This window comes from Amia ocellicauda, chromosome 2, assembly GCF_036373705.1.
Source record: "Amia ocellicauda isolate fAmiCal2 chromosome 2, fAmiCal2.hap1, whole genome shotgun sequence".
NCBI classification, from domain to species: Eukaryota; Metazoa; Chordata; class Actinopteri; order Amiiformes; family Amiidae; genus Amia; species Amia ocellicauda.
In genome coordinates this window covers 61,022,737-61,166,915 of record NC_089851.1, presented here as the reverse complement: position 1 = coordinate 61,166,915, position 144,179 = coordinate 61,022,737, and the positions used below count along the sequence as shown (strand labels likewise).

Sequence of the window (144,179 nt, the reverse complement as noted above, 5' to 3'; positions counted from 1 at the left end):
TCCAGGTTGCGCAATTTCGACAGGACACCGCAGCTGTGGGGGAAAAACAGAGGCGAGCTTCAAACTGGCTGATAGAGGGGAATGAAAACAATGAAGAACCGCACAAGGGCTTCCCGAATCGAGTGAAACGGATGAGGGCATGGGAATTTAAGAACGAAACTCGCCTGAAAGTGGGAACAGCGGCCGCGGGCATGAAGGATGCGATGAGCATCAAGGGCACCGTGCAGCGTTCCTCCTGCAAAGATGCACTTGTTTTTCTGTTGTATTTTAAATCAATAAAGAAATAAAGCACTAAAACAAGGCGACCGATCTTACCTTAAAGACACGGAAATACTCGGGCAGGATGGAGGCGAACTTGCTTGTGGTGTACTGGAGGGCCTCTTCGTTTAACTCCAGGGACCTGCGGATGCTGCGCCAGAGGATCACGATGACCTCCAGTAAACTGGCCATCGTCGCAGTGTCAGTGATGGAGAGAACGTCGTCCAAGATCTGGGAAAAGCAACATGAATACATAAATACCTGACACGTTAAAGTGTTTTATTTCACAAGGGAACATGCATAACTTGCTTATTTTAATAAACAAAACGAAACCTGGGAAGTTTTATACGCTTGGAAGTATTGTATTCTAATCCAGACAACATTACAGCTGGCTGTGATGGTAACTCCGGCATGTCACAGAGATGGGCAAAGCCAGCACACACATGGCAAAGTCGCTCAGGCCAGGTCCAGGGCTCACCACTCAATAGCAACCTTCTGCTGTGTCCCAGGCATATAAAAACGTATAAATGCTTAAACAGCATGTCTTTTCCTCAAATTTACTGGGGGGTATGCAAGACATATGGCATCTCTGGCAGCAGTTCTTTTTTCCCTTCACTAATCCACCCTGAGGAATGCGTAAGGTGTTTTAATAATGATTCTAGGCAGCGGGCCCCGTGCGATAACGACCCCAACGCATGATGGCTGTGGACTCGACTCACACTCGAATTCTCCTTGTTGCTAGATTCAGTCTCGTCTTGCTCTTCCTTCCCAGCTTGCTGAATGCAGGCGTTGAGACATCTCCGGATCATGAGCATCAGTTTGGCTGAAAGTGAGAGGAAAAGCAACTCAGACGACTGCAACCATGTGATATAGAGGAACATAACGATATGGTGAGGTAAACTTGGCAAGATCCCATATATTTATATATAAAAAAATCATTAGCATGAAGATGAGGCATCCATGCGTTTGATTGTGTGTGCTCTGGAGCTGTACACCTTGAGTGATTACTGCAGAAAAAAAAACAAGTGTCACTGCAGACGTTTCACCACATTACGGTGAAACAACACTCACACAGCAGTATTTGATTGACTTCTTGAAGCAAAAAAATTTAAAAAAAAATGTCTGTGTGTCTATTTTCTGATCTGTTGACACACTTGCACTTCTCAAACTATATGCTCAGTGATGGGAATTTGACAAGCTGCTAAGATTTGGTAAGCTCACCTATATTGGTCGGAGCCGTGTGCTCGTGGGCATACTGGTAAAAGCGCCGTGCTGCTGTTGGGTTCATCTGAATTAGGGCAACACATCGTTCACACCAGACCTCTTCTGATTGGTTGACGGGGAAGAAGGAGTTGAAGAGGAGGTTGACAAGCCGTCGCGCAACAGAGTGGGAGTCCGTCTCCAGCCTTGCCAGGAGGTGCTCCATGGTACACACTTTCCAAAACTGCAGAATGTAAACCCCACAGTCCTCAGTGCCCACACAAGGTTCACAAAACAGACAGACAAACAGACGGACGAACTGAACAACAATAGTCTTACCTTGGCGGCTCGGACAGCTTTAATCTTCAGCAGCAGCTCCACCACGGCCACGCGTACTTTCTCCGAGTTGTCATGGAGGCTGTTCTTCAGCAGGGGAAGCAGCTGCTCCAGCAAAGGGTGGCTCAGCTTGTTGTCCACAACCAAAGTCATGCACTGTAGACGCACCAGAAACAGAAGGCAAACCCAGGAAGAGGTCAAACACAGCCATTTCATTTACACTTTGTCATGTGATGCACAACTCCATAGGCATCCCAGCTGACCCTCCCTAAACCTATACAGAGGACGAGTTGGATGGTAAAAAAAAAAAAAAAAACTTGGCCTTTTATTGGTATCATGGCTGGGTATGTTTAGCTGTAACTAGTATCCTTTCTCACTAGAAAATCACATCAGCATTTAGAGAATCTTAACACCCAAGCAAAAGTGGGGATTTATCAGCACTCATTTATTACGATGACACATGGGCTATTTAATTCCTGACTGTAGCTTAATTAAAGTTGCCAAGTTGCCAAGGGGAAAGGAATAAAAATCAGACACCCCTGAGAGGAATGAGTCCCACCTTGAAGACTGCACAGCGAACGTCAGCACAGCTCACGTCAGCCGCCAGGTCGATCACCATTTTCTTGAGGAAGTCTGTCAGGATGGCAGGAGGGATCATCTCCCAGTACTTGGACGTTATTCTGCAAACGCCGAGAATCCCAGTCGATCGCACCAGGGGCTGAGGGTCTTCCAGGAGAGACTGAGCGACACAGACCAGGTTACTTTCTTTCAAGAATCACCATACGTGACTGAAAATGCACCACACAGAACATACACAGCCGAAAATAATAATTCAAACATGTTAAAGCATTCCTAAGGTACATTATCAATGGGAAGACAGTGGCAGAACAATGCAGTTCTCCCACTGCAATGAGAATTACTCCATTTCCTGGTGAAGATCAGAGTTTCCTTACAGCCCTAATGCAACGGTCAGATTCCCAGAGCTTGCTGAGAACTGCAATCCCAAAGCAAAGGTAAATGACTCACAAAGAGCACTTCAAACTGCTTCTGGATGGCGCTGTCCATGGCTTCATTGTTAAAGCTGGGATCCTGAATGGGGAACGCTTCGGTGAACAGCAAAGCAGCATTCGCCCGCACTTCCGAGTTCCTGGCCTGAAGCGAGAAAACAGAGGAAGGCAAATGAAGAGGAATCGAGCAGCTTGTGTGTGGTCATCCTGACATAGACATTACACATACTTGAAATAAAGCAAATCATAAAAGGACAATATATAGTAAAATTAGGTAAATGGATTTAAAACTGTCCAACAGGTTTTTCTCACTCTCCACATCTAAATTCTAGTTTATAAATGAATGATTAGAGTCTGTAGCTGCATGTTTCGATTTCAACACAATCCGCTGAAATTAACACAGCTGTGAAATGTTAAGAAAATTGATTGGGGTGGGATTAGTTACTTGGTGTATTAGAGAAAAATAAAATCTAACATTTCCAGGTTATGGTTCAAAACACCACAAGTCCTGTGTTTTCGAATAGCGGCTGGAATACGTGTGCGCACCTTCAGTGCTCTCCACAGGATGGGCTGGTACAGTCTGAAAAGCATCTCGTCCACTCCCTGGCGCAGCTTCTGATTGTGAAAGTAGCTCAGGATCTGCCAAGTCAAGAACAGACCTGTTAAATGCCAAGCAGCACCTTAACGTGCACTCAGAGATACACGGCAGACTTTATTCGAATCCTCTGTGTGGCCTAGGGATTGGGAAAATCAACCTCTACATGGACCATCAACCTCCTCAATTGGTAAACCAGAACAGAACATTTCCCTGTTCCGCGCTCCAGTGTCAGTCTTTGTCAGTGTCAAAAGTAGGCTGTGGATTTTAGAGAGCCTTTCATCATTTGTACTCGTAAAACAAGCAAGAAGAGACTACTAACTTACAAGTGTCAGCTTTACATAACCTTTGCCAACAGTGGGGGGGAAAGCCATATTACCTGTCGCACTTTTGCATGAACAGGAGAGCTCCTGTGCAAATGAACCCCATGGTGCATGTAATCCTGGAGGCAGCCTGTTTCAATTTCCTTCAGATAGAGGGAGAAAAGAAAAGCATCAGAAAGCAGATAAGTCAGACAGATACCTTCTCATTCGTGACCTGACTCGCAATTGTACAATACAGTGTTTGGGGAATGCTGTTTAAGATCAAGCCTTCAAACAAGCTTGCTCCGCTACCTCTAAGAAGGGCCCCGTCGCTTTTTTCCATGCTCTGAAGTACATTTCCCCCACATGTTCCATTATGAACCTAAAAGAAAAAAAAGGAAGAGGAAAAACAAATTTGAAATCGGTGCAAAGAGGCAGCATAAGCATGTGGATGGAGCTGGGGGATGTAATTAGTTTGCAGTGGTTTGTATTGATCAAATTTGGGGCTAGACCAAAGCGGAAAAAGCGACCTAAACGAACACAGCTGTGGTTTCATTTTTTGGACGAAAACACTTTCTACTAGTTGTAAATCAATAGGCAATAGTGTACCTGTCTCTAATTTGTGGATTACAGGGAGGGCAAAGTTTGATTTAGTCCAGGCCTCAGCTGGGATTCAGTTTCAGGGCAAGAGAGGACATCTTGGGTGGCTTGTGACCTGGTGTTAGAATTAGTACTTCGACTGCTTTGATTGAGAGAAGATGGGGTTGAGTGAAACTGAATACAAAAGCAAAGTTACTGAAAAATCCTATCAGCCAGGGAAGGCCTCAGAAATTTGTCATAGATGGTGCTATGGGGGTGCTTTGTCACTGAATGTAGGTGCTTGGCAATGTGCATAAAATGCATATATACACGCTCGAGCCCCGTTATAACAAGTTGAAGGGTCAATTTACTATATTTACACTACAAAAACCACAATAATAACACAAAGTTGACAATCCAAGTCTTACAGAACAGTGTTTCTGAGCACACATGCCTCTGCTGTGCATTATAGTGAATATGAATATCTTGAACTAAATGAATAGTTCTAGCCAACAAAATGTAAAACAACCAAAACCAAAGTGGCCAACTGCACGTATTGCTGATACAGGATAAAGTCATAATGTACTTAATTCACTGCTGTATCACTGCATTGCAATTGCTATCAGCCCAGTGAACTTTTGACCAAGGTATCTGATATCTGTTTGTCACCGCAGGCTCTTGGACTACTCTCCTTTAGCTATACTGGCATGGTTACCAAACATCTGAATACAGTTAAATCTTTTGAGCCTTCGTTTTAAACCACAAGTTTGCATTTCCTCATTGATAAATGCAATGTCCATTTGAGTTCAAAGCGATTTTAATGGATGGGTGTATGTGTGTGTGTATGAGGAGGGGGTAATGAATTGTTTACAACACACACATACACCCATCCATTAACTTACTTGGGGAAAAACTGAATCTGGTTTTTAATGGTTCCATGAATCATCTTGATAAAGTTCACATTCCAGCTGAAGAGGGAAATCAGAAACCTCCTTCCCTGTGAGCAATGAGAGAAACAAGCCGTGAGTAGAGAGTACCAGCCTAGAGAAAATCAAAAAGACGTCACCAGAGACCCCAGAAATGCACAGAGGAGCCCGTGCCTGCGTACCTCTTCGCGTTTAATGTGCTGCACGCTCAGAAAACATTGCAAGAGCAGGTCTTTCACTTCTTCACTGGCTTCAGACTCAAAGTCGAAGGTCAGAAGGACTGCGTGGAGATTCCACAAACGTTTCATGTCAGCTACCTAAAGTAATACAATTCAATTTAGAAAAAAGTGGTTAGATACACAGAGGCGAACAAAATTATTTCAGGGAGAGCATACAACCAGATCCCAAAGTATGGTGGCACTGTAAAGCATACCAGACTGTGGCCTTGCCCCTAGTCTTTGTGCTCCAACTGCTGGTTTAATTGGGCAGAACTCTAATTTAATTGTGTTCTGTTCTTAAGTTCTAGCGCCTTTATCATCTTTAAGAGTACCTGTAAAATGGAGTCATGTAATTACACCCATTACAAAGCAAAGCACTTATTACAGCACCGGAGTGGAATTGATATCTTTTGGAGCACTGATAAGACAAAAGATAAGCAAGAATATCCCCAACTTCTTTAGAAGCCCATTCTTGTGCTTCATGAGGAATGTTCTCCTTCGTAAGCTCAAAGCAGTGGTAATGAACAAAAGTTATTGGCTTTTGGCAGTGCTGCACTGAGGAAGCTGTTTAAAGTAAATGGACAAAACCATAGATTCCATATAGATTGTATTTTTTTTTTTTAGCCATGCAGTCACGATATTGCCCACACTGATATTGTTTTTACACTATTAGTAATGGCTACAGCAAACCATTGAAATTTGATGTGTGGAATTATTATTATATCAGAGCAATCCGAGTATTGTCACACATCACACGCACAGAAAAACACCAGCACGACACAAACATACCAACAACAGAGGTGTCTGCAATCAAGCCTACAAAGGGAGAGGGGGTACGGGATGGGGATGGACAGACAGACAAGATTGGCACTGTCCATTACCGAGCTTCTCAGTAAAAGGTTTCTCTCCAGAAGCATGAGGAAGGCAGTTTTCCCAAGATTCTCTCTGCCCGGCAGGCCCTTCTCCCACCAGCTCTCGCAGAACCGCTGGATTGAGATTTTCACCATGGCTTCAGAGGAAGGCAGAGCACCGACAACAACTGAGGAGAGAGGAGTCACGGAGACAGCAGGACAATACTGTGAGAGAAGATCCTCAAGCACTATGACTTTTATGCACTTCTATATTACACCAATATCATATTACACATACAACCCTACAGCTGCACACAAAAACATACTATTCTCAGCAGTGTGAGCGTGTCAGGCACAAAGAGCCGAGGGCAGAAAAGTTCATGCTGGCGAGTCACGACCTTCCCTTAAGAGTGAACACGCACACAGACTCTCTCCTAGCAAGGTGTAGCAAAGCCCACAGATTAGACAGATAAAGTGGGATTCCCTGCTGGCTTCTACGCTAAATCAAGGACAGATAATTTAAACTCACTTACTATTTAATACATGGGCACATTCCAGCAGGCCGTCGTAGATCACATCTTCTTGTACTACGGCTATGGAGGCAGTAGCAACTAAAGTCACTCCATCAATAATAGACATGGTTTCCATCTAGGTAGGCAAACCAACAAACAAACAAAAAAGACAGAGCTTTCAAACCAGTTTTCCCTCAAGCCCTTTTCTTGTTTTCTCAAACTACACAAATCTTAATTTAACAAAACACACAATAAGTGCAGTAGTGTTACTCATTTTCAGCAAAAACAACCAGCTTAGCATCCTCCTTTTTAATGTGATGGGCGAGGTGTTCAAAGCTAAATAATGAATCAAGACATCTGACCAAAGCAGAAAATGGTTAATGATACTGGACTGCAGGAACTGAGTTGTAGAGAGATAGAGCTGATGGGGGGCTACAGTCTGCCAAGCTTACACAAAACAACACAAAACACAACAGCAACAAGAGCTTTATCACTCACTCTCAATGCTTGGTAATAAAGACAAATATAGAAAGAAAATAAATGAAAAAAGGCAAGAAAGGAAAAAGAAAAAATAACAAACATAAGGAAGGAAGACAAAAGAAAGACAAAGCACAGAAGATGTTCTGAAGGATGCGTTAGACCCTGCTGTCCTTACGAGAGCTGGAGGGACCTCGGCTTCCATCTCATCCCCACTGTCCTCGTCCAGCCCTCGGCTCCACTTCTCCATGGGAAAGCCCTGCAGCGTGTCAGTCAAGAGCCTGGCCAGCTTCTCCCACAGCTGCTCTTTCTGCTTCTCCGGCAGCTCCTGCAGCAGCTCGACCAGGTCAAAGGGGTCTGTGGAGTCCTTCTGCAGTAACAGCAATGTTTCCCAATGTCAATCCAGCTACCATTCAATGGATGTTGGAGATTTCATTTAACACCAGGCTGATTATATTGGGTAAATATAAAATCTATTATTTTACTGCACTTCTACACATTTTTATGTATATACATTTGTCTTTTTTTTTTTTTTTTTTTTACTTCTTTTACGTTTATAACCAATATTAAAAAGTGAATAACTATATAACCCATTGAAAAAGGGCCCCCTGTCGATTATTAAAGTAACGATTCCATCAAATCTGTGGTGGACTTGCGTGTGAAAACCCGAACTGTGAGTTGTCCACATGCGATGCAATGCATTTCGCTGTTAAGAAAATAAATGCATAATTAAACGTGTGCACTTACATGCCGTTGAATGAAGTTGAGGAAGTCCGGCGCCTTGTCCCTGCAGACAGCCTGCAAGAAGGCTTCTCGCTTTGCCATCTCCACTCTCAGATGACTGATCATGGACGAAAGCGGGGAAGAAAAACAAAGGGTTAGGATCGCTCAGTATGCACGTATTGATCAGAGGACGACTTGTCAAGAACGTGTTGTGTTGATGTATCAGCAGATGCTCTTCATTCAGCTGTTCAGAAACAGTTCCTGTATCCGGGCGGCTCAACGACACAGCGTGTGATCTGGGTTTACAACATGGGTCGAGTCCGTGTTAACCGTTTTAAAATAATCAGACAGAAAGGACCGTTTGCCCGGCTTGTCTCTGACTGGGAGGAGGCTGCCCGTGTTGTGGTTCTCTCAAGCGCCATTCAGCCTGATAATACCGTCAGCAGTACAATATGCCCGCTTGTAAATAACACACAGTAACATTATCCAACAGCCTACATAACAGAGCTTAGTTAAAAGTCTACATATTTCTTACCAGAACAGCTATTTTCAAATTGTTAGTATTTATTATTATTTTTATTCCAGTTCTCCGGACCCACTAAACTGTTCACAGAAACCCGCGCAAAATTGAACTGACGTCCTTACGGCAGCGACGTGCGCGTCCCCGAGATCCTTGTGTACGTAAGCACGCAGGCCCGATTCTCGGACGCAAGTGCGCGGCCGTTACGTGATCCAGCTGCAGGAGACGTGAGTTCTCGGCACAGGAATGTGACGCTTTGGCCTTGTTACCAACCAAACATGTTACGAAGTAGTAATGCGCTCTCCCTCCAACATGTATGTGTCAGTGGTGAAAGTGATTGGGTTGCCATTACATTTTACTGAAACTAAATCAAGAAAGGAAAGAACTTAATAACCTAGTCCTGTTAGTTCATGTGAACAGATCTGGAAATGGTTTGTGTTATCATTTTAAATTGTATAAGCGCTGATTCTAACATTTAACCAATCGACACAACTAAAATGAGTCACTTCTTGGCAGTAGTTATTACTTGTGACGCCAGAGGGCGCTCTTTCCACAGCAGTAATATTTACAGGGCCCTGTGCAGCAGTGCCACAAACTCCGAAATAAATGCATCAGCAGCAGCATTATATTGACAAGCAGACTGTGGAAAATGCAACACTGATTGCAAAAAGCGGTAGAATAACTTTACATTTTAAATACGAGTACAAACGTTACTTTTTAAAGCAAGGCAAGGAATTGTTAGTTATACAAGCATTTCTGCAATGCCTAAAAATAGAAATGCCAAGATCTGGCGATTAAAACTAAAGATTCAACTAAACATCATTTTCTGTGCAATGCCTTCTCGCTTTATAATGTTAATAGCCGAGTGCAATCGAGTCTCAAAGTAAGCCATGTGATCTCTGTTTAAACTTGTCCTTGTTTGGTAAATGTAGTGTAATTTTATTTCTTTCCCCTCTATTCATGTATTGTAATTGCTATGTCACTGCATTAATGAGGTCATTGTTTTTACTTTAGCATTCGTCTACATGTGTTTTGTAATATGTTAACCATTTAAAATGTGAATTTAGATGGGTTTGGTATAGTAGAACGTGTTTTTGTTTTTTGTATTTATGATCATACGACTGTATAGGTCTGTGTTGTGTAGAAAAAACTTGGAATGAATGCAGTTTACTGTCATTGCACCAATTCGTCCGTTTTCTTGGTTTTTTTGTGTTGTTTCAGCGTCTTTCATTCAAGACACTAGTTATCCATACTGTATGTCACGTATGCACTTGCTTAAAATAGCCGTTTGAATACTGTAGAAAATCATCATTACCATTTTCGAGGGTGCAGGAGAGACCAAAAGCTGTAGGCTATTTGCAAAAAGTAAATAAGTTACACACATCTAATAGGCAAAATTGATCTAACCTTAGTGCAAATGCAAATTTGTTCCTCTTAGATTTTATCTCATCAAGTCTGGCTGGTGCCACAGTATCTGTTTCAATCACACCTTTTCTCATCCAGTCTTTGTCTGCATTCACACCTGTTCCTTCCTCAGTTGTCCCTGGTGCCACTTCAACTTTTCTTATGTCCCCCATTTCTTCCTCAGAGCTACACAATGCATTTTTTTGTATTAATTTTGTCTGCCAAATAGTTACTCAAATGGGGTCTTTTATAATTTATGACATTTACCAATAATCTAACTAAAGTGGCTGTGTGACTTTGAAAATAAGGGGAGTTTGGAGCAGATCTGATGTTGAACTCAATCCACACTGAGTTTACAAATCCAGTCACAACAATAAGACAAAAAGGCTAAATACCAGTTTATTAAGCCGCAATTAGTTGAATATTTACACAATGGACTATATGCACGGCTTAGTTCAACTCCCGCTGGATGTCACCTACTGAAGAAGGGAGCTCTCCCAACCCTGTCTAGTGTAACGACTACTCCTTTGACTTACAGTGCATAAGGGCACATTCTCTTCCCAGTAACCTGTCTGTTTAAAACTCCTGTTAAAAACTCATAGCGATGTTCTCGTCTCCGCTTTAGTTGTATATTCAATGTTTTAAGTCTTCAGCTGAAGATTAACAGCATTCTGACCCTCTATTGGAAATAAATACCCCTTTCACTATATACTGCTTTGACCTTTGCTATCACTAACAAACTTACAAGTTATCTTTCAAATCGGAAGCACTGCCCACGGGGTAGGGGTTTCAGTGCACTTCCGTTGGAACCCAATTGAAAACATCATTCTATCAAAGCTGCCATTAGCCCCTGTGCCCGTCACTCAGACAGGTCCCTTCCTTCTTCCTGTTTGTATAAATGGTGACATCTACACAGGTTCATCCTCTTTTGCCTCTTCATCTTTGGTTCATCAAGACGTGAGAGCTCTGTGTGTGTGTTGGCTGGCAACACAAATAGTGCTGTTCACCCACCGATTCACCACATTTGTCTGTCTCTGTGTGTATTTTTAGTTTGTTTATTAACTAACACTGTTCTGTGCCGTCTGCACCCCAGAGGTCCGGCTGCACCTCGGTTTCAGTTTCGGTTTTAAAATACATAATGCAGGGCTTATCTAGTCGTTTTAATATAATGATTGTGATATATTTTATTATTACAGACAACAATAAAATCTGAGGCCTGGCCGCCCCGCCCTCAACCTGAGTCTGTTGTAAGAGATCTTGCCTGTGTGAGGGGCTTCTCCGCCAGCTTGCGCCTACACTACCGCCAGCGTCTGCGGCTGTTGAAGATAGTGATCTCTCAGCTTGCTGGGATTGAACTCTGCTATGCTTCATCATCCATGTGTGAGTCCTCAGTTCTAGGCCCCACTTTAGCTAGTGGCCTACTACCCTCGGCCCCCGGACCCGCGTCAACCGGTGTCCCCGGAAACCCCAGCACACACGGTGTGGTAAGCTTACGGGCCTATGCGGCGCTTGTAACCCACACTCCGGTGTCTGGATACACAGTGTTCTGTCCGGCAGTAGGGTTTCGGTTTCCTGCTCCTGTGTAAAGCGAGGGCACAAAGAGCTGGTCTCTTCTTGCCCCGCTTGTGTGTTATATCACAGTAAAGCTTGCTGTCGCTTGCTCCTAGCTGTGCTAGTCGAGCATGAGGTGACTGCTCCCGTGTTAAGCGAGGGCACAAGAAATTGGCTTATCTTGCCCTCCTTTGTATATTAGCATAGTAGAGCTCACTGTGATGCCCTCTCCTAGCTGTGCTAGTTGACCAGGAGGTAACTGCTCCTGTTTAAGTGTAAGTCACAAGAGCTGTCTCTTGTTGCCGTGCTTTGTATACTATTGCACAGTAGAGCTGCTATCGCCCCACCTCTAGTTGCTAGTTGGCAGATTGCTCCTGTGTTCAGTGGAGGGTACACAAGCAGATCTCTTGTCACCCCCGCTCCATATATTTGGTCTTAGTGTTTTTTGAAGGTGAGGGTAGAGGCGCTATTGGCCCTCCCCTCTCTGCATTACTGCTCCCAGTAGAGTGTGACTGATGTCCTTACTCCTGGGCGGCCAGAATGTGGGCCTAACCCTGCGTCTCCTTTTCATATCAACAGGCCTATTGAGTTGATGTCTTTCCATCCTCCTCCCTTCTCTTTGGAGCAGGAGAGTCGGCTTCACCTGATCTGCCCTGTGCGGGCCCTCAGGTGCTATTTGGAACACACTAAGGACATTCAGTGCTCGAACCAACTGTTTGGACACAGGGCTAGGTGCTTTCAAAGCAGCACCTCTCTCATTGGATTGTGTACACTATTACCATGGCCTACGAGTGCACTGGGACTCGAGGCATTACCACATCGTGGGCCCTTTTTCAAGGCGCCACCTTGGCAGACATTTGTGCGCCTGCAGCTTGGGCTTCGCCGCTCACATTTGTCCGGTTCTACAGGTTAAATATGATGGGACCAGTCCCTTCCATTGGGAATCCAGTGTTGGCTTCAGTCGAACCCCAGTAGCCTACGGGCTCTGGCTCCTGATTTATTTTCCCAGTCTGCCCCTGTTAGCACATCCTGGATGAAGCTATACTGAACTGTGTTTCCCTTCCTACTGGACTATGCCCTCCAGTCGAGCATCCATGCGAGCCACTCCTGGATTTGCGGGCAGCCCTGCAGATGTGTTCCCAGGGTCTGTCATGCGGCCTCCAGGTACGTTGCCTTACGAGGCCGACCTGTATATAGATAATTTATTATTGGTTATGTTGCAGTGGTGCACGCGTTGCCTGTACATCACTATGTGTATATACATTTTGTAAACAGCAGGACTGTGGCTCCATCCTAGTTTGCTAGTAGACTGGAGTGTCAATGCTGCTGTTCCCAGCTGATAGCTCTCAAGTTTTTTTCGTTGCCTCACTGTGTATATAGTTCCTTGGTCAGCAGGTCTGTGGCCCGATCTGGCTATGAGCCATAGAGCAAGAGACCGCTGCTGCTGTCCTCAGTGGCAAGCACTGGAGCTGGCTCTCATGCTCTGCTGTGTACATAGTTAATTTGTCAACACAGCAGAGCTAACATTGCCCTACATTAGCTGGGCTAATCAGCCGGTCGACAACTGGTCCTTTGTTCCGCATGTGGCACATGAGATGCCTCCTGCACCTTGTTGTGTATATAGTTCGTTTGTACAACATTGCAGAGCTGGTGTCACCTCGTTCCTACCTGTGCTAGTGGAGCAAGCGGCTAATGCTCCCATGTTATGCGGAGAGTGCATGAACTGTTTCCTGCACACCGCAATGTTTATGGTTTGATTGTCATGGTAGAGCCTGCTGTTGTCCTGCATTAGCTGCGTCAATAGGTGACAATTTCTCCCGTGTTATGTGGTGGTGCATAATCTGCTTCCTGCACCCCGTGATGTGTATAATTGTTATGACAGCACAGTGGAGCTGGTCGCTCTGTACCGTTCTGTTGAGTGTGATTTCTCCTGTGCTGCACAGAGGCAGCATGAGTGTTCCTGCTGCCACACTGTGTATACTGTTATGTCCAGCTGTGGCTACTCCTGCAGGATCAGGGCTCCACTGCCATATTAATGAGCAAAAAGCGAAAGTTGCTTGATTGCCCCGCGCCATGTATTGTGCAAGTAGATATACGGCCTCGCTCCTAGCTGCGCTAGTAGAGCAGCCGGCCTTGCTATTGTAAGCAGAAGGCGTAAGAGTTGACCTCTGTAGCCCCGCTTTGTACATGCTTTGCAGACAGTTCCCGGTATGAGCATGACTGCGGTCCTCACTCATGGACAGCCCAGGTGTGGACTCTGTGGCTCCTGTCTGAAGTTGTGTTGCTGAGACCCCCTAGTGGTACACCTCGGGGCCTCCTCCCTTTGCAATGGTCTTGTTATACAGTAACCCCTCTCCCTTGGACAGTGCTTCTGCTTTGAAAGATAAGGATAGGTTGCGAATGCAACCCCGGTTATCTGAAAAAGGAAGCACTGCCCAAGGGTCACACAGGAGTCCTAGCTCCCGGCAAAAGAGGACGAACCTGCACAGACATCACCTTTTATGCAAACAGGAAGTGAAAGGGACCTGTTCTGAGTGACTGAGGGGCCAATGGCAGCTTTGATAGAGAATTGTTTTTGATTGGGTTCCTATGGAATTACGCAGAAACCCCTTCCCCTTGGGCAGTGCTTCCTTTTTCAGATAACCAGGGTTGCATTCGCAACCTATCGTTCTTAAGTCATATATGTAATTACAAATAACTAGACTGAATGCCCCAAATGGGAACACATCAGAATTACCTTTAACAGAACTTACGTTTACAAAGGTTTTGCGTCCTTATGACATTAACTAAAGAAGATTTTCAAAGTAATTTAAAAGAAACAAACATTTTACTCATTTGTGTCAATAAAGAGTCCCTTAAACAGATACCTAATAAATGCTTAGAAACAACAAACCATTTGTGTCATTAAAATAAGTAAACTGAATAGCAGGTAACAAAGGCAGTGTGGAAGTGATCTGTTAAATGTTAAAAACTCATGAAACATGATTACGGACTCTTTACATAAGCTTTAATTACATTTTTTTCTTTCGTTTTCTTTCTGGTTTAGTATCCTGAAAAAGGACTGCTGTATATACTTATCAGATCAGGGGGTTGATGTGATAGAGCTCTGAACACAGCAATCAGTAATTAGCATCAGTCACCTGCTAGGGGCCCCGTCCCTGGTTGTAGCCGCTTATCAAAACCACTTCAGGGGGGCAGAGAAGGTTGTCTCTAAGAGCACCTCTGGTTTGTTTCACAGGCCAAGGCCCTAGGTAGTAGGAGTACTTTTTGTTTTATTTTATTATTTACTATAGATGTAATTTAAAATATTGTTACATTCAACATTCATAAAATATAAAGACAAATAGAAATAATAGAGTAAAGTCAGACAGAATAATGAATTGTTACATTTAGAATTGCACTATAGGCAGGGGTGTCATGCAGCTAAATGTTTTTGGGGGCACAGTCAGAAAACAGATTACAATTGTTACAAATGGCTGATATTTAATGCTTTTAACTATATCTATAGGGTATCCCATGTCTTTCTAAATGTAAGTGTACTTTAATGTACTGCTCTACATACATATTCAATAGTATTGCTCTGCTGTTTATGTTTTACTCTAAGCACTGGTATTTCTGATACCAGTTACTGTTACAACATCTTTGCTTCGGGTTCGCGAAGGGTTGGCATCTAACACTGCTGGAGTGGGACCCTTTCTTATATATTAATCTCCTGCCAGTTGATCTTTTGGCATGATTAAACGTGTCTCTGCTTCTGATTATGAAAATGGTGTGCATACTGTAGTGTACAAACTATAGGAACAATCAGGTAAATAAATATTATTGCAACTGAGCTTTTTAGTCTCACTAAACATTCAGTCATAAGACCAATTCATCTTCTGGCACGATCAAACTTGTCTCTGTTACTGATCATTAAAATAAAGGCCTTAAAAATTGTTTGCATAATGCATTGTACAAACTATCAGAAGAATTAAGTCAATGTAATTGGAACTGAAGCTAAAGCAGTGGTTTTCAAACTGGTCCTGGAGTACCCCCTGCCCTGCTGGTTTTTGTTCCAACAGAGGATTTAATTGCTTAATTGAATCCTTAATTGACCTAACAAAGCAATATACCATTCAATTAAGTAATTAAGATCTAGGCTGGAACAAAAACCAGCAGGGCAGGGGGTACTCCAGGATCGGTTTGAAAACCCCTGTACTAGAGCATTTATTTGGTCTTGTTGTACTGTTTCTGTTTTAACTGTGTCACCCTAAACAATAATCACCACTTCCTACCTTTCTGAACCTCACTGGTGCTGCTACTACTGAAAGTCCTGCTGGTTTCAAGGATGACTTCAGTCTCAGGATTTAAAAATAAATAAATAGAATTTGCTTTAATATATATTATACTTTAATACTTTAAGTAGTTGTCATTAATGAAATCAACAAATACTGAATGTGCAATTTTTTGCTGCTAAAACCCACTGTAGTCTATGAAGGATGTGAATAATTCTGGAGACAACTGTACCTGTTGGCCTAGTAAGTAGTATTACTAGATGTAACTTTTTTTGTTTTCTTCTCTGTTGACTTAAGTTTAGGAATTGAAATGCAGGAAAAGCACCTCAACACTTAAATAATAATAAAGTAACAACAGTAAAATGATTGATAGCAATGTATGCTGTACACCACAGTTACACAAAAACATTTAATAGCTTTAATTTTTTTTTTATTAATTTAGCATTTTTGCTAAACTCACGTGTCGTCAATTCATTATTAAACAATAGTAAGAGAGATAAAAAAATACTTAAATATTGTTTTAAGCAGATTCCATACTGATTAAAATCAGAAAAGTACCACAAAAATATGAAATTTCAGTTAAAACAACCTTGGACAATATACATGTTTCAAACTGCCACAGAACTAAAATTAAAAGCTTAAACAAATGCATTTTTAAAGTGTGTTGTAATAATCAAAGTGTTGTTCAGTGTGCAATGTCTATACCTTTCCGTCTTTCACACAATGTGCCACATAAACACAGCCGGCGCCAGGTACACACTCAATGACCCCGTTCACACTTGAGATTTCTCATATTGAACGGGGTCATAGATTTAGGCCGGGCCGGTGTAAAGCGTCAGCGTGTGACGCAACTCAAGCCCCGCCCCCAGAATAAACAGCGTAAACACGGCCACCGACACAGCTGCGCCGCTGCAGGACACAGTACTGTCTCTATTGTTTGAATGTCATATCGATCTATAGCCTTAAATGTACTGATACATTTCGCCAGTTCACATCTTTATATATATATATTATAAAAGTCTAGGCTAAGTAATGAGTTCAAATGTAAACAGTTCAAACTACTCGGTCGATTAAATAAAAGTGTGTAGCTGGTAAACTTGCTATGGTTTGTTCTTTGTACTAAGTATGATTGAGGTCTGAAATGTAACAGTATGCATTTTACACGTGGAAATTGCATTGTGAAATTGTGAACGGGACCATAACTTTATTAATTATCCGAATTTTGCATTAAAACGATATAAATTTAACCGAAGCAGGTTTCCATTCAAACCAGTGCATTTTAATACGAGACCAGCTATTTACTATGCAATCCGAAATGCGATTATATGGAGCTGAGCAGGACAATCACAAATGCCGGCGTTAGAGGTGACAACTGGGACGCTGCAGAAATGAAAGCGCTGTTTACAATGTGGATGAAGATGCAGTGCAGCGCTGCTGTCTGAGGATATAAAACTATAGACGCGTCACAGAGGCTGCTTTCCATGCAGACGATTGCATACGAATGCACACCATTTACTGTGATTTAATGCGGATGTCCTAATAAAGGTGCTTCTCTTTCGGGTGGATTGTATAACAGCACTTTTAGACGTGCTGAACCGAAGATAGACATTTGAAAAGGGAAATATATGAATTAGATTACCCATTGAACCAGCACATTTTTAATTATTTTAGAAAGCTTCGGCTGCAAAAGTTAATATTACTTTCAAATAAAATATAGACCCGAACAATAGCCAATCGATATTAATAAGTTGTGATATAAATATAGCCCATACACCTGTAAGCAGATCTAATGTCCTGCGTCACTGGTGTGTTTGAGCAGATGTGTTTATTCCCGGCATGCATTTCGTTTAGGCCGGATGTTCGCCCGCATATGTGACGCACTGAGGCTCCTAAACGCGCCAGTGTGGACGCGGTGTCTGAAAACAGGCGGACTACATCTGAGGCGCCCATGGCCGGCCTAACAAGTGTGAACCGGTCAATGACGTGTATGCGCTGATTTAGGGGCTGTCGCTAAATTGCATTACTGTAGCTGAAGTGGCGAGGCATCATAAGATAAATCATAATTCATTATGATTCTGCATAGGTTTGACATAAAAAAAAGAACAATGGATGATGCCTCTGACTGTATAGGCTGTATGTAGGAGATGGATTATAGCATTAAGTAGATAAAACGAAAACAAATAACATTATATATATATATATACCCTTTCGCCTTCAGAACTGCCTTAATTCTACGTGGCATTGATTCAACAAGGTGCTGAAAGCATTCTTTAGAAATGTTGGCCCATATTGATAGGATAGCATCTTGCAGTTGATGGAGATTTGTGGGATGCACATCCAGGGCACGAAGCTCCCGTTCCACCACATCCCAAAGATGCTCTATTGGGTTGAGATCTGGTGACTGTGGGGGCCAGTTTAGTACAGTGAACTCATTGTCATGTTCAAGAAACCAATTTGAAATGATTCGACCTTTGTGACATGGTGCATTATCCTGCTGGAAGTAGCCAACAGAGGATGGGTACATGGTGGTCATAAAGGGATGGACATGGTCAGAAACAATGCTCAGGTAGGCCGTGGCATTTAAACGATGCCCAATTGGCACTAAGGGGCCTAAAGTGTGCCAAGAAAACATCCCCCACACCATTACACCACCACCACCAGCCTGCACAGTGGTAACAAGGCATGATGGATCCATGTTCTCATTCTGTTTACGCCAAATTCTGACTCTACCATCTGAATGTCTCAACAGAAATCGAGACTCATCAGACCAGGCAACATTTTTCCAGTCTTCAACTGTCCAATTTTGGTGAGCTTGTGCAAATTGTAGCCTCTTTTTCCTATTTGTAGTGGAGATGAGTGGTACCCGGTGGGGTCTTCTGCTGTTGTAGCGCATCCGCCTCAAGGTTGTACGTGTTGTGGCTTCACAAATGCTTTGCTGCATACCTCGGTTGTAACGAGTGGTTATTTCAGTCAAAGTTGCTCTTCTATCAGCTTGAATCAGTCGGCCCATTCTCCTCTGACCTCTAGCATCAACAAGGCATTTTCGCCCACAGGACTGCCGCATACTGGATGTTTTTCCCTTTTCACACCATTCTTTGTAAACCCTAGAAATGGTTGTGCGTGAAAATCCCAGTAACTGAGCAGATTGTGAAATACTCAGACCGGCCCGTCTGGCACCAACAACCATGCCACGCTCAAAATTGCTTAAATCACCTTTCTTTCCCATTCAGACATTTAGTTTGGAGTTCAGGAGATTGTCTTGACCAGGACCACACCCCTAAATGCATTGAAGCAACTGCCATGTGATTGGTTGGTTGGATAATTGCATTAATGAGAAATTGAACAGGTGTTCCTAATAATCCTTTAGGTGAGTGTATATATATATATATATATATATATATATATATATAAAAGATTACAGAGGTGATAAAATTCATGCAGGTGAAATGTTCAAATGTCTGTGACAGCTCCCGAGTCAGCGTCTGAAATCGGGAATGAGTGAACAAATGTGCGGTTTCAGACACAGCTCGGCTGCGTCCCAAATGGCACACTTGCACACAGAGTGTGCACTCGAATCAGGAGGGTGCAGGTGAAGCAAAAAGCGCTCAATGGGACACACTTAAGCGCCAGCATGCGCGAATTTGCCTTTGACCGAAAAAGTACCTACACAATCTTTTCTTGTCATCTGTCTCTTTATTTTATAATAATAATAATAATAATAATAATTTTGAACTACATTGTTCGTTAATATAACCTCCTAGTTTTATAGAATACTATTTCAGTAATTAATTGATAGGTGTTTTTTTGGCTCAATCATATATTTAAATCATTTAAATATTATCTGTCTATGTATTATAATTTCCTTGATACATAATTTAGCAATTTCTACAACTGTCTAGCTAGCATTACATTACATTTATATACACTCGCCGCTGCTATATTTTCCCAGTTGACTTGTCTCCGCCTTTAACGCAAAGACTTCTGGGACTTCAGCGCTCAAACTCTTCCGCATAAGTGCGCTCTTCTGTTCACTCCGCTGAAGGAGCATTGAAGGACAAACAGCGCGATTAGGCTCCTTCACTCGCCCCCTAAGGCTTTGGCACAGCGATTAATATGGCCACCGGAGTACTTCCGCCCCGCAAGGCAAGGGGACGAGGGAACAAGCGTACGATTTGGGACACAGCCCAGGTCTCATCACTTCCGCTTTCTGTGATAGCGAGAGGTAACGAAATCTCGTGATCATGAGTTAACGGGAGGTAATTTATGTCGTGATCACGAGATAATCAAAGGGGCTTTTTTTTCTTCTTCTTCTTTTCATGCCCTCAACGAGCCACCGTAGATTACAGAAACACAAACATGTACTAATATCCCTGTAAGGACAAAGTGGGTGACAATATCCCTGTCAGGACAAGATGCGTTACAATATCCCTGTCATTACAACACATAATACTACTCTAGAGGGGATAGTGGTAGAGCAGTTGACTGCAGATCTAGAGGTCTCAGTTTCAAATCCAGATACCACCTAAATAAGACACAGGATGTTTACTCAATGTGCATTTGCAATCTGAAAATTGTTTTGTATTGCTGGTCAACATAGCACCAAAGTGATTTCTCAGATATGGCATGATATCCAGCTCTGTCTTCATTATTAAATGTGAAAATGCAGTTTGAAAATCAAGGTGGTATAGCTCAGTGGTAGAGCATTTCACTGCAGATGAAGAGGTCTCTGGTTGAAATCCAGGTGCCCCCTTTAAAAAAAAAAAAGCATATTCCTTGGATATAGGAGGGTTTGAATGTGAATGTGAAAGTTCACTCTGCAATTCTAGGGGTTATATCTCAGTGGTAGAGTATTTGACTGCAGATCATAAGAACATCAGAACATAAGAAAGTTTACAAACAAGAGGAGGCCATTCGACCCATCGTGCTCATTTGGTGTCCATTAATAACTAAGTGATCCAAGGATCCTATCCAGTCTATTTTTAAATGTTCCCAAATTTTCAGCATCTACCACATTGCTGGGGAGTTTGTTCCAGATTGTGACACCTCTCTGTGTAAAGAAGCGTCTCCTGTTTTCCGTTTTGAATGCCTTGTAGCCCAATTTCCATTTGTGTCCCCAGGTGCGTGTGTCCCTGCTAATCTGGAAAAGCTCCTCTGGTTTGATGTGGTCGATGCCTTTCATGATTTTGAAGACTTGAATCAAATCCCCACATAGTCTGTTCCAGGGTGAAAAGGTTCAGTTCCCTCAGTCTCTCAGTAGGACATTCCCCTCAGACCTGGAATAAGTCTGGTTGCTCTCCTCTGAACTACCTCTAGAGCAGCAATATCCTTCTTGAAGTGTGGAGCCCAGAACTGTACACAGTATTCCAGATGAGGTCTAACTACTGCATAGTACAGTCTTAACTTTACCTCCTTTGTTTTAAATTCTACACTTTTGGCATTATACCCTAGCATTCTGTTTGCATTTTTTTATTGCTTCCCCACACTGTTTGGATGGAGAAAGTGAGGAGTACACGTAGACTTCTAGGTCTTTCTCATGCAATACTTCATATAGTTCTATTCCTCCCATAGTGTAATTATAGTGGACATTTTTGTTACCTGTGTGTATTACCTTGCACTTGTCCACATTGTATTTCATCTGCCAGGTGTCGGCCCACAACTGAATGTTATCCCTTTGAATAGCCTGTGTTACCAAGATTGTATCTGCTGAGCCACCTATTTTAGTATCATCTGCAAATTTGACAAGTTTGCTAACTATCCCAGAGTCCAGATCATTAATATAGATTAGAAAAAGCAAAGGCCCTAGTACTGATCCCTGTGGAACTCCATTAACAACCTCACACCAGTTAGAAGCAACTCCTCTAATCGACACCCTCTGTTTCCTATACATCAACCAGTTCATAATCCATCTACTTACATTACTCTGAATGCCTACAGCTTCCAATTTGAGGATCAGTCTTTGGTGTGGGACCTCGTCACAAGCTTTCTGAAAATCTAAGTGTATCATATCATATACTTTCACATGATCTACAGCTGCAGTTGCATATTCAAAAAATTATAATAAATTAGTAAGACATGATCTAAACCCATGTTGACTATCTCCAAGAATATGGTTTTCATTAAGATGCTCCTCTATTTTCTGTCTAATCATTTTTTCCAACGTCTTACAAGTGATTCAGGTGAGACTGATTGGTCTGTAATTTCTGGCTCAGTTTTGTCCCCTTTCTTGTGGATTGGTATGACATTTGCTGTCTTCTACTCAGTTGGCACATCCCCTGTTAGTGTAATTTGAAATATTTTAGTTAGCGGCCTATAAATAATTTCCCTCATTTCTTTAAGTACTGTTGGAAATATACCATCTGGCCCAGGTGATTTGTTTGTTTTTAATTGTGCTAGTCCCTTTAGTACCTCCTCATAATTTATCCTGATCTCTCTTAGGATTTGCGTGGACTGAAAGTTTACAAACATTTGCTACATCTTGTTCATTTTCCAAGATACCTCCATTTTTGCCCTTTATCTGTTTCACTTCCTCCTTTATTGACCTCTTGCTGTTGCAGTTTTTAAAAAAGCTCTTTGCATTAGCTTTAGCTCCAAGAGCTATGTTTCTTTCTATTTCCCTCTTGCTTTCCTGACCCCTTTCTTAAGATCTCTTTGCAGCTCAACATATTCTATGTATTTTGTTTCGTCTCCATCCCTTTTGTATGCGCTATACAACATTTTGTTCCTCTTGATATTTTTTTGCATACCTCTATTAAACCAATTAAACTCAATTTGCTAAGTTTTGGTACAAATTTCTCCTGAGCCTGAAGTAGTATATTCTTAAAATATAACCATCCATTTTCAACTGAATCTGTATCCAGTGTGCTCCAGTCTACCTCTTCTAAGTGCCGCCTCATACCTTCAAGGTTTGCTTTTCTGAAATTGTAGACCATTGTTTTAGATTTGGCCTTGTTTTTTGAAAGTATGCCTCAACGCTAACCATATTGTGATCATAGTTTGCCATTGGTTCTCTAACTAGTGTCCATCTGACTCTGTCTTGGTCATTTGAAAATATAAAGTCAATGCATGCACTCTCCCTGGTTTGTTCCCTGACAAATTGAGTTAGAAAGCAGTAATTTACCATCTCAATCATTTCTATTTCTGCTTCTGTAGTCCCAACCGGGCTGTTTGGGAAATTGAAATCCCCCATTATAACAGCCACATCCTTGCTACATGCAGTCCTGATTACACTGTACAATGCAACATCTTTCTGGTCTGTAACACACTCCTACCACTAATCCTCTAGATCTTTTATTCAAAAGTTTCACCCACAAAGATTCTGTTCCATTATTGGGATCTAATTTTAGTTATTCTGCCTCAATGTCATTTTTCACATATAATGCTACCCCACCTCCTCTTCGATTTTGCCTGTCTCTCCTAAACTGTGTGTATCCTTCTAACTTGTATTCTTCCCCATCGTTTTCTGTAACCCATGTTTCCGTCACTCCTACAATATCATAGTCACATGCCAGCACTGTGGCTTCTAAATCCAATATCTTGTTCCTTATACTCCTGGCATTGAGGTACAAACATGTCAGGACTTTCCTACTAGCGGCTTCCCTTTGTTTTCTTTCCTTAGAGGAACATCTCCCATTGTCAGAGCTCCCTGCCCCCCTGGTCCCTAGTTTAATTGATTCTCAATTTCTCTGCCCATATGCTCAAGAGATCAAGAGGTTTCTGCTTTAAATCCAGGTGCCCCCTAAAAAAGACACAGTATATTAATTCAATGTACATCTCCAGTCTGCTGATTGTTTTTTAATGTTGGTCAAAATAGCACCAATGTGATTCCTCAGATGTGGCAGGGTTTCCAGCTCTGTGTTCATTATTAAATGTGAAAGTGCCTTTTCCAAGTCAAGGGGGTATATCTCAGTGGTAGAGCACTTTACTGCAGATTAAGAGGTCTCTGGTTCAAATCCAGGTACCCCCTATGAAAATATGCAGTAATGATTGGAATGTGGTAATTCATGCAGTTCATTGTACTATTGTCATTGTTGTTGAATGGGATTAGGAATGTGATTCCTTCACATGGGTGTCTTTTGATATTTGTCTTCATTATGAAATGTTGAAGAGCTATTTACAGCTGAAGGTGGTATAGCTCAGTGGTAGCATTTCCAGCTCTGTCTTTATTATTAAATGTGAATGTTCAAATCCAGGTTCTCCCTTAAGAAAGACACAGGATATTTATAGGATCATATTGTGAATATGGTGTTAGTATTTGATTTAGTATTGCACATCACATTGTCCATAGCGGCTTTGGACAGTGGGAGGAAAATGGAGGAATGGGAGAAAACACAGGGAGAACATGCAGACTCCACACAGATATTTACAAGTAATGCTAAACACACACAGAATAAACAGTTCACAACATTAGGTATCGGTTACTTTCCAAAAGACCTGCAGAAAATATTGCAAACTGGAAGTTTTTTGTTTCTTGTTAAAAGCTCTGGTTGATAGCTTCCATCCAAAGCAAGTCAAAAATATAATTCATCAGAGAAACGTTGGATGTTACATTCCCCAGATGATAGCTAATCGCCATTTATTTTTGTAGGTTATTTTAAAGCAGTAATATTCCATGTAGTTTAATGAAGGATAATATACAAAATGTATGTTGGTGTGTACAATCATGTTAATGTTTTTAGCATGATTACAAATGTAATTAACTACTTTTGTCTAAAATGGCAGTTTATAATCTTTGTCTACCCGCTAGCAGTCTAATGATGTAGCAGAGTCCACCAAAAACATTTTAAACAGAAGGTGATTCAAGCAGCCAATAGCAGGGCAGGAATGAGAGCCAATCGTAATTCAATTCCTCACGGCCAAACAGAATGCATTAATGGTTGATTCCTGGCAGGGAGATTTCATGGTACCTTTCTCATGTGAGTGAAGTATGGTCGTGCTCGTGAATCACAATTCTGTGCAGTTCTGCATAGTTCTACACAGTTGGCTGACAATGTTTTTTCTGGTGTCAGAGCGGGGGGGTTCTGACAGTGTTTTGCGGAGTTACTTCTTCATTCTGGTATTATTTTTAGGGGGGCTGAGAGAAAATAAAGCCCCCCTAAACAGGGTATAGCAGCGCCCCTGACCTCCACCTGCACCCCTGGCTCTCTACCTGCGCTACTGTGCAGGTCCTCCAGGATCAGGGTTGAGAACTACTTGCCTAGCTAAATTACATGTTTTTATTTTGATTTTATTGTTAAGTTTACTGTTAATACAAAATTGTATTAAAGTATGATTTGAATTCAGTTTCTTTCTACAAAAGCCTTGTGTTATTTCAACTATATACTGCAAGTGGTGTACTAATAGCATTGTTTAAGTTAGGAACTTAAAGTCAGACTTGGCATGGTGGTGCAGTGATTAGTACTGCTCCCTCACAGCTCCAGAGGTCCTGCATTCAAGTCTCAGCTCAGGGTATCTGTCTGTGTGGAGTTTGCATGTTCTCCTCATGTCCACATGGGTTTCCTCCAGGTGCTCTGGTTTCCTCCCACTGTCCAAAGACATGCAGGTTAGGTTAATTGGCCATGCTGAATTGCCCTGTGTGTGTGCCCAGTGATGGACTGGCCTCCCATCATGGGTGTGTTCCTGCCTTGCGCCCTATGTTTGCTGGGATTGGCTCTGGCGTCCCCTGTAACCCACATGGATAAGTGGTTTTGAAGATGGATGGATGGAAGTCAGACATTGATATGATTGACATAATAATGCTATACAGAAGTCAGATTTTGCTCAACCTATACTGGTTGTAGGTGAAAGTTGGAATGACATCAGATTCTGACATTGTAACAATGACATTATTCTAACGTCAATCCGAGCGATGAGCGATTGACAGTTGGTAAATGACGACCGTGGGATCGCATCTTCCTAGTGCACATCAAAGACAGACATCTGTTTTTTGGATCCATCACCTCTTCACGGGAGGACAGATCATAAACGGACCTGGACCTGTATCTTCTGATTGGATGAACGACCATAAGATTTCACGTCACTTTCCTATAAAGCTGCACTCATGTTTGTAAACATTAAGTCCTCACTGAAGGAATTTCCTGACGTGGGGCTTCCGAGCCGGCTTGATTAAAGTTCTATTTGCTTTATCTCCACGACTTCTCCACTTATTTCTGAGACGGTTCTACAGACCCCAGTAGTGTTTTTGTTCTTTGTTACCATAACCACACAATGGTATTTGTAGAACCGTCTCGGAAATAAGTGGAGAAGTCAAAACAAAACAATCTGGAGAAACGATTAAGTCATAAACAAATTTTCAGCAGACAGCAGTAGGCTATTTCGGCACTGTGTGATCTTTTATTACTGACAGGAGTTTCTAACAAATCAACCTTGTTGACCTTTTGCTTAGCCTGCTAAAGCTAATCTGCTCAGTCTGTATACAAACTACTTCTAATGCTAGTGTTAATATAAAACATTATATAATTATCACAAAACGCTTTCTTCAATTTTCCTATACAGAGTCTTCAGTATTTATCGTTGGTCTTTTTATAGGGTCAGAATGTCGTGCTCATGGGCGGATCTACAGGGGGGCAAGGGTAGTGGTTGCCCCCCCGCTGCCTCCCTCACCAGCACCGCGGACAAAACACCGCCAGCCCCCCACCCGCTATCACCGCGGACAAAACACCGTCAGCACCCCCCGTTAATTCGGCTAACCGCGGTGATGATGATGGCCCCCCCAAAACACTTGCCCCGGCCATGGCCCCCCAGCTAAAATGGTCTAGAACCGCCACTGGTCATGCTTCCATTCTTTAAGTTTCCTTGCATGGACCACACATTATTTTGCAAATGTCTTCTCTGATACCCATAACTAATAAAGTCAGTAATATTAAAATATTGTCCTGGAATGTGCAAGGCTTAAATATTCCCAACAAGCATATTAGTTGTCTTGAATTTTCATAAAGGAAAAAAATAGTTGTTGCCATGATACAAGTCTCATCAGCAAGATATTAATAGATTTGCTAACCAACATTAATACGTAGCTGCTTTTTCTTCACTTCACAAGAAGCATGGGTCATTGGTTTTATTGCGCTGCAATTCGCAGTTTACAGTTTTAGGCATGGATGGTGATGAAGATGGCAGAAGAGCATTTTTCAAAACTAGTGTGGGTAAAAAAAAATGCATTTGTTTCGGTTTATGCCCCTATGATATTTGACACTGATTTCTTCAGCTCATTGACCAAATTGTTATCAGATCTCCTCTCTGAATATAGTTTAATTATAGGCACTGATATTAATTCAGTTTTTAATCCAGCTATAGACAGATCATCACTGCAGCAAGGCAGATCCCAAAAGGCTGCATCTGCAGCCCTAAGGAGATTTACACTTGACCTCCGTTTAGTTGATGCTTGGCGAATACTCAATCTATCTGCTAAGGACTTTACTTTTTCTTCTAGACATAAATCCTTCTCTAGGATTGACTTTATTCTGACCTCAAAATCTCTCATTTCTCAACTGCACGTTGTTGATATTTTACCAATTATTTTATCAGATCACAGCGTGATGTTCTCTTGCCTATTACTTCCTGATTTTCCAACCAAGGCAACCAGATGGCACTTTAATTGCACTTTACTGCAGAATGAATTGTTTCATACTTAATTTCAAGCAAAATGTGATGAGTTTCTTGCCTTTAATTGCAGTTCATTCAGGGATCATCACCTTTTATGGGATGGAGTAAAAGGTTTCATTACCTTCATGTACCAGTTATCACCCCCTGTCTTTGATAAATTCTGATGTTAAACTGTATGCCAAGGTGCTTGCACATAGACTCAAGGTTCACATGACCAAATTGATTAATCGTGATCAAACAGGATTTATTAGAACCAGACTGGCAACAGATAACATCCGCTGTCTACTGCATGTTATCCATGTCACCATGGACAACAAAACTTAATGCACAGTTCTGCTTTGGATGCTGAGATGGCTTTTGATCGGGTAGAGTGGGATTATCTCTGGTCTGTATTAGAACATATGGGGTTGGGCACTGACTTCATCAACATGATTAAAATGTTATATGCAAACCCCTCAGCGATGGTACTCTCAGGTACCAAATTTTTTCCACAGTATTTAATCTCTATAGGAACTCAGCAGGGATGCCCACTCTCTCCACTCCTCTTTGCCATATCACTGGAGCACCTTGCACAGGCAATTCGGCAATCTGCATCTTGTTCCTATTAGCATCACAAACACACAATACCACATTTCACTTTAAGCAGATGATGTACTATTATTGTTTGAGAATATTCCCCAATCACTACCTCGGATACTTTTTTGTCAATTTTAGTGCACTTTCAGGTTACAAGAATAACTGGTCTAAATCAGCTTTATTACCCTTAAATTCAGGAATAATAGGCATTATTCACTAACTGGTGGTTAGGCATTTGACATATCTTGGTGTGGAAATGTACCCACCTTACACATGACTGTAGTATCTAACAATAATGAAATACTTAGTAGAATTTAGATAGATGGATGCAACTTCCCAATACAATACAAGCCCATATTTCTACAACAAAAATGAACGTATTGCTACATGTCAACTTTATCAGTTCAATGCCTACACTTCCATCCCCTACTAAATATTGCACTAAAGTACAATCTGTTATCTCCACATTTTTGTGGAATGGTAAACAGCCACATCTTAAACTTCATACTTACTTAATTCATACTTAATAATAATAATAATAATAATAATAATAATAATAATAATAATAATACTCCAAGCAATCCAAACTCCCTCCAAAGAGCAGGTGAGCACACTTCTTCACACGCAAAGCGAAAATGAAACTAAGCTGTATCACTGGCAAGGTGAAAGAAGAAATGGCAGGCAGCTGCAGTCAGGAGGAGACTTTTCACAGATGCCAGGGGCGGGTCTTTCTCCTGCCAGCACGGCCCTTATTGGGCAGCTTTGCTACATGTTTTCACTGATTTGCAGGTCGGAACCATTCGGTAATGGCTGTCTTTCGATTTGAAAGGGAAGCGCGTTTACTGCATTAATGTGCACAGCTGTAATGCTAGAAACAGAGCCATTTCAAATGTCTGCTAACATATGTGGATACCGATTTATATAATTTATTGTGTAAAGTTTGTTTTATTCATATTTTTCTTGTTTATGTACACCGATAAGCCATAAGATTATGACCACCTGCCTAATATTGTGTAGGTCCCCCTTTTGCCGCCAAAACAACCCTGACCCGTCGAGGCATGGACTCCACTAGACCTCTGAAGGTGTGCTGTGGTATCTGGCACCAAGACGTTAGCAGCAGATCCTTTAAGTCCTGTAAGTTGCGAGGTGGGGCCTCCATGGATCGGATCGGACTTGTTTGTCCAGCACATCCCACAGATGCTCGATTGGATTGAGATCTGGGGAATTTGGAGGCCAAGTCAACACCTTGAACTTGTGATTCATCAGACCAGGCCACCTTCTTCCATTGCTCCATGGTCCAGTTCTGATGCTCACATGCCCATTGTAGGCGCTTTCGGCAGCAGACAGGGGTCAGCATGGGCAGCCTGACTGGTCTCTGCAGTCTTTTTTTGAAGTTGCCTCCAGATCTTGTTGTAACATAATGATCTGTGCTCTCAAATTTCAGCCCTTCCTGCTGCAATTTCACTCTCCATCTATACATTATTTTTTCATCAAAGTTTCTATTACGTCTTTGTGCTTTCTTCACTCCCTTTCTGAAGAATTATAACTCTGTAACTGCAGCAAGGCATGCAAGACATTAGCATGTCTGACCTCTTGTTTTTACACTTCTCATTCCTGTCCTTACATGCTGATCTATAGGATCCTTCTTTGGAGTGCCTTGCTCCATAATTTATGCCCCACTCCATCCTTGCAGGTTCTGAGAATATCACACCAATTATACAACCTACCTGCATGGTGGTTTATCTCAAGGACGCAGGATAAAATGTTGGATACCCTGCTGGTACTTTTTAACAAGCCCAGTTCCCCTACAAATGCACATCCCATTTAATCTTGATAAGATGTATTATTGTCATGCCTTTAGTCTTGAATACACTCCCCACTTCTTTCTATATTATTTACTCCCTGTCTTCTCAGACGCATCACAATTGCAACCAAATAGTTTTGTTTTTTCAGTGCTGAATATAAATACACAAACACGTACACAAACAGTTTTTTTTTTTTTTCAGCACCCGATTGATCCCTTAGTGCTGCGGGAGAAACCTTAGTGCAGTTGATGCTTAGTTTGGGTGTGTGGAAGAACAATCATCTTCAATCAGGTTGGAGTGTTAGTTGCAATGCCTTTAATACACGCAGCGTGGAGTGGAACAGTGAATCAAGAAGATCCCAAAGTCGCTCTGCCTTCATTTTCAAAGTCAGAGGCTTTTATACACAAAATTAAAGATCTGGTTACAATCAGAAAGTCATTACTATATTATCTTAGAGAGTTAGCTAAGCAGAATATATATCATTATAGGACAGAGTTCATAGATCAACACATGGATTAGGGAGCAGACACTTAAATCATACTGTTTGACATTGTCTCCAAGATTCTCATCGTAAATAACAAACAGAAATCAAACTACCTTCTGTCCTGACCTTCTAGCTTGACCTTATCTATCTTAAGTATAGAAGAGAGAAAAACAGGTATGAGAGAGAATTTCTAACTTTCCTTCCACAGGTGTTTCCCGTATTTTTTTCTCTACAGTGTTTAAGGTGCAAACAATTGAAACTTATACTTACAGAGATTCTTCATGTTTCCCTGGTTCATCAAAAATAAGTGTAGTGCTGAAACAAAGTGTCCTTTTTGATGTACTGCAACTTCAGAGAATGTAGATTGCGTTTTCTTGTACAGCAACTTCGGGATCCCCGTTTCCAAATGTCCACTCTTTTTGTCTGCCACTGGCTCGCCAATTATGCAAGAAAATGGAACCAAGTGACTGGAACTAAGACAATTCAGGTTAAATGTGATTATTTACAGGGTCCAGAATATAGAGCACAGTATACAGGTACAGGTACAGCAAGACAGAACAGATAACAAGACTTGATGAACAAGTATTTTTTGAGTTGAACCCCTGACTAACTCTAAGTCAGTGAGGTTCGCTCAGCCGGCACACTTCACTGCAAACAAACGCTGTCGGTATCACTTTATCTGTACTCTGCAAACAGAAACAGCCATGACTATGTCAGGAATTTAGGTTTCTTAGCATGATGAGAGTACTAACTGTCACTTCCACTAACCTGGTCTACAAGCAGTGGTGTAAAAAGTAGTCAGAAGTTACACTTGAATAAAAGTAAAAATACTCCATTCAAAAGTCTCGCATTCAAACAATACTTGGGTCAAAGTAAAAAAAGTATCTACTTTCAAGTTTACTCAAGTACCAAAAGTAAATACTGTGATTTTAACCTTTTTAACCAACCTTTTGTTATACGATTGGCACCAGAGACCCATCAGCCAACTGTGTCCACTTTCTGTGAATCAGCACACCACTCAAGAGCATGTGACCATGGATAAAAAGGGGTGAGATTAAAGAGCTGAAAAGAATACAACTTCTATGAGTAACTGTGGGATTTAATCAAGGGCTTTTTTGGAATCGTAGCAGCAAAGAGCATCTCAGAAAATATGCTGTGTGAGGCTAGCTATGGATGAGACACAAAAGAGAAGATACACAAATTAAGAGGGACATCTTAAGCTGAATTGAAACTACTGCTGCCCCCTTGTTAGCAGAGGTGAATGACAACTTATCACCACACAATGAAGCCGTGAAAAGCATTGTCAACACCATAGATATAGAATTCTAGATGGACACTTCAGCATTGTCGATGCTTTATTCAATGATGACATTAATTATTTTAACAAATATAATGTAAATCTATGATGCACAATAAAGTTGTAACCGTAATTGATTTCTGCAGGGTTTGTGAAGAAAGGCGTTCTTCAAGCTGCTGCATATGACGTCAGACAGTGTAGCAAATCGCAACCGGCACAGCAATCTGTGGGAACGTGACACAAACCTCCGGCTCCATCCTTGTAAGCAGACTTCCTACAGAAAACTACCATGCACAGAATGCATCACTAGATCAGAGGGTTTACATGGGCTGCGTTCACGTCATGCAGACTTTAGTCAATGGGATTGGTGGGATTTTGCAGATTCTGTGCAGAATTACTTATGCTGGGGTCCAGACAACTCGGAAAGTCGGATTTTCCAAATTGCTACTAGGAAAAGTGCACTGGAATGCCACTGAATGTCGGAATTCCAACTAGTAAACTCGTGTGGAACTGAACAGCCGCGACTTCACCGAGAGGTGGTTGTATGACATCACACAAACATGGTAAGGTTATGTGCAGAAGTGGTGCTGATGCTGCCGACAGCAGTGATGAGGATGATGCGACAGTGTCTGAATGTTTCCTGTTGCTTATGCACAACATCATGCAGGGATTTGACAACGCAATTCGGAAGTTGGAAAATGAAAGGGCTATTCTACTGGATGTTCACGGAGTAATTAGCCGATTGCACAGCCAATTAATCTCACGTCGTGCAGACAGATTTTATGGCAGTAAACGAAGCAAGCATTCCGAAAACTTAAGTGCAGTAGAACAAACGGAGTTCGCAACACTGGCCGACAGCTTCTTTGAAAAGGCTGTTCTATACCTAGAGGCTAACTTTGATTTTGATGAGCCAGTTATGTCTAACGCTAGCTGTCTGCGACTGAGTGGTCCCATGGGATGGGATACACTCGAGCGATTGGTCGCCAAATTAGCTCTGGGCATTGACGAAGACAAACTGTATCACGACTACACTGTACTGAATGATGTATTTGAAAGCATCCCAGAAGAACTAGCACCAGACAAGAAATGGGCATTTTTGTTCAAGAAGGAGAAAGCAGCAACTGAATTGCTCAAAGTGGTATCCTTTGTTTTGTCTGTCCCAGTCAGTAACGCCTATGCTGAGTGTGTATTTAGCCATATGGAGGATGTCTGGTCAGACAAAAGGTACAGGATGTCAGTGGGGTTGGTCAAAGCAGAACTTCAAGTTAGATTAAACTTTCAATTATCATGCTTGGAGTTTAAAGCATTCATTGAGGGACAGCAGGGACTTCTGCAGGCAGCAAAAAGGGATGAGAAATATACATGGAAAAAGAGGTGAGAAATTTCAGTGTTGGGTTGCCCAAATTCATTAAGTTAAAAAGTTGTTTATAATCTATTATAATACATCTAATCATGTTTTCATTCCTAAAGGGAGTACACCTTTTTACATATGATTAGATTTTATAATAGATTATAATTAGACAGTATATGTTTACACATTAAGGTAAAATATCTGTATTTAAAGTTGAAAAGGACAGCAGCAGACAAAGGAGTTCAGAGTGAGTGCAACTGCGTCAGGGTCAGGGAGTGCGTCTGCGTCAGGTCAAATATAGGCAAGAGAGGCAACAGGGAGTCCTACAACTGTTAACATAGTATATTTGCAAATATGGTTTGATCCGCCACCCTAACCCCGAATGTTTTTTTTTTTTTTTTTTTGTCCTAGTGTCCTGATATTCACAAATCAAAAGGTGGCAACTCTACCATGGCGACTTACATAATATAAGAACATTTTAAAAGTTCAATACAGTATAAAATTACAGATAAAAACAATACAATTACAAGTTCAAAATTACAAAAGTGCATAGGAAAAAGATACAGTTCATATAAAATACAAGTCCCATGTGCGTGCATTTCATATGGATGAGTGAGAGCGTTTCCTACTGTATTCAATTCATACGAGTGTGCACAAAAAGTTTGAATTATTTCCTAAACGGGCCCTCATACTATAGCCTGACGTGGAAATGATTTTTGTGTCTATTTTATTCTTTCTGCTTGACATGATTGGAGACAGCGTAATAAATACGTTTCTGTTAAGAAATATTAGGAAGCGCTAACGTGTATTGACATTTTATTCAGACTTACCGTAAGAAAACTTCCATACTCACTCTTAGAAAAAATGGTTCTTCGGGGTTGTATATGGCACAGAAGGCTGCTTTGCCCATATTTATAGAACCACTGGCTGTGAGAGGCGCTATATAGACCCGTGCGCAGACTGCCGCAGCTGCCCTGCTCTCATTGGTCCAGATGGGTTTCGCTGCGGATGGACGAGAGCTGTCAACAGAATTTGCGCGAAGCTGCCGGTGAGTGAAGTTTCTAATTAGGTAATTATTAGAAATTAGGTAAGTATGAATAGCGTTATATTTCAGTTTTTTTTAATTATAATTTGTATTAACATGGTTAAATTAAGTTACTTAATTAGCTAGAATATCGACTATGTAAACTCCCTTTCAATACACATTACGTCAATATCTTGTTTATCTATCTATGGATAACGTATTAAATGAAAAGTGATCATATGCGGACTGACTTTAAGTTAATACTAAGTTACAAGATGTTGGTGAGATTTATTTTACAGGCGTAATTATGTAACCAAACATTATTCAGAAAATGGATACAGTCTATTTTCTAGCATTAAAACGGTACGTGATGTTACTAGAATTAGATTTTTCTTAGAAACTGGCTGATCGTGTTGATCCTGGGCAGGTATCGAAAACTATTCAGTTATAGTTTTGTGACGACTATTTTTAAGAATCGTTTTATTCGCTCTCGAAATGTTTGTATTCCCACCAGAATTCCCACCAGAAGTACTTGACGCTTTACAGAGGAAGGATCAATAATTTAAAAGGAAAGAAGTCTCACTTGTGTGCAACATTAATTCAAGTGCTTTTTGATGACATTGCAAAGCACATGGTAAGATACACCAATGTATAAGTAACCTATATTTATTATTCTCTATTGGAGAGGGATGGTGATATTAAAATGCAGGTTTACCAGTATTATTTTCAATATATTAATGTATATGACATCAGAACAATACAGAGGCTTATTACATTACTTTAACAAACATTATTTATTCTACACACCTATTTAATATGAAATTATGGCACTACGCGTCATCATTGATAATTCCATTTTAGTAATGATTATATTAATATTTATTTCAGGTATCCAATTCACAAAATGTATTCAAAATGTATATGTTACATATGAACAAAGAATTGTTCTTTGTTCAAAGCTTTTTGTTTTTGGTTGTATGTAATTAAATATAAATGTCAACTGTTTTATCAATCTTATTTTTTTTGTGTGTATATTTATATATTAAATCATTGTTTGCTAGTAGTTCATTTTTTAACAATATGAAATACCAAATATTTATTGACATATAAGAACATTTTTTGATACATGACGTTTTTTGTATGTAATTAAATAGTTTCAAGCATAGTTTTAATAAATCTACTCATTTGTATTATTTTATATATATATATAATCATTATTTGCTAGTAGTTAACTTTTTACAATATTAAAAAAGCAATGTTTATGTATATATGAACAGGAAGATTTTTATAAGCATTTTTTTATGTAATGAAATGTAATAGTAAATGTACTTGTATTTATTTTAATATATTTTATATGTATATATGTTTCCCACTATTTAACAAATAAAAACAATGTTGAATGTTTATATAAGTCTGGTTATCTATCCATTTCAATAACCACTTCATCCAATACAGGGTCACAGTGAGCTGAAGAAGTTGAAGTTGACCGTGCAGGACATCTATGCAACACGTATGCATATCTTATATAAACACTTCTATAAATAAGTTCCACTAAGGTTTAATATGAGGTATATTAAAGCGTTTCTTATTACCCCAGAAATGTCAAAGGGATCATAAGGATATAGATGGTAACCAATGGTTCTATGACATGATACAGGAATGGCACCCTAAAAGGTTCCATTCAGAACCATTTGGGTTCAGTAGAAAGAACCCCTTATGGCCCCCTTATGGTTCTATATAGATCCATTTAGGGTGCCATATATGTATCATCACATAGAACCTTTTGGGGATCTATATAGAACCATTTCTTCAAAGAGTGTGTACAACACTAAAACATAGGATTTGATATTTATTATTATTGTTGTTGTTGTTGTTGTTGTAATCATCATCACAATATGCGCTAGTACACAGCTTAACGACTCCCTTGTTATTACTCTTACTAAAGATTTGTAACTGCAAACGACACTTGTTTTTCGGTATTATGTTTAATTTACTTAGCAGACGCCCAGTGCAACACAACATAGGCTACACACGTTTCAAGAATAAACACACAGTAACACCAGCTACAATATAGCAGGTTATATTTTAACTAAAGTGTGCACATTTCAGTCATGGCATTTATGGACTTATGGACGCATTTATTAAACCAGTCCTTAATGTTTTTTAGAGGGAAACCCAGTTCTGCTGTATTTATTTATTCATTCATTTAACTTGTAAATGGGCACACGTTAACTGAATCGTGTTCCCTTCACACTGATTGTCTCTGTGGAGCTGTAGTACAAATACCTGCACAACCTTCACAGAATGACAGGCTGAGACACCATCAGGTTGTTCATAAAATATTAATAAAATCCTTCATTTTGTTTAACTTGTCACGGCACTGCACCGGTCCTGTAAAATCCGTGTTCGGTAAGTTTATATTACACTCGGATATTAACTGTAAGCAATAATTGTTTCTGTATGTGGACTTCACTCCATGTTGGTAATACAACTGTAATTTATTCGTGATGCCACACGGCACTTCATAATGTAGCTGATGTGTATTTATGTGTTTCTCTTCACAGTCTATACAGTCAAGCTATTTCCTTAGTGGGCGAGACGGACGCTTACGGCCAAGACTGGCAGCAGATACTTTAGGGTCCAGAAAACCAGTGCAAACGGGTCCGTGTCCCGCAGCAGTGAGCTGAGGTGCGGGAGACCTGGGCTGCCTTGCGGGGCGGAAGTACTCCGGTGGCCATATTAATCGCTGTGCCAAAGCCTTAGGGGGCGAGTGAAGGAGCCTAATCGCGCTGTTTGTCCTTCAATGCTCCTTCAGCGGAGGGAACAGAAGAGCGCACTTATGCGGAAGAGTTTGAGCGCTGAAGTCCCAGAAGCCTTTGCGTTAAAGGCGGAGACAAGTCAACTGGGAAAATATAGCAGCGGCGAGTGTATATAAATGTAATGTAATGCTAGCTAGACAGTTGTAGAAATTGATAAATTATGTATCAAGGAAATAATACATAGATTGATAAAATAAAATGGTTATATAATCATGATTTAAATATACGATTAGAAAGTTAAACCAACACATGTTTTGGAAACTATCATTTAATGAATTACTGAAGTAGTATCCTGTAAAACTAGGAGGTGCTATTAACGAACAGTGTATTTCAAAATTATTATTATTAATACTATAATTGAATACAGAGACATGACAAGAAAAGACTGCGTAGGTACTTTTTCAGACAAAGGCGCTGAATGCTGGCGCTGAGTCCCATTGAGCGCTTTTAGCTTCACCTCCACCCCCCTCACTCGAGTGCACACTCTGTGACGTCAGCACAACGTCACGCAAAGTGTACACTTGTCGAAGGGTGTCGGGAGAGAGTGTGCGATTTGGGACGCAGCCCTGCTTTAACCCGCAGCTGGGGACCAACTCCAGCCTCCAACTTCATTCGTATTTAACCTGCTCACTAGTTTAGTACTGAGTTGCTTACTAACTACGCGATCACTCCAGTTAGTACGCTGCTTTCATATCGTTGCAATTGACCCAAGACGACTATTGTGTAAAATAGTTATAGGTAGGAACCTTATGAACCGGTAGAATTGCGGTGGGACGGCAGTGTGTGTAGCACAGCGCCTGTGTGTGTGTGTGTGTGTGTGTGTATATATATATATATATATATACATGTATGTGTGCGCAACAGTAAATCGGGTTTAGAGAGGAGAGAGAAGATTCTGAATCTGATATCGAGAGGTCGAACTACAGCTGACTGCGCATGTGATGGACGACACACGTGTAAGTGCACTTTTGTGTGACCAGGATCTGAAGCACACGGACTGCTTAAACATGTACTTGCACCCGACAACACGAAAGACAAAACTTTCACCGAAATAGTTGAAGTGCTGCAGCGGCATTATCAACCAAAACAAATCCAATTTTTTCGGGCGGGTTCGGTTGCACAGAAGGGATGAGGAAGAAAGCGAGCCGATCTGTGCGCGCGCACACTGCGGCTGACAGAAACGCTGCGGGGGGTCTGGACAAACGCCTCCAAAACAGAAACATACTTTGTCTTGGGCTTTCAGCAACTTGTTTTAATTTAAAATATTGTAATACACCATGTAAATCCATAACAACAATAACAATAATAATGCACACATTTTCTACAATTTTACAGATGTTGTAAAAGTATAGCATTAAGGTACAATAGTGCTATAATAGCTTCATGCTATTTCTGGAACTGTGAATAGACACCCAAACTGGTGTCCCTATTGTTTTCATTTGGTCTATTAATGAGAGTAGATTTCAAAGGCTTGCTTTATAATGTTTAAAAGGAAGTCGAAAACATACTTTTTGGTCCCATTGATACTAGACAGGGTTCCCTTTTAAAGTACAACAGTGTTATTCTGGGGAGCCATTTGTGGAACTGGGAATACACACCCAAACTGGTACCCCCGTGACACTATTTATTGACTTAAATTGCATTGTGAGTGTTCCAAGGTTTGCTTTATAGTATTTTAAAGAAAGTCTCCCAAACCATTCCTGCTCCCTTCTAAAGCACAGTAGGTTTATGCTGGGGAGCAATTTGTGGAACTGGGAATACAAACCCAAAGTGGTGTCCTCTATGCCATAGTTTTGTGTCTGACATTGCATTGTGTACATTCCAAACATTCCTTTCTAGTAATTTAAAGAAACTCCCCAAAACCATTTTAGGTCCAACTGAAATTAGAGAGGGTCCCCTTCTAAAGTAAAATAGTGTTATCTGGGGGAACTATTTAGGGAACTGGGATTGCACACATACATTGGTTTTCTGTTACATGGATTGGGAGAAAAGCACCAACGAAACTCCTTGCAGTCCCATAATGCATTGGGTCTCCAAGACTGGAGTTGACTATCTTGTTTCAATAGATCTTTGATTACTCTGTTTACTAAGCTAGTTTGCGTACTGAAAATGCATTGCCGCTAGGGCTGTCTCCAAAGGTTCGAAGGTTCGTTTGGTCTCCAGAGACCTTTGAATGTTTTTACAAACATTCAGAGGTTCCGCACGTGACAATCAAATCATTTTTTTTATATAATGAAATGTAAAATGTTCATATAAATGGAAAATGTTTAAATACTGAAGCATGCCACCGCACCCAATAAAGGGTTAATGGTGTGCGGTGCGTTGGGGAGGAGCACGGGGAGAGGGGATACAAGATGAAAGGAGTAGGAAGAACGAGTCAGAGTGTGTTCATTCCCCGAGGCCTGTATGTGCTGCAGTCATAATAAATTAAACAATTTGTTGTTGCACCCGCAATGATGAGTTAGGGATCCTCCTTGTAAACCCCTGTAAGCGTTACAATACTAAACCACACTTCAGATGCCACACTATCTAAATTAAACATTTGATTTGTATACAGCCCATTACTTTGTTGTTGTTGTATATAACTTCGACATCGTAATAAAAAGGACAACAATTGCCACTGTTGTGTCAGCAGGCATTGGACCAGATTACATTTAAACAATGTATTTTGAAAATATATGATTACACTAATACACTGGTATATCACGGAGGAACACGTGTTTTCTGGGATCATTTAAATAACGTAAATTCTATTTATTATGCGTTATTTATTAGGTTTAATGCATCAAATGCATAGAACTGAAAGCAGCATGCTGTAGATGATCTCATGTTTAGAATGCAGGTCCATACTAACTCTGTGAGTTCATTGTAATTTAACCATTTTTATTTTTATTATTGGGTATAATAATAATATTGTAACGACCTCCACTTTTGAGGTCGTGGTTATTATTATTATTATTATTATTATTATTATTATTATATTATACTTATTATATATTATATAATATTATACTTACAACATAAGTGCAAAAATACAGCAAGTACAAGGCATCAATCATTACAAATTCAATTTAACTAAAACATAGCAATTCCAAATAATACATTTTACAAATTACAATTTACAATTTACAGTCAGGGGTTATGGGAAAGGAGCAAGGAGGAAAACAATCAAGAACGGAAGAAGCATAATACAAACTGTGAAGTGCTATCTAGCAGGGATAAAAGGACTAGTACTGTCGGAAAAGATGCGTCTTGAGTAAGTGCTGGAATGAGGTCAAGGACTCGGCTGTTTTGACTTCGGTGGGCAGGTCGTTCCACCATTTAGGGGCCAGGGATGAGAAGGAGCGGGCTCTGGAGGAAGGAGAGTGGAGAGGAGGTAGAGTTAGTCTTCTGGCACTGGAGGAGCGCAGTGATCTGGAGGGGATGTATGGAGAGACGAGTGACTGAAGGTAGCTTGGTGCAGTGCAGTCGAGACAGCGGTAGGTGAGGGTCAATGTCTTGAACTGAATGGGTGCCGGTATCGGGAGCCAGTGGAGGGAGCGGAGCAGTAGAGTAGCGTGTGCGAATCGTGGCAGAGAGAATACCAAACAAGCCGCAGAGTTCTGGATGAGCTGGAGCGGCGGGTAGTGGATGCAGGCAGGCCGGCCAGGAGGGAGTTGCAGTAGTCCAAGCGGGAGAGGACCAGTGACTGGACGAGCAACTGAGTCGAGTAGTCGGTGAGGAAGGGACGGATCCGGCGTATGTTGCTCAGGAAGAATCTACAGGTGCGTGTCAGCATGGTGATGTGCTGAGTGTAGGAGAGCACAGGATCGAGGGGTGACTCCTAGATTTTAAGCGGAAGAAGGAGAGAGTGTGGTGGATTCCAAGGGGATCGAGATGTGGAGGTCAGCGAAAGGTGAGGAAGAGTGGGGGAAAAACAGGAGATCTGATTTGGAGAGGTTGAGCTTGAGGTGGTGTGAGTGCATCCAAGTGGAAATAGCAGACAAGCAGGAAGAGATGCGAGAGAGGATGAGAGGGTCAGAAGGGGGAAAAGACGGGAAGATCTGGGCATCATCAGTGTAGAAGTGGTAGGAGAGGGGGCCCAGGGAGCAAGTGTAGAGAGAGAACAAGAGCGGGCCCAGGATGGAGCCATGGGGAACGCCTGTGAGAAGAGGTTGGGGGGTGGATGAGGAGCCTTGCCATGTCACTTGGTAGGACCGGTCACTGAGGTAGGAGGAGAACCAGGTGAGAGCAGTCCCAGAGATTCCAAGGTCAGCGAGGCAGGAGAGAAGGATGGGGTGATCAATGGTGTCAAATGCTGCGGAGAGGTCAAGGAGGATGAGGACTGAGGAGAGGGAGGCCACCCGAGCACAGCTGAGGGAGTCAGTGACTGCCAGGAGAGCCGTCTCAGTGGAGTGAGCTGTGAGGAAGCCAGATTGCAGAGGATCAAGGAGTGAGTGTTGACCGCCTGCTCGAGAGTCTTTGAGAGGAAGGGGAGTAGGGAGACAGGGTGGTAGTTCTGAGGAGAGGTGGCGTCAAGGGTTGGTTTCTTGAGCAGTGGGATGACAGCAGCTTGTTTAAATGCAGAGGGGAAACAGCCAGAGAGGGGGGAGGAGATGAAGGGGAGAAGATCAGGAGCGGTTGCTTAGAAGAGGCAAGAAGGGAGAGGGTCCAGGGCACACGTAGGTTTGTGATGTAGGAGGAGAGCAGAAACTTCAGCATGTGGGAGGTTGGGTGTGATGGGAGATGAGGGTAGAGTATTGAGGAGCCTGCGGATGTCTGTAAACTTGGAGGAGAAGAAGGAGGCGAAATCATCAGCAGTGAGAGATGAGGGTGGAGGAGGGGGAGGGGGGGCAAGGAGGGAGAAGAAGGTGGAGAAGAGTTTGCGGGGGTTGTTGACAGTGGATTCGAAAAGAGATTGGAAGTAAGACTTCTTGCCTGAGGTGAGAGAGGAGGAGAATGTGGACAGTAGGGAGCGGTAGACTTCGAGGGCAGCTGGGAGTTTGGTCCTTTTCCACTTCTGTTTGGTGGCACGCAGACTAGTTCGGGTTGCGCGGAGAACAGCAGAGAGCCAAGGCTGAGGAGGGGAGGGACGGGCAGGACGAGACGTGAGAGGACAGAGAGAGTCAAGGGAGGAGGTGAGGGAGGAGAACAAAGAGGAGGTAGCACAGTTGACAGATGGGAAAAATTGTCAATGGAAGGTAAGAGGGTGAGGGCAGTGGAGGCAGGGGTGGAAGGGGACACAGAGCGGAGATTACGGTTGAAATAATACAAATACAAACGAAGATTTCCAAAACAAAACTGGGCTTTATTGATCAGCACAAGAGGTACATCCACTTTCCCCTTTGTCATGCTGGCTCTCAATCTCAGCACACAGGTCTCGTTTAGTACTTGGCTCTCTCCTACAGCTCTCCGAGCGGCACGTCACCATGCCCTTATATATCCCACCCAGAGACGGGGGGGGGGGGGGGAGCCACACAGACACAATAACCCAAAAACATCCCTCCCTAATCCAACTGAACAACCCACCCTCCCATCTTTGGGCTGCCCTACTGGCATAGACACACACACTCTCCCTGCAGACACCCCCCTTTAGAGCCTGTTTTTGATCTTGTAGAAATATATTGCAGTATAGCAGAACTACAATCACACTTTGTCAATGTTTCGTTTTCTCTCTCCCTGGTGAGGTATGAATGCGGGAAGCTTGAGAGAGTATTTCTAAAATTAGTATTATCCAGTACACTCAGTTATTTAAAAAGGTGACGGCTTATACATGCTGAACAGATCCAAGCCTAAGTAAATAATGCATTTAGTATTAAATAAGTAAATGTGCAGTAGCCACTTGGAAACGTAATGTACTGGGGGTACGTAATTCTCCAAGACCGTTAAGACATGTAAGATCGTATATTCAAATCACTCAGCCGAGGCATTATTAAGGAATAACAAGGAACAATTTTATTCACAAATAGTTGTTGAAACATTTAAAAGAATAAACAACAAACATCTTGCTTCCCAGTGACTGAGTTCCTGAACTGAATGGCAGGAATCCTCTGGACACGACGTGGATCAATTCTACCTGTAACTGTAAACTAAGGCATTCAACAAATACAAGCCATATTAATTCTTATAACTGTAATCTTAATTGTCAGTATTGACCACTTTTTTAAATAGTTATGAGTTATAAATTCCCTTCTGTCCTGTAGCCAACTAGCCATTAAGATACATTTGTGGCTAATTCAGTGTCCTAGAAATACAAACAAATAAACAACTTGTTTCTGTGGCTTCTTTACACACTACACACTTAAGAATGAAACCGGTTATTGTGAAACATAAAATGTGAAGGAAATGTGTACACTTGTTTTTCACTTATGACAAATTAGTTAGGAATTGAAATGCATTCACTACGTAATGAATGAAACAACTGGCTATATATTGTTATTTAAATTAACTTGAAGCCTTTCCGCAATACAGAAAATAAAAACCCTATCACTGATATTTTAAAAATGATATTTTGACAATGACAGTTAAAGTGTCATACATAGAACCTTTACAATTAAATATCATTCTTTTCAGTACATTTAAACAACAGTAAATGTAAATATTTGAATAACAGTCTTGGAAGTGAACTTTAAGCGGCTCTTCGGTCTGAAGTCATCTGAGGAGACGCCTTTTCTCAGTGTGCTCTGGAGGAAGAGCGCTCGAGTGCTTTCAAATAATGAACCTGGGAACATTTTTGACAGTATCAAACATTTATAATTATTATTATTCATACGTAATATATATATATATATATATATATATATATATATATATATCCTACATGATCCATTAAACAAATAAGGAATTTAAAGAAAATAAAAGTAAATTTTCCCTCTACAACGACTATTTATCAACGGTCAAATTAAAATTTGAGAAATTCTGTCATACTCCCAGGTTTGTGACATTACCCCCCGTTTGAAATTCGTGTTGACAGTGTGTGTGGCTGGAGGAGACCTGTGGGCGTGGGGTAGGGGGTGGGGAGTTGAGGTTGTTTGTGGTTTGAGTCTGGGGACTGGTGTGGCTTAAATGCCAGGGCTGAATTGTGGACACAGTCCAGTGGTTACCAATAGTTTGCATCTTGTGGTGAACCCTCTGAGGTTATGCTGGTGTTGTCTTTTCTCTTTGACACATCTATGCCTACATCCTGGAGAGTGTTCTTGATCTGTCCAACACTTGAAAAGGGTATTTTCTTCACAATTTAAAGCATTCTTCAGTCATCCACTGCAGTGTTCTTCCATGATCTACCAGGTCGTATGCTGAGCTCACCAGTGCGTTCTTACTTCTGAACAATATACCAAACATTTGATTTTGACACACCTAGTGTGTGTAGGCTATGTCTTTGATTTATTCTGATTTTATTTTCAGCCTCATGATGGCCTGCTTTACTGGCATTGACACTTCTTTGGTACTCATTTTGAGAGCCAACAGCAAGACTCCAAATGCAAATGCCACACCTAGACCTTTTGTTAGCTCTCTTGTGCATGAAGTAATGATGCAATGGCACACACATTGCCAAGAAACAGCTGAGCTGCCTATTGTCCAATTATTTTTCATCCCCTAAAATGGGGGACTATCTATAAAAATGGGCTGTAATTCCTACTCGGTTCACCGTTTATGGATGTAAATACCCTCAAATTACAGCTGACAGTCTTCACTTTAACCTCATAGTCATTGTTTAATTTCAAATCCAAGGTGCTGTAGTACAGAGCTAAAACAATACAAATTGTGTCACTGTCCACATATTTATGGACTGCACTGTATTTTGGATAAAGAGAAAATAACATGCAGAACAACACAAAGTGCTGGAAGGTGGGGTTAAGGCCTCTTCAGAATAGACATTTAATTTCTTAAATTATCAGTGTAAGCGTTTATATTTTGTTTTATACTCTTCTTACCATAGCATGTTTCTTAATACATCTTGCACACTTGTACAGTAAGCATTTACTGCATAGTTTAAATTTAGCCCTATGGGTTAATGTAATGGTCTGGTCCAATGCCTGCTGACATGACAGTGGCAATTGAGGTGCTGTTTATGACAGTTTTAAACATTCTTATATCCAACTATGGCTGGTGATATGACCTAAAAATTATATCTCTATATTTTTAGAATCTTTGGGGCGATACACAATATATATCTCAATATTTCTTGTTTTTTTCCAAAGAAGCTACAAAATAAGACCAAAGACATTATAATTCAAACAAGTCTTTCTTTAATTATTAAATATGCAAAACTAACAAATACCACTTGCCAGACTGTCATGGTTAATATGATTTTTGTTTTACCTGACTTTAACTTAATACATTAAATTAAAATAACAATGTGCAAAATAACAAATGCTGTCAAACTACATTTTGACGAAAAAGCACGTAATACAGACAAGCCTGCAGAATAGACTTCATGAAGCCAGCAGAATGCAACCCATTACAGCACGTGTTGCGTGACTACTATTACTGTTTTGTTGTTGTTGTTGTTGTTGTCATGTGATATGCACAAACACACAGTATTATTTACTGTCACATAACTGTAAAGTAGTATAGATTCAAGTAAATTTACCACATCTGGGTTTATTGTGGTGCATTTAATCTGTTCTTAATAGATTTCTTCACTATGACAGTCGAGTTTTGATTTGAATGTCTGCTCACCGGATAATCTGATAATACAAAATAGTGTTATTATAATAAAAAAAAAAAACATCCTAATAAAAAGAAAATGAAACATTCTGCATTATTTTACATTGCTTTCCAATTCATAAAAATGCAAACCGACTTTATTATTCTATTAATTCAAATTATATCTATATCTAAATTACTTGGAGTTGGGGGTGCGATTGTGCTATGTCGGGAGGGGGCCAGGGAGGGTGTGCCAAGCTTGTAGCATCATACTCAAAAAGACTTGAGGCTGTAATTGGTGCCAAAGGTGCTTCAACAAAGTATTGAGTAAAGGCTGGTGAATACTTATGTACATGTGCTTTTTTTGTTTTATATTTTTAATAAATTTGCAAAGATTTCAAACAAACCAGGCGGCCAGCTCTAGGAAGAGTCCTGGTGGTTCCAGACTTCTTCCATTTACGGATGATGGAGGCCACCGTGCTCATTGGGAACTTCAATGCTGCAGACGTTTTTCTGTACCCTTCCCCAGATCTGTGCCTCGATACAATCCTGTCTCGGAGGTCTACAGACAATTCCTTGGACTTCATGGCTTGGTTTGTGCTGTGACATGCACTGTTAACTGTGGGACCTTATATAGACAGGTGTGTGCCTTTCCAAATCATGTCCAATCAACTGAATTTACCACAGGTGGACTACAATCAAGTTGTAGAAACATCACAAGGATGATCAGTGGAAACAGGATGCACCTGAACTCAATTTTGAGTGTCATGGCAAAGGCTGTGAATACTTATGTACATGTGCATTTTTTGTTTTTTATTTTTAATAAATTTGCAAAGATTTCAAACAAACTTTTTTCATGTTGTTATTATGGGGTATTGTTTGTAGAATTTCGAGGAAAATAATGAATTTAATCCATTTTGGAATAAGGCTGTAACATAACAAAATGTGGAAAAAGTGAGGTGCTGTGAATACTTTCTGGATGCACTGTATCATCTGTGAATGTTGTCAGCATGTTGAAGTCCTAGAGATCAAATGCTGTGATCTTGAGGCTCAGATTACTGAACTGTGCTGTATTAGTGATATGGAAGAATTGGTCAATCAGCCCATGAGAGAGATGATGTGCACGCCAAAACCTAGGAGAGTTGAGACCTTAGATTAGGAAAGTGTATAGGACTGCTGGGTTACAGTAGGTCGTAACCGCAGAAAAGTGTGAGCCCACCCTTTCAAGACATCCCAAGAGCTAGAAATGTTTAACATGTGGTTGAAATCTTGGTGTAGGGAAGAGGGTTTTAGATTTATGGAGCATTGGTCTGTATTCTAGGACAGATGGGACCTGTAGAAACCGGACAGTCTACATCTAAACAGAAGGGGGCTAATGAATTGGGAGAGCACATTTGCAGAGTAATTGAGAATCTTTTAAACTAGGGACCAGGGGGGCAGGGAGCTCTGACAATGGGAGATGTTCCACTAAGGAAAAAAAACAAAGGGAAACTGTTAGTTAGTACTGTTAGTAGGAAAGTCCTGAAATGTTTGTACCTCAATGCCAGGAGTATAAGGAACAACATGTTAGACCTAGAAGCCACAGTGCTGGCTAGTGACTATGATGTTGTAGGAGTGACAGAAACATGACTACAAGTTGAAAGAATACACACAGTTTAGGAGAGAGAGACAACATCGAAGGTGGTGGGGTAGCATTATATGTCAGAAATGACATTAAGGCAGAAGAACTCAAATTAGATCCTAGTAACGAAACAGAGTCTTTGTGGGTTAAACGTTTGAATAAAAGATCTGGAGGATTAGTGGTAGGAGTGTGTTACAGACCACCCAATTCAGATATTTAGAAAGATGTTTCATTGTACAGTGTAATCGGGACTGTTGCTGTTATAATGGGGGATTTCAATTTCTCAATCGTAGACTGGGAAAGTCCAGTTGGGACTACAGAAGCAGAAATAGAAATAGTTGAGATGGTAAATGACTGCTTTCTAACTGAATTTGTCAGGGAATCAACCAGAGAGAGCACAGGCATTGACCTGATCTTTTCAGATAACCAAGATGGGACCAGAGGGACACTAGTTAGAGAACCAATGGCAAACTGTGATCACAATATGGTTAGCTAAAACAATGGTCTACAATTTTAGAAAAGCAAACCTTGAAGGTATGAGGTGGCACTTAAAAGAGTTAGACTGGGGCATACTACTTGAGGCTCAGGAGAAATTTGTACCAAAACTTAGGGAATTGAGGACCAAAAAACATTGTCCAAAATGGTTTAATAGAAGTATGCAAAAAAATATCAAAAGAAAGAAAATGTTGTATAGCGCATAAAAAAGGGATAGATATACAAAGAATATGTTGAACTGCAGAGAGATGTTAAGAAAGGGATCAGGAAAGCAAAAACGGAAATGGAAAGAAACATAGCTCTTGGAGCTTAAACTAATGCAAAGAGTATTTTTCAATACTACAACAGCATGAGGTCAATAAAGGATTGAAGTGAAACAGCTAAAGGGCAGAAATGGAAGTATCTTGGATAATGAATAAGATGTGACAAATGTTCTAAATGAGTATTTCACAGAGGTTTTTTACAAAAGAAAAAACTGATAACAAGCCACACGTTAACAAACTCTTAAGAGAGATCAGGATAAATGAGGAGGAGGTACTAAAGGGACTAGCACAATTAAAAACAAACAAATCACCTGTGTCAGATGGTATATTTCCAACAGTACTTAAAGAAATGAGGGAAATTATTCATAGGCTGCTAACTAAAATATTTCAAATTACACTAACAGGGGATGTGTCAACTGACTGGAAAACTGCTAATGTCATACCAATCCACAAGAAAGGGGACAAAACTTAGCCAGGAAATTACAGACCAATCAGTCTCACCTGCATCACCTGTAAAATGTTGGAAAAAATTATTAGACAGAAAATCGAGGAGTCTTAATGCAAACCACATTCTTGGAGATATTCAACTTGGGTTTAGACGAGGCAGATCATGTCTTTTTTAACATGCAACTGTAGCTGTAGATCACATGAAAGCATGTGATATGATATGATTTTCGAAAAGCTTTTGATAAGGTTCCATACCAAAGACTGATCCTCAAATTGGAAGCTGTAGGCATTCAGGATAATGTGAGTAGATGGATTATGAACAGAGGGTGTCGATTAGAGGAGTCGCTTCTAACTGGTGTGAGGTTGTTAGTGGAGTTCCACTGGGATCAGTACTAGGGCCTTTGCTTTTTCTAATCTATATTAATGATCTGGAGTCTGGGATAGTTAGCAAACTTGTCAAATTTGCAGATGATACTAAAATAGGTGGCTCAGCAGATACAATCTTGGCAGCACAGGTTGTTCAAAGGAACTTAGATAATATTCAGTTGTGGGCCGACACCTGGCAGATGAAATTCAATGTGTAACAATTTGTATTCAATTTGTAACAAAAATGTCCACTATAATTACACTATGGGTGGAATAGAACTAGTTGAAGTAACGCATGAGAAAGACCTAGAAGTCTAGGAGGATTCCTCACTTTCCCCATCTAAACAATGTGGGGAAGCAATAAAAAAGGCAAACAAAATGCTAGGGTATATTGTCAATAGTGTAGAATTTAAAACATTTAAACCAGACTTATTCCAGGTCTGAAGGGAATGTCCTACTCAGAAAGACTGAGGGAACTGAACCTTTTCACCGTGGAACAGAGGAGACTACAAGTCTTCAAAATCAAAGGCATGACCAAACCAGAGGAGCTTTTCCAGATCAGTAGGGAGACACAGACCCGAAGACACAAATGGAAATTGGGCTGGAAAAATCTGGAAAAAACTACCCAGCAATGTGGTTGAAGCTGAAAATTTGGGAACATTTTAAAATAGACTGGATTCGTTCCTTGGATCACTTAGTTATTAATGGACACCAAACGAGCATGATGGGTCCAATGGCCTCCTCTCATTTGTAAACTTTGTTCTTATGGCTGCCAAACCATGCAACGCACTGCCTTCTGATGCACAAGTGTAATAGTAGGGTATAAAGTATTAATATGTATGAAGTTGCACATACTTGTGTCAAGTAGTTTTGGAGAAGAAGATTCTTGTAGCAATGTCAAAGCCTCGACCCTAAATGCAAAATGGTGACCATGTGACCAGCACATTTAGTTTTCACTGGGATTGTGGGAAGCATAATCCTCTACAACTCTGACAAGTTTATTGAGTTTTCATGTATTTCATGTATTTATTAGTAGATGCCTTTTATCCTGGGAGACTTGCAAAACATGAGCATTATAAAAGTACAATACAGTATAAGATTACAGATTGAAACATAATACAAGTACAAGATCAAAATTACATCAGTGCATAAGAAAAATATAAAGTTAATACAAGTCCTACATCCTAGATTGTAAGCTAATAATTGCAGACAAGATGTGAAGTCATAGTTAATAGCTCAGGGGAAGGGACATAAGAAAAATCAATATAAACAACATGAGTACTAGCAATGTCAAAACAAGTTGTATGATGGAAAAATAGATAAAGTGAGAGTTGAGCCACACAGGGGAATAACAACTGAATTACAGGTACAGTCTGAAAAGATACATCTTTAATCGCTGGAAGGTGGTCAAGGACTCTGCTGTCCTGACTTCAGTGGGAAGGTCCTTCCACCACTTAGAAGCCAGGGATGAAAAGCCAGGGAGCGGGCTCTGGAGGAATGGGAGTGGAGAGGCGGCAAAGTTAATCTTCTCACGCAGGAAGACCAGTAAGGTCTGGAGGGGATTGAAGAACGTCTTTCCCTGTGTGTCTGTGCTATAGTTCAACCCCTCAAGCCTAGAAGAACAGGGTCTGATAAGAACCAGTTTTCACCAGCAATTTGGGCTTGATACATTGTACAAACCCCCCTTATATTAAACATTACATATGCCTTAATTCTCCACGGTTTGACTATATATCGGTCTTCCTGAGCAGTTGTCAGGCAGAAACCGAATTTGCACTCATCACGGGACAGACATGTAGGCTCTGTTAACTTTCTCTCCTGTCTGGTCTGCGTAAAAGTGCCTGTAGTTTGTAACTTCTCTAAGACTGTTATTGAGATTGCCTCTTGAACCTCTTCCTTGCAGGTGCTTGTAATAAAAACCTTTTGATTGGAAGTGCATCTATCTCTGGATTTCTATGACTCTTCAGGGATGTACGGAGAGGTCAGGGTCTGAAGGTAGTTTGGCGCAGTCTGTTCTAGACAATGGTAGGTGAAGGTCAATGTCTTGAACTGGATGCATGCCGGGATCGGGAGCCAGTGGAGGGAGCGGAGCAGTGGAGTAGCGTGTGCAAATCAGGGCAGAGAGAATACCAGACGAGCCACAGAGTTTTGGGTGAGCTGGAGAGGGCGGGTAGTATTTACAGGTAGTTCAGACGGGAGAGGACCAGGCGCTGGACGAGCAGCTGAGTCGAGTAGTCGGTGAAGAAGGGTCGGATCCAGCATATTTTGTTCAGGAAGAATCGGCAGGTGCATGTCAACAGGATAATTGCCTGAGTGTAGGAGTGTAGGCTTCGTCTTATCCGAAAATCAGCATCCTCATCTCTTTTATTTGCCTGCACCCAATTGGTCTAAACTCGTAAGTTGCTTGGGAAATCATGAAATCCCAAATATGGCTGCTTTTGTTTACTATCTGTACCCTGAGGTATGCTACAGCAGCTCTTACTTTACGTCTCTGCCATGATGGATCCTAGTAAACACAGACGGCAGAAGTAACTATCCCCTGCTTCTCAAACTTCTGGTTTCGTGAATCTGGAAATGTTTTCTGTAGAACTGTTGCAGACCTACAGTAGCAAAACTGTGGAAGACACACAGACACACTTGCTTTTGTGCAAAAGCTACTGTGAAAAAGTTTAAAAATACAACATTTTTGTAATTAAACGATTATACGATTTGATTATAGTCTTGTCCTATAATCATGATTATATGATTATTGCAACAGCTCTAGTGGGCAGATTCTGACTGAGTTCCTACATGCTCTCATTTTATTTAGAGCTCTACAGTATTTAGATTCATTTCCATTTCACGTCTTGAAATCCATTTTGCTTATAAGTGCCAGTCTGTGCTCTTACTGTCTGACTTCATACATGCTCCCAGTTTATATGCTGCCTAGACACTCTATTAGGACTTCTGTATAATGTTCTTGTATAAGAATTGCATTAACTGTGTGAGTTTGCAGAGCTGCTATTCTCAGTGCTGTTCTCCTGTGTCGTCTCTCCCCCAGGAGCTGTAGTGGCCAGTGCTCTCCCTGACTCTGAGGAAGGGCTCCCACTGAGCAGCAGTACTGGGAGCAGAGGTCGGGCTCCAGTCAGAGACGGGATACAGAGCCCACAGCTACTGAAGGCAACCAGGGGCTGAGAGAGCTGCACAGGAGCAGACAGAGTGAGTCTGGCCACATGGCAGAGCCACACACTGAGGGGTCAACACAGGGACTCGGGGCACTGGCATTTGACACCGTATGTTCAAAAGCCATGCCAAAGGTCATAAAGAGCGACCCTGGGCTGGACTATACCCACACTGCAGATCACTGCAGGATCCAGTCTCTGGGATCTGAGTGTGGACCCAGTGCAGCTGGTGCTGAGCCAGGCTCTACCAGAACACAGTATGGACCCAGTCTGCTGTCTAATCACATAAAAACAGAGGATGATTCACTGGAGTCTGTTTACACAGTGGAGCAGAGGACACAGACTTCCTTCAGAGATGCACTCAGTAATATCAAAATTGAGAATATTACAGACAGTGCCTGGGACCTGTGGCCTGAGCTCCCTGTAGCTGGACAGTGTGACCTGAGGCCAGAGCTCCCTGTAGTTGGACAGTGTGACCTAGAGTCAGCTGTCTTGAGGACAGGGCTCACTGGGGGAAGTAACAGTGCAGTGACTGGGGAGAGCCCATCATCACAGCATCCCCATCGCCAACCCCAGTATAAGAAGAGCTTCACAGGGTCATCAGAGAGTATTAGCCAGCATCACACACCAACAGGAGGTAAACGCTTCCACTGTGCCCAGTGTGGGAAGAGATTCTCTCGGGTAGCTAACCTCGATGCACACCATCGTATTCACACGGGAGAGAGACCGTACTTCTGTGGCCATTGTGGGAAGAGCTTCTCTCGGTCAGCACACCTCAAAACACACCTGCGCGTTCACACAGGAGAGAAACCATATTGCTGTGACCTGTGTGGGAAGAGCTTCTCTGATGCATCTGGCCTCCACAAGCACCAGCGCATTCACACAGGAGAGAGACCATACTGCTGTGCCAAGTGTGGGAAGACCTTCTCTCAGGCAGATCGCCTCAACACACACCAGCGCACTCACACAGGAGAGAAACCGTACCACTGTGCCCAGTGTGGGAGGTGCTTTTCTATTGCATCTAATCTCAACAGACACCAGCGTATTCATACAGGAGAGAGACTGTAATGCCCAGTGTGGGAAGACTTTTACTGAAACATGACTCTCTCTTGGGTGAGCATTATTGTTATTATTATTAAAGTTTTTAACCATCATCCAATGTTTCTTACATGGTTTGTCAATCACTAACATGCATTGTCTGCTAGAGACAATGTATATTGTCAATAATATTGTAAACTACAGCAAATAATTATCTGCACAGTACTTGCAAGTAACAATACTCTAGGGAATGTACAAAATGATGTTTTAGCTGTTTGTTTAATTTAATTTATTTACATTTTAAATATTAAAACTGATAGTATGCTTGGTAAATGTTTGGCTTTGGTAGGTATCAGATGGATAAGTAGTGTGGAGTATTGGTTAGGACTCTGGAGTGAATGGTTGTGGGTTCAATCCCTAGTGGATGATGTTGTACACTTGAGCAAGGTACTTTACCTAGATTGCTACAGTATGCCCAGCTGTATAAATGGGTAAAAATGTGATATATTGTAACAATTGTAATGGATATGGGTGTCTGCTAAGAAATTGGGTAATAAGAATCAACATTTCCATACTGTACAGTCATACCAAGTATGTTTGTGTATCAAGTAAAGAAAGGGCACACAGCACATTGGCATTTGGGCAAATAACTGAATAAATAATATTTAATTAATAGTTTTTGTGTTATAAAGTTAAACAAAAACAAGTGTCATGGCTGGCTCCTAGCCAGTGACAATAAGGGATACCACACTTGGGATGAAGAATTACAAATGTATATTTATTAACTGGACTTAACATCACATAGATCAAATTAATCAAAGAGATGTGGTCATTGGTAATCAGTACTGATGTATGGACAGTATGTATAGACGTATGATGAAATGTAAAAGTATAAGCAAAACAAATAAAAAATGCTCGCAGGGAGAGGGGCCTCTTCTGTGCTGGAAAAAGCAGACTTGTATTACCCTGCCAAAGACACACAGGTGAATCCTTTCAAGCTGACTAGACTCTCAGCTCCACCATCATCCTGCAAGGAAAGAAGGAACCAGACACCAAACACGGCAGACGGAGTGAGTAACCACGGTTGTTGGTATGATAACTAGGTGGGGTCTTGAGAAAAGGACACAGATGGTGCAAATTAAAATAATTTACTATTAACAGTGCTCTTGGAGCTTGGAGCTGAGGGGTGGGGGGTTCACAAGAGCCACAGCATTCAGAAAGATGTATCTGATGTATCCTTTACAGTAGATGAGCCATTGTTTTAATGCTGAGCCAGGGATTGTAGTTCAGCAGCAGCTTTGTGAACCTGATGGTACGTGGGGGCCACTGTCCTGCTGTTTTATGCCCAAATCGAGCTCTTAATCCAACATCACTCACTGGAGTGTTGTTTCAGGATTGTGTTGAACTCAGAAAATGAGAGAGAAAACCAACAGAGAGAGATGAGAGAGAGAACCAGAAAATGAGAGAGAGAGGTGTTTACTGGATCACCACAGTGAAATTACTCTTCACCAGACAATGAAATGACATTAAAGGTCATATAAGACTATTTAGAGAACACATTGCTGTGATGTTCTGTAACCCAGGAGCCCTGGTATAACAAAGCAGGTTACCCAAGCTGATCCTAAAACACTTTATGCAGGCATAAGTGAAGTGATCTATACCATTGTGGGGGCCTTGCCTCTATGGACATTCCATCTTCAGCTAATTCTGAATACTACCTACAGATAAAGAAAAAGAGTGCTTTTTGTGCGGATAGCCTAATAATAAGGCTGTGCTGGTAAATGGTATACCGCCTCACTGTGTCACGGCCTCATCACGGTGAAACATAATGTATTAACCTCGTGGTTTAGTGCAGTGGTTTTCAACCAGTGTGCCGCGACACAATGGTGTGCTGTGAGATTTTTATCCCCCAAAAAATATGATGTAATTTTTTTTGTCAACTTCATAAATCTTTTATCAAATCCAAACTTATTCAAAGTTGTGAAAATGTGACATTTAAACATTTACTGTAGACTTTTTTTAAATGACATATCCAGCTAAAGTCGATTTCTAAACTGAAAGGAATGGAGAACTGTGGCAGTTGGTTTGCGCTGGTTGACTGGCTCGCTTTTATGTGACTCATGGGCTTTAATCATTCTCTACCCTCGCATATGTCAAAAACAACAGGAGGGAGCAACTGTTTGTAGAACAGGACTTAAATGTATAGGCTTCTCATGGTTATCAAATATTTGCTTCTTTTATTTTAAATTTGAGATGTTGCACGAGATTGGTGCTGAAAGGATAACCTGCCCCTGTCGGATGAAACTCCAGTTCAAGCTAACTCAAACTTTAATAGGCCAATATATTGCCCTTCAGTTAGGTTATAAAATGAACAAAATGTTATACATTTGTTTCTATCTTATTGACTTGCACTTTGCTTTTCAATGTGAAATTCATTAATTAATTATATATTAATTTATTATTTTTTGTCCATGCTCTTTGTTTAGGCCTTATTCTGATGTGAAATATTTTTAATGAACTAAGGTTATAAATAATGTTTAATTGCACCATATTTGAAATTAACACATTTTTATATTTTTGCCTTTCTATGTGCTTGGTGTAACAATTTCCAGTGCAACTGTACCCCACACTTTTTTCATTTGGCCACAACTTATTTGTTGCAAAATGTTTCGTCAAATAGAGTTGGCCTACAAATTCAGACTTCATCCCGGTTATATTGTTTGAGGAAACATTTCTTAACTGAAACGTTTTGTTTGCCAGACTGAATGCGCAACTGCGCTGAGTTGCAGTGCTATCAAATGGTACTGAAACGCAATTGACTAAATGGACAGATATTGAATTTGTTTTTATCTTGGACTCTGCTCATCTTGTTTTCTGGGTTGGATTTGTGGATGAAATAGATTTTATGAATATAATTTAATATTTTTGTCCTTGCCTTTTTGGTAGGCTTATTTATTTCATATGAAACTGCTTAAATTAACTGTGGATGTATTTTCATCATGCTCAGCTCAGGTGTGCATTCAGTTGTGAAAAGTTTCATCAAATAGAATAAAACAGAGAGGATAGCATGTTTGATCTGTGTGCTATTGTTTTTTAACAATTGTAATGCTCTTTGTTACGTTTAACCACTTAGTTGAATTAACTTATAATAAGATATTGTGAACTGAACATATTTTGCTGTTAATTTATATTTACTGCAAATAGTTTTTATAATCTGGTTTTGGTCTGTCTGCACTAAATAAATTATTTGTATTAAGTAATAATTTAGTATTATTAGTATTTAGTCTGTCTACTTTTTTACCAAACCACTAAAGGCCATTCCTTGCACTTCACACATTTACCCATTTAATTACTCTTCTACTGACGTAGAATACCTAGTAAATTTGTCATTCTAAGTTAGAATTCTCAGAAAATATATTAGGGAATTTTTTTTCCTATTATTGTCATCTTATTATCCGGGGGTGGAAACTACTCTTGTTCCTGTAATTGAGTAGATTTTTAGTGGACTTGCGTATTTTTCAAATTTGGTAATTTGAGTACAAATTTTGTCATGGGGAAAAAAAATGTGGATGACAGACAAAAAGACCAATAAATGAAGTAGCAATACATTAAAATGTGAAGCAATCCACCCACAACACTCAATCAAATTGTGTGTCGTGATGGTTAGGGTTGGTTAGTCAATTAAACATTTGAAGTCAGTCATCCAGTCCAGCAGCAGTAAGGAAAGTTAACCAACTATCTAGCCACAAGTATTAGTGAGTAGGGGTGTACATTTTGTAATCGAAAAGGAAGATCAATCGAAATGAGCATTTCATTTCGACCATCGGATTTAAAGATGGGGTCGTGATTTATTTATCTGGCTTCGGCAAACCAATATTAATTAAAGTATCAGAAAAACAAAATGACAGCAGACAGTAAATACCTCTGCATGTGTGCATTTCTCCTGCTTATCCGTTCTTCTGTGTCACTAAATATTTGAATGAAATGCCTATACAGTGTTTCAGCTGTGAACTCCTCAAATATAATAAGTTATAAACACTTTCTTCTCCAACTGTGGAACCTGCAATTTATGTGGTAGGATATACTGAATACAATATAACTGACAATCTGGGCTTTGTAATACAAATTAGTCATTGTGAAAGAGTTATAATCATGTTGATTACAGAAACGTGATTTCAGCTGCTTTCTATGGAATGACGGGCCTGGAATATCGAAAACACACTAAAAACATAGCACAAATAGGTTTGACTGCCTATATCTCCAAATCCTAGACTGGGATTCTAAAATCCTAAATAGACTTTCTTTAAAATAACCTCAAATAAAAAATAAAACCATAAAAAAGTGGAATGACAGGCCTGGAATACTGAGGTACTACCCACTGTTTTTGCCATCCAGCTGGTCCTATTGCAAGAGGATAGTGATGACCACAGCAATGGTTTTTATACTTTTCCTCGATAAATAAGATTTACTTCAGGTGATCACCTAATCAGTACCTCATTCAGTAGAATGAGGTGTGCCTGTGTTGGACTTCAACAGACACTGGAATGAAATGGCTGCCATATATATATATATATATATATATATATATATATATATATATATATATATATATATAATATATGTGTGTGTGTGTGTGTGTGTGTGTGTGTTAGTGTTTGCTTGGAGAAGATGTGACAACGTTAAAAGTAACTATGTAACTTGTACTCCAAGTACTTTTTAAATGAGCTACTTTTTACTTTTACTTGACTAGTTTTTTATACCAGTACTTCTACTTCTACTTGAGTAAAATGTAATCAAAGTAACAGTACTTCTTCATGAGTTGGGATTTTCAGTATTTTATCATTGTTTTTTCATTTTGCTGTTGTTTGTTGTTTCATTTCAGTATTTAGTATTGCTAATACCCCCCCCCCCCCACCCACACACACACACACACACACGCTAAATAAATATGTGCACCCACCAATTAATTAAAGGTTGTTTTGGAATCACTGTACGACATTAAGAAGTATTCGATTTTAATCAAGACAATAAGTGAATGCGTTTTATTTATGTAGTTAATGAATTGAATATGATCTGTTTCTGTTATTTATGCTTTATTAATAGCTCTGTTGGGGTTTTGGTCATGTAATTTGAAAGTGAATATATATACTTTATCTGTTAGTTATGATTTATTAGTGCTGTTTGTTTTAGCACAGCTTATAGTGATTTATAACAAAAGTTGTTGATCACAATGTTTTGTCTGTGACTTATTGTTCATGATGAAAAGTGTGTGACAAATTGATAGGTACCTTAAGAGCTATTTAATATTGTTTTTTAAGACGAATAGTGAAACATTGCAACTCTGATGAGATCATCCTGAAAACCAGACAGTCATGTTGGTATTTTTGGAATAGAACACCCACACACAACATAACTGAAAGCACACATTTGTAACACTTAAAAACAACAACATTGAAACATATATTTTTTAAAAACTATATGTAAATGTTTTTTTGAATCTAAAAAGTGTTTTATATTTTTATGTAAAACCTATGTAGAATAATTTAATTAACCACTTTAACACCATGATGTACGCATGTACGTCAAATGAAAAACCCTCACAAAGTACTATGCCATATCTGCGTACTTCAAGTTTCTTATTCTATTAGAGGCTTCTCAGTCCAGCGTTTCAGGTTTCGTTTCCAAAGGCAGTGTGGCACTGTACAATGTGTATTGAAAGCCAGAAGGGCGATAATGCAACGTTTTTATACAATCACATGTTGTTTAGAGCCTATCCTAGTTGTACTTGTTTAGTTACTTTTTAGCAAAAGCTATACAGTGCTGTGACAAGATACAATCAGAAAACAGTGCTGAATACAAGACAATGAAACGGCGTCAGCCTCACAATGCTGCATAAAGCCCTGTAGCGGATTTATAGTGCATTCTTGAGCTTATTGTATTAAACATTTCAATAAGTACTACAGAGAAAGCCGGTGATGGCACAGGTTTTGATAGTGATTGAGTTTTAGTTGATAATTACTGTTAATTGTTTATTATTATAGTGTTTCAGTGTATTATTTTCATTTTCGTTTCCGTGTATTGTTTATTTTCATATGAGTTGCAGTGTATTCCCAGCTAACACTTAAAATTATGTTGCTACAACATTGTGGCATCATTGTGTGTTAGCAGGGTTGCATATTATTTGTATTTGTGTTTCAGCTTTTGGTTTACTAGGTTTATATGCATTATAGTGAATTATTTTTAAAGTTTTTTTAAATATTATAAAGTATAATATTGTAAACTAAAAAGCTATTTATATTGCATTTGATGGTACAGTGATTGTGCTTTAATCACTTATTATATTATTATTATTACACTAATTATATTATTATTATTATTTTTTTTTTGCAGACTCCCTCCCAGCGTGACTTACCAAATATAAGCGCATTACAAAGTGCAAAAATACAGTACAAGGCATAAAATATATTACAAATTCCAATTATAAATCCCAATTATGAAAAAGGTGGGACAGTATGGAAAATGCTAATAAAAACAAAGAGGAGTGATTTGTAAATGTTTATTATGAAATTGATGCATGCAACACGTTCCATAAAAGTTGGGACGGGCAATTTAGGACTAATAGCGATGTGACAAGTTGAAATAAGAAGGTGATGTGAAACAGGTGAGGCAATTGTGTAATTGTAGTATATAAGGAGCCTCCCAGAAGGGCCTAGTCCTTCAAGAGCAAGGATGGGTCGAGGCTCGCCAATCTGCCAACAGATGCGTCAGCAAATAATCCAACACTTTGAGAATAAAATTCCCAAAACACAATTCGGTAGGATTTTGGGCATTTCACCTTCTACAATGCACAATATAATTAAAAGATTCAAGGAATCCGGTCAAATCTCGGTGCATAAAGGGCAAGGACGAAAACCACTTCTGTATGTGCGTGATCTCCGATCCCTCATATGTCACTGTCTTAAAAACTGTCATGAGTCTGTAATGGATATCCTGATATTGTACACATTTTAGAGCAACATATGCTGCCATCCAGACGTCGTCTTTTCCAGCTGGACAACGCCAAACCACATTCTGACAGGATTACAAGCGCATGGTTGCGTAAGCAGAGAGTGCGGGTGCTAGCATGGCCTGCCTGCAGTCCTGACCTGTCTCCGACTGAGAATGTGTGGTGCATTATGAAGCACAAAATAAGGCAACGAAGGCCCCGTACAGTTGCGTAGCTGAAGGAATGCATAATGGATGAATGGGGGAAAATTCCACTTGCTGAACTTAACCAACTGGTGTCTTCAGTGTCCAAATGCTTAATAAGTGTTATTAAAAGAAAAGGTGATGTTACACAGTGGTAAACAGTCGACTGTCCAACTTTTTTGGAGTGTGTTGCAGTCATCAGATTTGAAATGTGTACATTTTCAAAAATTTAAATTCACAAAGTAAAACTTCAAATAATGTGTTTTCAATATTGTACAGGGTGAATTGAATTTTCAAATGACTCTTTTTGTTTGTTTTTTTTGCATTTTCCATACTGTCCCAGCTTTTTCGGAATTGGGGTTATACATAATACAGTGCAATTCAAAGCATAATACATTCCAATTAAGCAATTCCAATTCCAATTCACACAAGTGTATACAATATATGAGGTCTTATATCCTGGATTGTAAAAGCTGAGTGCAGACAAGATGTTAGATCACAGTCAAGGGTCAAGGGAAAGGGACTATATGGAAAATCAAAATAAACAATACGAGTACTAGTAACGCAAGGCAAGCAGTATGATAAAATGTTGTAAAGTGCTATCTTACAGGAGAGTGAATGAATACATTATAAGTACTGTCTGATAAGATGTGTCTTGAGTAAGTGCCGGAAGGAGGTCAAGGACTCTGCTGTTTTGACTTCAGTGGGAAGGTCGTTACACCACTTAGAAGCCAGGGATGAGAAGGAGCGGGCTCTGGAGGAAGGGAAGTGGAGAGGAGGCAGAGTTAGTCTTCTGGCACCAGAAGACCGCAGTGGTCTTGTGGGGATGTATGGGGAGACCAGGGTCTGTTAGCTTAGTGCAGTGTGGTCGAGACAGTGGTAGGTGAGGGTCAATGTCTTGAACTGAATGCGTGGTGGTATTGGGAGCCAGTGAAGGAAGTGGAGCAGTGGATTACCATGTGTGAATCGGAGCAGAGAGAATACCAGACGAGCCGCAGAGTTCTGGATGAGCTGGAGCAGGCGGGTAGTAGTTGCAGGCAGACTGGCCAGGAGGGAGTTGCAGTAGTTCAGGCCCAGTGACTGGACGAGGAGCTAGGTTGAGTAGTTTGTGAGGAAGGGTCAGATTCAGTGTATGTTGCTCAGGAGGAATCTGCAGGTGCGTGTCAGCGTGGTGATGTGCTTAGTGTAGGAGAGCGCAGGATCGAGGGTGACTCCTAGGTTCTTAGCGGAGGAAGAGGGAGAGAGTGTCTGATTTGGAGAGGTTGAGCTTGAGGTGGTGTGAGTGCATCAGGACGGAGCCTTTGGGTATGCCTGTAAGGAGAGGTTGGGGGGTGGATGAGGAACCTTGTCAGGTCACATTATAGGTCCAGTCGTTGAGGTAGGAGGAGAACCAGGTGAGAGCAGTTCCAGATCAACAGTGTCAAATGCTGCAGAGAGATCAAGGAGGATGAGGACTGAGGAGAGGGAGGATGCCTGAGCACACCTGAGACTATATTAGTGTGTTTTTCTTTATTGGTTTTTCACTACTGTTCATGAATTGTTGTGTGGTTTGGGTTTCTTCACTTTTGCAATTTTCAAGTGTTTTATTGGCGATGAATCCACTGATTGGCTGATTTTTTTTCACCTGCACCTCCTACCTGTAGAGCAGGACTATTTAGGCTGAGAGGTCGTCGACAGTCATAGAGACCGAGACAGAGACTGCAGAAGCTGTTGCACAGCACAGCACAGCACAGCACAGCACAGCGAGAATAAATATATTATAATAAAACCTACCTACCCGCCTTTAATCCTCGGGGCAAATAAAACACTAAAATCCCCTAACAAAAATAACAAAGAAATAATAACGAAATTCTCTCATAAAAGCTATAAATATAAAACTACGTTTCCCCTCAGTATAAACAAATATACTGTAGCAGCAAACAGACTTCAAAAACCAATATCAACCATATATACTCAATTTCAAGGACAACAATACATCAGCACTTAATATTATTGGGCTTCTGTCTCATCAGGTAGTGGCAACACCATGAACCACATGCAGGTAAGTGAGATGCCTGCTACAGGACGAACTTGATCTACGGCGCCTGCAAGTTTTGGGCCAGACAAGACTCGGACTGGCTCCCCACCAGCCGACCAGGAATCCAAGAGAAATCAAGGTAAGTAATGTCCATTGACAGAATAAATTATTGTCCAGATAGAAAATAATAATTGCTCTCCTTTTCAGGTTGCGTGTCCAGGAGCAGCCACCAGAGGGGAGTGAGGGAAGACCGTAACACCGCCAAAAGTCTAAAGTGCAAGATCGTTTTTCCAGGAAACCACGAATTGCCACTACCACTTCCCATGGTGTATTTAATAATGGGATCAGATTGCCGTATCTGGGTCTCTTAATTTCAATAATCAGTACTGCCCTTTTCAACAAGAATTAAACCAAAGTACTCATCCACGCAGGGAGCCTCCACCTTAGTCCACGGTCTCCAAATGCCGGGAGCACATCAGTTCGCCCCGGCGACAATTCGCCCCCATGACAATTCACCCCCACGTCAATTCACCCTCATCATTATACATTATAATAATAATGTACACATAATGTCCAAGAAAAAAAGACAGAACTCCCAATTGATCAGTCCAGTAAAAAGATAAAAAGCGCTATTGATAAAAACAAGACTTACAAAAAATACTCCCATTGTAATCCTCTGATGAATAGACGAGAAATCGGGGTTCAGCTCACCACCGGCTTGCAGGAATCCCCTCTTAGCTTAAGCTTAGTAGATCAGCCAACCAAGTCAGGTTGTGAGTCTGGACTCTGGGATAGTTAGCAAACTTGTCAAATTTGCAGATGGGGTCTCAGTAGATATAATCTTGGCCACACAGATTATTCAATGGGATGTAGATAATATTCAGGTGTGGGCTGACACCTGGCAGTTTTAAGGGAATGTCCTACTGAGAAACTGAACCTTTTCACCCTGGAACAGAGGAGACTATGTGGGGACTTGATTCTCCTCTCATTTGTAAACTTTCTTATGTGCTTAATAATAATAATTATATTTGCTGATTGTACTGCATGGCATAATCTTGCATTTGAATATGATTTTTAAAAAATACATAAGGAAATAATTACCCTTATTGCTAGATTATTGAAGAAATAGCTTTATTATTATTATTATTATTATTATTATTATTATTATTATTATTATTATTATTATTATTGTGTTCTGTAAGTTTATGTAGCTTTCTATTGGCACATTTATTCCTTCTCCCAGGGTCCAGGTGAGGTGTTTCCAGCAGAAAACAGTGCAGTGCCTAAATGTTAGCCTGTTGATGTTGTAGCATTATGTTGGGTGTATTTTGATAAGAGCATTTTAGCTCTGAGCTGAAGCACTGATCTAAAGAAGACCTCTCCCCCCAAAGTTATCAGATTTCCTTAACTCATCAGCTGGGAACTGGTTTACATCAAAAGTGACAGTCTGGGAGGATGGCACCGAGAATAGGCCAAATAGTTTGGAATCCTGCTGTGAAATGTCTGGGGAAGGGGGCCTGTAGGTAATAAAAACTCTTTGAAATGGACGAGAGTCGAAATCCAGACACAGAGCTACGAACCCGGGCCAACCGGCAATTCCAAAAGATGGCATGGATTGACATCAGTCATAAATCAAGCCACCCTCCAATAGGACACTGGGGGCTGAAACCAAAATCCAATCTCAAAAACTCAAGAACCAATCATCTATTGATCTGACAGACTATAAAGAACAGCGCACAGTCTCTCACTCTCTCTCTCTCTCACCTGAACCAGCAACTCGCTGCCACAGTTCAACCTGTAGCTCTGTTGCCCGAACCGGAACCAGAAACCAACCAAGTCTTTGCCGGCAACAGAAGAGTTAAACTGGGAGAAGGAGATTGAGCCGTATGAATAATTATTTTAAAGGACTTTATTAAATAAAGAACTTTACAGACTGTGCATGCCCGCCTGTGCCCACCTGATCAGTGGAGTTTTACAGCTGGACAATTGACTAAGTCGACTGTATACGAAAGTGTTCAGTCATTTAAATAGCTATTTGAGTCTTAAGAAACTTGACCCTTGGAACGAACAGGGCCCTGCTTTCCTCAAAGACTTTGTCTTCAAGTAACTACAGTGGAAACCCTGCTTGCCAAGAAGATTTTGTGCACAACCTTGGAGCCTTCAAACCAGTGGAAAATCTGTTTGGAAAAGACTCTACATTCGCGAAACCCCAACTTCCAGGTGCATCGACTGAGTGGAAGTTCTTGGACAAAGCCGAACTGTACTGCCTTTGTTCCAACCACAAATATATACATTCACCTAAAGGATTATTAGGAACACCATACTAATACTGTGTTTGACCCCCTTTCGCCTTCAGAACTGCCTTAATTCTACGTGGCATTGATTCAACAAGGTGCTGAAAGCATTCTTTAGAAATGTTGGCCCATATTGATAGGATAGCATCTTGCAGTTGATGGAGATTTGTGGGATGCACATCCAGGGCACAAAGCTCCCGTTCCACCACATCCCAAAGATGCTCTATTGGGTTGAGATCTGGTGACTGTGGGGGCAAGTTTAGTACAGTGAACTCATTGTCATGTTCAAGAAACCAATTTGAAATGATTCGACCTTTGTGACATGGTGCATTATCCTGCTGGAAGTAGCCATCAGAGGATGGGTACATGGTGGTCATAAAGGGATGGACATGGTCAGAAACAATGCTCAGGTAGGCCATGGCATTTAAACGATGCCCAATTGGCACTAAGGGGCCTAAAGTGTGCCAAGAAAACATCCCCCACATCATTACACCACCACCACCAGCCTGCACAGTGGTAACAAGGCATGATGGATCCGTGTTCTCATTCTGTTTACGCCAAATTCTGACTCTACCATCTGAATGTCTCAACAGAAATCGAGACTCATCAGACCAGGCAACATTTTTCCAGACTTCAACTGTCCAATTTTGGTGAGCTTGTGCAAATTGTAGCCTCTTTTTCCTATTTGTAGTGGAGATGAGTGGTACCCGGTGGGGTCTTCTGCTGTTGTAGCCCATCCGCCTCAAGGTTGTACGTGTTGTGGCTTCACAAATGCTTTGCTGCATACCTCGGTTGTAACGAGTGGTTATTTCAGTCAAAGTTGCTCTTCTATCAGCTTGAATCAGTCGGCCCATTCTCCTCTGACCTCTAGCATCAACAAGGCATTTTCGCCCACAGGACTGCCGCATACTGGATGTTTTTCCCTTTTCACACCATTCTTTGAAAACCCTATAAATGGTTGTGCGTGAAATTCCCAGTAACTGAGCAGATTGTGAAATCAGCATCCCTTCGCTTGTCCTTTTTATGAGATCATTTACATTTGATAAAGGCTCTCAGACTCTTATCGATAACAGGTCATACACGTTGCAGCTTGACAGGATGATTCTCAGTATTCTTTCTATATGACTTACTCCCAAGTCTTTCCAGACGTATCACAAATCACAAACCTGACCTTTCTTGTTACCACTATAAACACACACATCTTGAAATCAGTATTACAGTGGTTTCTGTCCCTGATTTCTCCCTTAGTGCTGTGGGAAAAATCTTAGCTTTTCGATGCTTAGTTCAAGTACATCTCATAATTCTCTCCCTACTTACAAATGTAATGGGCATACTTACAGGATATTTTTTCTAAGATTCATGGTTCGGCAAAGAAGGTGCTTTCCTGGAATGGTTTCTTGTCTTGTTGTAGCTTAAACGTCAGAGAAATCCAGTTCCAGCCATCCACCCTTTTGTCTGCTGATGGCTCACCAAATATGTAAGAAAATGGAACCTCCAGTAAAAGTGACTGGAACTAAGACAATTCAGGTTAAATGTGATTTATTACAGAGTCCAGAATATAGAGCACAGCATACAGGTACAATGGGTACAGCAAAGGCAAAACGGTTACACAGCTTTTATGAGTTGAACCCATGTCCAACTCAACCTTCCAGAGTGACCCCCCCACCACCACCAGAGTATCCAATGGCAGCTGTCCATTAGAATACAAAGTGACAATGGAGCCCTAACCCACTCTCCCACATTCCAGGGTAACGACTCTGGTTCCCTCTCACCCCTCCCAGTAGCATGCTTAATTCTCTGTCTCCTTTTGATAAGCTATTGATGTAAGACTGGTAGACTGACCGTCTCCTCATTAGCCTTTTATTAAGCCATCAGCCAACTGCGTCCACTCTCTGTGAATCAGCACACCACTCAAGAATATTTATGGAGAACTGACTTGTCCCAAACTGTGGAATATTATCAGGGTGGATTTTACCCAGTTTCAGACCATTTTATTCCTCACACTCCTGAAATTAAGTAATTTAATTTGAAGCACAAACGGCTTAATACCAAGAAAATTTTATGAACAAAGAATTCCGTTATGATCTGGGTGTTTGTAGTTTGTAGTTCAAACCTATTGTCATTTGCTGACTGACCCCATTGATTCAGAGTGGGGGCTGAAAGACATTGAGAACAGTGATGTGAAAAGCTGTGACGCATTCTCTGACATGATCCCAGAAAGACAATCCATTTATTGTGAAGCTCTTAGAGTTGGGCATTACTTTGCCAGGCCTGGGGTTTAGCTTCCCATGTTCCTTTTCTTCAGTGAGCTGAAAACAGTAGATAAAGAACTTACAGATACTTAGACCTTACTCCAGTAAAAGTAAAAAGTCTATCATTGAAACAGTTCTTGATAGTAGATGTTTTTTTACATTTACTCAAGTGTACAAAAGTACCAAAAGTAAAAGTAAATATAGTGATTTTAGTAATAAAGTGAATGTGCATGTGTTTGTGTGTGAGATTTATGAAGGGGGCACACAAGAGATTAATTTGATGTTTTAATCCAACATTTTATTTTCCATAGATTATATTGTGCCGATGTGTTGCCTTGGACAGGAAAGAGAGAGAGAGAAAAGGGCATTTGAGAACAGTAGGGACGTTGTAGGATTGTCTGGGAGTAATCAAGAGAGACAGTACCAGACTCTGCATTGAAGCAGAAACCACATTTGTTTAGCACTTTATGTCCTCATGTGTTTAATTTTCCTTGCAAAAGGAAAATAGTACCACACTGTGTATATTCGTCAGTGTTGGGTTCCAGGGTCCAGAGAAGCAGGCAGCAGTGTACAGCTTGAATCTCTGTGCAGCTATTGTTCTGATTGGAAGTATAAACAAACCAGGCAGTCATCATCTGGAGTTTGGGAGGACACCTTCAGCGTGATTGGTTTTAAACAAATACGTTTTTTCTCCCTTGTTCTTGTTTACTTACTTTTTTAGTGGGACTTGTATGTTGCAAAACTGCTCAGATGGTGTACACTGTGTTCTACACATAGCACTGCTGTTTTATGAGCTTTGTGACTGACATTGGACAACAGCATTCTTACATATAACGGGAAAGAAGACAATCAATTATTTGCTGTGAAAAATATATATATATTTTTAGCTTGTTTTCCCTTCAATGGGGCCTGAATTGGGTAGCCTGCCTAGCCTGAAGATTTCATGGTTTGATTGTGGAAGGAATTGTTCTATGGTAGCATCAGGGTGGAACAACTATTTATCGGATGTTTTACCCCACCATGTTTGCTGAATAATAGCGCCTGCCTCTGTTTGAATCGTGCCACGTCTGATGCATAACAGTGCCTGCCTCTGTTTGCCGTACGGTCAATGGAAATCAACATATGTATTTTCCTTTTCCCTCCTTTCTGAACTAGTTAGCCAAAAAGTGACAGAGTGTGTACCTTGGGTGCTTGTAATCGGCTGTACTGGGACAGTTAATACATTATTTTCTTTGTTGTTTCTGTTTCAATTATGTATTTCGTACACTGTCTGCAAAACTGCATTATTTGTTTAATAAACTCAAGTAAGACATATGGGGTCTCTCGGCTGATTTGAATCAGACTTTTATCCACATTTCCACAACATAAAGGTGATTTAGTGCAGGGAGTGCTGCCCTGTTTGGGATAATGGTATGCTACAGTAGGAATTAAGAAAAATATACTATCTGACAACATTTAATGGGGCAGTGTGTATGAAAAATAAATCTTTACACATGCTACAGGGCTTGTGCATTAACGTGCATAACACAGTGGCCCTGAAGTGCAAAACGCAATTGCAAAAAGCAGAATGCAATTGCAAAAAGGCGGGACACGTTTTCTATTGGTAGGACTGTAGATGACGCAATTCCATAATTAAAAAAAGTCTTTGTTTTGGGGTTTCTTGTTTTTGTGTTTTTCTTTTTGCATTTGTGTTCTTCCTTTTGCTTTTGCATTCTGCTTTTTGCAACTGTGTTCTGCTTTTTGCATTTGTGTTTTGCACTTCAGGGCCACCGTAGTTATGATCTCGAAAAAGTATTTAAAAGGAAAAACAGAAAAGCAATTAGTTCATGTCTGAACAAAAAAGTTATAAGTAATATTGTATCTCTGGACCCTTATGAAACACTATTTAAAGTACAAATAGATAACATAGGTCAAAATATTAACTTATTTGTTCAACACATGGTTGTATGTCAAAAAAGTGCAAAATGCTTTTCCAAGAAAATAACTTGTGTTTTAAACAATCAATAAACTTAAAAAAACATGATATCGTTTCTAACAAATGATTTGCAGGTTTGTTTTGGTTAAATTAATGTATATAACAAGTATTAACTTTGCAGAGACAAGACTGGATTATATGAAAATTAATTTTAACACTAGAACAAGGTAAAACAGTACAAATATAAGACTAATAGTTGGCCTATAACAAGGTCAAATTGTAAAAACTATAAAACTATAAAGAAACAGTAGTTGCTTTTACACTGCCATTTCGGATCCTAAACAAATGCATTGGTAGCAAACTCTGTGGATTTCACTAGAGCTCTTGGCTATAAATTATAAATTAAAATAATTATATCAAAAGCAAAATACCTGCTCACTGATTGGGAACCATCACACAAACCAAGTGGATCAATGGAGACCTGTGATGTTGAAGTTGAACCCTTTTTAAAAGAAGCAGGTGTCACGCTTACCAGGGCAGGGCAAGGGGAACCCGAGCACAGACTCATTCACAGCTGTGAGCCAGGGCAAACAATCAAAAAGGCGCAAATCCAGAAGTCAGAAAGATATAACAGTTCAGAGGTCAATCAAGGAGGCAAACAGACAAAACCAGGGATTCCAGAAGAGTAGTCACAGGAACAGAACAAAGAGGTTAAAACACAGGCGGCCATAGATACTAATGCTCAGAGTTGGCTATCAAAGATAAGGCATAACTTCGCAATAAGTGAAGGAAACTGAGGGACATATATACAGGGGCAGAGGGAAGAAAGACTAAGGTAGGGAGTGGGAATCAATGGGAGAGGAGAGTGATGGAAGAAGTGCACATGGTGACTGTGGAATGTTAATTAGGTGATTAAGGGATGACAGAGACTGAGTTCAGTATTCAGGGGAAGATGACCTCTGGAGGTGAGCTGGGGAATAGGTGAGAGGAGAAGTGAGGGAAGGTGTTAGAGGAGATGTGACAGTACCCCCCGTCCCAAGGACGGCACTAGCCGGAACAGAGCGGCGACGACGGCGAGGACAGCCCCGGGGACAAGGAGCAGGAGCATCAGGATGGGCACTATGAAAGTCAGGGCAGGGTCTAGGATATTGGTCGCAAATTCCCACAAATGCTCCTCAGGACCATAGCCTTCCCAATCAACGAGGTACTGCAGGCTGCCTCGGTGACGACGGGAGTGAAGCAGGGACCAGACAGCATAAGCAGGACCATCACAGAGATCCAGAGGAGGAGGAGACGGGTCAGGAACAGTCGGAGCAGCAGGAGTTGAGGGATCCGAGACCACTGGCTTCAGGAGGGAGACGTGAAAGGAGGGAGAGATTCGGTAGTGAGGAGGCAACTGTAATCTGTATGTGACTGGGTTAACTTGATGCAAGATGGGGCGTGGGCCAATGAAACGGGGACTCAGTTTCCTAGATGGAAGTTTTAATTTAATGTCCTGGTGGATGACCAAACCAGCTGTCCCGGGCAATACTGAGGAGCTGGTCGCCTATGACAGTCAGCCTGGGTCTTTTGTCGGGCTATGGCTCGTTGTAGGCGGACATGAGCAGCATTCCAGACCTCTGTGCTGCGATGAAACCATTAGTCGACTGCAGGGACATTGGTGGGTTCTTCATCCCAGGGAAAGAGAGGTGGTTGGTATCCAAGAATACACTGGAAAGGTGTGATGCTGGAGGAAGAACTGAGAGTTCTGGGTATTCTGCCCAGGGTAGAAATCGACTCCAGTCTGTTTGTGAGGTGCTACAATAGGAACGTAGAAATCTGCCGATCTCTTGATTTAAGCGTTTGGTCTGTCCATTAGACTGAGGGTGATATCCAGATGTCAAACTGATGTTAATATTCAAGGCTTTGAAGAAAGCTGCCCATACACAACTGAGGACCCCGATCAGAGACGATGTCCTCTGGCAACCCGTAATTACAAAACACGTGATGGAAAAGGGTTTCTGCTGTCTCCTGGGAAGCTGTGGGAAGCCCCTTCAATGGTACCAGCCAACATGCCTTAGAGAACCGATCAATGGCGACCAAAATGGTGCTGTAACCATGGGACTTGGGGAGATCAGTAACAAAGTCTATTGAGATATGGGACCATGGCCGGTGTGGGATGGGAAGTGGTGTCAGGAGACCAGCGGGACGAAGTCTGGAAAATTTTGCTTGAGCACATGTGGTACTGGCATTGACAAACCGAGTTACATCCTGTCTCAATGTGGGCCACCAGAATCGTCTTTGTGCCAGAGCAATTGTGCGGTGAATCCCTGGATGTCAAGAGGCGAGAGAGGAATGTAACCATCTCAAAAGTGAGGAACGCACAGATGAAGGGACATAGGTTTTGTCAGATGGGCAGATGGAAGGAGCTGGGTCTGAGGCAAGTCCTCTTCTAATCCTTTCCCAGATATTCCTTTGAATAGGAGCCACAACACAAGTAGGTGAGATGATTGGTTCCATCAATGGAGGAGTATGCTGAGAGTCAAACTGGCGAGAGAGTGAATCAGCCTTGACATTTTTAGATCCGGGGCGATAGGTCAAAATAAAGTTGAAGCAGGTAAAGAACAATGCCCAGCGAGCTTGACCAGGGTTGAGACGCTTTGCAGCTTGAATATACTCCAAGTTCCTGTGATCAGTTAGGACCAGAAAGTGGTGTTTGGAGCCCTCCAATCAATGTCTCCATTCTTTGAATGCCAGTTTGACTGCCAGGAGCTCATGGTTTCCAATGTTGTAGTTACATTCTGCAGATGAGAGTTTGCGGGAGAAGAAGGCACATGGATGGAGCTTGGCCGGCTTACCTTGTCGTTGGGAGAGCACAACCCCTACTCCAGTTTCTGATGCATCCACCTCCACAACAAAGGGCAGATTAGGGTCTGGATGTGTCAAGATGAGGGAAGTAGTAAACAGAGTTTTCAGTTTAGTGAAAGCCTCACTAGCAGCCGTGGTCCAGAGTAACATTCGGGTGGATCCCTTCAAAAGAGAGGTAAAAGGAGAGGCAACAGAGCTGAAGTTGCGAATAAACTGGCGATAGAAGTTAGCAAACCCTAGGAAGCGCTCTAAGTCTTTGACTGTTTGTGATTGCGGCCATTCAGTCACTGCTCTCATCTTTTCTTGATCCATATGGACTCCTCCGGAATCAATTATGTATCCCAGGAAACTCACACGCTGTCTGTGGAACTCGCATTTCTCTGCTTTCACGTAGAGACCATTCTGTAGGAGACATTGCAGGACTTGCCGAACCTGGGAGATGTGTTCCGAAAGAGACTTGGAATAGACAAGAATGTCATCAATGTATGCGATAACAAACCTGTTCAGATAGGGTCGCATTACCTCATTGACAAAGGCTTGGAATACTGAGGGGGCGCTGACCAGACCGAAGGGCATAACCAAGTACTCATAATGTCCACTTGTGGTAAGAAACGCTGTCTTCCACTCGTCCCCCTCTCTCACCCTGATGAGATTGTAGGCCCTGCGCAGATCAAGCTTTGTGAAGAAACGAGCTCCTCGAAGTTGTTCCAGTGCAGCTGGTACTAGGGGCAAAGGATAACATTATTTGACGGTTATTGAATTGAGCCCCCTGTAGTTGATACAGGGTCGAAGACCACCATCTTTAATGGAGACAAAGAAAAAGCTGGCGGCAGCGGGAGACATGGATGGGCGGATGATGCCAAGCTCGCAAAGCCTCCTTGATGTATTCCTCCATGGCCTGCGACTCTGGAAGAGACAAAGGATAGACACACCCCCAAGGAGGAGATGTTCTGGACAGCAGGTCAATGGCGCAATCCCAGGGACAGTGTGGAGGATGATGTGAGGCTTGAGTCTTGCTAAACACAGCTGCCAGGTCCCTGTATACAGAAGGAAATATGGGAGTGGTAGACAGGAGTGGACTTTCCACATGGGTTGCCCTGCAGGGTAAGGAAAGACAGGAAGAAAATCATGTAGAACCCCACGAGATTATGTCACTATTGGTCCAGGAAATGACCAGGTTATGCTGCATGAGCCAGGGAAGTCCAAGTATAATATCAACTCCAGGAGAATCGATCACCAATAAAGATAAGTGTTCGGTGTGCAACTTGCCGATGGACATGGTTATGGGGTGCGTTCTCTGGGACACAGGACCGGAACCGATAGGTTGATTGTTGACTGCATGAAGGCGTAGAGTAGGTGAGCATGGTAAGAGAGGCATATTAAGATGGTTTACCACATGTCTGTCTATAAAGTTCCCTGCAGACCCCGAATCCAACAAAGCAGATAAGAAGACACGATTTGACCTGAGCTGGATCCGTGCTTGGACAAGAGACTGATCAGGTGTCAACAGAGGACAGAGGGCAGTACTCACAGACGTCTCGGAGGTGACAGTGGAGGAACATCGACGATGGGGACATGTCTCACGAAAGTGTCCAGGTTGACCACAATAAAGACACAGCCGATGTTGGAATCGCCTTTGTCTCCCCTCCAGAGATAGATGGGTGCGTCCCAGTTGCATAGGTTCTGGTTCGTGGGGGAAGCTGGATGATTGCTGTATTGTGAATGGTGATGAAGAGGCTGTGGATTTGGAACATTTTCCTCTGGTTCTGAGAAGGTTGTCCAGGTGGACCGAATAAGTGCTTCCAAGTTGAGTGATTCATCTCTGCAGGCCAGTTCAGTTTGTAGGTCCCTGTGTAGACCGCGACGAAAGACACTGATCAGTGCTGGCTCTTCCCATCCACTGCTCTCAGCCAGGGTTCGAAATTTTAGGGCGTATTCAGAAGCGGTGGAGATGAATTGATGTAGCGTAAGCAGTTGTTCCCCAGCATCTCGTCCGGCTAACGGATGATTGAATACATCCTTGAAATGCTTCAGGAAGGTAGGTAGGGATTTGGTGACTAATCCCTGACGAGTCCAAACCGCTGAGGCCCATTGAAGTACCTTACCAGTAAGTAAAGTAATAATAAAAGCAATTTTTGCTTATGAGGGCAGATGGGCAAAGTACAGGGAGCATTGTAGAACAAAACCCTCATAGTGATCCGGAGAGCCATCATAATAGTTTTCGTGACCTACAGAAATGCCCCCACCAGTACCACCTTTTCCCATTGATCCAATGGCACTGCCCAGAAGAAAACCAAAGTAACAGAAAATACATTTTTGTAAGGAGCAGACAAATGTTTTCAAAGAATGTTTAATGTAGAAAATGAAGTTAGGTAAACATCTTTATAATAAACAATCCAGAAGGTTTATTTTATTATATTTTGTAAACCAATTATGGTCCCTACCCTATCACCATCCACAGCATTATTCATATGTGATCGAACTGTAGAGATTCCATAGCAGAAGTGTTAAACATGCACAACGGGAGTTGTTGTTCAGTGTTGGAAAAAGGACGAGTCAAATTCAAAAACATTTATAGATATTTTAAGAATCTGACTGGACGGAAATTATAGGACTGAAAAAGATGATAGTCTACTAAAAATAATAATAATAAATTAAATAACTTACTTCCAGAAGCTTCTGTTCTGTCCCTCACATATTGGCATTCCTTCAGAAGCATCTGATTCCTTCACTTTTCCTTTAGCATATCATTCTTGCCCTTCTTTGTGGTTTGACTATTGGTTTTTAGGGAAACTATGTACAACCAGGAGCTGACTAGTGTCTGTTCTCTTTTCCGTCATCCGCAGGATATTCTGTACATTTTACTTTTTAAATAATACAAAAAATACAGAATACCTCAGAAACATTAGTATTACTGATATCATCCATTTCTTATAAATGACAATAATAATTAAAATAATGAAAATAGTGTCATATGTAGTTGTTGGGGAATATAATTGCATTATTCTGATATACCCAGTATTGTGCCCTACTTCTCTTTCTACTGTCAACTTTGTGTGATTTATGGTTTTATGAAGTCAGCGAAGGTTGGCCCATGTGGTCCAATCCAAGCTACTGTACTGAGCTACTATAGCTCAAATTGCTGAAAAGGTTAATGCTGGTTCTGATAGAAAGGTGTCAGAACACACAGTGCATCACAGTTTGTTGCGTATGGGGCTGTGTAGCCACAGACCAGTCAGGGTGCCCATGCTGATACCTGTCCACTGCCAAAAGTGCGTACGATGGGCACGTGAGCATCAGAACTGGACCACAGAGCAATGGGAGAAGGTGGCGGGGTCTGATGAATCACGAGTTCAAGGTGTTGACTTGACCTCCAAATTCCCCAGATCTCAATCCAATCGAGCATCTGTGGGATGTGCTGGACAAACAAGTTCGATCCATGGAGGCCCCACCTCGCAACTTACAGGACTTACAGGATCTGCTGCTAACGTCTTGGTGCCAGATACCACAGCACACTTTCAGAGGTCTAGTGGAGTCCATGCCTCGACGGGTCAGGGTTGTTTGGCGGCAAAAGGGGGACCTACACAATATTAGGCAGGTGGTCATAATGTTATGGCTGATTGTTGTATGTTTGAATTGGTAGGCTGTAATATATCTACCTGGCACCCAAATTGCCATCAGTACCACCGTAATATTATGAAGATATTTTTACAGTTCCTATATTTTATCCTGAAGAAAACAATGGCCAACAAAATTAAATGTTATTTAGGGACAGATCTAGAAATAACTTTAATTTATATTCAGTATAACAAAGGGTAACATTGGGCTATAAACATAGACATCTTGACAAATCAGATTATCGACAGGTAACTGAATAAAATAAGTAATTTATATAATATTTTCAGTTTTCTTACTGCAACTCACTGTTCAACCTAGCTAGTGCAAAATGTGGCAGTGTTTGGCAGGCATGCAGCCACTTGTTGTGGGGGGGCACAGTTGGTTAAGAGATCATGATTGTTACAAATGGTTGGTATTTTATGCTTTTAAGTACATCTATATGGTATCCTAAGTTACTTTAAATGTAAGTGTAGTAGTCTTTTCTTGTTGTATTCTCACCACTGGTATTTCTGACACCAGTTACTGCTTGGTTCCAACAGTGTGAGGGTCGGCATCTAACCCTGGTTGTGAGACCTATTCATATATATTTATCTCTTGCCAGTCGATCTTTTGGCATGATTAAACTTGTCCATAAAAAAAAGTCCATAAAAATGCTGTGCACACAGTTATAAACACTATAAGAACAATCAGGTCAATGTAATTGCAACTGAAGCTTTTTAAACACTTTACCATAAGACCCCCTTATCAGACATTAACTAATATGTTAGTTAACATGAACAAACCAGTAACTAATAACCACTAACTAGTAACTACAAGTCATGAAAAGTAATTTGGTAATGGTAGAAAATTAATTAACGCCTGCATTAATGAATGTATTACTAGTGCTCCTTATGCATTAGTTAACTTGAATAGGGTCTTGTTAAAACATTTGTTTTACCTGTGGTAGAGTGGAAACTGTCCATTCCAAAACAATCCTTTGCAAATGCTTATTAGGGTGTTTTAAATGTTTTAATTTATATTTAATGTATTTAACTATACTGGTAAAAATAACACAACCTAGTCTCACGAGAGAACATTGTAGCGTAAGGTACACTTATAAATTTCAATTAAGGAAGTGAATTTATAGTATCACCTTATCACGAATCCTGGAATCTTGTAGAACTCAGTTTCCATAATAATTGGACGCAGACACCAATTCCAAAGATATAAATTGTCAAATTTATTCAAAAACAAAGACTAAATGTAGCACTACACTAATTATACAAAAGGGAAAAACTAAATAAAATTCAACTCTAGATCAACAAATCAAAGACAAATCACTTCCATGACCAAATCAAAGACCACGGGTTTGCATATCACACAAATCGTTAAACAAAAAAGGTTATAAACACATTGACTACAATACCGGTTAGTAAGACGAAGGTGAGTCTCTCATTAGTATTGTTAGTCAGACATTAAATAACTACGCAGGTTAGTATTTATGTCAGGTAATTTCTCGTTATATATATACACTCACCTAAAGGATTATTAGGAACACCTGTTCAATTTCTCATTAATGCAATTATCTAACCAACCAATCACATGGCAGTTGCTTCAATGCATTTAGGGGTGTGGTCCTGGTCAAGACAATCTCCTGAACTCCAAACTGAATGTCTGAATGGGAAAGAAAGGTGATTTAAGCAATTATGAGCGTGGCATGGTTGTTGGTGCCAGACGGGCTGGTCTGAGTATTTCACAATCTGCTCAGTTACTGGGATTTTCGCGCACAACCATTTCTAGGGTTTACAAAGAATGGTGTGAAAAGGGAAAAACATCCAGTATGCGGCAGTCCTGTGGGTAGCCTTGTTGATGCTAGAGGTCAGAGGAGAATGGGCCGACTGATTCAAGCTGATAGAAGAGCAACTTTGACTGAAATAACCACTCGTTACAACCGAGGTATGCAGCAAAGCATTTGTGAAGACACAACACGTACAACCTTGAGGCGGATGGGCTACAACAGCAGAAGACCCCACCGGGTACCACTCATCTCCACTACAATGGAAAAAGAGGTTACAATTTGCACAAGCCTGGTCTGATGAGTCTCGATTTCTGTTGAGACATTCAGATGGTAGAGTCAGAATTTGGCATAAACAGAATGAGAACATGGATCCATCATGCCTTGTTACCACTGTGCAGGCTGGTGGTGGTGGTGTAATGGTGTGGGGGATGTTTTCTTGGCACACTTTAGGCCCTTTAGTGCCAATTGGGCATCGTTTAAATGCCACGGCCTACCTGAGCATTGTTTCTGACCATGTCCATCCCTTTATGACCACCATGTACCCATCCTCTGATGGCTACTTCCAGCAGGATAATGCACCATGTCACAAAGGTCGAATCATTTCAAATTGGTTTCTTGAACATGACAATGAGTTCACTGTACTAAACTGGCCCCCACAGTCACCAGATCTCAACCCAATAGAGCATCTTTGGGATGTGGTGGAACGGGAGCTTCGTGCCCTGGATGTGCATCCCACAAATCTCCATCAACTGCAAGATGCTATCCTATCAATATGGGCCAACATTTCTAAAGAATGCTTTCAGCACCTTGTTGAATCAATGCCACGTAGAATTAAGGCAGTTCTGAAGGCGAAAGGGGGTCAAACACAGTATTAGTATGGTGTTCCTAATAATCCTTTAGGTGAGTGTATATATATATATATATATATATATATATATATATATATATATATATATATATACACACTACTACTAGTTTTAGAACACCTCAATTTGTCCATTTTTTTTAATTTATGCAGTTTAATGTCTCCATGTACTCTGACATTAATGCATAGAACAAATAAACAATTGGAGACAAAAAATAAATCATGGAATCATTTTGTTTAACACATTTTGTTTAAGTGTTTGGTATGCCATGAAAGCTGAAACTCTCAGCTTTCTAACGATGTGAAGCATTCTTCGTTATTTATGCCCCCTCCTCTGCATTCTGAAATGGGGGTTGGGGGATACTTGGTCTGAGTAGGAATACAAAATCTCTGAAAATATTGTCATTAATGACATATTCTGGAACCAGACAGTCTACTGATCAAAACAAGACCATCCGTGTTTTGGTAGAAGCAACACAAACTTGTAGAGAGCTCCAAATGTCAAGATGGAAAACTTTGTTTACAGTGTACTAATACACAATGATTTTACATAATTGGATCTGAACTTCTCTGTGTTTGACAGAACATCAAATCTTCCTATTAATCAGGACACATGAAAAGTATAAGTAGGGTAGACCGGGGCTGGTTGTAACACTTTTTACTCAATCTTATATTTCTCTGGCTGCTATTTTCAATCCCACGTGAAATAATAATATTGTGTGTAAAAAATGGACATTGTTTAGATCTTCACTTGTATATGTATAAATATGTATAAATGTTTAAATAGACAGTTCGCACTTGTGACATCCAGCCCCATCACAAACACTCTCCTTACAAATCATGATTGTATAATAAAAATCTTTCAACACACTGGCAAATATATAACCTACATTTAAAATAAAACATCAAATTATCAAAGTCCACACCCAACACAATGTAATTACATTGTTTTTGTTGAATATTAAAATAACAAAAAACAGAAACGGCCAAAGGCATTCTGTTCTGATGTGATGATCTGTAACATTGTCTAAAGAACCCCTTATTCCTTCTACAGTTTCATCAATACAGTTTTTTAAATCAGCTCTAGTCTGCCTGCCACACAAGGTTTTAATATGCACCATCTGATGTCACTGTGGTGCAATGTTTCGAACGTTTTGAAAGATTTAATATTTTTCCGAATCAATTGTTTCAGTTGTTTCGATTAATCAGAAGCCCCATTTATGCCATAATTAAAACACAGGGAAAGGCAGAGGTCCGATACATGAAGAGGCTAACAATAAATAACAGGCTCAGAAATGCAGTATTAAAGCAAACAATCACCTCGCATTGATGGTTGGAAACAAAGGGCTATAAATACAAGGGGCTAATGAGTATGGAACGAGGAGAAGGTGTGGTGAGAACTCAGAGACAGGGACTGATAATTAAATAATAAGGATGAGAAGATACTGGCAAATGGCAGGGGTGATCTGGTGGTGATCTTGGGAACTGTTAGGTAGGGAGTGTTACAGTTTAATAATAGCCCTATTGAAGTTAGATTATCCCGGATACATAAGAGATAGTAGTAGTTCAGTAGTAGTTCAGAGGTTAAAATTTAAAATTGAACATGTATTCCTACCAATGATTGTAAAATATGGAGCCCTGGAAAGGTAAGGCCTTCTTAATGTCAGATCAATAAATGACAAAACCTTTATTATAAATTATTTCTGTAATTCTCAAATGTAACCCTGATTCTGTTGATGCCTTTGTCATTTGAGGTGCTCATATTCTCTGTGTGTGGTTATTTTACCTTGTTCTGTGCCATAGTTTACAGACCCCTAAACCTAATCCTCTTTTTCTTACTGAATTGTCAGATTTCCTGTCTATGGTAATTCTGAAACATGGTAAAATACTGATTATTGGTTATTTTAACATGTTGCTAAAGTAGTAATATAGGGCACTTTTTCGAAGGGGGCTGCGGGGGATTTGACCTTTGACCTGAACTTGAGTTGAACTTAGGGGGGGGGGGGGGGCTTCCTAGAGGGGGTTAAGGGGGATTTGACCTTTTGACCTTGAACTTGAGTTGAACTCTGGGGGGTCCCTTCCTAGGGGGTGGGGGGCATTCCTAGGGGGTGCGGGGTGCTTGTACCGTGTCACAGAATAATTAACATATTGATGGGTTCCGAAGGAATGTGCAGGGTGGTGGGGGTCTTCAACTGTTTTTCAAACCCTCCAAAAGATTTGTCTTTAAGCCAGACTGATTCTTTAGTAAAATAGCTATTTTTCTCTATACGTGTGAAGCTCCAAAAGAGCGCTATGTATACCCTTCAGATTCTTTAGAAAACATAGATATTTTTCCCTACGCTAGTGAAGCTCCAAAAGAGTTGTATTTAAAGTCCTCCCGATTTATTTAGTAGAATAGCTATTTTTCCCTACGCGAATGAAGCTCCAAAAGAGCTCTATTAAAGCCCTCCCGATTCTGTAGTAACATAGATACTTCTACTTAAGCGAGATCCGCGAGGCTGTCTCTTCAACAGGGCCAAAGCTGTTACCTCTTTCAAATGGACATGGGTTATGTCAGTCTGGAGCTTTTTGAGCAAGTGGGGGTGGGGACGAGCTGTCTACCTCTTTAGTAACCTCGGATCGGTGAAGAATTAGTATATTTGGGGGCGGAGTTGACAGGGCACTGAAGAAATAGCCTATCACGTTAGAGTTTGGTCTGAATAATTTAAATATTTGCGGGCGGAGCTAACAGGGCACCAGAGGAATGTACAAGGGGGTGGGGGGTCTTCAACTGTTTTTCAAGCCCTCCAAAAGATTTGTATTTAAGCCAGACTGATTCTTTAGTAAAATAGATATTTTTCTCTTTACACGTGTGAAGTGATTCTGGGTCTTCAGCATGTCCGACTGTATCTACGAGAAAACACCCGAGAAGAAAACCCGGGCTAGGGTTCCTTCACGATATGATGTGAGACTCGACCGAATCTGGGTTCTGGAGGATGATGAGACAAGGCGTGGATACCGTTTTAAAATGGACAAGGGATATGTCGGTCTGGAGCTTTTTGAGTTAAGAGCTGGTGAGGAGATGTCTACGCCTTTTGTAACCAGAATTGAGTACACTTACGAGGATTGGATACATGTAAAGGACTGGACAAGGGAAGGGGATGTGGATAAAGCGTTAGAGGCGTTGAAACAGTGGAATAGAGATCGTGAAACTGCACCACTGCCTCTGATGTTTGAAAGTCACGACTGGGAAAGCGCTCTATCTGTGAATCATAGTAGAACTGTAATGACTCTAACTATGACATGGTACAACAGAATAGTGTTTAGGAAAACACGCTATGCCAAACAAATTAGCTTTTTTTACGATGCTGAACCTATTTTTATGGATCCTGAGGATGAAAATGAATATGTTACCGAAATTGATTTCTACGCCCAGGATTGGTCGAAAATGAAAATGGTCATAAAAGAAATTAATGAGGGTTTTGAGGTCTTGAGGAAATATGTAGAGTTTGACTCTGTTAAAAAGAGACTTTATTTCAACAGCGAGGACGGGGGTTGGTTGCATGCTGCCAAAGACATCGACAAGGACTTTGTCGACATTACCCCCACGCCCCCACCCGTCTAACTGTGATGTAATACATGACGTAGTAAAAATATTGTATAAAAGTAGCCACCCCCCTTGCTCTTGGTTTAGATTAAAAGAGCATGTCTGTTACGAGACTCTACAGCCCTCTTACTACCGAGGACCTCCCTTGGTCCTACAATCCTAACATTTTATACCAGCCTGAGCGCTCTTACCGCGGCTACCCGCCACTACCTCAAGACGAAACAGCCCGCTGTTCAATGGAAGTAACGACTAACACCACCGACTCCCCGGCTCAAGAGACCCCGAACATCGCTGCTTTTGCGGCGGCGTCTCAGGAGAGCTGTACTATGGCTCTAGAAACACCTCAACCAGCGCTGAGCAAACCAATGATCATCAAACCTGCCGGGGGGCATGACGAAGGCGACGGTTTTAGACCAGAGGTCCGCGCTGAAGTAAGTAGAATTATTAAGAACGCCCTGGTGTATATACTGAATGCTCTCATCGATCGAGCCCTGAAAGAAGTCTGCCTGGGGTGTGAAGTGAATCATCCTAGCCAATTGAGACACAGCTGTCTGTTTGAACCAGAAACATATTATTTCATCTCTATTTCAAGGATATTTACAAAAAACTGAACAAACCTTGGTTGAAACCAGCGCTAGTCAAAGCATTATCTTATCATCATCTGCATGTTTGTCCTGTGCAGGTCCAGAAAATTATAGATGAAATTTTGTTGGAGCTGAAAAAGGAGCCGTACATCAGAGAGAAACTCAACCAGCCGTTCGAAGAGTTGGATGAGAGCAGCAGAAAAACCTCCGGCAAGCTGAAGGAATATTTCTTCCGTAAAGCAGAGTACAAGGAGAAGGAATTTGATCTGTATGAAACCGACTCAGAGGCTGAAAGCAACTGAAAGCACCTGAAGATGGGGAATGTTCTGGATTGTTTCTGTAACCGGATTTGTCGCCAACAAACTGCGACAAATCTGAGGGCCGTATTGTACAAAGTATTGGAAAAGAAAGTGGCCGAGGAGCGCCTTTTCTCTACAGATTTCACTGTCGACGATGCTCAACTTTCAAACCTGGAGCATTTAATGGATGATGTGAAAAAGACTGAGGGGTATGAAAACTGGGCGGCTATGATCGCTGTTGCAAGGAACAATGTTAGACCATTTCATCAACATTTATATAATCTTTTACAAGTCATGTTTAATGAACAGTTGTTTATTTTTAAAATAGCACATGTTATTGTTTTATACATGTATGTAATCGATGTATGTACTTATAAAATAAAAGCCGGTGTAGTAGTGGATATAGAGCAAGTAACCAATCAGTTGATATATTTTTGTTTAAATAATGGGAAAAATTGCTGTATGTGTTATACTTTTCTCAATTGCTTAAAAATGGGTTTGTACTCTGAAAATGAATAAAAGAGCCATTTTCTAAATACTTTGGTCATTGTTTTTGTGTGCTCTTACAGAATGTCTCGACAAGCTCCTAGGATGAAGGATTTGTACTACAACCCCACCAAAGTAGGGAGTTTGGGGGGTCGGAAGGGATTCCGGAGAGGGCTGTCAGAGAAGGATATTAAGGCAGATAAGATAAGTGTGGCCAAGTGGTTGTCTGCGCAAGATGCTTACACCCTACATAAACCGGCTAGAATTAACTTTAAAAGAAATCGTGTGTATGTTTCAGACATAGATTCACAATGGCAGGTGGATCTAGTGGATATGTCAAATTTATCAAAACATAATAAAGGGTACACGTTCATGTTGACGTGTATAGATATATTATCAAAATATGCATGGGTGCAAGTGTTGAGGAATAAAACTGGCGTTGTTGTTACGTAGGCCTTTAAAGATATACTCTTGCAGGGGCGCTGTCCTAAAAAACTACAGTCTGATAAAGGTAAAGAGTTTCTCAATAGAGAATTCCAGAATCTTTTGAAAAGACACAAAATACATCATTTCACCACAGGAAACGAGCTTAAGGCCTCGATTGTGGAGAGATTTAACAGAACTATAAAGACAAAAATGTGGAGATACTTCACAGCTAACAATACTCGAAGTATCTCGATAGAGTTCAAGAGTTTGTGAATGCTTACAACCACAGTTATCATAGAAGTATTAAAATGAGACCTGTAGAAGTGGATAAGAGTAATTCTTTTAAGGTCTTTAAAAATGTCTATGGTCCGTTTAAAGCCTCAAAGAAACAGGTTTACAAGTTCAAAGTAGGAGATGTTGTAAGAGTTTCAAAGCTACGGAGACCCATTGTAAAAGGTTATGAGCAAACTTTTTCGGATTAATATTTCACCATTACCGAACGTGTGCCTCGAACCCCGCTGGTGTACAGGTTAAAAGACTACGACGGGGAGTCTATAGAAGGTACTTTTTATGAGGAGGAGTTACAAAATATTGTAGTGGGGAATAATAGCATATTCAGAGTAGAAAAGATTTTTTGGAAAAAAACTGAAAACAGGAAAAAATATGTGCTGGTAAAATGGGTGGGGTGGCCTGAAAAGTTAAATAGCTGGGTTTTGGCTAGTGCGGTGCGGGATATACAGCTGGTATACAAGTGAAAGCTCATGGGGGATCTTTCATTATGGGTCATGAAGATGGAAGAGGGAGGATTCTATGTGACGCTGCCTAGTAACGCGTCCCTCTACATTTATCCTAACAACACCATTTCTAGTTTTACAGTCAAATTTGTAAAACCTATAGAACTGCGGAGGCCCTGGGAGGTGGGGTTGTCGGAAATACAGTACCCCCACACTTGGGCTGTAGTACGCGATGAAGACTCTGTCTTTTCAATTTTGGACGTCGGAGTTAAAAAACAGTGAACTTTCACATTACAAGACGGTTATTATGAAAATATTGAAAAATTATTAGAAGAGATGAACAAACAGATCTCTGGAGGGAAACAACCTGTCAGATTACATTACAGTTTGATTAAAAATAAAGTTTACATGGAGTCCGCATCTACGATAAGAATTAAAACCAGCGGTAACCTAGGCCGGATTTTAGGGTTTTACGCCAACAAGGAGGATGAATTTAAGGATATAATAGCTCCATACCCCGCGAATATCCGCGCAGGATTTTACACCCTTTATATCTACACGGACATAATTTCACACCAGAGGGTGGGGGATAGTTACGTCCCCCTTTTAAGAAATGTACATATTAAGGGTAAAAACAACGATGTGGTCACAATTACTTATGACAAGCCACACTACGTACCTGTCTCCAAGACTCATTTTGACAATATTACTATCGAAGTGAAATCGGATCAGAATATTGACATACCCTTCCGTTTTGGTAAGGTTATAAGCAAACTACATTTTCAACCTGTGAAACATTGTGTACACGGCTAAAATGACTATCATGAGGGGTTATGTCGATCCTAAAGACTATGTGAACTATTACAAAATGCAGGCCGGTAACGGTTTGCCAGGGTTCGCTGCGGCTAATGTGATGTATGGGAGTGGAATAGGTGGACTCTTTCGAGGACTTTTCAGGATGGCTATGCCTCTTCTCAGGAGAGGTTTTGATATAGCGAAACCGCATCTTAAATCAGCCGCCAAACACATTGTAAGCGATGTGATCAGCAAGCAGCGCTATGGCCAGAACCAACAACAACGATAATCAGGAGGGTTCGGGTCTAATGGTCCTGGCCAGAGGCTCTCGTAAAAGACGACGCCCACCCAGAGGGCGGAGAGTGGTAGCTAACAAAAGACAGAGACTTACTTATTCAGCGACAAACTGTAGTAGAACTCGTAAGAGTAGGCAGCCAAAAAAGAAGAAGAAGAAGACCTAAAAGAAAGTCAAGAACCTGTTCAGGATATATATTTTAATCATGGCTTTTGTACACAACATGTCGGAAGAATGTGTGAAATCAGAACTGGATCTGTTTACGGTCCCTTACACACAAACGAGTATCGATAAAAGCATCTATGTGGAGATCCCGCTTTTTGGTCATGTTCATTCAGACATATTTTTTCAAGAGAAACTGATGCTCAACGGGGTTGATATTTGACAATATTATAGAAGTGAATCAGAGAAGGAATGTGCTCTATGATTATTATTAACCATGAAGACCAGAGAGCTCACGGCTCCAATGAACTGTAACCCCTACACTAAGAAGCTGTTTCACGGAGTCTATGCCTGCGATCAGTTACCTGAATTGAAGCTAAAGAACTTACCCGCCATGTTTATAATTAACACTCACCCTGAAACCATGCCTCATCGTGGCAAATTTTTTGATTCTTACGGAAACCCTCCAGATTTTATTCATTTTCTAGCTACGATCAACAACTTTTTAATAAACAATTGTAAAGAACCGGTTTATAACTGTCGCCAAGTGCAAAGTCTACAGACTACAACCTGCGGTCAACACTGTGTGTTTTTCTTATATCATAGAGCTAAAGGTCTCCCCTACACAAATGTTATGATGCTGTATGGCCCAGATTTAGGAAAAAATTATAAAACTGTGTCCTGGTTTGTTCAAACATTGAGTCCTAATAATAACTATGTTACATACCTAACATGTATACAGAATGTCTGTTCTTGTAAAGATTTTAAAAAATGTCATGCGTGTTAAAGAAAAGAAAATCTTTAATACAAAAGCATTTTTATTTGACATAATCCTATATAATCATTACATTATAAAATGTTTTAAAAAAACATTACAGAATAAGAATATATCATGTTGTAAAAATTGTGTAATACATGTCAAAATATGGATATACAACGTAATAAAAGTATCAAATGTTACATACAAAGACTTTGCTTTTCCCCTTTCCAACTGCAAGTATACATTTATACCGTTAATAAGGTGTCCATCTATGTTTTGATGCAGGTTTCATTCTTTTCTTTCTGGCGGGGGGTTCAACCCAATCACTCTCACCGGCCTTATAGAGGCAGATTTTGTTATGGGTGGTTTGGTTAGGGATTGTTGATTGAGGCATGTTCAGACACGCCAAAGCTTGGAGGAAATCTCTCCACCCCGTAGGCCTCCTACTATCCAGAATCTTATTAGAACTCGTTACATTCTTGATCAGATCAAACATGTGCGATCCTTTAATCACCCGACCTTTAAAAATAAATTCACCTTGGTTTTTCCAGGAGGTCACCCGAGGGGTGTTAAACATTTTATGTAGAATATATTTTGCATTTCTTTGACTTCTTACAGGCATGCTTTTCAATACATCTGATAAAACCACATCTGCCTCTACAGGGTGTTCTTCTTCTTCTGTTTCAATAACCGCACTACTTTCAGAAAGCTGCTCTTTCTCCGAAGGCAACATTAAAGTTAGAGTACTCTGGCTTTTTGCACCCTGTTTAACGATACTCAGATATCTCTGTAAGGCGGCTGTATAAATCTGTACTTTTCATAAGGGTTTAAATCGCATCGCGATAATATAGACTTCATTTCAGAGTCTAGATTATTTTCCACAGTCTGTCGGAGGGATTCTGGAAGCGGCAGGGTTTTTGTTAGTTTGTCAAGTTGTTCTTGAGGTACCAAAAACATTTTTTGGGTGTATTCCATCGCTACTATACAGATCTGGAAGCTAGAAGTTTGGTTAAGAAAGGCAAGGCTATGCTCAAGAAGGGTCCGATAAAACCACCTTTCTGGTTAATAGCCATTCTCTTCTTTTTAACGGATAACTTCTTGTTAGTGAGGATCTTTATAACAGACTTTTGTTGTTTTAGTTCACCCAGTTGAAAAGCTGTTAAAGGTATATTGCCCCGTAGAACGTTTAAGGCGATTTCACATAAAGTTTCTATCAGATCAGAAGGGGCGGCCAACAACACAGCTTTCCTCTGACGAGGATTACCCTCATATAATATCTTTAAAAGTGGTAGGTTTCTTCTTATCCTAGCCGACATTCTATTTATTATTTCTTCTCTTTAGCACGTAGACTACTGGCCAATCTGGGGGCAGCAAACCCGCTCTGAGTCGATAGTCTTCGGGAGTTTGCGCTTTTAAATCCACTACCAAGTATCCGTAAGTGTTTTTAGTCACGTCTTCGAACGATTCCAAAAAGAATTTAGATTGTCTGGGGTACATTTGCCGGGCCAAAGTGTTCACCTGCAGCTTATCTCTAGGATTTTTTAAAAGAATAATATAATTAGCCTTTAAATTGATTGTTTGACTCTTTTTACCTTGAAAAAAAATTTGAACTAGATAGACGATGCTCAAATTTCTATGGTGTGTATATTTTGTAAAAGCTTTCTCCACTTCGCTATTGTCACTAGCCATTTCCATGAGATCGTCTATCACTATTAAATTGCATTTGTCACTGGGTAACAAATCATCATCACAAAGCGATGCGGGGACACCTTCCACAAATTTAAGATTTTTAATTTTAACCATTAGCTCATCGTACAGAGGTTGCCAACATGAGTAACACCAAACTATGTTATCGAGAGTTTGTGTTATAGCCGTTGCAGAATTCTCTAAAAGCCTTTTAAGAAAAAAACTTTTACCAGAATTGGAAGGACCTGATATAATACATGAAAAGGGGTGTTGAAGTCTGTTATCGAATCCCCCGTCAATATCCATAGGGTAGCGTATTATAGTCTGGCAAAAGAACTCTTTTGTTGTACACTACCTGAAACCTTTTCTGTAGTGGCCTGTTTTCGAGAGTGTACACCTTATTATTTCGGACGATCTGATTTCCCGAAGTAATCACCTCTTGAGGTTGAATTCCTTGATCTAGGCCTGCAACATAATTTTGAACCAAAGTCGTTAGAGACTTGATATTGATCAGTTTCTTGTTAGTGTGATTCAAAGTTATACCTTTCACCTTCATACAGCTCTTTCCTGAAGCTGTTTTATAAGCGTATGTCTTTGGACCCCCAGAAACAAACTCTACGATGTGATCTTGGGGGTCTAGCTCATTTGTTAACTCGCCCAGATCATCTCCAAGCGGCGGCATCCAATCAACCGGTCTGCTGACAAAGACTACAGAGTCCATATCGTGATATAAAGTTCGCTCCTGCAGACGCTCCATTAAACTATACAATTCTAATCTAGCATAAACTGTTGTAAAAACAGCTATAAAAACGTTGACATTCCCTGGCTTGGTCGGGAAATCTTAAGGTCGTCGCCACTGAACCTGAGCTACTCTGTCAGTTACAAATGTGACACATCATGCTCTTTGGAAAACAGAAATTGAAGAAACTGCGGCGGATCTTTAATCAAGGTAGTGTTTATTCTATTAGTCCGCTCTCCAAATTTACCCCACAGACTATTTAGAATCAGTTTTGATATCTGTCTCTTCGCTGGGTTTACAGTTATGTTGCTCGGATCCAACCTGATTCCCTCTTTTTCAAGATATTTCTGAATATAGCTCTCTTTACTGGTTTCATCAGTACACCATGAAGGGTAGCCGGAAGCCTCCTGCTTCCCTTTTAAGGTGTGTCATTATGTAATCTGCAAAAAGCGTGTCAGATTTTTCAGAGAAATGCCAGACCTCGTACACTTTACCGACTCTGTAGCCTCTCTCAATTGCTTTATAAAGCTCCACGCTGCACCACACCCCTGTCAATGACCTCTCATCATCCTCATGTGGACACTCCACCGTCTGGTTTTCAGTTCAATGCACGTTCTACATAGTGGAAACATCAATTTTCCCGAAGCTCTATAAGGCAAAACTGGCAAGAAAAGCCCCCTGGGTGGATACATCGTGACCTTGATTAAGCCAAAGTATTGCTGGAGATCGAGAAAGTCGCGATAAATTATGGTGGGGTGTCCTACGGGGTAAATTTTTGTCTTGTTGACAAAGGGATACAGGCTAGTGAAATCATAGTCATCTATTCTCTCCTCAGCCTTCACCTCGTAATGTAAACAGATTGCGTTAGTGCGTCCTCCGAACAAAGCGTCTCTCGGTTCGAGACGTTCAGGAAAATCAAAGGTTTTCATAAATGTTCGTACACTACCGTCCTGTTTTTTCATAGCTGTCCACTCATGTTCCCACATCACTTTCACAGTTAAACCATAGGTGTTTTTTAGAGTCTCGATTCTTTGTAAGAAATCAAAGTGCATATCTCCACAGATTTGATGAGTGACAGGATTAAAAGTGTTTGCGTCAAAGCACCGAGGACAACCGTGGTAAATACAACCGGCAAACTCATAAGCCGTACGAACCCCATTTTCCTCTGAAAAACCATCCAGAAAGTAGGGACTCATTCTAACCTCGCCATAATTCAAAGCGTGTCTGATCAAGATGTTATGATTGTCAGACATATATTCCAACCATTGGATGGAGGCCGTAGAAAAACTCTTTTGTCGGGATCTGTAATTGTCCAGCGTTGTAATGGCGATGGTGTTTTTCTGCAAGAAATTGGCTCGAAACACTTTCATACAGAGAGAAGCTATTGTCGTACACTGTAAAGGGTCAAGACCCGCTGTCTTAATGACTTCATGCCTGAACCTAACACATGATTCTTTAAGGATCAACACATCATTTCTACAATAGGCGGCCATGTCCTTTCTGAAATCAAAAATGCCATCCTTAACCGTGTCATACCAGTTGAAGAAGTCCTGCCTTTCCCGAGTCATCATGGATTCAACCCCATAATAACTGGGTGCCGGGTAGACGCCTCTATAATTCTGTGTTTCGACCGTGTTAAAAAAGTGGCAGAACCAGCCCTTTTCTCGCGTTTCAAACCCCAACGCTTTAGGTAAAGCGCTCAGTTTCATGGGTAAGAAGTTGAGCAAGTCTATGTAACGCTGGTTGAAATCATGGTCTGTGAAACACATTATTTTACACCCCTGCGCTATGATGTCGGGGGTTACACCGCTTTCCTCCAAATATTTCATAAATATATAAGAGTCATACCCCCTAGCATTATGAGCTATGAATGTGTAATCTCGATACTTTGGACAGCGGTATTTTTGAAAGAAACCCTCAACACATGACTCACCGGCCGCAGCCCACTCGCGATCCAACATGTCTATACAGTGAATATAATTCGCTATATGAACGCCTCCTTCCTGCCTACACTCAAAGTCATAAAAGTAATACTTGTTATGTAGGGGTGCCGGTTTAACAGACTGTATGAAACATTGGTGTTCGGTCACGGGTGTTAAGTCGGCGTTACAGAGATGACACCTCAGAGCGGCACACCTGTGGGGTTTATCCTCTTTATAGGTGTACTGTCTGTAACACTGGAGACAGAATTTTGTTTTATCGCAAGGGCAGATGCTTTGACCTGTACCCCCTCTATGTATTTTGTGTTCGGAAAAACAGAAAGCAGACCGACAGATCCTTAAACAATCCTTACACCGCACTGTGGGAGCTTCACCCTTTCGACATTGCGGATGGTAACACACATTACAGTACCCGGCACATTGATGGTTCTTCCTATCGTTAAAACCCTTGTAGCAAAAATCACAGACGTACGAACAACCCAGAAAAGCCTTCAAATTTCTAATACCATAGTAATGATTTTCGTGAAGGAAAAGAAACAATGTGTGGGGGTTAAATTCTGAGTGAGTTTGAAATGTATCAAATACATCATTTATCTCACAACGGTACCAGACTACGATCTTAACACCCGCCACCTCCTCAAATTTGTGGATATCTAAGAAAGTCACCATCTCCTGTTCCGATAGACCCGCTGCCTGATGCATTTGCAAAGCATCATGCAAAACCTGCTCTGCAACTATATTAGGTTTGGGCAGGCGTACTATACTATACGCAAAGCATGTTTTGTTATTTGTATTACCCTCATTCACTGTTTGCCCGAGTTTCTTATGAATTATTTCAGTCTTGAGACAACTTGACAATCTCCTACGAACACCACCCTCAGGGTTACGAACAACATTAATGACCAAGACCAGACTTTCATCGGCCAGGATGGAGGCTTGACTCTGAAGCAGGTTTTCAATTTTAGATAGAAAAGCCTCAACATTTAACTCATCACCTCTCATTATGGTAAAAACACTGCTAAATAATGAATCCGCTCTCAGCTCCAACTGCACCACATCCTGGGGTCTAACACGTTTGGTAATTCGATCAAGCATATTTTGTATAATATCATGCATTGTGACAAATATCTCGGCATAATTGTCGCTGTTGAATAATTCTGCAAAGCTAAATCTGTGAACAATTTCAAAATTACCGAAGTTTGGTCTGTCTACGTGCTCTACACCCCCATCATTATTATCAGCATCGATATTATGGCAATCCCCACCACCACCAGCATTTGATCTATGGTTACTACCCCGAACATCTTCAGCCTCTTTGTTGATATTTTGAACAGCGCTAAGCTCTCGACTAAACCCATTGTCAACACCTGCAGCTTCACTGTTCTGACCTCCGCCACAACCCCTTTGTTGTACATTGTTTAAAGCATGCTGAATACCTTCAAAAGTGTCAACACAATTGTCATTTACAACATGGTTAGATGCATACTCAGGAACGTTTTCTGTTGGAGCAGGACTAGTAATAAGTTGGTGTTGTTTTTTTTAATTGTTTGCGTTCGGAAGGGGTAGGTGTTCTAAGGAATCAACCATTTGTAACAAGTCAGAATTTACAGAGGGATACAAGTCTATAGCAGGTGCCGGTCGGTTGTTTATTTCAGGCTCCATTTCTAATAGCTCGGGGGTAATCGGTACATTTGCTATGGTCTCAGGATTGTTCGTGTCAGGATCATTCTCTCTAGATCTTTTGGACTCCTGCTCGTGAATGTCTGCATCATTGGTCCTTTTATTACTTTCAGACATGTTCAATCCCCAATCCGGTTTATATAGCTTGCTAAGGCATTAATTAAGATTGTTTGACCCTCAATTACCTGTCTTTGGTTATTCAACACTATATGTAGCAACTCACGCAGGTCCGTAGATGCCAACTCAACCTGTAGATTGATAGTCTCCCGCAAGGTTGTAGTTAGATCTTCTTCTTCTTCACTCGATACGACGCTGACTGGTGATGCAGGCGGTCCAGGCGGTGTTTGGATATGCGTCGGGGAGTCCTGGCTCCCAACTTGCGGAGACACCGGGCGGTTTCTCGGGGTGTTGTTGGTGAATAACTGGGGCTACCTTGCTGCGTAATCAGCCGCAGTAATGAACTGTCTGAAATAGACTCCGATGAACCTGAAACACATGAGAATGGATATGTTTAATCACAGACGGTAACACAAAAAAAAAAATAATAATAAAAAAAATTATAATAATAATTTAAAAATAAATAAATAATAATAATAAAAAAATAAATACATAACAATAATAATAATAACATAAATAACATCCTTAAACAAATGATACATTATTATCATAATTCGATTTATGTAAACCTATAGCTTTTAAATGAACTATTCTTACTCTTATTAATACAATAGTGCTCAGATTATTATAGACCATTCATAATAAAAATATATATAAAAATGTTTAAAAGAATAACTACATCTAGAATGTTGTATTACAATAATAGACAACTTTAATAATTGTCTCAATAAAGCGTGTGCTACGAAAACATTAATAATAACGGTCTAAGTAAGTACATTGTAAATGACAAGAACCCGGACAATATTATCGTTTCATATATAATAGTTTTAAATACTCGGTTGTAAAAACGTATAAACGATGCAAACAGACCGTTTAAATGCAGACGTCTTCTTAGATCTGGCGTTCCTGATTCAAGCTCATCATCATCACTTTCGGTGTCTTAAAACGGAGACATGTATAAACATAAGTTAATAACCTAGGTTAGTCTGGGCGCTGCAGCCAGGTTACTTTCACTTTCAAACGTAGACTACTACAATCCTTTAAACACTACAGATCCCAGCATGCCTCGGGGGTCAGACTGCGTGCGCATCATTCTGCTCAGATGGCTCGGCGCAGGCGCTCAGCACAGCACGCCGGACAGCGCCAGACAATAGAGCCATTGTGCGCACTGTGTGCAATATAACCACGGCTCCATCTCTCGGAGTGACGGAATAAAGGTCTCACTCACCCTCGGAACGCGTTATTTTCCGTCTGGATAGATCCTCTGATAAAAACACAAAATAATATAAAAATCCACCCCGTATAGATCCATAATTTAACATCACACATCCTGGCGAGATATTTATTACATGTATGAAATGGAAAGTATAACCTACGCGGCTCAGCGTTTGACGTGCTGGGTCGCTTGTCATCTAATGTCGGGAACAAATCTGAAAGTAAATATGGTTATATGAAAATAAAATGTACATACGTTCATAACGCGTATAATTAATACGGTCGATACATTATTAAATGAGTCTTACCCGTGTTCATGGATTCGCTCGTGTAGAAATCGAGCACATTGTATGGGGCGCTCGGAAATCCTGCAGATACACGGGTGCTTGTTAGAAACATCGCGCTGTGCCTATTATTTATAAATATTAAAAAATATATCAATAAATAATAGTACCTAGTGTAAAAGGCTCTTGAGACGTTTGAAAATCAGCATTTCCTATAAACAGAATTTAAACGTTTAAATACAAATATATTTAAAACATTTCAAATATTAGATTTCTTAAATACGTATGTAAATGTAGCATGTTTTTAATCTTTCTGAACTAGTGTACGGATATCTAAACACTTCGCAATTATATTTCTTGATTAATTGAATTATACTTACCATCAAAGTTTGAGAAGTGTAGTGTCCGCTCCGCATGGTGGTGGCCGGGCATCCTGATGTCTCTGTGTGTTCTGGTCCGTGCAGGCAGCGTGGTGACCAAATGGACTGAATCTCCGCCGCCACCCGCACTTAAACACCGCGCTGACCACCGCAATCCCCGCAAACTTTCCGTTCACGAGCTTGAAAAAAATGTCTCGAGGCGCTCGAGGATAAGTAATCTAAGTTTGTTCATGAAAATATCGGGCTTATTAGATTTATTTAACCTTAATATCTTTAAATGTTCTGTAAATTACACGTATCTATCGTATGTTGTATATCATGTACAACGCTTGTTGTTGACATATGTTTAATAAAGTTTTCTGTAGGTCTTTCCATTTATTTTAATATATATATATATATATATATATATATATATATATCCATCCCTACGTGTTTAAAACTGTGTAAAGTATATATTTATATAAACAGTCAAGCCTAAACATTGTGACATCAACATTAAATACACACGTTTAAAATGAAATAAATGAAGTTGTCTTTTCTAGGTTTGTATACATCTCTTATTATATTTTATTACATTTTAGAACCAAAATACCTATTTAGACAAGGGGGCTTATTAAGTGCTCTCTCTCTCTCTCTCTATCTCTCTCTCTCTCTCTCTCTCTGTCTCTCTCTACGTGTGATTGATGTTACAACATCCCCCACCACTGCCACACGTGTTATTTTTACACATAGCGGCTGTATGTACCACCAGATTCCTAAATGTTTTGTGGTAACCATCATTCGTTAATTAAATAGTTATCATGTTTTTATATCTTCATACAGCCTAATGGTTAAGAATAACTTATATTTTGATAGCCTTATAGTTACAGGTTTCCAACATCGTTTCGGGTATGTTTCTTTATCACATTATTGTGTTAAGTTAAACTTTTTTTTTTTTAAATACAAGTGGCTAGATAACAGCTCGTTCTCATCAGAATCTGAGCCCTTGAGATAAGCGTTCCAGCCTGCACTCGGTATATATGTAAACACACACACACACACACACACACACACACACACACACACACACACACACACACACACACACACACACACACACACACACACACACACACACACACACACACACACACACACAGAGGATGTGCTGAGATCGTATTGAGTGTATTTACTTAATCTTAACACGTGAATGGTTTATATTACATAATAATTTGATGTTTGATTACTAATATTATTACAAATGCTGCTTTTATTGAGTTGTATTGAAATGTCCCAGTTTCTACATATATAGTCTATGCTTCTTATATAACATATATATTCTATAACTCTTCTATATTTAAGGATTTCTTAACTTAGTAACGTTACATTTAATTTACATTGCACGCTGTTGTGAACACACACACACACACACACACACACACACACACACACACACACACACCTTTAAAACTTAATAATTATATTTATTCAATCTTTACATTGTATCTGTTCTTTAAATAATAAGTTTGATATATATTCTGAAATGCAAGAAAATATTGGTCTTGGGTTGGTGTAGTATTTACTGAGATTATGCCGATTACTGAAAGTTTTAATTTACATTTTCTGTATTACATTTTTCATTTAGCTCATATTCAGGATTTTCTAAAGTTCAGTCCATCTTGTGTCTCTCAAGCTGTCCACAGCCCCCACCGCTCCTACAGATCGTTATCTCTCGCTACATTCCATTATCCGGGGCCCGGGGGGCCCATGGCCTCAAATGTAAACAGAGCCGCTTCTTAAATTGAAAACAGACCCCACCTGTCACCAGTACCCTGTTAGCTCCACCCGCAAATATTTAAATTTTTCAGACCAAACTCTAATGTGATAGGCTATTTCTTCAGTGCCCTGTCAACTCCGCCCCCAAATATACTAATTCTTCACCGATCCGAGGTTACTAAAGACGTAGACAGCTCGTCCCCACCCCCACTTGCTCAAAAAGCTCCAGACTGACATAACCCTTGTCCATTTGAAAGAGGTAACCGCTTTGGCCCTGTTGAAGAGACAGCCTCGCGGATCTCGCTCAAGTAGAAGTATCTCTGTTACTAAAGAATCGGGAGGGCTTTAATAGAACTCTTTTGGAGCTTCACTAGCGTAGGGAAAAATATCTATGTTTTCTAAAGAATCTGAAGGGTATACATAGCGCTCTTTTGGAGCTTCACATGTATAGAGAAAAATAGCTATTTTACTAAAGAATCAGTCTGGCTTAAAGACAAATCTGTTGGAGGGTTTGAAAAACAGTTGAAGACCCCCACCACCCTGCACATTCCTTTGGAACCCATCAATATGGTAATTATTCTGTGACGCGGTACAAGCACCCCGCACCCCATAGGAATGCCCCCCACCCCCTAGGAAGGGACACCCCAGAGTGCAACTCAAGTTCAAGGTCAAAAGGTCAAATCCCCCTTAACCCCCCTAGGAAGGGCCCCCCCACCCCCTAGGAAGGCCCCCCCCCCCCTAGGAAGGGCCCCCCCCGAGTTCAACTCAAGTTCAGGTCAAAGGTCAAATCCCCCGCAGCCCCCCCCTTCGAAACAATGCCCTATATTACTACTTGCTAATTTGTCTGACACTCCCCTATCCACAAGAAAGGGGACAATATAGTGAGGAAATTACAGGCTAATCAGTCTCACCTATATTACTTGTACACTTTTTGAAAAACAAAAATGACAGAAAATAGAGGAGCATCTTAAAACCATATTCTTGGAGATTGTCAATATGGGTTTAGACGAGACAGATCATGTCTTACTAATGTATTGTTTTTTGAACATGCAACTGCAGCTGTAGATCATGTGAAAGCATATCATATGATATACTTAGATTTTCAGAAAGCTTGATACTACAATTGGAAGCTGTAGGCATTCAGGGTAATGTAAGTATATGGATGATGAACTAGTTGATGTATAGGAAACAGAGGGTGTCGATTAGAGGAGTCACTTCTAACTGAAGTGAGGTTGTTAGTGGAGTTCCACAGGGATCAGTATTAGAGCCTGTGCTTTTTCTAATTTATATTCATGATCTGGACTCTGGGATAGTTAGCAAACTTGTCAAATTTACAGATACTACTAAAATATGTGGTTTCAGCAGATACAATCTTGGCAGCACAGGTTATTCAAAGGGATTTTGATAATATTCAAGGGGGGATGGAACCTGGCAGATGAAATTCAATGTGGACAAGTGCAAGGTATTGCTTGCACATATCATGCCAATATATTAGATCGCCTTACAAACTTTGTTAGTATCACTGGCACTGCTTTTAGTTAGTTTGCCTTCTATCTTACTGACAGACAATTTTGTGTCTCAATTGGAGACAATGTATTGTCCAGAGCTCCAATAACTTGTGGAGTGCCTCAAGGATCAATTCTAATACCAATTATATTTTATGTACATTCCATTTTCTTACTGTGGCGTAAAATCCCCACCCACACTCGGGAATGTCATCATCACTTTGTGATAAAAACACCAACATCAGAATTTGCCCATAACTGTAGCTTTAGCCTTCACGATAATGAGGCTTTCTATATATGAGCGCCAGTCTGTGCTCTTCAAACATTCTCCCAGTTTATATGCTGACTAGACACTTTATTAGGACTTCTGAATAATGTTCTGATATAAGAATTGCAATAACTGTGTGAGTTTTCAGAGCTGCTGTTCTCCTGTGTCGTCTCTCCCCCAGGAGCTGTAGAGGCCAGCGCTCTCCCTGACTCTGAGGAAGGGCTCCCACTGAGCAGCAGTACGGGGAGCAGAGGTGGGGCTCCAGTCAGAGGCAGGACAAAGAGCCAACAGCTACTGAAGACAACCAGGGGCTGAGAGAGCTGCCCAGGATTAGACAGAGTGAGGAGGAGCTCAGGGGACAGGAGTCTGGCCACATGGCAGAGCCACACACTGAGCGGTCAACACAGGGACTCGGGGCACTTGCATCTGACACTGCAGGGTTAAAGGTCATGCCAAAATTAATAAACAGTGACACTGACCTGGACTACACCCACACTGCAGTTCGCTGCAGGATCCAGTCTCTGGGATCTGAGTGTGGACCCAGTGCAGCTGGTGCTGAGCCAGGCTCTACCAGAACACAGTGTGAACCCAGTCTGCTGTCTGATCACATCAAAACAGAGGACAACACACTGGAGTCTGTTTACACATTGGAGCCGAGAACACAGACTCCTTTCAGAGATGCACTCAGTAATATCAAAATCAAGAATATTACAGACAGTGCCTGGGACCTGTGGCCAGAGCTCCCTGTAGCTGCACAGTGTGACCTAGAGTCAGCTGTCTTGAGGACAGGGCTCAGTGTGGGGAGTGACAGTGCAGTGAGTGTGGAGAGCCCATCATCACAATATCCCTATCGCCAGCCACAGTGTAAGACGAGCTTCCCAGGGGCATCAGAGCTTATTAGACAGCACCGCACTCCCACAGGAAGAAAACGTTTCCACTGTGTCCAGTGTGGGAAGAGCTTATCTCGGGCAGATTGCCTCAACGCACACCAGCGCATTCACACAGGAGAGAGACCATACCACTGTGCCCAGTGTGGGAAGAGCTTCTCCAATGCATTTAACCTCAACACACACCAGCGCATTCACACAGGAGAGAGACCATTCCACTGTGCCCATTGTGGGAAACGCTTCTCTCAGGCAACACACCTCAATACACACCAGAAACATTCACATAGGAGAGAGACCGTACTGCTGTACCCAGTGTGGAAAGAGTTTCTCTGATGCATCTAACCTCAACACACACACCAGCGCGTTCACACAGGAGAGAGACCGTACTGCTGTGCCCAGTGTGGGATTAGTTTCTCTGATGCATCTAGCTACAACAAACACCAACGTGTTCACACTGGAGAGAGGCCGTACTGCTGTGTCCAGTGTGGGATTAGTTTCTCTGAGGCATCTAGCCTCAAAGCACACCAGCGAATTCACACAGGAGAGAGACCATTCCACTGTGGCCAGTGTGGGAAAGGCTTCTCTCGGGCTGCAAACCTCAACACACACCAGCGCACTCACACAGGTGAGAAACCATACTGCTGTGCCCTATGTGGGAAGAATTTCTCTGACGCATCTAGCCTCAACAACACAAGCGCATTCATACAGGAGAGAGACCATACTGCTGTGCCAAGTGTGGGAAGAGTTTCTCTCTGGCAGATCGCCTCAACACACACAAGCGCACTCACACAGGAGAGAAACTGTACCGCTGTGTGCAGTGTGGGAAGAGATTTTCTATTGCATCCAATCTCAACAGACACCAGCGTATTCATCCAGTTGAGAGACTGTAATGCCCACTGTGGGATGAGCTTTGCTGAAACTTGACATGTTATTGTTATTGTTATTGTTATTAAAGTTTTTAACCATCATCCAAGGTTTCTTACATGGTTTGTGAATCATTAACATTCATTGTCTTCTAGAGACACTGTATAACATGCGTGACATCATCACAATGAAAATGTATCCACACGTTTGTCCACACTGCACAAACTGGTGGGTTCTAACTATAAATTATTATGGCTGTAAAGCACTTTGAGAGTCCCAAATACTCAGTATTTCTGAAAACTACAGAGATGTGAAATGTATGAAGTGGATGTCATGTCACAAGAAGTGGAACACAATAAAATGACATTGTGGAAGAAACTCAGCCTTCAATCAGGTCAGTGTGTCCATTGCAATGCCTTAATTTCATGCAGTGTTGCGAGGAAAAGTGAATTTAAATTATACAAATTAGCTCTGACTTTGGTTTTTATGCACAAAAAGTAAAGATCTGGTTAGAATGAAGTAATTTCTAAGTTATCTTTAAAGCAAGCTAAGTGGAAGATATTTATTTATAGGACACACAATTCGATAGGATTTTGGGCATTTCACCTTCTACAGTGCACAATATAATTAAAAGATTCAAGGAATCCGGTCAAATCTCGGTACGTAAAGGGCAAGGCCGAAAACCACTTCTGAATGCGTGTGATCTCCGATCCCTCATACGTCACTGTCTTAAAAACAGTCTGTAATGGATATCCTGACATTGGCTTGGGAATACTTTGGTAAACCTTTGTCAGTCAACACCATTCACCGCTGCATCAATAGATGCAAGTTAAGGCTTTACAGAAGCCATACATCAACACTGTCCAGAAGCGCTGCCGACTTCTCTGGGCTCTGTCTCACCTGAGATGGACAGTAGCACAGTGGAATCGTGTTTTGTGGTCTGACGAGTCAACATTTCAAATAGTTTTTGTGGACAAATCTGTCATCAGGCCAAAGAGGAAAAACACCATCCAAGCTGTTATCAGCGTCGGGTCCAAAAGCCATTGTCTGTCATGGTATGGGGGTGTGTCAGTGCCCATGGCTGGGTAACTTGCACATCTGTGAGGGCACCATTAATGCAGAAAGATATCTACACATTTTGGAGCAACATATGCTGCCATCCAGATGTCGCCTTTTCCAGGGACGTCCCTATATTCCTACAGTGAGGGAAAAAAGTATTTGATCCCCTGCTGATTTTGTAAGTTTGCCCACTGACAAAGAAATGATCAGTCTATATTTTTAATGATAGGTGTATTTCAACAGCGAGAGACAGAATAACAACAAAAAAATCCAGAAAAACGCATTTCAAAAAAGTTATAAATTGATTTGTATGTTAATGAGGGAAATAATTATTTGATCCCCTATCAATCAGCAAGATTTCTGGCTCCCAGGTGTCTTTTATACAGGTAACGAGCTGAGATTAGGAGCACTCTCTTAAAGGGAGTGCTCCTAATCTCAGCTCATTACCTGTATAAAAGACACCTGTCCACAGAAGCAATCAATCAATCAGATTCCAAACTCTCCACCATGGCCAAGACCAAAGAGCTGTCCAAGGATGTCAGGGACAAGATTGTAGACCTACACAAGGCTGGAATGGGCTACAAGACCATCGTCAAGCAGCTTGGTGAGAAGGTGACAACAGTTGGTGCGATTATTCACAAATGGAAGAAACACAAAATAACTGTCAGTCTCCCTCGGTCTGGGGCTCCATGCAAGATCTCACCTCGTGGAGTTTCAATGATCATGAGAACGGTGAGGAATCAGCCCAGAACTACACGGGAGGATCTTGTTAATGATCTCAAGGCAGCTGGGACCATAGTCACCAAGAAAACAATTGGTAACACACTACGCCGTGAAGGACTGAAATCCAGCAGCGCCCGCAAGGTCCCGCTGCTCAAGAAAGCACATGTACAGGCCCGTCTGAAGTTTGCCAGTGAACATCTGAATGATTCAGAGGAGAACTAGGTGAAAGTGTTGTGGTCAGATGAGACCAAAATCGAGCTCTTTGGCATCAACTCAACTCGCTGTGTTTGGAGGAGGAGGAATGACCCCAAGAACACCATCCCCACCGTCAAACATGGAGGTGGAAACATTATGCTTTGGGGGTGTTTTCTGCTAAGGGGACAGGATAACTGCACCGTATCAAAGGGACGATGGACGGGGCCATGTACTGTCAAATCTTGGGTGAGAACCTCCTTCCCTCAGCCAGGGCATTGAAAATGGGTCGTGGATGGGTATTCCAGCATGACAATGACCCAAAACACACAGTCAAGGCAACAAAGGAGTGGCTCAAGAAGAAGCACATTAAGGTCCTGGAGTGGCCTAGCCAGTCTCCAGACCTTAATCCCATAGAAAATCTGTGGAGGGAGCCTAAGGTTCGAGTTGCCAAACGTCAGCCTTGAAACCTTAATGACTTGGAGAGGATCTGCAAAGAGGAGTGGGACAAAATCCCTCCTGAGATGTGTGCAAACCTGGTGACCAACTACAAGAAATGTCTGACCTCTGTGATTGCCAAAAAGGGTTTTGCCACCAAGTACTAACATGCAAATCAATTTTTAACTTTTTTGCAATGTGTTTTTCTGGATTTTTTTGTTGTTATTCTGTCTCTCACTGTTAAAATACACCTACCATTAAAATTATAGACTGATCATTTCTTTGTCAGTGGGCAAATGCACAAAATCAGCAGGGGATCAAATACTTTTTTCCCTCACTGTACATCCCAGCAGGACAACGCCAAACCACATTCTGCCCGGATTACAAGCACATGGTTGCGTAAGAAGAGAGTGCGGGTGCTAGCATGGCCTGCCTGCAGTCCTGACCTGTCTCCAATTGAGAATGTGTGGCTTATTTTGAAGCGCAAAATAAGGCAACAAAGGCCCGGTACAGTTGCGCAGCTGAAGAAATGCATAATGGATGAATGGGGGAAAATTCCGCTTGCTAAACTTAACCAACTGGTGTATTCAGTGCCCAAACACTTAATAAGTATTATTAAAAGAAAAGGTGATGTTACACAGTGGTAAACAGTCAACTGTTCCAACTTTTTTGGAGTGTGTTGCAGTCATCAGATTTGAAATGAGTGTATATTTTCAAAAATAAAATAAATTCACAAAGTAAAACATCAAATAATGTGTTTTCAATATAGTACAGGGTGAATTGAATTTTCAAATTACTCTTTTTGTTTGTTTTTTTGCATTTTCCATACTGTCCCAGCTTTTTTGGAATTGGGGTTGTAATTTATTCACAAAAGTGAAATATTAAAACTCATAGTATGTTTGATAAATGTGTGGTTTTGGTGGGTCTCAGAAGGATACTTTACAGTCATAATATGTACGTTTGTGTTTCAAGTAAAAATGGCAAGGAGCACAGTCCGGGGGGCCTGTCTGTCTGTCCCTCTTCTTCAGGCTTTTCAGTTGTTGTTGTTGTCCATCCTCCTCTCCTGCCTTGCTGACCTTGGAATCTCTGGGACTGCTCTCACCTGGTTCTCCTCCTACCTCAGTGACCGGTCCTACCAAGTGCCATGGCGAGGTTCCTCATCCACCCCCCAACCTCTCCTCACAGGCATTCCCCAAGGCTCCGTCCTGGGCTCCCCCTCCTGTTCTCTCTCTATACTCTCTCCCTGGGCCCCCTCATCGCATCCCATGGTTTTTCCTACCACTTCTATGCTGATGATGCCCAGATCTTCCTGTTTTTTCCCTCTTCTGATCCTCTCATCCCTTCTCATATCTCTTCGTGCTTGTCTGCTATCTCCGCCTGGATGCACTCACACCACCTCAAGCTCAACCTCTCCAAATCAGATCTCCTGTTTTCCCCCACTCTTCCTCACCTTCTGCTGATCTCTCCATCTCAATCCCCTTGGAATCCACCTCACTCTCTCCTTCCTCTTCCTCTAAAAATCTAGGAGTCACCCTCGATCCTGTGCTCTCCTACACCCAGCACATCACCATGCTGACATGCACCTGTAGATTCTTCCTGAGCAACATACGCTGAATCCGTCCCTTCCTCACCGACTACTCGACTCAGCTGCTCGTCCAGTCACTGGTCCTCTCCCGCCTGGACTACTGCAACTCCCTCCTGGCCGGCCTGCCTGCAACTACTACCCGCCCGATCCAACTCATCCAGAACTCTGCGGCCCGTCTGGTATTCTCTCTGCCCCGATTCACACACGCTACTCCACTGCTCTGCTCCCTCCACTGGCTCACGATACCGGCACGCATTCAGTTCAAGACACTGACCCTCACCTACTGCTGTCTCGACCACACTGCACCAAGCTACCTTCAGTCACTTGTCTCTCCATACATCCCCTCCAGACCACTGCGCTCCTCCAGTGCCAGAAGGCTAACTGTGCCTCCTCTCCACTCCCCTTCCTCCAGAGCCCACTCCTTCTCATCCCTGGCCCCTAAATGGTGGAACGACCTGCCCACCAAAGTCAAAACAGCAGAGTCCTTGACCTCCTTCCGCGCTTACTCCAGACACATCTTTTCAGACAGTACTTGTAATATTAGTCCTTTAATCCCCGTTAGATAGCACTTCACAGAGTTTTATTATGCTTCTTGCTTGTTTTCCTCCATGCTCCCTTTCCCGTAGCCCTTGACTGAGACCCTACATCTTGACAGCACTTAGCTTTTACTGTCCAGGATAAATGACCTCACTTACTGTACTTGCCTGTGTAAATTGGAAGTTGTAAATTTTGAATTGCTATGTTTTATGTAAACTGAATTTGCAATGTTTGATGCCTTTACTTAACTGTATTTTTGCACTTTGTTTTGCACTTATGTTGTAAGTCGCCCTGGATAAGAGCATCTGCCAAGAAATAAAAATAATAATAATAATCATTTTTCTGTTAATTCTGTACAGACTGTAATGGCTACAGACTGAGTTTTTAATCTGTTTTATCGCGACTTCTAAGGCATTTGAAAAATTGTGTTTGTGAAGTGATCCCCACAAATCACAGAATTATGATCAATATCCTTTATGTTCATGTGCACAAATTTTGGGAAATGGAGGATACTATTTCCACTCACACTGGTGTTCCCAGAAAATGTTTAACCATATCTTATGAGACAAAAACATTTATTCTACTCATTTTGTTAATGGTGATATTTAGTATGTGTTCCACTGGTGCCATCACTGATGAAAACACTTCCTGACTGTGGTTTCTTGGCAGCATAGCTAAAAAACGTTTTTCAAATGCAATTTCTTATTCTTAAATGTATTATATTCTTAAAACACATTTCTGTGATGTTCTGTATAACAAAGCGGATGACCCCAGCTGATCCTAAAACACTTGATGCAGTCATACATAAAGCGATCTTTACCATCATGGGGATATTCCCTCTTGACCATTCTGAATACTACCTATAGATAAAGAAAGAGCAAGTGATATTTTTGGGGATAATAATAATAACCTTCATAAATAGATATGATTTGTTCTGATGTTGCAGATTAATTAAATTCCAAATTCCAAAATTATTTAGACTGAATGCCTAAACATACTGTGAGGCCAGTTCATCAGTAGTCCATTGGAACCTTTTATTTTACAGATTCCACAGTTTGGAACAAATGTACAGGGAGAGTAACCTGACAAAATCCTGGGCTTTGCCCACAGCAAACCACATAACCTAGGCAGGGGTGTAGAGTAGAATACTGTTTTATTGGTAAAAGTATTTCACATTTCAAAAATAAAAACATTCATACAAATTTTAATACTCGTGATTACAATTTTAAAAATCAATTCTTAAAATCACTTAAAAAAAAATTAAAATCTTTGTGATTTAACGAAAACAAAATACTAAACTTCAAATAAACAAGTGCACAAAACAACAAAACAAACGTGATTAAAGCAAACTGCTACCAACAAAAAAGTCAAATACATTGAAAATAACTGAAAATGCACTGGACAAAATAAAGAAACAATTAAACAGGTAAAAATAAAAAACAAACCAAAACGGTCCAGTGCATTTAAAATTAAATCCAAAACGGTCAATGTATTTGACAAAAAAATATAACAAAACTAAACCAAAAAAACCCAAACAACTAGTGTTTTAAAAACAACTAAATCTTTAAAAACAGTTAAAATTCATTTTTAAAAGTCATTTTAAAAGGCAATCATTCATAAAAGGATTAAAAGATCTTGGACTCGGGCTCCAGCAGGGGGAAATGACCGTCCCCGGAGGTGGGTCCCATCATGGGATCCTGAGCTAACCCAGATCTTGTATATGCCAGTTCTTAAAGGCTTCCTCCTTGCCCCTCTGATGGACCTCCAGATTGACATAATCCCTCACAAGCACCATGCCGCTCTGCGCGATGACAATTGGGTCCAGCTCCTGCTTATTGAATAGACAGATGTTCCGTCCCTCCCACAGGGCCTGCTTCACTGCGCAGACGTCACGCCACCAGCACCTCAGGGTGGATGATGTCAATCCCCTGGCTGGACCATATAGGATCTGCTGGGCGGTCGCCCGCGCAGGAACGGCAAACCTGTGGAGGAACGGAGAAAACAGGAGCCAGACCCTGTAGGCGGAGGGGCAATCCCTAAAGATATGAGCCTCCGTCTCCTTCCCCAGGCAACCCTTGTAGGGGCAGATGTCATAAGGGGCTAGGCCCCTTCTGTGCATGAACACTCGGGTGGGGAGACACCGACTCACAGCCATCCAGGAGACATCTTTCTGCGTATTTGTGAGGCAAACGTGCATAGCGTTAGCCCAGATAAACCGGCAGGTTTCGGGAGGGAAATCTTCTATCCGGCTGGTCTCCTGGGTAGATCTCATCTGGCTACAGATGGTCTTATAATCCCAGGAGGCCAGCACGACTTTATGGAGGCCTACTTCGAGCGCAAAGGCTCGGAACGCCCTGTAGAACGGCGGGGGATCCCACGAGTGCGGCCTGGTGTTATCCATGGCGCAGAGGCCGAATGGTCTCAGGCTGCTGGCAAAGTAGAAGCGGTTCATAAAACTCACTTAGCCTGGATGTTCTTGACCACGTAGGCCAGCCCCTGCGCCTTTATCTGCCGCACAACGTCCAGGACCCCCCTGCCTCCATCCAGGGTACCCTTCACCTTTTGCACTCACTTCAGCCTCTCCATTTTGCTCCCCCAGACAAACTGAAATATAATCCTGGTCACTAGTTTTGCGAAGACCTTGTCTGGGGGGAAGATCATTCCTACATAGAGGAGTATCGGGAAGAGGATGGCCTTTACGACCAGCACCTTACCGGCCATCGTCAAGGTCCTTGTGCTCCAGCCGTGGATCTTTCTTTGGACTTTAGATAAAGCCTCCTCCCAGCTCCAGGTGCCCGTGTTGGTCCCGTCGATCGTGATCCCCAGAACCTTGATGGACAGCTTCACAGGGAACACGGTCGGCGGGCCCCGGCCAACAGGCCATGCTCTGGAGAGGTAGACCTCGCTCTTGGCCCTATTGACAGCGGCCCCCGTCGCCCTGCAGAAGCCGTCCAGCAGTTCCTCAACCCTGGAATACTTTATTACTGTACTTAAAGCTAGGGTATGCAATCCTGAGAGGCCAGCTGTTAGCAAGCTTGTTTTGAAAGCATAGAGCCCGCCCTCGCTTCAGAGGCATCTCCAAAGCCACGCCCCCTCTATCACACATGACACACACACACAAAGCAGAGTGTCAGCACCGGGAGGAGAGACGTGTGGGTAGAATCAATTGCAGCAGTTTCAGATGACCTCATGTCTCATTCACAGGTTAGACATTACAATAATAACGAACGTAAACAACTTATTGGGAACCTTTGGTGAACAGCTCTTTCCACATATTCTAAATTGGATTGAGGTCCGGGCTTTGACTGGGCCACTCCAGGACATTGACCTTTTTGTTTTTAAGCCACTCCAGTGTGGCTTTGGTTGTATTAATATTATTATTATTATTTATTTATTTGCAGATGCCTTTATCCAGGGCGACTTACATAATATAAGCGCATTACAAAGTGCAAAAATACAGTTCAGTACAAGGCATAACATATATTACAAATTCCATTTCACAAAATACAGTGCAATTCAAAGCATAATACATTTTACAACTTCCAATTTACACAATATATGAGGTCTTACATGCTGGACTGTAAAAGCTGATGAGTGCAGAAAAGATTTTAGGTCAAGGGCCAGGGGAAGGGAGCATAGGGGAGATCAAAATAAACAATACAAGTTCTAGTAATGCAAGGCAAGTAATATGATAAATGTTGTATAAATCCTATCTTACAGGAGAGTAAATGACTAAATTACAAGTACTGTCTGAAAAGATGTGTCTTGAGTAAGCACCGGAAGGAGGTCAGGGACTCTGCTCTCTTGACTTGTTAAGGTACAACGTTTCAGTTGAAGCAACCTTTCGGATCCCAGTGTATCGGGCACCCCAGTCAGCGCTTCCAGCAACAGTGGAGACTTTTTAGCAGGAGACAAGTGCTCGAGAAGGAAAGTCACAGACACTGAAGTCCGTTAGTTTCTCTTCAGTTTATTGAAAGTTTCACACAGCCTTTTATACATTTACAAGTGGTATTTCACAGGAGTTTCGGGGCAGCCCCGAACCTGGATGATATTTTCTTGGCATATGTCCCGGGGCAGTTCCAAGACACGGGAAACAATATTTAATAAGGTATTCTTTGTAATGAAGACTCTGTATAGGAAGTTGAAGAAAGTGTTTTGTGATAATTATATAATGTTTTATATTAATACTAGCATTAGAAGTAGTTTTGTATACAGACTGAGCAGATTAGATTTAGCAGGACAAGTAAAGGGTCGACAAGGTCGATTTGTTAGAAACTCCTGTCAGTAATGAAAGATTACACAGTGCCGAAATAGCCTACAGATGTCTGCTGAGAATTTGTTTATGACTTAATCGTTTCTCAAGATAGGTAGGAATTGTTTCTGTTAAAGAACGATTGACATTAGGTAAATGACGACCGTGGGATCGCATCTTCCTAGTGCACATCAAAGACGGACATCTACTTTGGATCCATCACCTCTTCACGGGAGGACAGATCGTAAAACGGACCCGGACCTGTATCTTCTGATTGGATGAACAACCATAAGATGTTACGTCATTTTCCTATAAAGTTGTACTCATGTTTGTAAACATTAAGTCCTCACTGAAGGAATTATTCCTGACGTGGGGCTTCCGAGCCGGCTTGATTAAAGTTCTATTTGCTTTATCTCCACGACTTCTCCACTTATTTCCGAGACGGTTCTACAACTTGGCGTCACGAATGAGGATCTGAACTTGCCTCCACTCCCGGGACCAAAATATGGGTGAGTAGCTTTAAAAATGACCACCCTGTATATTTAGATTTGATCTCGGGATTGTGTGAGGCTCTCAGATTGTAATTTAAAGAGAACCTGTGGAGAGGTAGAGGTAAAACAAATAGAAAGGTTGACTGTACAGCGGAGGTTCACAGTAGGGTGAACTCCAAGTAGGACAGATCTGCGGGGAGAGATGCCAAGGGAACCTAAAGGTACGACGAGGTCTACTGAGCCCCAAGTTAAGCAAGGAAACCCTTGTACGCTGAGACAGTCAGTGGCAGTCAAAGCCAGACGGAACCTGAGGTACATGAAGTCCAGCGATATAGCCCCATCGTTGGCAAAGATAGGATTGGCATAATGGCGTTAAAATACGTGTCTGTATGTGAATTCCTACAAGTTTAAATTGTTAAACTTAAAATGATGAGAAGTTTAAAAATGTTAAACTTTAAAATGGTAAATACAAGATATAAAACCGACAAAGTTTCTATAATTCTTTGTCTGAATAATAAGAATTTAGAGAAGAAATGTATCATAATAGATCAAGAAAACACCAAAGTAGTGTAATTCAAAGATGATTTTACATCTGATTTTTAATAATAACAATATAATAAATAAATAAATGCTAAGGGCTGTTTGAGACACTGCAGGGTCAACAAAACATGCCACTAATCTAATATCTGAATTATCTTTGGATTTCAATCTGTATGTGCTTTGTGTGTTTATGTATGTATGTATGTATATATATGTATACACTCACCTAAAGGATTATTAGGAACACCATACTAATACTGTGTTTGACCCCCTTTCGCCTTCAGAACTGCCTTAATTCTACGTGGCATTGATTCAACAAGGTGCTGAAAGCATTCTTTAGAAATGTTGGCCCATATTGATAGGATAGCATCTTGCAGTTGATGGAGATTAGTGGGATGCACATCCAGGGCACGAAGCTCCCGTTCCACCACATCCCAAAGATGCTCTATTGGGTTGAGATCTGGTGACTGTGGGGGCCAGTTTAGTACAGTGAACTCATTGTCATGTTCAAGAAACCAATTTGAAATGATTCGACCTTTGTGACATGGTGCATTATCCTGCTGGAAGTAGCCATCAGAGGATGGGTACATGGTGGTCATAAAGGGATGGACATGGTCAGAAACAATGCTCAGGTAGGCTGTGGCATTTAAACGATGCCCAATTGGCACTAAGGGGCCTAAAGTGTGCCAAGAAAACATCCCCCACACCATTACAACACCACCACCAGCCTGCACAGTGGTAACAAGGCATGATGGATCCATGTTCTCATTCTGTTTACGCCAAATTCTGACTCTACCATCTGAGTGTCTCAACAGAAATCGAGACTCATCAGACCAGGCAACATTTTTCCAGTCTTCAACTGTCCAATTGTGTTGAGCTTGTGCAAATTGTAGCCTCTTTTTCCTATTTGTAGTGGAGATGAGTGGTACCCGGTGGGGTCTTCTGCTGTTGTAGCCCATCCGCCTCAAGGTTGTACGTGTTGTGGCTTCACAAATGCTTTGCTGCATACCTCGGTTGTAAGGAGTGGTTATTTCAGTCAAAGTTGCTCTTCTATCAGCTTGAATCAGTCGGCCCATTCTCCTCTGACCTCTAGCATCAACAAGGCATTTTCGCCCACAGGACTGCCGCATACTGGATGTTTTTCCCTTTTCACACCATTCTTTGTAAACCCTAGAAATGGTTGTGCGTGAAAATCCCAGTAACTGAGCAGATTGTGAAATACTCAGACCGGCCCGTCTGGCACCAACAACCATGCCACGCTCAAAATTGCTTAAATCACCTTTCTTTCCCATTCAGACATTCAGTTTGGAGTTCAGGAGATTGTCTTGACCAGGACCACACCCCTAAATGCATTGAAGCAACTGCCATGTGATTGGTTGGTTAGATAATTGCATTAATGAGAAATTGAACAGGTGTTCCTAATAATCCTTTAGGTGAGTGTATATATAGTCTGAAGGTTATGTAAAGTAAATGTCTGTTTTGTACGCTTTGTATTTTTAATATTGTGCATAGTCCAGAATAAAACTGAGAAGGGAAGTAACCAATAATTTCAGAATCATATTTACAATTACGCAGTTATTGATGTTTTAACAACAGATTAATGAGGATTTAGACATTTAACTGTATACAGAGTGCATAAAGCATCAGAAATAAGAAATGAATAATGCATTCTATTATAAGAATAATGTTAAAGTAATACAAAATATACACTAAATACATAGTATAATAATAATAATAAAGTAAATAAATAGTCATGGTGTCCTCTAAGACTCAGAAGGACAAGAATTTGTTTGTTAAAAAATCATATTATGGACAAATTCTGTAAAGTCAAATTAAAGGAAAACTAAAGGCTGGAATACACAGGAGCAGCTCTGGTGCAGCCCTGAGTGACAGCCTGATGTAAAATCCATAGCAGGAGAATGTAAACAGTATAGTGACATATTATAGTCTTATTTTAGAAAATATTTGGTTATTGGTGCATTGCATAAAATACCTGAAATAAAAGTTAAAATTAGACCTTGGATTTAAGATGAGTGAATTAGTCAAAGGGTAAGAATTGTAAGGATACTTTAGAAATATAAAATTATGAGCATTGAATAAGTGAGCTAAAATTAGTATTGCAAAATTTTGAAGGAGAACATAAAACATATAAATACTATTAGAATGAGTTTTACGAACTAGAAATAAAAAATTTAATGTTGAAAATTGAATTAGAGCTAATTTTTGAAATGGGAATCTGAGGAAACAGTGAAATTTGGTGAAGATATGAATACATAGATAACCAGATACTCCAAGAAATTAAAGGTGTGGTCATTTGGTAGCTGTGAGTTCCACAATGAAGAGTTTTTGAAATCCCAAGATATAAGATGCCTAAATACACGGTGTAGGTAAGAAATGAACTATTGATCAGTTCAATCTGACTTTGGGAACAGTTCTTCTGAACCTATACCAGTGTAGATTAGACTTCAATAGGAGGAAGTGACACAATAAAGACATATATGAGCCGCACAGGCGGACAGTCTTAGTGCCCAAGCAGGCTCTTCATTGGGGAAATCATTGACTGAACACATTTTTTGAAAAATTGTTTTCCTGAGGTATCTGGGAATCATTATTGAAATCAATTAAAATGCTTATTTTCTAAAATATATTTTATTAGGAAAATATCTAAATTTATTAACTCAAATAATGGAGCGAAATATGTGTATAAATAGTAATAATACATGTCAATAAATATAACTTGAATTGTCTAGTAAGAAATTAGGAAAAGGAGAAAGAACAGCTGTTAGGATACAGAATGATGTTTTAAGAGGGTCTGAGCGATGTTGATGAAGGTTTGAGGAAGTTAACAAGGGGTTTAAGAGTTGATGAGGCTTGGGAAGGTGTAAAAAGGGAGTTTGGTATGTGTGAAAGAAATGTGCTGCCACTTTCAGCACAAGAGTTCTGATGGTGATTGAATGGAATATGAGGGAAAATAAGGAAGTTACTTAAGGTATAACTTAATGTAAAATAAATAAATCATTAAATGAGATATAGTTTAAAATCTAAAGTCTTGAAACTGTATGGAAATACTGCTTCCCAAACAGAAATACCCTATTAATCAGGAAGGGATTCACCCCCCCCAAACAAACAAACAAAAAAAGTGAAAGTGTCTGTGAGGTCAGCTCCCCACTGAGAGAGATAAGAGAGCTGCCTTGTAACTAAATACAAATGTACTACTACAAACCAAGCAACATTGTCAACAGACAGTAATGTCCTGGGAAATCAAGAATAGTTACATTACTAATGCTAATAATACTGATGTTGATACAGATGAATAGGAAAATAACTACTATTATCTGTCTTCACAGGAACGAGCAACAATGAATTTCCCTCACATTTAGTCCACAGGTTCCCTACTCACATGCCATGACATATCAGTGCATAGTTTCCCCTCTCACACTGGCCTCCGCTCTAAGTGCTGCGGCCCATAATCCGTCCTCATGGCCACTGATGCCAGTGTGTGTGGACGGACAGGAGGGAGGGGGATGGTGGAAGCATACGATGCTTACCATAATATTGTGAAAGTGATAAACTAACTAACTCTGCTGATTCCAATTGACAACAGGAGGGTGGCGATGTCCAGGAATAGGTGGACAGATTATTAACAATTCATTTCTGATTGATTTCAGGTGCTGAAAATAACATAATTTTATCTTTTGGGAAAAGTTGGAGAAAGGCCTGAAGAAACAATATGGAAATAGATTGGGAAGAAACATGAATAGTCCTACAACTCCAACCTCTTTTAAATCTAAGCGCAATTGAAGGATACAGAGTCTGGTTGGACTATGGGCATTTCATGAACTATCCTTTCCATAGTTTAATAGAGTGACTACTGGATTGAAAGAATTGTGCTGTTTGGATGTGTGACTGAATTGTGAAATGATATGTGATGTTCCAAAGTGATGTAAGTGGATACACACTGAATAATGCTACTATGGTGTATTGTATTATTGTATATGGGAATTGAGTGAAAAACTAGTTCTAAAAAATGTATGTGATAACAAAGCCAATGCTTTGTAATGAACAAATAATACATATTTGCTCTAGTTAAAAAAGGTTTTATTGCATAATAAGTCTATTGGGCAATAGAATTTGCTTTAGAGCAGTGCCAATTTGGTTCTAACTTTTGGGAAATATAATGATGTTTATGCAAAGATGTGTACAGCAGTGATTACAAGGTTTAGTAGAATAAGGATGGAATTATACAAGGAATTATATAATCTATTCTTAAAGATGAAGGTTTATTCAAAGTAAATTTATATATTGAGACAATGAATGTCCATTAAGGGATAAAATACAAATCAAGACACTGGCAATGTTGGAAGGAAATATTAGAGAAATAAATAATAATGAAAATAGGAATAATAGGAGTTGTTCCTAATGAAACTACGGAAATAATTTCAAATGATGGTTCATTTGTAAAGAATGAATTGGGAAAAAGATTAATAACTGCCATAATTTACCTAACAACTATTAACTATGTTGTTGAAAGAGCTGCTGTAATAATCATTAAAATAGTCTTAGATATTTAAGTTAGATAAAAAGGAAAGAGATAAGCACATTGTTTTGAAAGTTTAACAGCTCCACACAAAAGACTATTTACACTAGGAAGTAAAGTTGATTCAGTAACACAGGAGATATGATGCAGCTGACGACAGCTGAGTGCTGTACTGAAATAATCTGTGATAAATTGGGATCAAGATTATTATTTTGAATTGTCCCTTTACTGGAAACCTTATAGATTGTGTGAATGTCAACTACTGTCCATGTGAAAGAGATGCCTTTTATAAGGAGGATCACTGATGTTGTGCGAACCACACATTGTGTCTTCAGATGACTGATTTATTCCACATGGCAGATATGCATGTTCTGAATCGTATCCTGAAGGAACCGATGTCTGACCCGTAGTGGCAGAGGTGCATATGGAGAAGACGCTGGTGTTCTCCTTGAAACACAGTAGGCCGAGGGCGCGGCTTTAAAGACAGCCTCACGGCATCTTGAATAGACCTATGTTGAGGTCCACAACGCTGAAGTGATGCTTGACTTAATGGAGAAATAAGTTAAAATACTGAAATTAAAGGTTGTCCAGATTATAGGAATCTGCAATACATTGTGAAAACAGCTCAAATGACATCCGCAGTAGCATATATTCTTGTATTGGTAGTTCATTTATAATGTACTTTTGGTGGAGATGTCAAATTACTCAAATGAATAGAATAAGAGTCATGAAGTAAGAATAAGTCAGTTGCCCTTCTCTTGAGATGTATGGAATGTACAATGTTTATAAATTAAAATGCAACAGAAATATATGTAAATAACATTTTTGCTGACTTTTGTATTCCTTTAGAAGCAAAACAATGTATGTATTATGTAACTGGGGATTGACCTTTATGACCTAGGGCAGGATGAAATATAATTTGAGATACACAGTAAAGCTCCAGGAAATTGTAGGTGGCCACTGCAATTTCCATAAGAGAGCTCAATATTCATTAAGGTATAGTTATGATATAATTGTTTGCCTGACCAGGCAAAGAAAAAGACATTCCTATCCCCTGATTATTTGAATACCTCACTGTACATACATACACACCTCGTAGGTGGCAGGTTGGGATGGATGGGAGCTGAAAATGCAGCACTATACCACCTGCCCCTCAGGAGGAATAAATTATTGTAACTGACAAACACGATTCTTTTGGCTTCTATTCGCTTTGCTCTATTGCCAAAAAGGAGGGAATGAAGACTCTGTATAGGAAGTTGAAGAAAGTGTTTTGTGATAATTATATAATGTTTTATATTAATACTAGCATTAGAAGTAGTTTGTATACAGACTGAGCAGATTAGATTTAGCAGGACAAGTAAAGGGTCAACAAGGTCGATTTGTTAGAAACTCCTGTCAGTAATGAAAGATTACACAGTGCTGAAATAGCCTACAGATGTCTGCTGAGAATTTGTTCATGACTTAATCGTTTCTCCAGATAGGCAGGAATTGTTTCTGTTAAAGGACGATTGACATTAGGTAAATGACGACCATGGGATTGCATCTTCCTAGTGCACATCAAAGACGGACATCTGCTTTGGATCCATCACCTCTTCACAGGAGGACAGATCGTAAAACGGACCCGGACCTGTATCTTCTGATTGGATGAACGGCCATAAGATGTTACGTCATTTTCCTATAAAGTTGTACTCATGTTTGTAAACATTAAGTCCTCACTGAAGGAATTATTCCTGACATGGGGCTTCCGAGCGGCTCGATTAAAGTTCTATTTGCTTTATCTTAGCGACTTCTCCACTTATTTCTGAGACGGTTCTACAGTAATTAGTTCAGGCCTGGAGGTGTTGATATCAAGGACACAGTACACAGCACGGGAAACAATATTTCATAAGGTATTCTTTGTAATTAGTCCAGAAAGGGAAGCATTGATATCAAGGACACCGTACACACTGTGCTGAGACAAACATGTTATGGATAGTTTCGATTCCTTACCCAAAGAACTGCCACGGCAGCAGAAATTGTTTCCACCTGTCACTCAGATAATTCTGAGCAGAGAAAACATACAGTAATGCGAACAATTTTTAACTAATAACTTACTGGAAAGTTTCTTATATTTTCTAACAGTTTTACAGTGGGTATATACAATACATAGGGGGTAATTTTACCCCATCATGACTTCAGTGGGCAGGTCGTTCCACCACTTAGGGGCCAGGGATGAGAAGGAGTGGACTCTGGAGGAAGGAGAGTCCAGAGGAGGCAGAATTAGTCTTCTGGCACTGGAAGGGATATATGGGGAGATGAGGGACTGAAGGTAGCTTGGTGCAGTGTGGTCAAGACAGCGGTAGGTGAGGATCAATGTCTTGAACTGAATGCGTACCGGTATTGGGAACCAGTGGAGGGAGCGGAGCAGTGGAGTAGCGTGTGCGAATCGGGGCAGAGAGAATACCAGACGAGCCGCAGAGTTCTGGATGAGCCGGAGCGGGTGGTAGTAGTTGCAGGCAGGCCGGCCAGGAGGGAGTTGCAGTAGTCCAGAGAGGACCAGCGACTGGACGAGCAGCTGAGTCGAGTAGTCGGTGAGGAAGGGTCGGCTTCGGCGTATGTTGCTCAGGAAGAATCTGCAGGTGTGTGTCAGTGTGTGTCAGGATCGAGGGTGACTCCTAGATTTTTAGAGGAAGAAGAAGGAGAGAGTGTGGTGGATTCCAAGGGGATTGAGATGGAGAGGTCAGCAGAAGGTGAGGAAGAGTGGGAAAAATAAAGGAGATCCGATTTGGAGAGGTTGAGCTTGAGGTGGTGCGAGTGCATCCAGGGGGAGATAGCAGACAAACAGGAAGAGATGCGAGAGGGGATGAGAGTGTCAGAAGAGGGAAAAGACAGGAAGATCTGGGCATCATCTGCGTAGAAGTGGTAAGAGAAACCATGGGATGCGATGAGTGGGCCCAGGGAGCGAGAGTAGAGAGAGAACAGGAGGGGGCCCAGGACTGAGCCTTGGGGTAAGCCTGTGAGGAGAGGTTTGGGGGTGGATGAGGAACCTCGCCATGTCACTTGGTAGGTCCATTGAGGTAGGAGGAGAACCAGGTGAGAGCAGTCCCAGAGATTCCAAGATCAGCGAGGCAGGAGAGGAGGATGGAGTGATCAAAAGTGTAAAATGCTGCAACGAGATCTAAGAGAATGAGGACTGAGAGGGAGGCCGCCCAAGCACAGCTGAGGGTGTCAGTGACTGCCAGGAGAGCAGTCTCAGTGGAGTCAGCTGATTTAGGGCAGGGATAGTGATATGATAGAATAGCTCGCCACTTTTACTGGCCTCAGATGTATCAAGAGGTGATACAATATTGCAGATCGTGCCTAGAGTTTCAGATGACCACTGTAGGGAAAAAGAGCAACAAAGCGCCTTTAATACCGACACACCTGTAGTGGATGGTCCATTTCCTAAGATTGCAATGGATATTGTAGGACCCTTGGAATGGAATAAAGCTGGATACTGTTACATATTGGTAATTTCTGATTATGCTACAAGGTATCCGGAGGCTATTCCTTTGAGACAAGTGAAAACCAGACAGATTGCAACAGTGTTAACACAGGTATTTTACAGATTAGGAAAATCTAAAGAGATGCTTACGGATCAGGGGATTAATTTTCTGTCTAAATTATGGTCCCAAGTCTATAGTCTGCTAGGAGTGAAGGGAATAAAGACCACCCCATACCACCCACAGAATGATGGGCTAGTGGAACATTTTAATCAGACGTTAAAGAACATGCTGTGGAAATACGTGAGGTGATTGGGATCGATGGCTTTCGTTTATGTCCCTCAGGCTTCCTCTAGCTATTCTCCATTTGAACTTTTGTATGTTCACCAGGTGAGAGGTCCTTTGAATGTACTCCATGAAGAATGGGAAGGAGCAGCCTCAAGGAGTACTTACATATGTGTTGCAAATGAGAGACACATTGCAGCAATTAACCATGTTAGTATGGGACAATATGGCTAAGGCACAGAAAGAACAGAAGGATTGGTATGGTCGTTCTGCTAGGAGCTGTAGTTTTATGCCTGGAGAGGTTCTGTTAGTTTTATCCACACGCGAAAGCAGTCTATTAGCTAAATGGCAGGGCCCCTATGAAGTGCTGCGTGAGTTGGGACATGTAATGTATGAAATGTATAGACCAGACAGCTGTAATAAGGAACCCATATATCATATGAATTTGTTGAATCATGTGAAGTCTTGGGTGCCCAGGGAGGAGGCACCAATGGATCACTTGCTGGTGAGAGCCACAGCTGAAGAAGAGGACATGACAGAGCAATACTTCCCGACGTCTTTGGTAAGACAACCAGAGGTGGACTTATCACATATTTCTGACAATCAGAGGAAAGAGTTAAAAGACTGTATACCACTGGGTTTGTTTAGTGAGGTCCCAGGACGTACCGATCTCTCACAACATGATATTGTGATTATATCGACAAAGCCAATCCGTCAGACAGGCTCCCGAATTCCAGCTAAACTATTGCCCTCGATTGAGAATGAAGTTAAGTCCATGCTAGAGATGGGGATCATAGAATCATCACGGAGCGAGTGGTGTAGCCCCATCATATTAGTTCCAAAAAGAGATGGTGGTCTCCATTTTTGCATGGATTTCACTGAGATAAATGCTATATCTGCTTTTGACCCTTATCCAATGCCTTCTGTGGATGAACTTATACAGCTCTTGGGCCAAGTATCTTACAAGCTTAGATTTATGCAAGGGATATTGGCAAGTCCAATTGTCCGAATTGGCAAAGCCCCTGACACCATTCCGTACTCTGAGTGGTTTCTATCATTTTAATGTAATGCCAGATGAACCAAGTATTTTATTTTATTTTTTATTATTAAACCTTTATTTAACCAGGAAAGGCTAATTGAGATTAAAAATATCTTTTCCAAGAGCATCCTGGCCAAGAGAGGCAGCAGCAGATCATTATGACAAAATCCAATATAACAAATACAAGTACTCTAATAATAAGAAAAACAAAGAAAGAAATCACAGCCATAATTTAAAAACATTGACAAATCAAGGAATCAGCCTCAAAATCCCTCATCAATGATTTAAACATACCAGGAGGGACACGTTTTTTTCCAATTTATATCTATTTTGTAAGGTGTTCCAAGCTGATGGGGCAGAGTACATGAAAGCCCTTTTTCCAAAATCCATTTTAACATTTGGGAAAGTTAGCAAAATAACGTCCTGTGAACGGAGACAGTACCCACCACATTTTTAAAGAAAAAAATGCATAAATAAGAAGGTAGCAAACCCATAATGGCTTTATAAATAAAAATATAGCAGTGACTGAGTCTGTGGGTGACTAGGGAAGGCCAGCCAACCCCAGCATATAAAGTATGGAATGCCGTTTGAGTCAATATTAAATAAATAAATAAATAAATAAATAAACAAGGCTATGAAATAAATAAATAAATAAATACATGAGGCAATAAATATATAAATAAATATATAAATGAGTCAATATATAAATAAATTGTATTTTTTTTATTATTATGTTTTTCATAATGCCACATTTCAGTATTTCATGGCAGCACATCGAGTCTGTATCGCTGCCGTGTGCACAATATGGAGGACAGCGGAGGCTCCGACACGCCTTGCTGTTCTTAGCACATCAAACTGGTAGCGTCGACATGACCATTACTTTTCTAACTGTGTATGTTTACATTTGGAAACTTCCTAATGCCATCAATAAAGTATGGGGACATTTAAGAAATATTAACAATACGAGTATGACTTTAAGCGCTGCATATATGTGAATATCACTTAATGTGGAAAGGGCTTAAGGTGGTTAACTGTACTTAAAACGTAACCACGTGTTAATCCCTATTGTAACCAAGGTGAATTTTGCGTAATGTTAAATGCGGTGAATGTGGGAATAGCTTAACGTGCTTTACTCTACTAACCAGGGGTGTCGCAAGGGGATTGGCATCCTAAGCAAATGGGAAAACCCCCCCTCGGTCTACCGCCTCCCCCGCTCTCACGGGAGAAAACTCCGCCGCACCCCCCCTCTCACATACCCTAGAATTGCCTCTGCTACTAATCAATTGGATCCTAACTTTTCTTATGACTAGACCCACTATCCCCACTCAATATCAAATGCGCGTTAAATACTCAGTACGAAGTGCGCAAAACCTCACAGGGCCTCGCAAAATCTGGTTTAATTTTCAAACATATCAGCAGGTAATACCCAAGCTTTATATTTGATATAACTTCGCAATACCATTCACATCACCTGGTCAAATCTGGTGTAGCAATGTCTCAGTTCATAAGCTACATGAAAGTGGCTTTAGAATTTTCTCTCACACAGTTATCTACTTATATATGTGTGTTTATGTGTTTTTTGTATTTCAAATCATTTGAAAATTTAAATGTATTTAATTGATAAAAGTACCAAAATAAACTATAAAATGTGAACTGACTGGCTGCTCTCTCCCACAGCGCAGCTCCCGCCCGACTGAGGTCACGGGGCTACATACTCGTGAGAGCGATACTATAGGGTGCTGTCCTCCAAATGTGTCAATATGTCAGTTTTTATGGAAAGAGATACCGATTTTTACAAACCATATCTGCTGTGTCAATGCATTTTAAAAACAAATAATTGTCTAAGCCATCGGTACATATTTCCAATGTGTTAGCCATGCGTATACTGCTACATTTAGTTTGTCTTTCTCCACATTAAACAAATGTGAATACAAAACATATCATCTACAGGGAAATGGGCAGAAAGATTTTTGATTAATTTAATGTTAATGATATTTGAAAACTCGTGTCTGGTGTTTAAATTTGGATGTGTGCGGGCCGACTTTATTTTTTCAGTATTCAAATGTATATTCCTAAAAGTAATCTTTGGAAATGTATATTGTGCCTGCAATAAACAAATGTAACATTGTTGTTTTGCTGCTGTACAATTAAGACGATCCATATACTGTTATATGTAGACAGGCTTTCTGTGCTTGTTACAAAATTTTGAGTTTTACAAATAGCCAGTCATTACAATGTAATGATTTATGTCATTCATTAATACTGACCAATAATTACCTCGGGAGACTGATTGCCCTACATGTTAGATAATGGAATTCAAATTGTATTGTCTGTTTTCCATCACACATTTTAACATATATTTTAGGTGACGACCATACTTGTGTGCGCAAAGCATCAGGGGTTAGAGAGCTTGGATTGCAAGCAAGGTGTGTGTTGTTTTGTAATACCACAGTGAAGACCGTTTCCATCCTGTGCGTAGTTTGTTTTGTTCACTTTTGTTTTGGCCTTCATGCCAGTTTACTTTGTGTTTCTTCAATAAAAGAGTTTTTGTTACCTGTGGTTCTGTCTTTGAGCCTCAATTCCCGGCCACCCCATCACACACACTTTTGTGGGGCTTCTTCTATTAATTCAGCATTGAATACTTTTTCAACAGTAGTTGGTACGTCTGTTAGCCTTGTATTTATTATGGAGGTGAACTCATTGGTAGAAGTCACTACTGTATTACCACACTTGCCACAAGTATTGATGTCTTGCTTGTACCTGTGTACAGAAGTCGGTAGTATTTACCAATTTTTTTAATTGTAAAATTAAATCAGTAGGATCATTCTCTCCGTTAAACTCAGGGTGATGAATCTCCTTGTTTAAAAAGTCTTAACCTTAAATCAGACCAAATCAGAATAACAGGAAGAAAGTAACCAAACAACTTCTCCAAAAGTCATTGACCATAATATGCATTAGGTAATGAAGATGTATAAGTGTCAGCAGTTGCCTTTGTTTTTTGTTTATTCTTCTCCCCAGTACTGTGAAGAAATTTATTTAATTTTGATTTCTATTTCATATTACAATAATTTCCTTATTTTACAGTCAAAAAGTCAGTTTTTACCGTTTTGCCCGGGAACCACTAGCTGCCCAGCAACAATTGCAATGACATAAATCTGATGCATCTAACCCCTTGAGCTATTCAATTTGGGTTTGTACATTGCATTTCACCCCCCATTGTCTGAGTTACAATCTATTTTTTTTTCTAGAATTGCACAAATACACCAGCCAGCATTGAAAACGTGTATTTCCCCCTATATTTATATATTACATATATAATGGAATACAAATATAACTAAACAGAATAAGTAGATATGTACAGAGCACCGCAAATTATGGTTAAAAAGCAACTTAATCCTTATACTTTTATTTTAATGCGCGTTCGCCGTCGTTCATCCCTCTTCGACTCCCAAACCGTAGGTCACGTTGTGTTGCCAGCAGCTGCTGCTCACGTCACACAGGGATACTGCCCCGCGCCTGCGCAGTGCCTCCACACCGTCACTCCCGGAGCCAAGAGAATCAGCCGAAATCAAATCAAACCGCATCCCCCGCCCCACGCTAATCGGTGTTGTGAAACTACTGAAACATACATTATGAAAACAATAACTGAAGAAAACGTACTTAGATGGCTGTTATCAAGGGAGTAGTATATACTATGTATTGTGGACTGATCAAGTTTATGTGTAAAGACTTTGACATTAATGTTTTAGCTACTTTAACTGCTGACAAACTTTGCTATCCACCTGTCTCCTGTAGTATCGATTTTCTGGTGGAAAATATGCCACTCATGCTACGTTTCTCCCATCTCTTTATATATCATATTGCTACACCAGATTGCATGAGTGTTTAATGTCAGTCATGTTAAATTGTGTTTACTGGCCCCTCGCATCTTAGGCATTTACCTGTATTATAAGTGTTTTTGCCACCAGAGCACGGGCCAAAATAGTATCCGCCGATAAACTCTGTTGATCAGTTTGATGTGCTAAGAACAGCAGGGCATGTCGGAGCCTCCGCTGTCCTCCGTATTGTCGGCACAGCAGCGATACAGACTCAATGTGCTGTTGCTTTGGTCTGAATCTGTGAGAAACCACACCCATTCATTTGAATATACCAAATGGAAATGTGGCATTATGAAATAGTGCCATGAAATACAGAAATGTGGCATTATGAAAAACATAATTAAAAAATACTATTTATTTATATATTGCCTCATTTATATATTTATTTTTATATTTATTGCCTCATTTATTTATTTATTTCATAGCCATATTTATTTATTTATTTATTTTTTAATATTGACTCAAATGGCATTCCATAATAAAGTGCAATATTGTGTAAGTGCTTTGCATAAATCTCAATGCTCCACGGTAAAGGGTGTCAATTGAGCTCAAACACTGAGCAGAAGCATTCATATATAAAATACCACCATAGTCCAGTATAGGCATAAAAGTAGCTGAAATAAGTCTCCTTTTAGCTTTCAATGAAAAACAAGCCTTATTCCTAAAATAAAATCACAACTTCAACCTTAGTTTTTTTGCAAGTTGCTGTATATGCAATTTGAAAGAGAGGTCATCATCAATTAAAATTCCAAGATATTGATATGAAGTTACTGCCTCAATCTCAATCCCCTGATCAGTAGTAATACATGGAAGATTCAGTGGTCTATTTCTTGCTTTGGGGAACACCATTAGTTTGGTTTTGTCTGCATTAAGAACAAGCTTCAATTGACACAAGGTATGTTGAACAGCATTAAATGCAGTCGAGGCATGTAGAACTGTGTGGGAAATAAGAGAAGTCGCAGAGATAAAGCAAATAGAACTTTAATTGAGCCGGCTCGGAAGCTCCACGTCAGAAATAATTCCTTCAGTGAGACTTAATGTTTACAAACATGAGTACAACTTTATAGGAAAAATGACGTAACATCTTATGGCCGTTCATCCAATCAGAAGATACAGGTCCGGGTCCGTTTTATGATCTGTCCTCCCGTGAAGAGGTGATGGATCCAAAGCAGATGTCCATCTTTGATGTGCACTAGGAAGATGCAATCCCACGGTCGTCATTTACCTAGTGTCAATTGTCCTTTAACAGAAACAATTCCTGCCTATCTGGAGAAATGATTAAGTCATAAACAAATTCTCAGCAGACAGCTGTAGGCTATTTCGGCACTGTGTAATCTTTCATTACTGACAGGAGTTTCTAACAAATCGACCTTGTTGACCCTTTACTTGTCCTGCTAAATCGAATCTGCTCAGTCTGTATACAAAACTACTTCTAATGCTAGTATTAATATAAAACATTATATAATAATCACAAAACACTTTCTTCAACTTCCTATACAGAGTCTTCATTCCCTGCTGTTTGGCAATAGAGCAAAGCGGAAAGAAGCCAAAAAGTTATGTTTATCAGTTACAAGCAAATCCCCTTAGGGGTTAGGAAGATTTGACGCTGCGTTTTCAGCTCCTTCATCCCAACCCTTCCCTGTGGGGTGTATATGTGTGTACGGCGAGTGTAAGGGTGTCCCTGCTGTTGGGGAGAGCGATAAGTGTGTGTCCCTAAATGTGAATGTACAGAATGTGCTGAAGGCGTCTCATGGAGCAGAGTGACCTTTGTAATAGTATCTTTCCAATGCATCCTTTGGTTTTCCTTGAGTCATGAGGTTTATTGCCTTTGATACTAAATCCATTTGTCCCCAGTCACATGGAGCATCTAGAACCAAGGGGATAGAATAAGATTTGTGTCAATGGGTGTGTGAGTTTTGCTCCTCCCGAGTGAGGGACGGTGTCGTTTAGTAGAAATTTAGAGAAAGTCTGCCAATGAGGGTGTTTTAATTGCAGCTGTAACCATAGTAGATACATTATGAGGTTTACAAAGTTGTTGAGATGCTCTTTGAACAGTGTATTTAAGACATAAAAAAGAAACATACAGACATAGCAGAATAGTAACTACCGATACCAATCCTTGTAACACAATCATACCCAGATTACCAAAGGTATCAGCAAGCCATCCCCAGAGGGTTTTTCCTCCGGAGGACTGGTGTATCTTTGTAGTTGCTTTCCTAATGTACTCTATAAGATTATCAATGTGTTCAGAGTTATCTGGTATGTAAGTACAGCATTCCTGCCCTATAATGGCACATGTACCTCCTTTTGCTGCTAGCAAGAAATCTAGAGCTAGCCTGTTCTGGAGGGCAACAGTTCGCATAGCCACTATTTCAGTTGTTAAATTGCTGTGAACTTCAGTTGTAGAAATACTTAATGTTTCTAATATACCAGCTACTAATCTGATTTCCTTTATTGCTCTTCCGACTCCATACATAGGAAATAGTATAGAAGCAAACCTGTCTCCTTCCCCTATCTCACGTTTAGGGTGAGTAAATTGTTCTATATCTGGAAGGTATTTATCTTCAGTGTGGCGCAAAGCTGGCACCACAAATCCTAAATAACAAGAACCTGTGAACTTACAAGGAAGTTCCCAATATGCCCGCATGCCGCATATCCAATAAGTCCCATTCCATGGAGCGTAAAATCGACAAGTCTGATACCTAAAGTCAAGACCATCGATAGCCACAGTGTGATTACAAGTACTATTACCTATAAATTGGGATTGCATGGTTTGGTTATAGTATGAAACACACACAGATCCTTTGTTACTGTGAGCCAAGTCAATATATGGCATTTTAAAATCTCTTCTATTCTGATCCATCTTCGGTCTAAAGTACCATTCTCCTGTGATGCCTAAGGCATAATCATATGCATACCGTACATTAGAGGCAACTCTAAGTTGTGAATAATCAGAAAATACTGGAATTGGAATGGGGATCATTGGAACCCCTTTCTTAGTGTCGTGTGGAATGTGGGAACAAACCCAACATTTTGTTTTATTAAGGGCATTTGCATAGGTGCGTGTCATTTGGATAAATTTGTTATCTGTCCATGATTCAACTAAGGACAGGCAGATCAGTCCAAATACTGTAGTGTACACAGTCGTCTTCATGCTGGATTATCTCTTAGTACCTGTAGGGGGACAAAACCTTTACCAGTTAGGGGAATGTCTCTCAAAATTCAGGAAATCTGCAACTGTTGCTTTCCTAGGAATGAGAAAAGATAAAGGTTTAGTACACAGTTCTCCTGGATTATAATTTTTAACTTGTGACCAATGTTTCCATCTAGTACCCCCCTCGTGTCCGTCAATACAGACCGAAGTGTCTGTAGAAAGAAGGACATTATGCGGTCCTGTCCATTTGGGCCTGAGCCCTGGTCTGCTTGGGATTGTTTTAGACATTACTTGTGAACCAACCTCAGGAAGTGTTGTTGGCATTTCCTCTTTGAGTTCCAAATCTCTGAGGGACTGGAGATCACGTGCTTGTGATCTAAGTTTTTTTAAGTGTGTACATAGCTGTGCCACATACTGTTTAAGATAGTCTTTGAATGTGGCACTGGGATCAGTGGGACCCCAGATGCCAGCAGGGAGTTGCATAGCTCTCCCTGTCATTAACTCATATGGAGAAAACTGAGTACTGCGATTAGGTGACGCTCCAAGTTTATACAGCACAGCGGGGAGCGCTACTGTCCATCCCTTGCCTGTAGTTAACAGGGCTTTTGCCAAACTTTCCTTCAGTGTCCGGTTAGTGCGCTCCACTAAGCCTGAACTCTGAGGGTGATAAGGTATATGAAATCGTTGTTTTACCCCTAGCAGTAAACATGCTTCCTTCATTACCTTACCGGTGAAATGAGTCCCTTGAGTCCATTTGATGGGGCACACGCCATCGAGGAATAACCTCAGTTGCTAGGACTCGTGCTGCAGTGGTGGCAGAGCAGTCCCTGCAGGGAAAAGCCTCAACCCATTTTGTGAAATGGTCAATTATTACCAAGCAATAGGATTTCCCATGACATTTTGTCAGGGGTCCTGTAAAGTCAATTTGAATATTTTCCCACGGACCTCGAGGCCGGGGCTGGTGTGATTTAGTGACTTTGATCGGTTTACCTGGGTTTACTTGTGTGCAAGGAATACACTGTTGACACCACTTCGCAGTGTCCCTGCCTATGCCAGGCCACCACCAGTGTTCACGCAATTGAGTTAACATGGCCTTGCGACCCATGTGAGCTGGGCCATGGTACTGGTCCAGAAGCGTTGACCTAATACACTGGGGTGCTAATACACATTGTAAGTTAAGACTTCGCCACAAACCGTCTGAGTGTACTGCACCTCCCTTAACCCACTCTTGTACTTCATTCTCCTCACAGTCTTTCTGTAGCTGTGCGAGGTCAGTAGTTTCTGGTTCTAGGATACTCACAAGTTTACTAGAGCAGGGGAATCCTGCTAACGTCACATGACTGCCTGTCTCTGCTGCCTTTTTCGCAGCTAGGTCTGCAAAGTGATTCCCACGGGTGAGCGGGCATCCATCATCAGAAAGACTCTGATGAGCGTTCACTTTAATTACTGCTAACTTTTCTGGAAGGTGTGCTACCTCAGCTAGGGCTATAACATACTCATAATTTTTTATTACTTCTCCTGCTGTTGTTATAAACCCTCTACGTTCCCAGGTTGTCATATAGTCGTGTACTACTCTAAATGCATAGCGACTGTCAGTGAAAATATTAACTTTAATGTCTTTCGCTATTTTTAATGACTCAGTCAACGCCACGAGTTCTGCCACTTGGGCTGAACAGTGTCCTGGCAGGGATCCAGATTTTACAACGGTGCTGTCATCCAATACCACCGCCCACCCAGTGTGGGGGATTCCATCTATTATTTTCCTGGATCCATCAACATATATTTCCAAGTCAGGGTCTGTGAGGGGGTTTTCTAGGAAGCGACTGTGGTCCTCCTGGAGCACCAGCTCAGAGCATGTATGCTCTTCTCCCTCTCCTAACATCCTATCTGCTGGGTTTACTCGTGTGTCTTTTATTATTTGTATGGATTTATCTCTGGGGAGCAAAATGGCTTCCCATCTAGCTCGTCTACTATCAGAGACTGAACGCAATTTGCCGGTGTGTAATAATTCAACTAACGTGTGTCCTGTATGCAGAATCAACTGTGTGTTCATTACAATCGGCTCGCATGCCTGCACTGCCCAAGAGGCGCAGTCTACTGCTGCCATACAGCGATGCATGCCTGCTGCTACCGTAGGTTGCTTTGTGGAGTAATAGGCGACGGGACGTTGCCTGTCCACCGCATATGCGTTATTTATGCATTTCTCAGACCTAAGGATTTCAGGGCTTTATGTACCTCCTGCAATGAGAATGGCAAAAATCTAAAAGTTTGACCAACTCTCACAGGTTCATCAACACACCAAAGACTGATCCTCAAATTGGAAGCTGTAGGCATTCAGGGTAATGTAAGTAGATGGATTATAAACTGGTTATGTATAGGAAACAGAGGGTGTCAATTAAAGGAGTTGCTACTAACTGGAGTGAAGTTGTTAGTGGAGTTCCACAGGGATCAGTACTAGGGCCTTTGCTTTTTCTAATCTATATTAATGATCTGGACTCTGGGATAGTTAGCAAACTTGTCAAATTTGCAGATGATCCTAAAATAGGTGGCTCAGCAGATACAATCTCAGCAGCACAGGCTATATAAGGGACTTAGATAATATTCAGTTGTGGGCCGACACCTAACAGATGAAATTCAATGTGGACAAGTGCAAGGTATTGACATGGGGAGTAATGCTCGGAGATGTAGTACAGACTGACAAAACTTCGCAATAGCTGGGAGTTAGTGAGGGGTTTATAAGTGGAACTGAAAACCAGGTTGGAGGTGCAGGGCGAATGGGAGCAGAGGGTGATTGCAGAAGTGCACATCGGTGTCAGGAATGTGATTGAATGATTGAATGAAGGGAGCTGGGAGAGGTGACTGGGAAAGAAGGGTGATGGTGACATCTAATGGAGAGCTGGGGATGTGTTTTGAACTGTGACAGTACCCCCCCTCCACGATCGGCTGCAGCTGAACTGGGCTGGACACGGCAGGGACGGCTATGGGGCCGAGGAGCAGGCGCAGAGGGATGGGCAGAATGGAAGTCCAAAATGAAGGAAGGGTCAAGTACAGGAACGCTCCTCTGGACCGAAACCCTCCCAGTCCACCAGGTACTGCAGTCTCCCCCGGAAGCGACAGGAGCAGAGCAGGGAGCGCACCTCGTAAGCAGGACCATCATCCAAATCCAGAGGAGGGGGAGGAGGAGGAGCAGTAGAAGAGCCAGGCTGAGCAGGAGCAGGTGAGGGATCCGACACCACCGGCTTGAGGAGGGAGACATGGAAAATGTGAGCGATCTGGTAGTGCATGGGCAACTGCAGTCGGTAGGAGACTGGATTGACCTGGCGCAGAACCCGGAAAGGACCGATGTACCGGGGGCTGAGTTTTTTGTAGTGAAACCTCATCTTGATGTCCCGGGTGGACAACCAAATTGAGGTGCCGGGCGGCGATGTCGGTCTGCTTCGGTCTTCTGGCGGTGGATCGTGCATTGCAGCCGGGTGTGCGCCACTTGCCAGATTGCAGCACTGCGGCGAAACCAATCATCCAGCACCGGGACATCTGTGGATCCCTCATCCCAGGGGAAGAGGGCAGGCTGGTGTCTGAGGGTGCATTGGAAGGGAGTGAGACCGGAGGAATAGCTGGTGAGGGAGTTCTGCGCGTATTCGGCCCAGGGCAGTTAGCATCTCCAGTCCCTCTGGGACGAGCTGCAGTATGAGCGCAGAAACCTCCTGATCTCCTGGTTCAGGCGCTCGGTCTGTCCATTCGACTGGGGGTGATAGCCGGACGTGAGGCTTACATTCATGTTTAGCGCCTTGAAAAAGGCAGACCAGACACGGGAGGTGAACTGGGGAACCCAGTCAGAGACGATGTCCTCAGGCAGCCCATAGACATGGAAGACATGATTAAAGAGCAGCTCAGCAGTCTCCAGTGCAATGGGGAGTCCCTTGAGAGGAATGAGTCGGCAGCCCTTGGAGAACCGATTGACGGCTACAAGGATGGCGGTGTAGCCCTGGGATTTGGGGAGATCGGTGACAAAGTCCATGGCAATGTGGGACCAGGGACGGTGCAGGACAGGAAGTGGCTGGAGCATACCGGCGGGGAGGTGTCTGGAGGATTTGGACTGCGCACAGGTGGAGCAAGCGCCGACTAACCTGGTGACGTCACGTACCAGACCGGGCCACCAGAACTTTCCCCAAACCAGGGCGACGGTGCGGCTGACACCCGGGTGACTGAAGGCAGGAGTGGCGTGGATCCAGTGCAGCAAGTGGGGGTGCACTGGCACTAAGGGCAGTGGGTACTGGTACTTGACAGTCACTGCATTGAGCCCCCTGTAGTCAATGCAGGGCCAGAGACCGCCATCCTTCTTGGATACAAAGAAGAAGCTGGCCGCGGCTAGGACGAATGATACCCAGGTCCAGAGCCTTCCTGATGTCCTCCATGGCCTGAGACTCCGGGAGAGAGAAAGAGTAAATGCACCCTCTGGGAGGAGAGGTGCCCGAAAGGAGGTTAATGGCACAGTGCCCGGGTCGGTGTGGTGGCAAACGGGAAGCCTGGGTCTTGCTGAACACCGCCGCCAGGTCTGCGTATTCAGCGGGGATCTGTGTTGGTGCAGAGAGAAGGGGTCTCTCTATGCGTGTCGCCCTGCAAGGGTGAGACAGGCACCGGCAAAAACAGCTCTGCCCCCAGGGTATTATGTCCCCATCAGTCCAGGATATGACTTTAGAATTTAGAACAAGGGCAGTAATGTTAAGAATGCACTAGTTAGACCTCATCTGGAATATTGTGTACAGTTCTGGGCACCACACTTCAAAAAAGATATCGCTGCTCTAGAGGCAGTTCAGAGGAGAGCAAACCAGACTTATTCCAGGTCTGAAGGGAATGTCCTACTCGGAGAGACTGAGGGATCTGGACCTTTTCACCCTGGAACAGAGGAGACTACGTGGGGATTTGATTCTTCAAAATCATGATAGGCATCGAACACATCAAACCAGAGGAGCTTTTCCAGATCTTCAGGGACACACAGACTTGGGGACACAAATGGAAATTGGGCTTCAAGGCATTCAAGACAGAAAATAGGAGACACTTCCTCACACAGAGAGTTGTCACACTCTGGAACAAAACTCCCCAGCAATGTGGTAGAAGCTGAAAATTTGGGAACATTTAAAAATAGACTGGATAGTATCCTTGGATCACTTAGTTATTAATGGACACCAAACGAGCACCATGGGTCGAATCCAGCTCGGGAGAAAAATACCCATAGAGACAGTCTCTATGGAAGCAGTTTTTCTCAAAGGCACTTTCCACACACACACATATTTATATGATATAGTACATGACGGGACGGACTCTCTTCCAGTCTCCTCAGACATGTAAGTTTCTCTAGGACATATTACAGTATTACAGATCATGTTGCTGGGCAGATAAACAGTTATGTCTGTTATCACAAAACATACCACGAGGAGCAGTCCAATAATATTTTGTCAGTTTCTCTTGAGAACCACAGACAGACAAAGACAGAGTTAGTCACATGGCATTCCTCATCTTAACTTCCTCAAGATGGAGGATTTAAAGAACATCAAGTACAGACAACATTAAGTATAGACAAGGACAGGGTTAGTCACATAGCATTCCTCATCTTAAATTCCTCAATATGAAGGATTTTTAGCACTCAAAACTATTTCACCCTTTGAGCCCCAGCCTCTTCAAATGGCCTCCTCTCATTTGTAAACTTTCTTATGTTCTTCTTCTTCTTATGTTCTTAATTAGAGTAGATTTTTCTGGACATTTAAGATTTGGGCGAGTGGGTAAATTAATCAACTGGCCAAGATTCATACAATTACAATACATTTTAAAATCATCAGACACCGGCTTTAACCAACACCAGTTAAGATCACCAACAAAGATAATTTCACCATAATGAAGTTTAGACATCAGTTGCAACAAAGACGAAAATGCATCACTAAGAGCAGAGGAGGGTCTATAACAGCCAACCACAGTTATAGAGAGACCCTTTGAAACTTGAATATGCAAAGCCAAAAATTCCAACTGTTTACAAATAGTTTGAGCCATTTCCACCTTTACAAGGAAATTTCTCTTCACATATATAGCCACACCACCACCTTTCTTCACTCGATCAGTGTGATAGACATTGTAACCATTTATACAAATATCCTCATCAAGGACAGGTTTACTGAGCCAGGAATCAGAAAACAGAATTATATCATCATCAGTTGATATAGCCCAAATCCTAACTCCATCAATTTTGGACAACAGGCTGTGTACATTTAAATGAAAAATGCCAAGACCGGATCTAGATTTAAAGTCAGAGGGGATTTGTAGACATAACATAGGCCTATCAGGGCCAGGGTTAGGTTGCACATTACCTGATATTAACAATAAAATAATAACTAGGCACCTAGTCCAGTAAAGTCAATATGCTAAACAACACCACGAGAATTGCCATTGTTGAGAAGCCGCTGACACCCAGGTAGACAGCAAAGAGGAGCAGCACAATGAGGTGGCGGAAAAGCAATGGATAGAGACCAAGCCAATTGGAGAGAGTTTCTTTGGTCCAAAAAGGTAGGAGCAGACTTCAATAACAAATGATTGGGTTTAGGGAGACCGCGATCTTACAACAGCAAACAAAAAAGTGTGCACTATACAACAACAAGGGTTCAGATTTGCTACGAATAAATTAGTTTTTTTTAAACACTTAAAAAAAAGACTAGTCAAGGACAGTATTACAGGGTGTGAGAGAGTATGCAGCTGCAAACATAGATGATGTGCTAATTTATAGCACCACTTGGGAGGACCACTTGGGACATTTGTCAGACGTCATAAGTCTAGCAAACTAGCAGGTTTGGTTGTGAATGCAAAAAAATTCTCAGTGGCTAAGAATGAAGTCCAATATCTTGGATGTATTCTGGGAAATGAAGCCATCATGCCACAAACAGGAAAAATGGAAGCAATCAAGGTTTGTCTTGCTCCCACACAGGGCCAGCCCGAGGTACAGGCAGACTAGGTGATTGCCTTTTTTTTAAGTTTTAAAAGTGCAAGATAACTTGTCCATTAATTGTGGGTTTCAGGGTAAAGTAAGTTGCTGATGGACATTTCATGGGTAATGACAATGTGGATCACTTTTGTTTCCTATTATCATTATGCCCTCTATATTGTGGTCTGTTGTGCACTGTTCAGTTCTGTACATCGTGTTGTAATCCTAACTTTATAAAACACTTCTATTCACGGCTTGCTGCTCCATCAGTGACAAGTGACATGAAAAAACACTCACTAAGATAATTAAAACAAAGTATTATACAAGGTGCAAGGCACAAGACAATCCTTTGTCAACTGCAGCTTGTCTCTAGTGCAATACACTAAGACCATGTAAACCCGAGAGGGAGAGGGATGTTACATTTCATGTAAAAAGATACTAAGGTGGTTATGAAGAGAATGTCAGCGCAACTTTAACAGCGATTTTCTCTGTTTTGTATATTCCACGTAGTGGGACTTTAAGATGTCATAACTTTGTGAGAAATTAACCTATCTTCACAAATTATATATAAAGCAACAATCCAGCTCAATCAGATTGTTATGCAGGTGTACCAGAAGTCCAACGTGGTTTCGATTTGCCGGAGCATGGTTTCGTGGGTACCGAGCATAGCCCCTTGAGATGACAAAGCGGCTTTAATATCCTTCAACTCTGCTGAATCCATGTTATAGGCGAAGTATTCTGTTATGCAGGTGTACCAGAGGTACAGCAGGGATGTGGATTCAAATGCAGACAAGACCAGAGGATGAGACTGAAGTCGTAGTAGGGGTCACAAGCAGGAGGTCAATCGATCAGACGAATGGACTGGACTAGGGAAATCCGAAAGGCAGGTCATGAGAGAATAGCTAAATGTCACAAAACAGGCAGTCAGAACAAAACTAGGGCTTGGTAGTGCAACTAAGAGGCAGACAATACTTCACAAGGAGGTAAAGGAACAAAGGGCTATAAATACTGTGGGGAGTAAACTAGGGCAATGAGGAACAGGTGGAGATGGTTAAGTGATTAAGACAGGAGTGAATGATGATGAGCAGAGATTTGGACATGGCTTCGGAAGGGTAAGGGAAGTGTTTATGAGGGGAATGTCATACAGATGAAGTAGTAATCTCATTTTTATAAAGTTTGGTGATTGTGGTGGAGGGTCTCTTTGATAGCTAGCCTACTGCCAGTTGCCATTCCAATTATGATAATAATTAGCTAGTAGTTAACTACTACAGTTTGTCAGTTGTCAGCTAATGATTTTTGATTGTATTGTATTTATTATTTAATATTGTTTTTTAAGGTGCACTGTGCAATATAATGTATAATATAGTATTTCCAGTACTGAATATGTGTGGTGTGGGTGTTTTTTACCTAAATTGTTTATTAGTTATTGCTGGCATTTAAATATGCACAGTGCACTATTTACATTTAATTGTATTACTATATCTATTTATTCAACATGTACAGTGCACGTTAAGGTGCAATACATGATCTGTGATGTGCACTATTTAAATGTTTGTGTATCTATTAGTTTTACTTAAAAAAATATCTACCCCATAAATATGGGCTAAATCCACTTAGGATAAATGTTTTTACAGGGATTTGAAACAATGTTTATGTGAAGCTCCTGTGATGCAGAGTCCCAACTTTGATTGACCTTTTATAGTTCAAACCGATGCTTCAGGTGTTGGACTTGGTGTGGTGTTACTGCAGGAGGAAGAAGGACAAAGACAGCCTGTGGTGTATATCAGCCCAAAGCTTTCCCAATAGAAAAGAAAGTTGAAAAAGGAAGTTTAACTGTGAAGTGGGCGCTGGACTTATTATCTCATAGGGAAAGACTTTACTTTGGAAACCAACCATCGAGCTGTCATATGTAAATTGGTTGTGTAATGAGGGTGTTGTAAGGAGGTGGTCTTGGGTTTGTCAATGGTGAAGCAATGATACATGTTTATATGTATATGAATTGTTTGTTTTTCATTTGGGTTACTGTGCATTGTTTCTCTTTATAATTTCAATATATAAAAGAATTCTTATAAAAACGACATGTACAAATTACACTCCATAATGAAGATAGATGAGTTTCTTGTAGTGTTCACATCTCCCTTATGATATGCACGCAGTTCCTATAGTCTATACATACATTGAGCTGGGATGTTTTTTTTTTATCTTATGTCTTTATTTGCAGGTGCTGTATTGACTCAATTTACTTGATCATGTCTACTTCACTTGTTTTTTCTTTCCTATTACTGTTTCGCCAGTAGTGTATATGATTTGGTGTGTTGTGCTTTTTTTAACCCATGTCTGTGATAACAAATGGTAGGGCGGGGGTGGAGTTACTTACTCCCTTGCCTATATACTGGCCATTATGCTGTAAGAATGAAAAGTGGAAGGTCTGACTTTCTGAGACCTTGAAACTAACAAGTCCATAGTACAGCACTGTTAGGTATTCTGTTTTTGTTTTTGTTTTTATTTTGTGTAATTGGTGTGCTTTGAAGACCTCAGTACAGTTAGACTATTTTTCTGTGCTCGAATAAAAGAAGACTGCATTTTTGTACTGCTAACTGAGTGTCAGTGTATCTTTTCCTTCGCGATGGTTACTCTCTCAAGTTATTTTGTGACATGGAGAAATAATAAAAGATATTTGTATGATTAAAGGTCATTCAAGGTATTTGTTATTGTTTGTTTGTCAGCAGCTGGGCATGGCCCAAGAAGAACAGCAGCATGGGAAGGAGGATGTTGTCTGCCTCCACAGTGAGGTCCAGATCTGCATCTCCTCCTCCTCCATGAAGCCCTCTGGCTGAGCCTCCAGCAGCACAGTCTCGGGGACGGAGTAGGTAGGTCAGCAGCTGGGCCTTAACGGCGTCGGTATGGGCACAGTCTGTGGCTCCATCTTCTCCTGGGCTTGTACTTGTGTGGAATCGTCAGGGGGGGCACAGTCACCATTTCCACATCATTGGTAACAACAAAACCAACCTCCATTGGTTCATCCACCACCACTTCATCAGCCTCCATAGGTTTGTGAAGTACGACTTCATCGACCTCCATGGGTTCTTATTTCTGGGCCCGGATTGTTTTGAATTGGCCAAATACTTCCTAATTTTCTGGGTTACAAAAACTCCAGTCATCTTGGCACTCTCAGTAAGTTCAGACTGGTTGACAATGAGGAGATATGTCTCTCTCTGTAAGTTCGCTTACAGACTGGTCGACCATAAGAAGATATTGGAAGCTTAGTAAAGTTGTAGCCATGAATACCGTATGTAACAATGCACCATGTTAGACTAAGGAAGTGATGTCACACAGTTTTGCTCTGGACAATCAAAATGCAGGATTTAGACCATTCCTACCTTCATCTGTATGGCATATTACAACTAACTTTTTTACCCTAAAAAAACTAACTTTTAACCCTAGCCAATGCCAAAATGTCAAACTAGACCCATACAAATCTACACCCAATTCAGTTAAATCAGCAAAAATACAACCCAAACCTAAACAAAAGTCCAAGTTTAATGGGCACTCCAACCTTAACCCTAGCCCAGAACAAAATGTAACCCTAAATTTGTCAATACAATTAATTGTAGTGCATAATGTAGCTAAATTACTCACCATAATATTTAATGTAAACATCAGACCAGTCCAACCTTCATCACTACCTATCTACCACTACTATCTGAATGTACTTCTGCTTTTGAATTTTCATTCATTCTTTCTGTTCATTTCTCCTTAACAACATTTGTTATACAATATATCATATTATTTTAACATACAATTACCCATTTATACAGCTGCTCAAGGGTACAGCAGCAGTGTCCCCCAACTGGGATTGAGTACAGCGCCCTGACCATGACTCCACACTGCTACCTTGAGTTTACCTTCATACAGCAAAACGATAGTACCCTTGAGTGCGGTCCTGCACCCCAAATGCTCCAGTAAAATCCCCAGACAGATAAACGGGTCCCCACCACGACACCTGGCAAATACATGAAAGACTAAAAAATCTTTTAGAATTGCAATATAGCTTGAGCCCCCCCCAAGTGAGTATTGTACTGTTGCCAACAGATCAGACTAGATTAGATCAGCAATTCCATTCAGCATGATAAACTCGCACATTATATGTTCATCACATGAATGTCGTTATAATTTTTGACTCGCTAAAAAAGGAAGTGTTATTTCTAGTATTCTCCGCAAGGAGTCTGTGTGATGACATGCTTAGCACATAGCCCCCACACACACCTCTGTGCCAGGCCATGCTTCTGCAGTGCTGTGAAAGACACAGTGAGACACTCTTGCACACATCGGGACATATATGTAAAAATATGGTCATTATTTACAAGGTATGGTAATTTTGGACATGACTGAATGTCTAGATCAGTGGAGGTGTACAAGGGGTTAGAATATAAACATTATTATATTGCACAATTTTTCTCTCAATAAACATACTGCCTTGCTTGTATTAAGTTTGAATATCCCTGTTTTCTCAAGCAAACCAAAATGGCCCTGCAATGCTTACTGTAGTGGACATAGACAAGGGTTCAGCTGAATTGTGATATAATGGGACTGGACCATAGCCCCCTAAAAGGAAGATTACATTACCTCCATTCATTAAATTTGGCGGGGAGGTGGGTTATAACCCTGTTATCATCATGTTTACATTAATGTAATAAAACTGTGAGTCCTGAAGTGTGAACAGCTTAGTACTGTCAAATGAGGGACAGGATTTTATTTATTTTAAGGTGTCTTGCTTCAACGTTTAACTATCACTCTGACTTCTATGAAGCATTACAATCAGTTACATTCTGTTACAGATATTGTCAAAATCTAGATATGTGTAACAAAATTACTATGTCACTACTATATATTGTATAGCTGAATCCCTTTACGAAGTCAAACTCTGTACATGGGTGATTCTTCAACTACAAGCATTTTGAAGTTGCAAAATAATATTTAATTAATCATGCATTATATATATACACTCACCTAAAGGATTATTAGGAACACCTGTTCAATTTCTCATTAATGCAATTATCTAACCAACCAATCACATGGCAGTTGCTTCAATGCATTTATGGGTGTGGTCCTGGTCAAGACAATCTCCTGAACTCCAAACTGAATGTCTGAATGGGAAAGAAAGGTGATTTAAGCAATTTTGAGCGTGGCATGGTTGTTGGTGCCAGACGGGCCGGTCTGAGTATTTCACAATCTGCTCAGTTACTGGGATTTTCACGCACAACCATTTCTAGGGTTTACAAAGAATGGTGTGAAAAGGGAAAAACATCCAGTATGCGGCAGTCCTGTGGGCGAAAATGCCTTGTTGATGCTAGAGGTCAGAGGAGAATGGGCCGACTGATTCAAGCTGATAGAAGAGCAACTTTGACTGAAATAACCACTCCTTACAACCGAGGTATGCAGCAAAGCATTTGTGAAGCCACAACACGTACAACCTTGAGGCCGATGGGCTACAACAGCAGAAGACCCCACCGGGTACCACTCATCTCCACTACAAATAGGAAAAAGAGGTTACAATTTGCACAAGCTCACCAAATTTGGACAGTTGAAGACTGGAAAAATGTTGCCTGGTCTGATGAGTCTCGATTTCTGTTGAGACATTCAGATGGTAGAGTCAGAATTTGGAGTAAACAGAATGAGAACATGGATCCATCATGCCTTGTTACCACTGTGCAGGCTGGTGGTGGTGGTGTAATGGTGTGGGGGATGTTTTCTTGGCACACTTTAGGCCCCTTAGTGCCAATTGGGCATCGTTTAAATGCCACGGCCTACCTGAGCATTGTTTCTGACCATGTCCATCCCTTTATGACCACCATGTACCCATCCTCTGATGGCTACTTCCAGCAGGATAATGCACCATGTCACAAAGGTCGAATCATTTCAAATTGGTTTCTTGAACATGACAATGAGTTCACTGTATTAAACTGGGCCCCACAGTCACCAGATCTCAACCCAATAGAGCATCTTTGGGATGTGGTGGAACGGGAGCTTCGTGCCCTGGATGTGCATCCCACAAATCTCCATCAACTGCAAGATGCTATCCTATCAATATGGGCCAACATTTCTAAAGAATGCTTTCAGCACCTTGTTGAATCAATGCCACGTAGAATTAAGGCAGTTCTGAAGGCGAAAGGGGGTCAAACACAGTATTAGTATGGTGTTCCTAATAATCCGTTAGGTGAGTGTATATATATGATGACAATAATTCCAGTAATATAAAAAAGTTTTCCTCATCTATGCCAATTCATATGTTTCGATATTATTTGTGTTCATATTATTTTGTATATGTCACGGCCATCAAGCACTTCAACTTCCTCCCACTAGATGTCACCATCAACCTTTCTTACCAGTCACTTCCCCCATCTCCCTTCAATCAACATTCCTGTACACCATGTGCACTTGTCCTATTACCCCTGCTCCCATTCGTCCTGCACCTTCCAAACCTGGTTCTCTGCTCCCTATAAAGACCTCTCATGAACACTCCATCAACATGACATTTTGTCAGTATTCTACTACATCTCTCAGCGTTACTCCCCGTGCCTTGAATTATTGCCTTGTTCCTTGGATTACTCGCCTGACCCACAGACTATGACTTTGGACTTTCCTCATTGCTCTGATCGCCCGACCCTTGCCTGTGACCATGACCACGTCTTCGCATTGCCCTGTTCTGTCGGTACCTGACCCATGCCTGTCTGACCACCTCTACCACGCACCACAACTGGGTCCCCCTGTTCCCGTGCCCCATGGTATGTTACAGTATATACCTCTCTGTGTATATTTTATTGTGTACTTTTTCCTTTTCAGATTTTTCTATTTATTTTGTATGTTTCTTCTAACATACCTTCATGTGTATATGTACAATAATACATTAAACAATGTAGGATGAATTGTTTTTATTGTCTTGCCATATTTTCTTGGAAAAAAAAAAAAAAAATTGTCCCTTAAGTATTAATATAGGGCACTTTTTAAGGGGGGTTAAGGGGGGATTTGACCTTCCCACCGAAGTCAAGACAGCAGAGTCCCTGACCTCCTTCCGGCACTTACTCAGACACATCTTTTCAGACAGTACTTTTAATATTAGTCCTTTTACTCTCCTGTAAGATAGCACTTCAGAACATTTTACCATGCTTCTTGCGTTACTAATACTTGTATTGTTGTTTCCCCCTTGCTCCCTTTCCCGTAGCCCTTGACTGTGACCTAACATCTTGACAGCACTTAGTTTTTACTTTGCAGGATGTATGACTTCACTTATTGTATTTACTTGTGTAAATTGGAAGTTGTAAAATGTATTATGCTTTGTATAAATGAAAATTTGAATTTGTAATGTTTGATGCTTTGTACTGAACTTAATTCTTGCACTTGAGGGCGTCTGCCAAGAAATAAAAATACATCTGTAGTTTGAGCATTGTGATGGTAATAAATGGCAAACTAAGGGAGTAGTAATATAGGGCACTCTTTAAGGGGGGTTAAGGGGGGATTTGACCTTTTGAACTTGAGTTGAACTCGGGGTGGGGGGGGCTTCCTAGGAGGGCTGGGGTGCTTGTACCACGTCACAGAATAATTACCATATTGATGGGTGGAGTTGACAGGGCACCAAAGGAATGTACAGGGTGGTGGGGGTCTTCAACTGTTTTTCAAACCCTCCAAAAGATTTGTCTTTAAGCCAGACTGATTCTTTAGTAAAATAGCTATTTTTCTCTATACGTGTGAAGCTCCAAAAGAGCGCTATGTATACCCTTCAGATTCTTTAGAAAACATAGATATTTTTCCCTACGCGAGTGAAGCTCCAAAAGAGCTCTATTAAAGCCCTCCTGATTCTTTAGTAACATAGATATTTCTACTTAAGCGAGTGTTTCTTCAACAGGACCAAAGGGGTTACCTCTTTCAAATGGACATGGGTTATGTCGGTCTGGAGCTTTTTGAGCTAGTGGGGGTGGCGAGGAGATGTCTACATCTTTAGTAACCTCGGATTGGTGAAGAATTAATATATTTGGGGGCGGAGTTAACAGGGCACTGATGACAGGTGGGGTCTGTTTTCAATTTAAGAAGCGGCTCTGTTTACATTTGAGGCCATGGGCCCCCCGGGCCCCGGATAATGGAATGTAGCGAGAGATAACGATCTGTAGGAGCGGTGGGGGCTGTGGGCAGCTTGAGAGACACAAGATGGACTAAACTTTAGATAATCCTGAATATGAGCAAAATTAAAATAAATGTAATACAGAAAATGTAAATTAAAACTTTCAGTAATCAGCATAATCTCAGTAAATACAACACCTACCCAATACCAATATTTTCTTGCATTTCAGAATATATCAAATATATTATTTAAAGAACAGATACAATGTAAAGATTGAATAAATACAATTATGAAGTTTTAAAGGTGTGTGTGTGTGTGTATTCACAACAGCGTAAAATGTAAATGAAATGTAACGTTACTAAGTTAAGTTAAGAAATCCTTAATTATAGAAGAATTATAGAATATATATGTTATATAAGAAGCATAGACTATATATGTAGAAACTGTGAAATTTCAATAAAACTCAATAAAAGCAGCATTTGTAATAATATTAGTAACAAAACATCAAATTATTTTAAATAAATATCTAATGTAATCCATTCATGCAATAAGATTAAGTAAATACACAATATGATTTAAGCAAAAACCTATGTGTGTATGTATATTTATATAATTTACACATTACAATAGCTTGGGGGTGCAGTCTGAAGACCTTAATGGTCTTGGTTGTATCAACAGTAAGAAGTTTGAACGACCTTCAGTACAACCAACTAGTAATATTCTAACAGACATAAAGAATGAAAACACAATTTTAATAACGACAGTAAGTAAATGAAACTAAACCAAACTTATTTAATTTAAGAAATACAGTATGTAACCGACATTTAACTGAGCACAGCTCTCTTTGCTAGTTAGATAACTCTCCAAGATCAAACAGAAGCCTTATAGTAGTAACCTTCTTACAGAAATAAAGAATGCACCCCATGATTTTAAGAAAAATATAACTTAAAAAATACTAAAGTAACTTTACACATATTAAGTATGTATCATTCATTAAGTATGTGTCTATTAAAACAGTAGATTTATACTTTTTCTAGAAAAATAATCTCCAGTCTCAGCATCTCAGGGAGTGAGACCTACCTAGCAGCACATCAACAGAATACAGACAGAGGCCAGAGGGAGCAGCAACACCGGATCATGCGTGAATCCAGCAGGTCTGTAGTGAGATAGGGTTAACCCCAAAAAATCAGGCATAGAAAAAGAGAGATTGGCTAGAAATAGAGAAAACCGATAAAAAAACATAAATAAATAAATAAATAAATAAATAAATAACCATAATAACAGGGTGAGTTATAAAGACCAAACCGACACAGTTGAATATTTGAACGTTTTATTAAGAATGTGCTTCACCAAAACAGTTTACACAGTCATTCCACTGAGGCCCTGACAGGATCACACTGCAGTGGAGGGGCCTCGCAAGCAGCACGTCCTGCTCTCAGCACCGCGGGGGGGTTTGCAGGGAGCGGCACGGTTCTGTCAACAACACAAAACTAGCTCCCCCCCACGCCCTAATGACTGAGAATTTATGACCAGAAAACCTGTACAAATCCAGCGGTCAGGCACTTCTACCCTGTCTGAGTAACGTCATTCAGTAACATCTCTAAATGATATTCTGTATACATTCTATGTAGTTCTTAATTGTGGTGTCTGATTTTAAGTCTTCCTTTTTATGGTTTTAAACCATTTTTGGAATTAAGTGATATTGTACAGATATGTGAGACACCAGATGTATTTCACTAGTTTTGCAAACTGCTTTATGAGACTCATTGTCTGTATCTAAGTAATGTACAATTGTGTTGAAACATGCACAGTGTACTGAAATACATGACATACTGATATGATAGATTTGACTATTTCACTACAAATGTTGAAATTTGGGAAATGCTTTATTATTATTATTATTATTATTATTATTATTATTATTATTATTATTATCATTAATATTATTAACATTATTATTATTATTATTATTATTATTATTATTATTAATATTATTATTATTATTATTATTATTTCTTGGCAGACGCCCTTATCCAGGGCAACTTACAACATAAGTGCAATATAAAATGTATTTTCTATATCAAAGTCAATTCCGGTTGTAACAAAGCACACATAGCAAACAGAAATCGTCTATACGTTAAATTCAAAATACTTTGTGGGCTTATTGCATATATCGATTTTATTATTTTTATTACACATAGGTCTCCACAAAAGGAAGTTTAAGCGGCTCTGTATGGGTTGGGGTGGGGGTCTGATCACAGGCATATCCAGAAGCCTTAATGCCCGGCTCTGTTTCAAGAGCCAAGTTTAGCCATTTGGCATCCCTTTTAACTGTATGTAGTCTGGTGATAATATAAAGCTGTTTTTTATGTTTACACATAGTTTCAGACTGACAGACAGACACAGCATCACACAGTGCTGACAGACACAGCATCACCCTGAACAGATCTGTCAAATCAACAGCTAGGACCTAACAGCATATAGCTTAGGCATCTAGGGTTTAAAACGGCATTGCAGATTCTCATTCACCTGGCCAATAGTTTACTGATTATCTTTGAAACGTGAGCAGAAACAGGACCAGCGCAATTCAGATTAATATTCTATACATTGAGCTGATGTAGCATCATTTCCATCCTTCCCACCTTGTGTATGTTATTAACAATAAAGAAGCATTGGTACAAAAACATGTTCTTGTTGTGTCTCTCTCTGCTAAATCTGATTTCGCTAATACCGCAAATAACATTCAAAATAAGTAAAGTAGTTAAAAAGACAAAAGTTATGCACATCAACCTTTTCGATGTGTCACTGTATACAAATTAAAATTAAAGTATTGTTTTAATGGCCTCCTTGACTCCTGTACACTCTGAGTCATCCAACGTTTTGCTAAAAAGTGCTGATCTGACCGTGCTGGGGAGAAATCGATGGGGGAGGAGAGTACAGCTAAGAAAATAAAAAAAAGCTCCGGCCTCTGAGGAGAGCTGCCTGAAAAGCTGCGAGGAATGCGGCCCGTACATTCACAGCCCCTCTCTGATCTGAATCCCCTGACACAGATCCTCCAGAGCCGACCGGACAGCACAATGTCACATTACAGCAGTACAAATGCAGGGTGTCTGTCTAGTTAGTTAGATAGTTGTATGAATTCTCAGCATTGACACTGTTAAGGCTGTACTGAAACGCATGAGAACTGCAAGATCTAGATGTTTTTATTTTTCCTTACAAAGGTATTATCATTTCCAGACAGGATCAGTAAACTAAAGGAAAATAAAATGAAATGTTTGTGCTTTAAAATATTAATTTCACTTTACATTTGTATTGATTTGTATTACAAATAACTTCAATAATAACTAAACTGACCACCCACCACCGCCTGTCTGTGAGCGCACTAAAGACAAATTAAACTTTCCAAATAGTGACATTAAAAATACACTAACTTGAAAGTGTAAAGATTGCATCTAAGAGGGGTTTAAAATTAAATGATTGAGATTTAACAGATTAGTAATTGTAAGAATAAGTAACATCTTAATGGTTACCTTGAATTCAGGACAATACAGTTAATGAACGGGCAGGGCTATTAAGCCTGGTTGAACGTTATTCAAAATACAACACTAGTGATCGTCTGGAGTGTTACACAAATTGGGGGACAGGATTTCTCAAGCTTTAAGGGGGTTGAACCACCGTCACACGTTCCACAGCATAGGACACTGACTCTCGTACCCCGTCATCTGTCTGCATCACCCCTGAAATGAGAAGTACAGCCTCAACCACATCAGTTTTTCTGGTCTGTCAAGAAGTATGGCGCCATGTGTATCGCCTTCTAACAGCATGTTTAATAAAATCTTATTGATTTGTTGTTTTATTCAGCACATGTATTTTAAATCATATGAACACATAAAAAAGCACCCCTACTACCTAGGTCCTCGGTCTGTCCTACCAACCAGAGGAGCTCTTAGAGGCGCCTGCTCTGCCCCTGCAGGGGTTTTGATAAGCGGCTCCACCCCG

General features: G+C 41.0%; 1 protein-coding gene, 1 non-coding gene and 1 pseudogene across 3 annotated transcripts in view; 2 read left to right on the top strand and 1 right to left on the bottom strand.

Annotated features, from left to right (window-relative positions):
* Positions 1–8,629, bottom strand: part of ncapg2 (non-SMC condensin II complex, subunit G2) — a 21,200-nt gene extending 12,571 nt beyond the window's left edge. For both annotated transcript variants that reach the window (XM_066687981.1, XM_066687989.1), the window contains exons 1-18: positions 8,520–8,629; positions 8,009–8,102; positions 7,440–7,631; positions 6,806–6,920; positions 6,303–6,460; positions 5,386–5,520; positions 5,180–5,274; positions 4,011–4,080; positions 3,776–3,862; positions 3,348–3,440; positions 2,821–2,946; positions 2,354–2,533; positions 1,798–1,950; positions 1,480–1,702; positions 978–1,081; positions 316–489; positions 165–235; positions 1–33 (exon numbers count right to left, since the gene is read on the bottom strand). The exon at positions 1–33 is cut by the window's left edge and continues 121 nt beyond it. In XM_066687981.1, the coding sequence (XP_066544078.1) occupies positions 1–33; positions 165–235; positions 316–489; positions 978–1,081; positions 1,480–1,702; positions 1,798–1,950; positions 2,354–2,533; positions 2,821–2,946; positions 3,348–3,440; positions 3,776–3,862; positions 4,011–4,080; positions 5,180–5,274; positions 5,386–5,520; positions 6,303–6,460; positions 6,806–6,920; positions 7,440–7,631; positions 8,009–8,086 (2,087 nt within the window). In that variant the 5' untranslated portion in view covers positions 8,087–8,102; positions 8,520–8,629. The remainder of the gene's footprint in view (positions 34–164; positions 236–315; positions 490–977; positions 1,082–1,479; positions 1,703–1,797; positions 1,951–2,353; positions 2,534–2,820; positions 2,947–3,347; positions 3,441–3,775; positions 3,863–4,010; positions 4,081–5,179; positions 5,275–5,385; positions 5,521–6,302; positions 6,461–6,805; positions 6,921–7,439; positions 7,632–8,008; positions 8,103–8,519) is intronic.
* Positions 8,630–23,624: 14,995 nt separating this feature from the next.
* On the top strand, positions 23,625–23,696 carry trnac-gca (transfer RNA cysteine (anticodon GCA)). The gene has a single exon. It is a non-coding gene; the product is annotated as a tRNA-Cys (tRNA).
* Positions 23,697–37,232: 13,536 nt separating this feature from the next.
* Positions 37,233–98,952, top strand: LOC136713281 (zinc finger protein 345-like; annotated as a pseudogene).
* The last annotated feature ends 45,227 nt before the right edge of the window (positions 98,953–144,179 follow it).